General features: G+C 41.8%; 2 protein-coding genes and 1 non-coding gene across 5 annotated transcripts; 2 read left to right on the forward strand and 1 right to left on the reverse strand.

The window, feature by feature from the left end:
- Positions 1-6910: 6910 nt before the first annotated feature.
- On the forward strand, positions 6911-82167 carry LOC119254822 (aldehyde oxidase 2-like). Its single transcript, XM_037521878.1, is given in 37 exon segments — positions 6911-6964; positions 9129-9201; positions 10624-10720; positions 11647-11755; positions 13142-13268; positions 15839-15900; positions 18520-18612; positions 20870-20950; positions 23048-23192; positions 24634-24726; positions 28831-28982; positions 30394-30487; positions 32379-32488; positions 33822-34006; positions 34688-34865; positions 36098-36190; positions 37257-37426; positions 37965-38079; positions 39789-39911; positions 42462-42558; positions 43006-43130; positions 43850-43983; positions 46145-46232; positions 49539-49625; positions 49801-49992; positions 52677-52904; positions 56724-56819; positions 58901-59029; positions 61188-61262; positions 62564-62616; positions 65485-65599; positions 67250-67315; positions 67425-67613; position 68028; positions 70339-70505; positions 79998-80072; positions 81991-82167. Coding segments are annotated over 36 exon segments (4050 nt in total). The 3' UTR covers positions 80052-80072; positions 81991-82167.
- Positions 82168-93957: 11790 nt separating this feature from the next.
- Positions 93958-105807, forward strand: BZW1 (basic leucine zipper and W2 domains 1). Of its 3 annotated transcripts, none has more exons than XM_037523805.2 (12): positions 93958-94067; positions 95284-95357; positions 97292-97468; positions 98518-98612; positions 99395-99460; positions 100197-100332; positions 101302-101411; positions 101809-101979; positions 102344-102490; positions 102991-103129; positions 105201-105323; positions 105729-105807. In XM_037523805.2, exons 2-12 carry the CDS (start codon positions 95294-95296, stop codon positions 105758-105760), a joined length of 1260 nt encoding a protein of 419 aa, XP_037379702.1. In that variant the 5' UTR covers positions 93958-94067; positions 95284-95293; the 3' UTR covers positions 105761-105807. The 3 variants fall into 3 exon arrangements, with proteins under 3 accessions (XP_037379702.1, XP_037379701.1, XP_037379703.1); XM_037523804.2 differs by lacking the exon at positions 93958-94067 and adding an exon at positions 94417-94545; XM_037523806.2 differs by lacking the exons at positions 93958-94067; positions 95284-95357 and having other exon boundaries at positions 97391-97468; positions 98518-98523.
- Positions 105808-114358: 8551 nt separating this feature from the next.
- On the reverse strand, positions 114359-114465 carry LOC119256387 (U6 spliceosomal RNA). Its single transcript, XR_005127727.1, has one exon. It is a non-coding gene; the product is annotated as a U6 spliceosomal RNA (small nuclear RNA).
- Positions 114466-115649: the final 1184 nt, after the last annotated feature.

The raw sequence follows: 115649 nt of genomic DNA on the forward strand, positions 1-115649 counted from the left end.
ACACAAATTTATTTTTAACGTATTTTATTTCACAGGCCATGTGTCAAGGCTTCTGATAACCCAGAAACTGAATTTTTACAAAATAAGTCTGATGATTTCAGTAGTATTCAATTAACTTGAAGAATTGGGGTTGGGGAGGGAGTGTTTATAAAAATAATACATTGGAAAGAATAATTGATTTCAAATATATAATTATTACTATAATGCCTTTAAATCTGACAATTTATAGTGTCTGCTATATTGCAAACTTAATCCATATTACTAATTTAGAAAAACATCTGTTGTCTGATATTAAAATGTTACTACAGTGGTAGTTGCACTGAAAGTATAAGACACAATCTTTTTAACCAGTGAACTCAGTGTACCAGTCACACTCCCTTTCAATGATAAAAGCTTTATTATTGATTAATTGTGGGTTCAACAAAGTTTGTTAGAAAAGAAATAGCTGTGTCCTTCAACTTCAAGTGCCATGGGACTCAGGATGCCTTACTTCTGGACCAAAAGTTTATTTTATACCATACTTTATACCACTTTATGAAACACCAGGGAAGTGGAGTTGAGTGGAGAGAGTTAGGGGCAGGGAGATGATTTTGGTTCAGTCATTTGAGCCTATAGACAAAAGCACAAAATGGGAGAGGTCAGAAAGAGGTTTGGACAGGAGGTCTTAGGTATCTGTGTTGTTTCTTTTAAGGAAAGTTCTTTAAATCCTCTACTCTTCGGACTTTCTCTTTTTTCTTTGTTGAGATGTAAGTGGCGTGTTGTCTTAGTTTTGGGTGCACAACATAGTAATTCCATATTTGTATATATTGCAAATGATAACCATCTCAAGTCTAGTTCACGGCTATCAAATCATACATACTTACAACTTTTTTCTCGTGATGGGAGCTTTTAAGATTTACTGTCTTGGCAACTTTCACATATGTGATATAGTATTAACAATGTCACCATGATGTACATTACATCCCCATGATATGTTTATTTTATAACCAGAAATTTCCATGGTTTGCCCACTCCCATCCCCATGACCCTATACTTCACCCCCTCCACCATAACCTTGCCCACCATCTCTGCAATCACCAACCTGTTCTCTGTATCTATGTATTTGACACTTTTGAAAATGTAAACTGGTCATGTTCTTCACCCTACAAGAACATGGTCACATCCCAGGTTGAGTTCCCCAAAAGCAGATGCTGAGACAGAATTTGGGGAGCAGGATGCTTCTTAGGGATCAACACCTGAGAAAGGAAGGTTAAGGAACAGAATTGGGCAGAGGGACACTGTGATGCAGAACCCAGAAGAAGCTTCCTCCTTAGGTGGAAATGGAGAGACCCATGAGCCTCCACCTACCCCAGTCACCAGTGAGGCGGCCCCAGGAATGGCATGGAGTTGAGGAAGGAGACACCTGCCCCTTTAGCAGACCCCAGGGAGTACCACTGGCCGTCCTGTGCTGACCACCCTTCCTGACTAGGCACATGTTCTTTTTCCAAGGGGGTCTGAAGGTTGATGTCCAGTCTACCCTACTCTCTATCAAAGTTACTCCTCCTGATGGAATGTGCAGTCTTCCCTGGGTATAAGCAGTATGTCCATTTGGTTATACATTGGATGAATTACCTTTATAAACAAGAATAATTTTACATTCAAGAAAGCAAATGATTTTGTATATACATAAAACTTTGCTATTTTAAATCAGTAATTATCCCAGAATCCCATGTTGTATGTTTTCTGTATGCTCTTCTTACTTATATAAATGCACTTTTTAAAATTCGTATTATCAGCCTACTGTTTAGCAGACATTATTATTAATAGCAAATAAAGCCTCAGAGAAAAGTCTCTTGCCTGAGTTTCATTATCTGTAATTGATACTAGGTCTGCATAATAAATTGATTTGTCCTGCATAAGTAAGCAACCACACAGAAGTGTTCAAGGAAATATAACATTCTGCAGAACACTAACATACTGAGTCCCGGGTTGACAGAAAGCAGGTCTGTGAGAAGTATGATCTCATCGCAATTTGATGATATCTATAAAGACCTACTTTCCAAATAAGATCACTTTGGGGAACACAGTTCAATCCATAATAGGCCCCCTTACATTTTTTTATTTGTCAAATAAGACAATATTTTATTATTACCCATTAATAATAAAATAATTGTATGTGAATTAGAAATAAATAATATTTCTTTACTGTTAAATAACTAGATCCAGTCCAGTTCTTGCTAAGAGGCACCAGCCACAGTCCATACAAGGCAAGTGAACCTAATCCACTGCTTATGGGCGGCAAGGCAGAAGCTGGAAGGCTGTCAGGGCCCTGTGGAGGAAAGTGGAGGAAGCCTGGAGGCCTGATGCTGCTCCTGACTCCTCACACTTACCCAGAGCCAGGGGCAGGAAAGAGCAGCCAACCCATATGGCCCTCCTGACCTGCTGTTAAACCTTTTATCCATGCCCCACACCCATCCCAAATGACAAACTCTCCTCCAGCTTCACAGTTTTGGAGGTGCAGATTTCCAGGCACTACCCCAGCCTGTGAGGGAAAGAACCCCTCTCCCTGTTAGGCTGAGGCCCCACTGGCCCCCAACTTCCCATAAACCCTGCAGCTGCTTCACAAACTGATGCCAAAAGATTGGAGAGGGAGGGAACGGAATGGCCCTCACAGAGGAACAGGGGGAGGATGGTGAGTCTTCACGTTCTTGAGCTGTTAGTGGCCAACCTAAGAGCACTAGAAAGTGCCCGCTGCCCAGCATCTGGCCCACATTTCATCTTTGGGTTTGAAAAGTGTAAAATAGACAGCAGACCCCCAGGGCACTGAACTAGTAGCTGGTACTTTTTCATTTCCATCAGAGTAGGATTTGTTAGTTTTTTTTCCAGAAATAGGTTGGTTGAATTATGGGGAAGGGCAATGTCAGAGAATATTAATTCTTCATTGGGTCACAGGCATTCTTTGATGTAACTCATAAAACATGTTTTTATAACAAACATACAAGCACCTGGGTCAATATAGGTGGAGTTTCTTCCACCTACCAGAACAATCCACTTAAAGTTGAAGAAACTCGTCTTCCTTTTTCATTAAGGAAAAACAAAACCAACAAACAGAAAAAAAAAAAGCCGAAGTTGCTTTGTTCCATTGTCTTGAGAATCTGAAAACCTTGGCAGATGCTACACCCACCTTCTTATTGTGAGAAACCTTGCGTTCACTCTGAAGTGAGTGAATTTTCAACTGAACTTCCCAGATAGAGCCTTGCCAGTTTCTGAAAGAGAGAAAATCAGAGGACTTCAGGTCTCTCCCCAGCCCTCTGGGTTGAGCAGCAGCCTTTTTGTATAATTTGTTTACACTTCACAAGGTTTCATTCAAACAAGTTTCCCCAGCTGAAATAAGTTTGAAAAACACTCCTCTAAAGCCAGTCAAGGTCAGTTCTCAGCTTCCCTGTATTGGGTTACCTAATCCAAAGTACTTTTATATTTTCCAACTCAAAAACCATAACCCAGCCTTACTCCTCTACCACTGTTCTCCTCTGTTAGAGGCTTGTATTGTATGCTGATGCTGAAGAATTTATTACTATCAATATGTTGCAGGATTCCAGCCCATGAGCCATGCTTTCTGTTGACAGCATCCATTTTCCTGCAAATGGGAAATGTGTGGTCTTTGGGTTCAGTGGTTTCCTTCCTTCTTTTATTTTTTTAATTAATTTATTTTTTATTTATTTTTTACATCATTGTTCATTTTTAAACAATATTTGCTTCCCCGCTCCCCTCAGGTGTAGTCCCCATAGAATTTGGTTTCCTTCTTTTATTTTTTTTAATTTATTTTTGTAGGTGCAGTAATGGTGTTATGTACATGTTCTTTTTTTTAAGATTTATTTATTTATGCATACAAGAACTGGGGTACAGGCCAGAGGTGCAGGGCAGGGGGCAGGTGAGAGGATTCACCAGAGACAGAGTGGGGGAACAGAACAGGCAGATCAACTGAAATACACTGCTGAGGGGAGAAGCAGGCGAGGCAGGAGAGGTTTGCTGCGCCATGTGGGTATCTCCCTGGCCAGGGATAGAACTCATGTGGCAGAGGCTGTGAATAGCTTCATAGGTTGTGTCTTAACTCCTTGCGCCACCAGGGAGGCCCCTGGTTTCCTTCTTTTAAAAGGCAGAGTGATGTGATGAACAGACTGTAGACCATGAAAAACAATACCTGCGTCAGCGCTCCCTAAGCAGCCATAAGGAGAGCCCTGTTCAACTTTCTCCTCAGCCTGCCCCCTCATTCCCTATTCTCATGAAATAAACTCCTGCTTATCTTTCAGGCCTAGATGTCCTTTTCTCAGGCCTTCCCTGATCCCTCTCCCCAAAACAAAGTTAAATCCCTGTTTATATGCTTCACACAATGGTAGATAGCTAATCTCGTATTAATTCTCACTCTTATTATCCATGAATTCCTTGGAGAAAAAAACCTGTCGATCTTGTTTTGCACTGTGCATGGTGCCTGGTGCAGGCAGATGCTCAATAACTTCTGTTGAATGAATGAATGAATGATGCTTCCTTTGTGTAAGAATTTTAGGTAATCAGTAGAGCATTTGTTAACCTCTATAGTTGAGCATTGTGGGGCATGCAGTCAGTTCTTCTACCCTCCAAGAGCTTATTCCCTAATTGGGAAAATGAGATACAAACACCAAAAAGATAACCATTAATGGCTGATAAGAGACTAGTTTCCTATTTCCTGGCTTATTAAATGAAAATTTAAAAAGCCATTGGTTTGACTTGCAGATGCTTTTAGAAATGAAGAGAAAGGAGAAAAGGGAGGTTTCATCCTACTTTTGATGGCAGATAAAGTGGGGGGGAGATCATAGAGGGTCAGAAATTGGGTTATTATCATTGCAGCCATCGGAGAGCCTTCTGCAGTCAGTCAACACTGTGCATGTACTGTGTAGACACAATTCTAGGCCATGGGGTACGGTGGTGAGTTGAAAGTAACATGGCTGCCCTCATGGAGCTTACATTCTCATGAAGATATCAAAGTATCCTTGTCAGGTAGTAATGAGCTACAGAGAAAAAGAAAATTGCTGAATCAATCCACAAGATGGTAGGAGGGTGATGGGCTACTTTAAACTGGGTGATCAAGGAAGAACACAAACAAGAGGGTACCAGTCAATGTCTGAAGAAGAGAAGTCAAGGCAGAATGCATAACGTGCTCCAAAGCTCTAGGAAAGAGTACAGTGCATTCAAGAGGCAGGGAAAGCCAGTGTTCATAATCTCTGTTATGAACAAAGGAGAAAGTGGTTGAAGATGCTTGCAGAGAGGAGGGCAGGGCCAGCCCATGGAGCCAACAAGGGAAGCACAAGAGATTTTGCTAAGTGCAATGGGAGGCCACTGGGAGGTTTCAGGTAGAAAAAAAGCCAGGTTTATACCGAAGAACGAAAATGAGAATTATTTGTCTGAAGCAAGAAAATTTTTTTTGAAAGACAAGAGAGCCTCGGACCAGAAACACAGATTGTGGAGGACTGCACAAGAGGTGAAGGGGTTTTAACCTCAGATTTGAAGCCTCAAAGAGGGGGTATTTTTAGCAGGAATGACTTGATCAAAAAGACCTACTTCAAGGTCCCTGTTAAATCACAGCAGGATCTCTAACATCTGTTCTTATGAATCTGTGGTGGATTTATTTAGAAGCTTTTCAATACCTGCAAAACACCCACAAACATGTGTGCAGGAGTGTACACATTCGGTTGCACAGGTCTATGAACATGGATAAGCTTGGGACCCAGGCGTTAGAATTGTAAAGAAAGCTGGAATCTGCCAACCACATTTGATTAGGGCTATTTTCTGGAGTGACTCTTGGTGGGAAGGATTCTGAAGTCACACCTGGACCAAGTGAGAAGGCAGATCTGCCTGAGTGAGCCAAGTGAGGAGGACATGGGGTCTTTGCTGTTTGGTCGAGGTCCTGTTGCCTAAGTTCACCTTTAGACAAAGGCTGACTCCAGCAACAACAAGTCCAGCTCCATGTCCTCAAGAAGGAAGGGTTCAGAAACACACAGGTCTTCCCTCCTCTCCTGACATCAGACCACGCGGGCAGTTACCTGCTTACCCATTGTGAGGCCGAATCCTGGACATTCATTAAGCTGAAAGAATAAGAACTTCTCATTTTATTTACAGATGTCAAACTGGAGATCTTCAAAAGATCAAAAATGGTGTTTCATTGAAGCATTTGTCCATAAACTTACAGATCTGTTAAACTAGGACATCTTGATTTTAGCTCCCATTTTGCCACTTCCTGAAGTTCTGATCTCACCCCTCTCAGTCCTTATTAATCTATAAAGCAGTTGCCTTGAATAGATCACTGTTTTCAGTGGAATGATCCTGTGGGTGGGGAGGAAGTAGGAAAAGTATAAAGGGGCTGGTACACGTGACTCCCCACACCTCCACTTTAAGTAGTCCATATGGCTTCCTATCAGGAGATGTTTCTTCAACTGGAATAAGAAAAAAGTTGGGGAAAGTGGGAAGTCTCAGAAAAATCACTTCCAGTTGCTTTTGAGAAGACTGAAATCCATCCAGAAAATAATTCTGGGACTGAGGCAACGTGCAGTGGGTTTAAGCTTAGATTGTTGTTTATGCTTTTCACATGGAAGCCCTCCAACTTCAGAAAAAGCATGAAGTGTAGGCTAAGTTCCAAGTAAGCTTCGAAGTGGGGATTGGTGGGAGGCAGAAGGAGGCGTGAGGCAAGAGGTGGGGCATACGGCTTCCCTAGACTTAAAAGGCCAGGAAGCAAGGGCAACTCCACCCACTACCCTGCTCTGGGGCCTCCACTCTGCCTGCATCTGCACAGGGAGGAATAGCACTGGCTTAAACCTAAGTCCTTTCCACTCATTTCTGTGGCTGGTGCCAAAGAGCATTCCCACCTAGAGTCATAAGGTGACACTGACTCACAGGTGCAATGCCTTGCCCTCCAAGATCGGATGAGTTGGTTTTCTTTGTGAACGGGAGGAAGGTAAGTGTTGGGTGACACTACCCGGGCTTGCAGAGACAGCAGGAAACCCCTAGCTTGAGGGGAGCACCTATGACCCATTTGGGTTAAGCCCCTCCCTAGTCAGGAACTAGGAACCCAGATTAATGCAGCTGTCCCCCCTCAGCCACAGCTCACCCTCTAGGAATGTGGAGACATGGTAGAATATTGGTGTGAATCACAGCTACCTTGGCATCAGCTGGTCTTGATTCCAATCCCGCTCTGTGATTTGCTGTATATACTTAAGCAAGTTATTTCACCTCCCTAAACTTCAGAGTACCCATCTCTAGTATCCAAGTGCTATGGCAATTGTGAAGATTAAAAGAGGGGTGCTTCTCTGGCTGATTGGAAGCCCCTTGATGCTTATAACAATACGTAGCCTGGTGCCCGATACATGGGAAGCCATTAATCTAATAACATATCTTGATCCTCAAACTCAGAGGGACAAGCAATAGAGCCTTCTTTACTTTTCTATTTTTCAACTTAATTTTTCTGTTGTGGCTCCATTAGACAGAGTTAGTTGAAATTGAATTGCAGTCAATGTTGAATCCTCCTCTTTTCCTGGGTGGCAGGTGAGTTCCAGGGGACACCAACATGACAGGAGAGGGAGTTCATTCATTGCCTCCCTTCCCTGGCATCCTCTCCCTCAGATCGCCCCATCTCTCCACACAGACCACTAGTTAACCCTCAGAGGCTCTGCCAGATCCACTCTTCTGTGAGTCTCTGTGGATTTCAAGGGGACCATTCTGTAGCTCCCAAGGTTGACCACTTCCCTGGGGTCTGGCCACCTTTCCTCCCAGGACCACTCAGCCCACAGATCTGACAAACCTAATTGGGATTGGTCATGTCCATCCTAACCCCCAGTGCCAGAGTGGGTGCAGGAAAGGAGGAAGAATAGAGCCTCTAAGGTCTCACCACTTCCCTCCTGCTCTCTCCCCTGTATCCAGCCACAGCAGCAGCCACCATGCATTCTTCCAAAACTGTCATTCATGAGCTGAGTCTTTACTTGTTTGTTCCACTGGCCTAGGCTATTAATGCCCCTTCCTCTCTTTTCTGTCCCACATCACTCTGTGTCATGAGCCCAGAATGAAGTAGTTGCATCCAGAATAGGGAATAAGTCAAGGGCTTGGTAAATACAGGTTTGTGTAGGGGAGAGTGGGGGTCAGCTAGATAATAGAAATATTATCCAACCATATTCTCGATAAATGTTTTTAAAGGACTTGGGGGTGGAAATAAGGGCAGGCAGAGGAGGGCTTCTTCTTTTGTTGATTGGAGCCTGCTAGGTACAAAGAGCAGTTGGATTTTTATATCTCAACTTAGAATCATCTTATGAATTGTTTATTATGTGAGGTCTACACAGTTCATGTTTTTCATCGGGAGCAAAGGAAGAACTTAACACACATAGTCTACTGTATCTTCCTTTTTACTAATGTGATAGTATGACTGGAGACCCCAAGAGAAAGACAAAGGAAATATCCCAAATAAGCAAATGGGAAGGAAGCGCCAAAGAAGGCCCCTCCATGACTTTGGATGCTAACTCCCTCACTTTCCAAGGGGAGAGAGGGAGGAATTCTAGTGTCCTGCCAGAGCCACACTAAGTTCTGAACTGGGCAACAAGGCTCTGCTGTGAGGGGTCTGGTTCCATCCAGGGTCTCTCCAGATGACAACTCCCTCCCACATCTCCTCTCTGCCACCCACTCCTACGACCCTTGATGTTATCAAATATACTCCCCACTAGAGATGTCTCAGAGGTGCCAGAATGAAAAGCTTCTACCTAACTTTCATCCCTCACAAGAGCCTTCATTACACACACACAATCAAGTCTTTCCCCAATTTGAAATATTTTAAGAATACAAAACAGTAGGTTGGAAGATTCCACAAAAATAGCTAAATCATGGAGAAAACATGAAGACTCAAGCTGTCCTTACACAGCAAATCACATAAACAACCTTTGTTGCCACACTTGCTTGGTGAGTCTTTGCTCTATTAAAAAATAGTTGGGAAAGTTGTTTGCCCTCAGACCACAGAAACAGGGGCAGATTCCATTGGGCCTAAATCCTTTCCCAACCCTTAAATCAAGCAGACCACAACATTCCCCTGAGTCACTCTTTCCAACCCCATAACCTTCTCTTTCCTGTTTCCAATGCAGGTGATAGAGAGGAATGCAGACCCAGAAGTCACACTGCTGACCTTCCTGCGAACAAACTGGACCCTTTGATCAAGTCTTGGCCAAGCCTATGTTTGTCTTAAAACTTAGGGCCTCTGTGATTATGAAAGTTAGTCCCTTGACCCTGGCTCTCTCTTTGCTTTTGGCAATGATCTCAGGATATTAAGTGAATTGGGTTATTTGGAGAAGATGAAGTTTCCCCAGAGTTCTTTATATCGTAGTTTAATAGCAGTGAAATAGAAGCTAAGCTCTTTATTTCAGCACTAATTATTCCTTTAAGGGCTTTCCAGATCCCCAAGAGGGTGGTTATGTAACAGAGGCTTGTGTTGCGAGTATCCTGCTACAGAGAGAAACCAAATTTTCCAGATTCAGGGAAAGCATGTGTCATAGGAAGAGACTGCCTTTTCCTACATCGGTTTTCTTACAGCATTTTTCCCCCACCATTTTATATTCTAAAACACAAATCTTCACCATGGCAAACATATTTTAATTAGTAAATCAAAATGATCTCTCAAAGAAGCCAAAGAAAAATGAAAGAAATTACAAATGGATGGAATGGACCCCTGGTCTAGTTTTGGTTAAAAGTCCTCATGGTTTTTAATTAGTTGTCAATGTCTGAAAATTAAGAAATTTCAATGTTTTTTACATTGAGATTTTTCTCAGCTTGTAATGACAAATGGGAGAAGAGTCATTTTCGTGAGGCTCAGTAAGGGTAGCGAGTCCTCTATCCAAATGGAGCATGACTTCCCCACTAACACGAAGCCCACTCCCCCATTCATATAACCTCCTTGAGAAGCAGCTGAAGTTATGAGTTAATTTAGATGAATAAGTCCTATGACTTAAAAGAAAAATCAGTGATACTGCAGTCTTCTTACTTTGTCTGGTTAATTATATCCAATCCCATAATCTGTGGAAACAGATCATCATTAGGGGAAGAGATACCAGTGGTAAGGGGTGGAGGTTGAATGTAGATTCGGATTAGACAAAAAAAAAAAGAGGGACACTCAAGGGAGGATCTTAAAATAAGGATATGCGCTTTCTCCCAAGGCTCACTCACTTGCTTTCAAATGAATTACAAATTACTGGACAAAACTAGTTAATATAGTGACCTTCCCAAAATTATTTCTTCTGTTATAATCACATGATAGCAACCCAAAAGAAGACCTAAAATAATATTCTGTAACAAAATAAGAAATTTCAAAGAGCTTTTTACATCCATTGGCCTACAAGATGCTTATGATAAACCTGTAAAGATACAATAGAAAGTACTTTTCCCTCTTTGTAAATGAGAAAACCAGGAGCCATAAGTGTGTCCAATGTCACACAGCTAATGAGCTACAGAGTGTCCTTTACCAAGACCTGGAGGCAGACCTGTCCTTCGTTCCTCAAAGAAGATCTTCCCCTCTAGTCACCTTAGGGGGCAGCTATAAAGCAGTTTGTCCACCTTGGCATCATTTCCTTGACCAACCCCTTCCAGTGCGCCTCACAGGAACCAAGTATGCCTGCGGAATAGGAGGCTGCGGTGCCTGCACAGTCATGGTGTCTGAGTGTGACCCTGTGTCCAAGAAGATAAGGTAACTGCCCAGAAGCCAGAGGAGGTCTGCTTTCTTTGCCAGACTGCTATGTTCATCTTACAGCAGTAAAAATTTTCTGAGACCCTCCTAGTCTTGGGATTCTCACCATCTCTGGAAGTTAGACTCCTCTGAAAATGGGCTAAAGCTATGCATCATCTATCCTTGAAAACATATAAACTAATTACAGTTTCGGGGACATCGCAAGCCTTTCAAAGTCTGTGTGTGCATAGCGGCTTAAGAATCCTTGCTAAGGCCAATCATTCATTTCACAGTTGAGAAAACAGATTCAAAGAGATGAAGTGACTTGTTCAAGATCATACACTTAGTAAGCCATAGGACAAGGACTTGAATCCATGTTTCTGGCTCTGAAGCTGATGCTCCTTCTATTTTCAGAGCAAGGATATAGGCCTGTAAGGGCCAGATTCCAGGATTTTAGTTTCTCCCAAAATCACTGGGAGAATGGCCTGCGAATACAGCGCCCCCCTGCCCCAACATTATTGTGTGACCATATACAGAGTTTAAAATTAACTTTTAAAAAAATTATGCAGGTGTGGGTGAAAGATATAGGTCTTCCTTCAACCTATGTGGGGATACCTCCCTCGTGAATACTGGTTGAGCTCCAACCACACTCCTGGTGACAAGAGTCCATTCCCGCTGGTCCCAGGTGCAACTGTTCTGGATTTGAAAAGTTTTCTATAGTTCAGAATACTCAGGTTTACCCTGAAGTTCCCGGTTACTTACAGGTGATAGTCTGCAGTGGGGACTCTAAATTCATCTACCATGACACTCCTCTGGTTCACCAGCCCCCAGGATGAATGATAGGCTTGGGGTGGTGAGGGCTTCTGCTGCCCTCCTTAGTTCCCAGGTACCCCCACAGGGCAGGACTGTGTACTCCCATTGATTATCCTTGTGTTTCTCATACGCAGACACCTCTCTGTCACCGCGTGCCTGGTGCCCATCTGCTCTCTGTATGGAGCTGCTGTCACCACTGTGGAAGGTGTTGGAAGCATCAATACCAGACTTCATCCTGTGCAGGTGAGTTTTCATAATCATCCCAGTGAAAAAAATACTAAATTTTTCATTCCTTAACTTTATCTTTACAACCAGTGCTGTGTTGACCGTGCTGCCTGGGGTATCTAGGTTGTAGCCAGGCAAGTAGGAGCTGTGGTCACATTATTCAAGATGATAACCTGCCAAGTAATTTAAAAGAAAGCTGGAGAACCAGCCCTGTTTTTAAAGTGATATCTTTTTCTTACTCTTTCCACTTGAATGATAAGCAGAGTTATCAAAACATTGATTAATGCCTATTGGACTGTGGCCTGGAATAAATATTGTACAAAGGATATTGTGCATAGAATAAAAGTCTCTGAGGCTAGCAGAATAAAATTCAGGATTATTTCCTGGAGCATGGAGATCTTGGGAGTAAAATCAAAATGAAGGTAACTTTCCTTTAGCTTGAGGATAATCGCTTCTCCAAACCTTAGCTTGAAGCTAGAACATAGAGGCTGTGTTTGAGTGCTGTGACATGTATTGGCAGAAAACACATCACTTTCTTTGTTACTGTCATGGAGATCTGGAGAGTTGTAGGCCCAGATCCACCAATGCTGTGAGTCCTTCCAGGCAGGAGAGCCCAAGGGTCTCTGGGTTTAACCACGAAAGGAGCAGTTCAGGAAGGTCTGCAAGACAGAGGACTGAGCAGATTTGGCTAGACGTCAGAGAGTGTGTTCACAGCAAGGTCCATAAACCTGAATCCTAGGATTACATTGTGTTCTGAAATCTAGAGCAGAGCTGCAAAACTTTAATCTGCCTAAGAATCAGTTTTGGGAGTTTGTTGAAAGGAGCTTTGGCACAGCAGTCAAAGGTTCTGCACATCCTACAAGCGCCCAGCTGGTGCCAACACTGCCAGCCTGAGCGAAGCTCTCTACAGAGCAAGGTTCCAGGGCACAGAACAAAATCTTGGACCTTTGGACACAGACCTCCTTTTGAGCCAACACAAAGAATCTAAAGAAATAAACTGAGGTCAGCAGTTGATCATCTCCAAGTCTATCAATAAGAGGTGACCTCATAGTCAGAAATAAGCCAGTCAAGATGTGAAGATGTTCAAATTTATATACACTTGCCTTGTAATTATTGATTTCTGGAGACTTCTCACTGTGGGAATGGAGGCGGCATGCTGCTAATTCCCAACTAGAAAGATCTGGGCACTTGACCTTTAGAAATGATTGCAATGCTAGAATACAGTTCTGTGCCACCTCCCTGAGGGGCGGCATCAGGAAGGTGATGCCAGCCAGCCCTGACCAAGGGGAGCTATGCGCTGCCCAGGGAGTAGATTTCTCATGGCAAAGGAGATAGGGGATGTAACCCCTGGTGAGAGGCGGCACAAAGAAGGTAGGGCCAGTGACCCCATATGTGTGTTTCCAGGAAAGGATCGCCAAGAGCCACGGCACCCAGTGTGGATTCTGCACCCCTGGGATGGTCATGTCCATGTACACATTAATCAGGAATCATCCGCAGCCCTCAGAGGAACAGCTCATGGAAGCCTTGGGCGGTAGGTGTGACGCAGAGATAATCACCTGGTACATGTGCCTTGGCTGCTCCACCCACCTGAGGGCCACTGGGGCCCCCTCCATTGCTTCTAACATAGTTCACCCAGGAGCAGAGAAGAGCACCAAACTGTACCTCACTTAGCAGAGGCCTGGCTGGGGTGGCCTGAGCACGTAGCAGGTGGACACACCTCCATCTCAACACCCACTTGTCTATTTGTCATTTCTTTAGCTGCCTTTGTTAGGAATTTTGTGGCAAAGTACTACAAAACAGGTAGCTTCAAACAACAGAAATGTGTTCTCTTATTGTTCTGGAGGCTAGAAGTCTAAAATCAAGGATCAGCAGAGTTATGTTCCCTCTGAAAGCTCTAGAGGAAGTTTCTTTCTTGCCTCCTCCTGGCTTCTGGTGATTGACACAGTCTTGGCATTCCTTGACCTGTGGATTCATACCAGTCCCCACCACCATCATCTCAGGGCTTTCTCCCCATGTGTGACTGTGTCAAATTTCCCTCTTCTTATAAGGACACCAGCCCCTGGGTTAGGACACACACAAACCCAGCATCGCCTCGTTTTAACTTGATTACATCTGCAGAGGCCCTATCCCCAAATATCAGTTCCAGAGGTTGGGAACCTCAATATTTCTTTTGGGGAAGACACAGAGTTCTTCACATAGCAAAAAGTTTTTTTTTTTTTTTCCATTTTATTTATTTATTTATTTTATTATTTTATATGTATTTTACATCATTCTTCCTTTTGTACAATGTATGCTTTCTCCTCTCAGGTGTAATCCCTGTAAAATTTCCATCACCAATCTATCTGTGCACCATCACCATAGTCCCTTGTGCTCTTCCCGCCCCTGTTTTGATCCCTCGCCCTCCCTCACCCCTGCAGAATGTCTCTGATTTGTAGTTGCCTGCTAATTTTGTTTTTAAATTTGTTATAGTTATTTTTTTTCCTGATTTCTTATTTGGTTCCCCTATATTCCTTCTATAAGTGAAACCATCCAATATTTTCTTTTTCTTTCTGGCTTATTTCACTGAGCATAATCCCTTCCAGCTCCATCCATGTTGCTGCAAATGGCATGAGTTTATATCAAAAAGATATTTTAAAATTTACAATGGGTTTAAGTTACAAAGAGGAGTTCCTAAATATATTCCTTTGACAGAATCAATAAACATCATTTCAGAGGTCAATCATCCTAAAACATGTCATCTGTCAGATAAACATATTCTTAGAGGCCTACAGAGTGAGCAGTCTCCTAAGCTGTCTGTTGTCAGTGGGCTTCCTTTACTCTGCTCCATGGCAGAAAACCATGTAAAATTATACTACTGAAATTCATCCAAAATCCTACCTTCCTTAGGTCCTTCAACAGGATGTAATGTCCTTCAATAGCTCCTCGCCCCCCAAGCCTGGCCAAACCCTCCCTCCTTCGCCAGGTGCAGGGAGGAGCTCAATACCAGCTGCACTAACTCACTCTGCCTCCTCCCCTCTGTGACTCCCCGTCTGGCCAGTTCTTCACATAGCAAAATGGCCCCAACTCCCCTACACATTCCCACTCCTGCACCTTTGTCTGTGCTGCCCTGTGAATTCCTAAGTTCTCTCCTACTTCCCACCAACCCAGCATTTACTCATTCTTCAAGAGCCTCCTTCTTTGTGAAGCTTGTCCAGACAAACTCTATCCCACAGTGACCCTCATGCCTTCATCTTGAAAATGTGAGACTCTAAGACTTTGGCATGCGCTAAAATTATCCTGCTCTTATTTTTTTTTAAGATTTATTTTTATTTATTTATGCATACAAGAGCTGGAGTGTAGGCCAGAGGCATGGGGAGGGGTGAGAGGATTTACCAGAGACAGAGTGGGGAGCAGAACAGGCAGATCTACTAAAATACACTGCTGAGGGGAGCAGCCGGGTGAGACAGAAAAGGTCTGCAGCGCCATGTGGGTTAACTCCCTGGCCAGGGATTGCAGTGACTGGCAATAGCTTGATAGCACTGAGACATTAACCCTTGCACCACCAAGAAGGCCCCAAATTATCCTGCTCTTAAGTACAGATTCCTGAGCCTACCCCTGCACCCCACTGTTTTGACTCAAGACAATTGAAAGGCCAAGGATCTGCATTTTTAATGGATACCCCCAGGAAATTCTGATGCAATGATCTAAAAGCCACTGAAGCGCATTTATAATCTGTCCAAGACATGATACTTTGCTCATATAGTGCTTTAGAAATGGTCTTTCTATGTTTTAGGATTCCACATATCTTATATAGTGTCTGAAATATACTTGTTGCCAATAGATAAGTGTTGGATGGGTGGACGGATGGGTAGATAGATAGATAGATAGATAGATAGATAGATAGATAGATAAAATAACAGAGCTCATCTGATAAGCTATCATCTTAAGGAAGAGAAAAAAGTTGGAATTGAGGAGATGGACAATATTCTAAAAAGAGGAAAAAGAAATGGACAATCTGGTAGATATTTTAAAATCCTCAGAAAGAGCCTGGGTCTGTTTTAAGACTCAAAAGAAACCTATAAAGATAGAGCCTAGTAACAGCCACACTTCTTCTCTGATTAGGCAACCTCTGCCGCTGCACTGGGTATCGGCCAATTCTGGAGAGTGGGAGGACCTTCTGTGCGGTGAGTAGCTGGCTGTGGGGACACCAACCAAGCAAGAATGACTGATACACTGGTCAATGCTGGGAATACAGAAATTGAACTTTTTAGGCCATCTAAACAAATGAGAAAGAAGACCAAATGAGCTAGCGCCAGCTGATTCATGGGGGTTTTAGCCATTTGTTGAAGAGTGGGTGAAAGTTGCACTTCCTTTGATATTCCACCTAGAAAACAGGTAGAAATAGGTGACCAACCACCCGGATATCTACCATGACCTGTTAAATAAAGCACCAGGACCGTACAAATAGGAAGGCTCCAGAAGATGCAAGGACAGAAGCAAAAGTGTGGAAGTTGCCTTGGGGGCAAAATTAGTTCCAAGAATCTAGACTAGCAGGGAAAATATGAGCAGATGAAGAAGCCAAAAAAGCAGAGTAAAATCCAAAATTCAACCCAAGTAAAAGATGGCAAGGAGTTTCTTCTACAGAATGAGGATACCTCTCTGGGTTTTTGTGAAGGCCAAATGAGAAATGGTGGAGAAACTGCCACAAAGTCTCATGTAACTCTTGGTAAAAACTCTACAAAGAGTAACTACTGTTACTGAGTGCGTTTGTTGATATATGAATAGCATTTGCAGCAAGCCAGCAGACAGGTCTGATTGGCCTCTGCTGAGAGCAGGATAAATGGGGGCAGTGCTGCCCTTAGACAGCCCCTCATGGGTTCTCCCCAACATTCTCAGAAAGCCCTGGGGCCAAGGTGACTTGCTTTCACCTCCTCTCTACACCATGTTCCTCCCAAGCCTAAAAAACCTCTCCCCAAGTCCATCTTTCTAGGGCAGATTATAAAAGCTGGCATGTGCACCCCTCAGTCAAAGGGTAGCCAATGACTGGCTATTTTGAGAAGTAAAGGACAGAGCCTGGACATTCAGATGGGAGTGCTCACCTGGGCACAGAATACAGTCCAGGGTGTGAAGAGAAAAGCACCAAGTCACAGACCGGGAGCCTCCCGTGGCTCTCTTGCCCTGGCTCGAGAAATAGCAGGGATCAGCCACTTTCCAGAACTAGGCAGGCCCTCTATGTATGCACATCCCAGACTTTTACTGCTACACAGGGGAACCAAAGTTGATGAGCTGAGAAATAAAATTCATACTTTGTAAGCCTTCAGATTGCTGGTGTAAATGGAAAAGCGCTTATGAAGGAAGTTAAAGGAAACATCTCTCCTTTGCAATGTAGATGTCATCCACATTTCTTGTCTTTCTTCTGTATTGTGGTGGGATAACCACCTGACAGCCAATAGGCCTCAAGGACCTTGTCCCAGAGGGAATACCTGAGGCGTCTATCTACTAGGTGAGAGGAAGACTGGCCTTTCTCTGTTCTGGTTAAGTCATGGCGCATTGTGGAAGTTTTCAGAGTTTTGAGTAAGAGAAGAAGCATGTTTGCATGGCCCAACCAATTTGCTTCTTGGACAATTAGGAAGGTGGAAGGATGGGACACTTGGCCAGAGACAGAGAACTGGGGTATCTGAAAGAGTGTATTTTGCTAGACACTGAGATAAATTATTTGAGGAAGAAAATGGAAGACGTAAGTTTATAAGAAATGGGAAATAAAAGTGCCAACCTGATTTAAATGGAAATCTGATTTAAAATCTTTTGTCCATTCATTCCCAGGTAGTGCCAGGTAGATTCCAAATTTCTGAGAAAGCTGGTACCAAAATGGAGGCTTCCTCTTTTTTCCATTTTTCTTTTCTTTTTCTTTTTTAAAACCCTTTATATAAATGATAACATTCAGCATTGATGCATCTTATAAATGCTAAGAATGGTTAAATTGTTATGCCCTGAAAAAATCTTATCTATTAATTCTGCCTCTAAGATTCACCTAAGAAAAAATTCAGAGATGTACACAAAACTGTATGTGTAATAAAAAGAAATGTTCACTGTAATATGATAGCTATAAAATGTAGGAAACAATTTCAGTCTACATCAATAGCAAATTTTACAAAAATATTAGGGAATAGCTAGAAGACAGAAGATTTTACAATTAGAAAAATTATATTTCAATGACATTTTAATGATATGGAAAAGATTCACAGTGTAAATGAACCAATAGGCAAATAAATGATCAAGGAACCAAAATAAAAAGTATATCTACTATAAATATAGCACAATCCCAAATATATATTATGTAAAAATATTATCAGTGCAATTGGGTAATAATGGTTCCTTTATGCTTCTTTATACTCTATTATTTTATATTACATTTTTATTACATTATATATGTTGTATATGTTATATATATAATTATTTATATATAACATATAATTTCGTGTTGTATGTGTATAGTTTTATTTTTAAAAATAAAACAAAAGAAGACCTTGTGACTATCCCTACTCAAATAGAACCCACCATTAGTGACCAAAAGAGAGTGGAGTCTCATTTAAATAGTCAGATCTTCAAGGCATACACCCATTTAACTAGTAAGATTTTTTTTCTTTAATTTATTTTATTTTATTTTTATTTTTATTTTTATATTCCCCATACAATTGCAACCCCAATTTTGACCCCAATCCCTCCTTCCCCCTACTCCAAAGAGTGTCTCTGGTTCATAGTTAACTAGTAAGTTTTAATCTCATGATATTTCATCTTCTTAGGAGTTAAATGGCTGTTCACAGAAAGGAACAGGAAGATGCTGCTTGGATCAGGGAGAAAATGACTCTTCCTCACCTGGCAGGAAAAGTGACAATGTGAGTCCCTTGGTTCTGTCCTCCCACTGAGAGCATGGCGTTATGGCACAGGCTGCTGACAATGGGTCAGTTATGTTTGATGGTCATGCTCTGCTTTATTTATGAATGTCCAAAGTGCAGGCAGGAAGACAGCACTTTCGTTTGATTGTGGGGTAGAGTGCTGGTGAAGCCCACACTTACTGCCCCCTTCACTGCCCAGAAGGCTGAAACACAAAACAAAAATCCACCCCAATAAAAGAAAAAAGACCTCCCCTTACCACAGTGAGGGCCCTCCTTGTGCAGGAAATGGCTTTTGTGCCCAGCCCTGTGCCCATAAAGTTGATTCCCTCCTTGGCAGAGAGAGGCTGCTCAACCTTGGAGAGGCTGAGGAACCTGTCCAAAGTCCTGGGTCCAGTTCTTGGCTCCCACAGCTGAGAAGTCCAGCCTAAAACATCCCATACCCTGGCTTTGCTCTCTCAGAGATTCTGGTTTCCAAAAAGACCCACTGCCAAGTTCTTAAAGGAATTACTTAGAAAAACTGGAATACAGGAAAAAATAGAATTGCTTCCTTAAAACAAGAAAATCTGAGAGAACAGAGCTGGCTTTAGATTAACCTGAGCCCACCATCCCCCTCCTATATCGGTTTATTTCTATCCCTCAGACCAACTGTGTTCCCACTGCTGGCCTCCTACTCGCCCCTTATTTTGGTCTTATTTTGTGCAATGGGATAGAGGGTTGTTTCTAGGGAAGGTAGCCTGCAGCCCCCTGACCTCTTCACTGAGGACCAGTGCCTTGGAAGGGGCAAGCCATTCTAAAATCTGATCCTCAATATGGCGGTCTTCTCTAGAACTCACTGTGGATAATGATGAGGCCCTGGGGACCACCTGACTCATCTCACCCAAACTCTAAAGAGCATGAAGTTTAACCTGGAACATGTTCCAGTACCCAGTGATAAAGAGAACACAATTTTAATGTGGAGTTTATGGTTCTCTTGTGAGCCACACGTCCTTTCCTATAGGACAATTCACCAAGGCGTTCACCTTGTGAGCATGACACAGGAAGCTGAGTAATCGGGAGGGTAACATCACAGAAAGCCTTGTCTTCCACTGCAATAGACCTGTGGGAGGCAGGTGTCTGCCCCCCAACTCTCCCTTCTCTCTAGACTGTGTTAATATCTTCCATTGGGTGATGTTAAGTCTTGGTTTAGCCCTCGAGGGGCCAACTTTTCATTTCTCAGCTCAGATTCATTATGTTTGTTTTGCACTTTAAATCTCAGACATCATCTTATTTCTAGGTTTTAGAGATACAGCACCTTATTTTTCCCAGGTACTGCTGACCCTTCTCATTCCAAATAGGGCAATGGCTGCTTATTCAGATGTTGGCCTGAATACTACTAAAAACCTTAACAATATTAAAAACCTTAATAGGAACAGGTACAAATGTCCCTTCTGGAAACTGGGAAGATCCCAGAGAGATAGAAAAAGAAGGGGAGCATTGGGCAAATGTCTGGCCAGTTCACCTAGGTAGGCATTATTTCCATTTAACCTTCAGATAGGTCAAGTGTCTTTTAGAAACTTGAGTCACTGCGCAGCTGAGGGTGAGCCCGGTCTGTTGCCCCAGGACCTGTGTGTGCTCCTCTTCATGACACCAAGTCAGTCCTGCCTCCCAGGCTTCTCTCCCCATTCTCTTTACCTCTGCTGGAATGTTTCCTGGGAATAAGTATTCCCAAAGCTAAGCAAACCTGATTCAGACTTGATTACAGTTTGGATAACTTTCTTCTATGCTTTAGTTTCCTAAGTACAATTTAGTTTCCTAATACAATTATTAGGAGGATTCAGTAAATTACTACTATATGTAAAAACACTCAATAAATATTAACAATTGTTATTAGAGATGTGTGGGGGGCATGTATACGTAGAGTCATTTTTACTTAAGCTAAAAGATTTCTCAGAGCTTTTAGCATTTTGAATCCTTTGAGAGACTGATGGTTATGGGAGAAGATTTCCCATATTTATTTGATCTCTATTATTTTGGTGTTTCTCAGGGTACTCTCTGAAGAATTTATAGCACACTTTTCTCTTTAGTATCATATTAGTGGCACATCAGTATTTCTCACAATGAGATTCTTATTTAAAAACCATGGTATGTACTATCTCCCTGTACAAGGATAAGAAGAGAATTATTGTTATGTCATTTTGCCTAATTAATGTAAAGAATTATGATGCTGTTTCCAATAGCTCTGGACTGACAGTACCATCTTCTTCTGCCCTTTTTAAAGATTAGCACGGAGTTATTTGCGAAAGAGGAGTTTCAGCCCTTGGACCCTACCCAGGAGCTCATATTTCCCCCAGAACTCTTGGTAAGATAAGTTGCATGTTTCATAAGCTTGATTAAATGTCACTGGTTATAAACTCAGTTTTGTAAAACAACCCTTTCCTTCCTGGGAAGTTGTCAAATCAGGAAAATGTTACATTAGATCAAGATGTCTATCTCTGCCCAGTTCACTAACTTTGGCTGATCCCCTGGGCACGTTCCCCAGAGTCCCCAGTGAGGCTGATTTTAATGATTTCACATTACTCTCATCATTGCCATGTGCAGTGTGTCCCTGCGGACTGTCCCCAGTGATCCAGCTTTGCTCAGCTTCTAACTTGGCCTTTTTTTAAAAAAAAAGATTTATTTATTTATGCATACAAGAACTAGGGTACAGGCCAAAGGTATGGGGGGCAGAGAGAGGATTCACCAGAGACAGAGTGGGGAATAGAACAGGCACATCTACTGAAATACACTGCAGAGAGGAGCAGCGGGTGAGTCAGGAGAGGTCTGCTGTGCCATGTGGGTAGCTCCCTGCCTGGGGATCAAACTAGTGCTGCAGAGACTATGGATAGCTTCACAGGTTGTGCCTTAACCCCTGGCCACCAGGGAGGACCTAACTTGGCCTTTCTAGCCACTCCCAACAGAGCCCCCAGGAGCACTTCCAGGACCCTCCCTTCTCTTCACTCTCCCTTCTATCTTCTGGGGCATCCAGTTTTCTCATCCTATAAAATACTGATTTCTGAAGAAGTTCTGGTGTATTTATTTATTCATTCACTCAACAAGAAGTTACTGATTTAGCAATGTGCCAGGCACTGTTCTAAGTACTAAATATATAGGAGGAAACAAAATTAACAAAAAGACGTACCCTCAAGACAGTTGAATCTGGTGAGAGAGAGACAATCAGCAAGATAATAGATAAGAGATGCTGATAAGAAGGACAAAAATATAAAACGAGAAGGGGGTAAGGTACAGGGGGTTGCAATTTTAAATATTCTGGACAGAAAAAACTTCTCTGAGAAAGTAACACTTGAAGAAGTCCCAAAGGAGGTGAAGGTGCCAGCTATGAAGATGGTGGGAAGAGAACAATCAGGCAATGGAGCAGCAAGTGCAAAGGAGTGAAGGTTGGGAGAAGGTCTGACCTCATCAAAGGACAAAGCAGAGGTCAGCTATCTGGAGTGCAAGGAACTAGGGGAGATAAGAGAGCTGCGAGCTTCTCCAGCTTCAGCTTGAGCTGTGGGGTGGAGGTTGGGGAGGGAGAGGTGGGAAACAGACTTTGCCAGACTTAAGCTCTTGTTTTCTTTCACTCTGCATGAGATAAGAAGCCACCTAGGAGGTCAGACAGAGGAGGCTCCTTGAGTGCTGTCCTGGGATCTGGGGTTGTCTAAGTTATTGGCATGGGAACAGCCTGCAGGTGGGACAAGGGAAGGAACAGTGAGCCCGGTCAGGGCACTAATGCCATCCTGAGAGATGGTGGGGCTGGACCAGGCTGCCAGCTGCAGATGGTCTCTGAGAGTGGGTTCTGGATGTGTTTTGGAAGAAGAGTCAGTGAGATTTGCTGATGGAAATGATGTGGCGTGTATAAGAGAAAGAGGAGTCAAACCTCCTTCCAGAGCTCTAGAGAGCCCCGGAAGGAGGGTGGCCGTTTACAGAGATGGGAGACTTAAAGAAGCAGCATATTTTTCCTTTTGGGGAATGCTTTTGGGAGATGGGATATGAAGTTTTAGGCATATTAAATTTGAAATGTCTATTACAGACCTAAGAGAAGACATCAGTAACCCTTCAGGTTATCAGTCTAGATTTCAGAGGAAATGTCCAGTCTCATGACATTCCTTTCGGAATGATTTTTAACCCATGATGCTAAATTATGTTAAATTAATTGCACAGTACAATGATATGTACATACTGTAACAGTATGTACAATACTGAAGGGCCAGTGACAGGTGCCTTGTCTCCAAAGAGCTACATTTAAGAAGCCTCACACTAAAGGCATTCTCCAATGGATAGGTGTAGTGAATATTTTTTTGATCAAGTGAACCCCGGGACACATGAAATCTTTCTAAAGGAACATAACTCCACAAGGGAACTTGCATAACCCAGGAAGACAGGTGTGCACACAAAACACACTCTTGTTATTTGCTCTTAGAGAATGGCAGAAAACCCAGTAAAACAAACTCTGACATTTTATGGAGAGAGGGTTACCTGGATCTCCCCTGGCACCCTCAAGGAGCTCCTGGAGCTGAAAGTGAAGCACCCTGAAGCTCCTCTCATCCTGGGCAACACCTCCTTGGGTAAGTGATGGTCACAGTCCACGAATAATTCCAAACCAGACTTCCTATCCCCTTCTCTGCTCTCAGCCTACAAAATTACTGGTTAAAGATAAAAGTCTCATCTTTTATAATAAGAATATTAAAATGTAATGATGTATGGTTAAAATATGCTAATTTTAACAGACCTATAGTAATTACATGTAACTATAGAATAGAAATTATATATCAATTCTATATATTAGAATATGTAAACATATTACACATATAATATTACTATATGGTATTATATCATATCATATTATAATAAAATGGTCTCCAAAATTGGATGTACATATACCCCCTTGAAGTGTGAGAAAAAATAGTACTAGCAGTTTTGTTTTATCACTTTATTTATTTTATCCTTTTTTATTTTGGCTTTGTTAAATAATTGATCTAATTGAGTTTTATAAAATCCATGTGGGTATATTAACAATGCACATCCAGTTATCACCTACACCCAATTTAAGAACGAGAATTTGTACCAAGAATTTTGAGGGTCCAGAGGCCTCTTCCAAAGTATATCACCTAAGGGCCTCCCCGGTGGTGCAGCGGTTGAGCGCTGGGTTGCGAAGCTGCAGCGTCGGTTCAATCCCCAGCTGCTCCCCGGCCACCAGAGGAGGGGCCTGCATGGTGCACAGACCTCTCCTGCCACCTGCTGCTGTACTTCAGTCCTTCTGCCTGCTCTTGCTCCCTGCTCTGGCTCTGGTGAATTCTCTCACCCTCCCGCGCTTCTGACTGTACCCAGTGCTTGTATAAATAAATAAATAAATCTTAAAAAAAAAAAACACAAAGTATATCACCTTCCCTTCCTTCCTCTCAGAGACACTCATTAGTCTGAATATGGTACGGCTTAGTCTCTTTTTTATTTTTACAAATAAACCATATATATTTTAATCCCTAAGCAAGATGTCCTTTTGCTTTGCATGTTTTTAAGTTTTTTACATAATTAAGATAACACAGTATTATTCTTCCAAAATTTTCTATGTTCATTTGCCATTCTTAACCTAATATTCGCCTCTGTTGTTGCAGTAACTACACTAGACCCAGTGAACGGGACAGTTTGCTCATCCAGTCCCCTGATGAAGGACATGGACCTCTTTCCATGTTTCAGCGATCAAAAATATTCTTTACGTTTCCTGGCGCCCACATGCAAGAGTTTTTTTAGAATCTCTTGTCCATTTTATTGCCTATTTTTATATATGTCGTGAGTGTATAAATCAGTCCACACAGGGAGAGCATGTCATAAAGTGTATAATGTTATTATACATGTACATGTACATCAGGGTCTATGGCCACCACTTTCACATGTCTACACATTTATAACCCATTTTTTAATTGTCCCCTGAATATTTTTATAGAAGCTTTCAATGCCCCCAAAAAGCATTTTTCTCTTTTCTAACACTCTAAAATATTTACTTTTCAGGGCCTGCAATGAAATCTCAAGGGGATTTCCATTCAGTTGTCCTCTCTCCTGCTAGGATTTCTGAGCTGAGTGTGGTGTCTAAAAAAAGTGATGGTGAGTTCCTGGTCTTCTTAGTAAAAATATCAAAGAAACAAATGGTACCTGCCCTAAACTTACACTTGCCAAATAATTTGGAACCTCCTCATACATGTGTTTTATTTGGACTATTCCCAAATCTTCATCTTTTTTTTTTTTTTGATGTGATATCACGTCTACACCTTGAAACTTTACTATCATCAAAAACTTTGATGATCTCATTCAAGACCTTGCAATCACATGCCCATAAAATGCCATGGTGTTTCAAAGACAATATATTCGCAGTGTGACTTTGATGGGAAGACCAATAGAGGGAATAGGTGCTATCTCTCAGTTTGAACAGTCAGGTCTCAGGAAGGAGGATGTTTGCAGGGGCAAAGTAGAAAATGTTGTCTTTATTTGAATGATATTTGTCTCCTGGGAACAATGACAAGGGAGCAAGTGGGACAAAGACCTGCCCAGGCAAGTACCCCCAGTCACTTACAACATCCTTAAGAGCCCACTCTATGCAGATACTACACCAGGGAAGGTGACAGATGTAGGAACTTGGCCATGCAGGACTTGGCCTTTGAGATATACTGCAAACCCTTTAACAAAAAGATCCTTATTTTATTTCATCCCTCATCCCCCATGCACTGGGCATGCATATAAGTGCTCAGTCAATGATAGACAAATGATTTAACAAAAAAAAATAATAATAATAAGTGAGTGAATCAGAAGTGGTAATAATGACTTCCTTAACTTAGGCAACAAGAAGGTTAACTAAACTGAAAGCTTTACTCAAGATTGACTTTGCCACTGTCTGTGGGAGATCAGTGGCGGACAAGGGAGGGGAACTGCCTTGGCCATATCATGCCAGAGGAGGCCTACATTCCTGGTCTCTAGTCATCAGCAGCACATAGCAAGCCAGAGCTTCCCTGAGCTTGCCCTGCCTATTTTTTGAAGGAAGGGACTCTTCTCGATCTTGTCCATTGCAGTGACTTCACAGCTTCAGCCTTCAGGCAACTCAGGTAGCACACCTGAATGACATACAGAAAAAGAGGGGCATGCTCATAGATTGACCTGAAATATTACTGTTGTCAGAAGAGAGAAGAGAGGAAGGGGAATAGCAAAATGGGTGGGTTAGGAATATAGACAACTAGTTTAAGCAGAAGGCTGAGCTAGGAAAACCCTTCCCCAGTCTTCAGTCCAGGAGTAATTATAAAGCCCATGGATTCCAAACTTCTCTTTAGCACCACCTCCCTGTCCTCAAACAAATCTTTAATAAGATAAATAAATGAAAATTGTTGCTCTGTTTAAAGGGAAGGGAAGATTTTTCACTATCCCTTGGGGGTCCCTATATCTGCCCTGGCCCTTCAGGTACAATCAAAAATCTTCAAGGTAACCTCATTCTTTATCTCACTAGATGAAAAAGGAAAGTGGGCTTGTCTGTGGTCCCCAACTGGCTGGCAGTCCATCCCCAAACCACACAACTCCCAATTCCAATTCAGAACAATTTTCACTACTGCACTCCCTGGTCTCCAGATCCACCCCATCAGCTGTCCAATAGGCTATTTGAATGAATGGTTTAGTTTGGATTCTTCAGGCAAAGTAGAGCCAGATCCTGAGATCTGAGCAAGCAACGTACCTTCTCAGGGCCTCTTAAAATTAAAGCGTGAGTACCCTCTAGTGGCCATGGAGGCATTCCCATGAGTGTCAACTTATCCTAAGGCCTTGAAGAATGAAGGACACTGGTAGGGGTGAGGCACAACAGAGCCAGATGTGCCCCCTCCCCAACCAGCTCTCCCCAGGTAATAAACTTATGTTTATTTAAATTTTGCATGCTGATTCATATCATGCACCTGCTTGGTGCGGTAAGCTATTTTTTCTCATAATCTTTAGTATAGTAAGTATTCCAGAAAGTTATTGTATCTTTATCCCATGGAGCCATGAACTCCGAGAAGCATGGACTTCAAACAAAACCCAGTTCTGAAAAACCAAATAAAGTTAAATCTCCTTTCAACTCCATTGCAATGCAAGCTAGATTTTGTGGCCAAAAATGGAATAAAATAAGAATAGAAGTACAATAAATAGAATTTTCTCAATACAACTGTGTCAGGCCTAGAATGGAATAGTTGATCTTGACTTTGAAAGCCACACTTATGAGAACTCAGGCAATACAGCAAATGGGTAACCGTTCACTCCCTCAGGGCTGATACTGGCCTTTTCTACCTGTATCAAATAAGAGATGGTCATCCTGCACTGTGTGATGTCTGTGACCTTGAAGAGATGATGATGGTGATGATGATGATGATGATGATGATGATGATGATGATGATGATGATGATGATGATGGAGAGGAGGAACAGGTCTTTTGTTTCTGGTTTCTTCCCTATTAATAATAAGACTCTGGGTTTGCGGAGTAAGAGAAAGGGTATGACAAGAACCAGTTGGTCTTCCCAGCTCTCTGTAAGCAAAGGTAAGATCAGGACTTTTACAGAAATTAAAAACCACGTTCCAATGGACCCTGTGCTGAGAGGAAGCCATTGCTGGTGGGTGTGGAATGAGAACCCATTTACCGAGGGCCTTTGGTGAGATGTTGAAACAGAAACAGGATGAGAACTCAGGGTTGACACCTCCAGGGAAGAGGAACAGGCTAGTTACTTCTAGGTAAGATTTGCTTAAGATAAGGATAATAAGGAGCAGCTAATGGTTTCCCTGATCATTTAGGTTAGTTTATATTATAAGTGGTTATTATTTGGGTATGTTAGCAGGAGTGGGAAACTTGCAGCAAGTATATTTTTAATGTCAATAAAATAAAGCTTTGTGGGAAGGTAAAACATTCCTGAAGATTAATCCAAAAGAAAAAATTAAAACCTAGCCACAACCAGATAAAAATAAACTAATTGCAGTTAGAACTCAGCCCTGGAAGTGATCAAATAAGACTCTGCATGTCAGTGATTCATCTGCAAACTCTGCGGAAGTGAAGGATTAATTCTAAAAGACCAACTAAACCAGCTCCCTAAACCCAATGGCTTGAGTGATTTCTTCACTTTGAAGGATTGAGATGAACTTTACATTCCCACTCTAAAGAAACCCTGAAGTCAGTACTAATATCCAGTACTCACCAGGATGGCCGGGATGGCTGTTAAAATTTTGAAATAACTTCCTGGCCAGTGAGCAGACAGCATTGGCTCAATTCTCTGGATTGTCTCCCATAGTTCCTGATTCCCTGGTACCTCCCTGGGGGGCCTCCAACACCCCAACTCAACAACACCCAACATAGTACCGGGGGTAGCTACAGGCATGTGCAGTGTTCATTGACTGACCAGTGAATGTCATGGAACTGGTGTTTAAGATTTTGAGTATCAAGACTCCCAGGAAAGGCTTAATATAGTCTGTCAAAGCATTGTTGAATCAACATAGTGTGGGTGTGCATTTTCTTCTCATTTATTTAATCAATTTAATAAATATTCAGTGCAGTTATGTTATATGATAGACATTGCAATAGTTTCTAGGAAAACTGTCATGAACAAAACAAACATATTTTTCTTTAATGATTTATTTTTAAGTTTTTAAATAATTGTATTGAAGCAAGAATAGTTTATGATATTAGTTTATGATATTATATAGGTTTTAGGTATATTTCATTATAATTCAATACCTGTATGTACTACCCAATGAAAAATCATTATTGATTTTAGACAGTGATTAAGCTATTGAAAGACGTTTGCCATTATCTTAATGTCAGATTTTTTCCTCCCTTTTCCTCTTTATCATAAAACATCTTTGCATATTTCACTGGGCCAGTCAAGTCATGCAGGGAGTCATGGAAAGTTCTAATAGAGTCTGCCACCTGCTAGTTGTTACTATCGTTCCTTCTCTCTAACCTTTTTGTCCTTGGATTTGTCCACAGAAAAGTGTAAATCAGTTTAGGGCTTCCACACCCTGGCTGCAAGAGAAAACCACCTGGGGAGCCTTTGAAAAATGCCCAAGCCCAGTGATTCTGACTTAATGATCTGGGCCTGGGGTGTCTGAACTATTTTTGAGCTCCCAGAGATTCTCTGCGCACCAGCACCAAGAGCCACCACACTGCATCTCACCTGCTCCTTCCACACCATTTGACAACAATTTGCATTCCAGGGCTGACCATAGGTGCCGGCTGTAGCCTGGCCCAGATGAAGGACATCTTGGCTGAGACGATTTCCGAGCTCCCAGATGAGAAAACTCAGACATACCGAGCTCTCCTGAAACACCTCAAGTGTCTGGCGGGCCAACAGATCCGGAACATGGCAGTAGGTCCTTGGGCTAATCATCAGGCACCCCTCACCTATCCCTTAATCTCCCTGAAATGTTGAATAGGCACTGGCAGAATCGGAATGCATAGTGGTCTGAGCAGACTGAAACAATGGGTGTGATAAATATTTAACAAATATTTGATAACATTTAAAATAGTCTCTAAGTCAAGTTCAACAGAACAGCCAAGTAGCAACATGGGTAGGAAAAGTATATTATGGTTTTGCTAATTTTAGATAAGACGTTAAAGAACCTAATTTAGTCTCAGGCTGCATTACCAGAAGTATAGTATCTAAAATAAGAAAGGTCATCTACTCTAGACTATTCAGACTACAGATGGAGTCTAATGTCCAGGTCTGGAAGGCACACTTTAAGGTCTGGTTATTCTTCACCTCAGAAGAAAGCAGAAAAGACAAAGGTTTTCAAAGTGAACTTGCTCCCAGTCTACACGCCCCAAAGGGTATATTAAAAATCCCTGGTGTAAGGGGAATTAGGAGAGGACATGTTTCCTCTGAAAAAGTTCATCAGGTGATTCCAGAATATTCTCTCACCCTGCTAAGAACTGTGACACCCTGGTAAAGAGATCATAGAAGGAAAGTGAGGGGTTGCAACCATAGCAGGAAGAGCAATGATGGGGGAGGGGACAGTCAGGGGGATCATGAGATCCTCCTTCGAATATTTGTAGACGCCTGATGTCAGAAGTGATTCATTACATATGATCCAAAGGGTAGAAGTGTGACTGATAGCTTAGCACCCAGGGAGTCGTCTTTCAGCTCAAGGGAAATAAGCCCAGACCACAGCAACCCAGGTGGTCACTGTAGTTTCCACCCTATGGAGGTAGCAGGGTATTACCTTAAAAGGCCAATTGTTTCCCTCCTGAATTCTGAGCTGCTCAACCAGGTCAGAGTGGGGTCTCCCAAGGAGAGGAAGAGAGCAACTGTCTGTCAGTGGTGTGGTTGCCCAGCACCCCCACTTGGCCAAGTAGAGACTGGCATTCCAGTGGCTGTGTGAGATGAGGCTCCTGCATGCCCCAGCAGGACAGCATCTCTGGGACTGAGCACCTTCACTGGAGTTGAGGCCAAAGGGGCAGGTCAGAATTAGCCACTGAATCTCACTGTGCCCAGTGTCTCTATTTGTAAATGGGGGTTGTCATCAGTCTCACTGGATGGAGCAAGAAATGTATGTGCAGAGCTAGGCAGTGTGTGGAACATAACATGTGAATGTTGCTACAATCAATTCCTCTCCCAGCAAAGGAGTGCGTCACAGGGAGCCCTCAGTCTGAATGAGTGCCCTCTGCAAAGGCGATGAGATTCCTTTTGACATTTTCACTACCACAGAAACCATGAGCAGGTGTCCAGGGCATAGGATTTGAGCAATAGAATGTCCAAGACTGTAACTCCCTCTCCTTAGTCCTTAGGGGGACATATTATAAGCCGCCATTACTACTCAGATCTGAATCCAATTCTGGCTGTGGGCAACACTACCCTCAAACTGGTATCAGAAGGTAAGCACTTTTGAATGGCACCTAAAAATCTTTTGTCTTGTTTGTTGTTTAAGGAGTTGCTTGAAGCCAGAACCAGGTCTCTGGCTTTCAATTCACCATGGGGAGCTCAGGTTCCTGGAGGAAGAAGGCAAATTGATGCAAGTGGTGAGGGTGAGGGGGAGTTAGGACTTCCGTTCAGTGCCACGGCCCAACACACCTCCAGTCCAAACCCAGGCTGGGGTGCAGAGGCTGAGGTAAAGAAGTTGAGTGAGCACCCAACTGAGGATGGCTCCCTCCTCCTCTTCCTGCCCCTCCCCTTTCTGGCCCCAAGGCAGACAAGAGGGCAGGAAGAAAGCATTGTTACTTGCTAGCAAGTGCTCAGCCCTCACTCTGCCTCTGGCTGTTCCTAAGATGCTAACTCCCCTTCAGCTAACATTGGCTGTGCGGACACTACACACAGCACATCCAATCTGTCCAACCACCCCACTGAGGTCACTTTCAAGGACTTGTGTGGGACTGGAACCCAAGCCTATCTGACTCCCAAATAGATGTGCTTGCCCCTTCTGCACCAGGCCACCTCCCAGAGCCTCCGACACCCCCTTTCCTCACCCACACCATCAAATACCCACTCCCGCTGTGAATCTATCCCACCCAGTCATTCACGCCTCCTGTGGGTCTCGCAGTCCCAGGCACTGGGGTGCAGGGAGAACAATCACATTGCCCCGCAAGAACTCTGGGGTGTGTCTAAGCAAGAATGACATTACAGGCATGTGACCCTCCTGGTGGTGTTTGCTGGAGGGTGGAAGTCAAAAGGTTGGGAAGACTTGCTGAAGAAGAAAAAGTTCTCATGACCCTGTTCAGCTTTGCATGGGGCTCCTCCAGAAGCGAGGAGACAAAAGGCCTCACCCCTGCCTGACCCTATAAGCCTCTGTGCAGAGTCCTCCAGGCTCGTGACCAGACACAACCTCAGCTTGATCCCCAAAGACCAGGAGAAAAGAGGCCTAGACTCAGAGCACTGGGCTGGCAAGGAGGGCAGGCCGTAGCTACACTGCAGCTCTAGTGGGTGCGGGAGCAGGAACAAGTTCTTCTGGGTGGTGGCCATTACCTTTGGCTTGAGATGTTTGCCCAGCTCTGCCAAGGCACCACCAACGTGGAGCTCCAGTGCAGGCAGTATATCAGATTGCTAGCCCTGCAGCAGGATGGGTCAGGAAAGGTCAGCAGGGGTCCAGCCACCCTCTCCACTATACCTATGTTCCAATCAGCACTTTGCCTGGAATTGAGCCAGGTCAGTCTCTGGGCTGTAGTTTGATCTCCTGATGCACGTCTGTGGAGCTACAATCGACGTTTTAAAGCCAGATGGCACTGCTCCAACATTGAGTGGTAACAATTGGGCTGAAAGGCTGCTTTGTGAATTGTTCACTTAAAGGTGTAAGTGCCCAGTTGAGGAGACAACAGCAGGAGCAAGAACAAAAAGCCAATGCAATGATTTGAATTCTGTTAACAGTGGAAATAAACCCTGTCTTGCTTAAGTTACACCCCTACTTTGATCATTGGATGGAATGGGTTAGATTTAGTGAACCAGCCTCAGGGGGGAAGGTGAGAACCACAAAGGCCTGGCAGGCCTTAGAGGCGGGAGGAACCTGGTTCACACAGCGTGTGGTTGAGGAGAGAGGAGGAAATGTCATGGAGCTTTGACCACACACCCCCACCCCACCGCACCCGCACCCCATGCAGGGAACCCCACCCTGTGTGGGGGACCAAACCCGGAGCCCTGGACTGTCACATACTCAGACCTCTTTTTGAGTGGTGCAGAGGAAGGCGACCTTTTCTTCTTTGCTGCTGACATTTAAAAGTACAGAATAATCTCCCACTCCTTATTGCAACTGTGTGGAAATGTCATTTTCTTCAACAGAAGGTACAAGGCAGATTCCTCTCAACGAACATTTTCTTGCTGGGTTGGCAACTGCAGACCTTAAGCCAGAGGAAATTCTAGAATCTGTGTTTATCCCTCACTCTCAAAAGGTAAGAATTTCACTGGCTTCCTTTAAAAATGGCTTTTCCCTTTTCATAACTGAGCCTATTCATCTTTAGTAATCTGAAAACAGATGGAAGGAAAAGAATTCTGCCCTGAAAACCTGTTTCCTGTCCACTGTGGGCTGGCCTAGCACCAAGGCCCTCAGACATCCCAAGCCAGCAGCTCCAGGGTGTGGATTTGGGGTTGTTGTTTCAGCTGTGGGGTGGGGTCTGCTGAGGGCTTGGAGTGGGTCCACGCCCCCTCCTGTCAGCCCAATTAAAGTTCTCGAGCTATGAAATGTGCCGCCCTGCCTAACCCACAGTTCATGGAAACTAAGGGCCTCCAGATGTCCTAACAGGACCCCTGGGGTAGATGGGACCACCCAGTCAGTTACAAAGAGCCCCCTCTGTCCTCACTCCCTGACCGCTCTCTCTCCAAAGCTGTACCTGACTCTGAGAGGACAATCCTTCCAGAGAGAGGCAATGACATACACACACACACACACACACACACACACACACACACACACACAATCATTAAAAGCCAGATGTCAGCTTGGCTACATAGGAAGTCTTGTTTTAAATCATACTCTCAACCATGTATAAGCTTCATTTATTTTTCCTTGGGAACGGAAACTTTGAAATGTGTTCCTCAGGCAAGTCAAATGTGTGTCTGTGTAAAGCCCCCAGACAGAAAAACAGGCAGACTCAAACACGCATGTGCCCAGGGCCACGCAGACGGGCACTCGCATGGGCATAGCCCATCTTCATTGACCTGTGTCTTGAGTGGCAGTCAGGTGTCCAGGGCAGTAGGGCAGCCATCACCTTTCTGACTTGCTTCTGAGACAACATCTGCTAGTCCACTGGTGGAAGGTTGTATTCAGTTCCTTATGAGCAAAGTAGAAAAGTGAAGGAGTCAACAAACCAAGAAATGGGGTGGACACCCTTTAAGCAAATCACCTTTGAAAGCACCTGTGTTAGGAGGGATCCTCCATCCTCGCAAGGGATAGAGGTGCCTGAAGACCAGAGGAGATGGCACTTGGAAGTAAGAGCGTTTGAAAATGTTCCCGTGTGCATGTCCACCACCACCTGTGGGGAGTATCTGGCCACAGAGGAAACGTGCATGATGACCCCAGTTCCCTGAGGGTGTCTGGCATCGGGGACAGGCCTTTGGGAGGTCAATATTCAGAACAGGAAGGCACCAAGTTGTCATCTACTTGTGCCAAGTGTCCTCCGTGTCCCTTTTGATTGAGTCTAAGTGATTTATTAGTGGCACCAGGAGCAGAAATCATGCTCCTAGTTTTGACATATGGAATAACCCCAAATGTTTCCATCTCCACAGGGGGAGTTTGTGGCAGCCTTCCGACAGGCTTACTGCCAGCAAAATGCCTTGGCTGACGTGAATGCTGGCATGCGAGTCCTTTTCAAAGAAGGCACAGACACCATTGAGGACCTGAGCATCGCTTACGGAGGGGTGGGGGCTGCCACCCTCAGTGCACAGAAATCCTGCCAGCAGCTCATTGGAAGGCAAGCAGTGAGCCCTGGGGGTGAAACCTGATGCAAAAAAAAAAAAAAAGAAAGAAAGAAAAGGAAAAAAAAAGAAAGTGAAAATCTGGCTCCAGAAAGTGTTTGTAAAACCCGGGAAAGATGGAAACTCCTATATGTAGGATCACTGCTTGTTCTTTCTGTAGTCTGGCTAAATAAATCAAACCTTACTTTGATTAATTGGATGTTACTCTTCAGGTAAGGAATACAACAAAAAATGGCCCAGGACTGAGTCCAGTTTTCATGCACGTCAACATTCCAGCAAGCTCACAAAGTGCAGCCTCCAAGGAGCACCTCCCTCTCCCCCTGCTCAGGCACCTCCATTTCTTCCTTAGTACAGGCGGAGCGCCAGTCAGCGTCCTATCTGGTTCATAATGGAATTGGTCCTAGTGGACTATTTATTTAATACCAGGTTCCAGCATGTTCTGGCTCTTCAGCCTGCTTGGTTCTTTCTAGAATGGAACCAGTTCCCATCCTCACCCTGCCATGGCCTTTGGGCAGCTCCCAGGCCTCTATGTTCCTGAAGGACTCAGGTGATGTCTAACTTCCCTTCCAGCTCTTTAAAGGAGACTCTGGGGTCTTTGGCCACCATCTAATATCTACAGCACGCCACAGACAGGCACTGCTCTTTAAATGGTTCTTTCCTGCCTCTAACCCTGCCAGGCGCTGGAATGAAATCATGCTGGATGAGGCTTGCAGGCTGCTTTTGGACGAAATCTCCCTCCCAGGCTGGGCTCCTGGGGGAAAGGTGGAATTCAAGCGGACTTTGGTGATCAGTTTCCTCTTTAAATTCTACCTAGAAGTTCTGCAAGAGCTGAAGAGGCTAGCCAAGCTGTTCTGTGTGCCTGTAAGTGCCCTGGCTTTCCCGTGCCCCGTGCACCCATAGCTCACAGCTTTCCCACAACTATAGCAAACACTCTTGTGAGCAGCCTCTGCCATTACCTGTCACCTGTTCTGGGCCAGGCCTTGTCAGTTCCAGCCATTTTTCCCGTAGGGTTCCATGAGGCTCACATGTCTTCAATCCACAGTTGCTAACTGCCTGCCCTGAGCAGTGCCTCAACCTCGGGTTTGCAATTTTTTTCCTTTTGAAATAGACTGTACTGAAGTAAAAGTCCATATAACATAACCCACCTATTTAAATTCAGTGAGTTTTGACAAATGCATATACCCATGTAGCCACCACCTCAAACGTCATATAAAGCATTTCCATCACCCCAAAAAGTATCTTTTGCAGTCTTTTTGCAGTCAACCTTTCCACCTCTCCTCCCAGGCAGCCACTGATCTGCTTCGTGGAGCAACAGATTAGTTGCCTAGTCCACAATTTTATATTCAACTAAAATAAAATTGCATTTTTCAAAAATACCAAAACTAAAGTGCATGCTAATATTTAAGTAACTTCTTTGACATTTTTTGATTGTAGATTTCTGGAATAAGTTAAGCAAATTAAAACATTCTCTCTATTTCTTCCCCTACTGTAATTACACCTCTCGACCTATGTTGTATCCCCTGTTCTCGGATCACACCCCACCCCAGCAGCCCCATGTTCTGAAAGTATCTGGTTTTCATTTACTCAGATGAAGACCCTCCCGGGTCACACTCACCAGGATAATCCTCACTGCCATTTAATTTCTGAACCAAGATACTTGATGTGTTTCAGTGATACCCAGTGAGTCTCCCTAATTTTGCTGTCTCCTGGAAAAAGCTGAATTGCTGAGAAAAACCATCAATCTCTGGGCTCTTCTGTGTACAACAAACTTCAGTTCATTCTGGTTTATTCAGCCCCAAATTTCTCCTTTCCCCTGTGCCTCTGCCAGCAGCCAGCTCACTGGCAGCCTCTCCTCCTCCCGTGACTTGAGGATCAGACACAAACTGGTCGGTCCAGTTTCTCGTTATGTAGAAAGGGCAGGAGGACAAGAAGCCTTCATTAAAAAGTGAAATCCTGGGCGGACATGTGGATTTTGGTCATCCAGGCTACCCTGGCCTAGGACTCATTAACCAAGTCATTTTCTCATAAAAAAAGCCTACTTCATTGTGCACAACCAACCTATCTTTACTTGGAATTGTCTCTCTCAGGAAAGTGGCCGTTACCCTGAAATCTCAGACCGGTTCCTAAGTGCTGTAGAAGATTTCCCAGTCACATTACCCCAAGGAGTCTGCAGGTACCAGGTCAGTGAGCTTCATTTAACTGAAACCTAGAAACTGCGAGAAGTTGCAACTGTGAAGAAGCCAGCTCTTGAGAGCTGTAGCTTTTAGTTCTGGCTTTCCAGCCATTGCTTGCACATTCACCTTTGTTGGGCCAAGTCAGGGAGATCCTGAGCTCTGAGCTCAACCAGAGTGACTGCTGGATGTACTCTGAGCTAAACCACCTGCAACCAACCATCTGACTCATGTACAAGCTAATTATTGATAGTCTCCTCAAACTGAGGCTCTCTGGCATTTGTTGACTAGCAGTTGAACTAGGTATGGGGGAGGACAGAGCAGAGGAGTAGCAAGGTTCAGCCTCCAGTCCTGATTGCAAATGTTCAATCTGCAGTCAGCAAAACAAGAGGCTGGCCAGTAATCCAACTCACTCTTCCTGTAGGACAATTTACAAAGTATCTATTACCATCTATTAGAGTATAGCCCCTCCCCACATCACACACAGACCCTCCCTGAGAAGGCTTCCAGAATCTACTTTCTCCACTTCCTTATACTACCAGTGATGGTTTTGTGCTGTTTATAGGGGCACCTCAGGTACCTCAGTCCAGATCTGGGAGGACTCCATTGCCAGAGCATCCCACCCCACCAGAAGCCCTGTCAAGTCAATGCTCAAGCTTTTGGCTTAGATTTTAGTTCTTCAACCTCAGAAATAATATGACTTTGGCCTTATCATCACCAGCACTTTATATGTGAACAGGTTAATTGCTGGGGAGGTGAGAAAGCAGGGCAGGGAGACCCAGAGAAAGGGGTACAGGCACGCTTGGGAAAAGAAGATGCCAAAGCAGAAGCCCGAGGGTGCTTAACCTCCTTCACAATTTGCCAGCAGGTTGGCCCTCTCTTAGGCATTGCCACATGACTGAAACGACAATTCCCCAGTCTAGTTACATCATTCAGTTGCCACGCTCATCATCTGACCCTCTCCAGTGTTTGTTGCCCAAGGGTGACCATCTGATTTCTCAATCCTGAGTCAGGCGTGTTGATAACTGGCCAGGTCACTTCTGACGATCAAGATAACTCTTGTTTTCCTCTACAGAGTGTGGATTCTCAACAACCCCTCCAAGATCCAGTCGGACGCCCCCTCATGCACCTGTCAGGTCTCAAACATGCCACGGGGGAAGCCACATTTTGTGACGACATCCCCATGGTGGATAAAGAACTTTTCATGGCTTTGGTGACCAGTACCCGAGCCCATGCAAAAATCACGTGAGTAAATACAAAGCTTTCAAAAAGCCTCGAAAAGTACACCTGGGCATTCTGTCAGAGGAATGTGCCCTTTTGCCTGCAGTGCCCTAAACCCAAAGCATAGAAAATGGAAAGTGTAAAGAAAAAGGTCACCAGTCCCAGGAGAGGAAGGGCAGGGATCCGGAAATGACCATCATGAGATAAAATGAAAACCATAGTTATGGGCCCCTTGCTTCCATTCTAACTTCACAACACTCACTGCCCCCCAAAACTGCAGCTTCAGCGGGACCCACAGAGTAACTCTGAGTAGGGCTGATGGTCAGCTGGTGATAAAACACTGAATAGTAAGTGGCCACTGTCCTAGGCTTCCCATGGACATCCTTGCCACAGCCACACTGGTCCCTCCCCAGTCACCTTTCCAACTGCTAACTTGTTACCCCTGGTCCAGCAGGGGCTTCCAGAACCCTGCTACATGGCAGGTGGACTGTGACTGGTCAGTGCCTAGGTGGGGGACCCTTCAAGCTTGCTGGACCCTTCTTAAATATATCCCCTTTTGTAGATCAATAGATTTTTCTGAAGCCCTTGAGCTACCCGGGGTGGTTGATGTGATAACGGCGGATGATATTCCAGGCACCAACGGTGTGGAAGATGATAGATTATTGGCTGTAAATCAGGTACTGAGCACACTTTCCGAATCATTATCTTTGTGCAGACAATCACCAAAGTTTCACCTCCATTTGGCCTTCTGTTACCTCCCACCTCTCTGTCAATTTTTCCAGCTTCTCCCTACCCCTAACATCTTCATTCAGACAGACCTACTCATCTAGATTCAGGAAATAATATAGTCAAAAGAAACATTTCAGAAAAACAAAGTTCTAGTTTTCCCACAATGTGCTCTGGAGTCCATTTACCCTCATCTGAAGAATAAATGCAGGAACTAAGCAGTAGCAAGTTAGAATACTCTAGAAATACAAAAAATACAAACACTTCCTACTATTTGCACTAAACTCCCTGCCTTCCTGACCCAGCGCCCCCACACACAACTCCCACCTGCCTGTGCATACTCCACTTTAAATAAAACTGCTCTTGCATCATTGCCCTTTCTGTTCAATTCTACAGTCACTCACTGAGCACATGCTTTCTGAGCCAGAGGACCCTGGTTCATGCTGCATTCTGCACTCACTTGCTGTGTGACCTTGGGTATCACATAGGTAATTTGGGAGTAATCACCTATTTGTGTCCTGTGAGTTTTAAATGACGTAACACATGTAAAGCGTTGACAGCAGCATGTGCCTATGACAACTCTCCATAAGTTCACTATTACTGTCACGTATCAGTGAGCCCCACACAGACTGTTCTTTCTCCAGCCACGGAATGAATCAACAATCTTTCGGTTAACTTCAGATGAAAAAATGGACCATCATTTATCTGTTCGTACTGTCATAACAAGCTCACATACTAGCTGCTGTTAAAAAAAAAAAAAAAAAAAAAACAAACAGATTTTATTTTCTCATAGCTCTAGAGGCTGAAAAGTACAAGATCAAGGTATTGGCAGATCTGGTTTCTTCCCGAAGTCTTTCTTGCTGGCTTACAGATAGCCTCCTTCGCCATGTGTCCTCATGTACCTTTTCTCTGTGAACAAACCTCCCTAGTGTCTCTTCCTCGTCTTATAATGCCACCAGTCACATTGGATTAGAGTTCTCCCTCGTGGCCTCATTTAACCTTAATGTCTTCCTTAAAGTCTCTATCTCCAGATGTAGTCACATTGGGGCTTCGGGCTTCAACCTATGAATGGGGGAGAGTGGGAGAGGACACAGGTCAGTCCAGAAACATATTATTTAAGAAACACTATCTTTATCTTTAAACTCAAAAATGACACCATGACTTCATATCAAAGTCAATATCACATCTACTCTGGGGCTCATTCATTTTACATTGAGTAAGATGATCAATGGAACTGTGTATTATTCAAATTATTTTTTTCATTATTTTGTTTTAAATTTTTAACCAAACAGTGTAATTGAATTTGGCTCCAATTTGGTTATCATTGCTCAACAATGGTAGACTTTCCCCCATCACTACCCAAAAGTAGAACACTCCTGTTTGGTATGATTTGATAAGTCTGGGAATGTTCATAAATTTTTCCATATAAATTAATAGGTATAGCATTCCCATACCACAAAATAACCTATAGAAGTATATCCAACAGAAATAATCTACTTTCAGATAGCAGGGGAAATAGATAACCAAAACTCTATTCACTGGTAGAGTTTTAAAAAAAAAACAAAAAAAAAAAAACAATAGAGTTTTTTTAAAACTCTATTGACCTGCATGTACTTCTACCAAAAATTGTCCACCAGCTTTGTGCTTGTACTTTCTGCAGGTATTTTGCGTGGGTCAGATCATCTGTGCTGTGGTTGCAGAGACAGCTGTACAAGCAAAGCGAGCAATTAAAAAGATAAAGATTGTCTATGAAGATCTTGAGCCCGTCATCTTGACCATCGAGGTAAGCAGGGATGGCTGGTGTCTCCTGTCAGGTTGTACAGTTAAAAGTTCCTTGTAAATTTCTTAATGCAAGACTAATTTAGTGTTTTAATTATTTCTTGTCACTGGCTTGCTCTGGGAAAATCAACTTTCTCTGGAAAATATTACTGGTATGAATTGAAATTATCTTTGGATCCCAAAAATGGGGGAAAGAGAACATAACCAAAGTTTCTTTCTCACATCCAAAACATCTAGAAGGGGTCAGTCCAGGACTCATGTGTCAGAGAGTCGGGCTCTTTCTGTCTACTTGCTCCATCTTGTGTGGTTTCCATTCTCTGGGTCACACTTTGGCCCACTGTGGCTACTGAAGCTCTGGACATCAAGTCCACATTCCAGACAGCAGAGAGAATGAGGTGATGAAGAAAGGCATGCCTCCTCCTCGTGAGCACACTTGCCACAAGTTGTGTATGCCCTCCCACATCTCATTGCTTAGAACCTAGTCACAAGCCACACCTAACTGCAAGGAGAGCTAAGAAATGTAGATTTTATTCTATGTGACCAGGTATTGGGGGTTCTTTTACTTGAGAAAGATGATGAGAATGCTATTGAGAACAATAAAGTTTTCAAGGTACAGCCCCATAGCAGTGGACTTTTCGTGATCTAACTCCACAGAAATTTCACTCTCATTTCTGGGTCTAGCTGGTGGAATGCAAATGCTATTTTCAGCACAAAGAATGAGGTTGGAATAGAAAATGCAGGTGTGGGTAGGGTTTGCAGTTTCCAGTTTGGAATAGTTGAGTTGAAAAAAAGTTTGCTGGGCCTCCCCGGTGGCGCAGCGGTTGAGCGCTGGGTTGCAAAGCTGCCGGCGACCTCTGCGGCGCCGGTTCGATCCCCGGCTGCTCCCCGGCCACAGGAGGAGGGTCCCACATGGCGCGCAGACCTCTCCTGCCGCCCGCTGCTCCCCTCAGCAGTGTACTTCGGTCCTTCTGCCTGCTCTGCTCCCCGCTCTGGCTCTGGTGAATTCTCTCACCCTCCCGCGCTTCTGACTGTACCCAGTGCATGTATAAACAAAACGAACGAACAAACAAACAAATAAATAAATAAAAACATGCCTCTATAAAAAAAAAAAAAAAAGATTTAAAAAAAATTTAGAAAAAAAGTTTGCTTATTTGTGTGCTTGTAATCAAAAATATTTTTTTCAAAAGCACTAGTAAACCATTTGAACATTTTAAACATGCTGTGAAGGTACAACTTGCTCAATACTCAAAGTGTTGAAAAGGTCATGTTTCTTGATCTTTCTCAGTGAAATGAACTCTGTTCCAAATCCCCACTTTGCCAAGTTTGCAAGAAGTCCTGACCATTTTTGTTGGCTCACTTCCCTTCCTTGAGTTCTCCTAGGATCCTGAACTGGGTTTTGAAATTTCAAATCTAATCCCCCTTCCTGAAGGAGCAAGGACACACCCATGAAATATCCTGGGACTCAAATAGTTAGAGACCTAGAGTCCCCTCAGATTAGAATTGTCAAGTCAGCAAAAAAAAATCCTTTTGTGAAGCTGGGGTACAGGCCTAACAAAATAGTAATACATATCAATACATGCTCATCCATACACCCATTTCTATGACTATATAAATAATAGGCAGGGTAAGGTAGGGGTGTCTAAAAGCATGAGTTCTAAAGACAAACTGCCAGGTTTGAATTCAGTTGCTCCTCTTAATAGCTGTGCAACCTTAGGTAATTTACTTAACCTTTCTGTATTATATATATGCATAAATAAATCTTTTTTTAAAAAAGTCACAAGGAAAAGAAAACACATTTGCAGTACTGTACTGTATTTATCAACACAAGTTGATATCATCTGTTTGCAAGAAAATCCACATATAAGTAGATGAGCAGTTCAAACCTGTGTTGTTCAAGGACCAACTGTATTTTTCTTCTGAGAGAGCATCAAAAGGGAGGACCCAGACCCTCACCCATACTATTGGGTGGACCTATTGCCTGTTCGCTGCACAGCCACAGTGAGAAATGGCTGTTCATCATCCAGGACCAGATCTCAGTTCTTTTTTTTTAATATTTATTTATTTATGCATACAAGAGATGGGGTACAGGCCTAAGGTGCAGGGGGTGAGATGATTCACCAGAGACAGAGTGGGGAACAAAACAGGTGGATTGACTGAAATACACTGCTGCGGGGAACAGCAGGTGAGGCAGGAGAGGTCTGCTGTGCCATGTGGGTAGCTCCCTGGCCAGAGATCAAACTTGTGCTACAGTGCCTGCAGACAGCTTGATAATACTGACACTTAACCCCTTGTGCCACCAAGGAGGGCCCCAGATCTCAGTTCTTAATGCTTCTCTAACCCATCAGTTTTCTCTGCCATCTGGATGACATTCCCACCGAGACCTAGTCCCCATGGTGAACCTGCCCTTCTAGAACTCCCCCATTGTGTAGCTACTTTCTTGTATCCACATAGACTTTCAGGAGTTTAACTTTTGATGACAGGAAAACTTGTCAATGGAAGAAAAAATAAAAAGCATTGGCTTTTGTGTTTGTTTGTTTGTTTTTCTGTCACTCAGGATGCCATTAAACACAACTCATTCTTCTGCCCTGTAAAGAAACTTGAACAAGGAAACATTGAGGAAGCATTTGAAAATGTCGATCAAATTGTTGAAGGTAAGCAACTCAGGCTACTTAATAGAAATTTCTTGCCATTCTGTTCTGAGGCAGGCATTGAGAACATGTGATTTCCTCTCAGAAAGACCATCTTCTAAAGTCTTGGCACTTTACCAAAATTCCCTTATATCTCATCCTCTCAAATCGTGGGCATGTATGTATGAGAATTTGTGTGTTGCTTTGGGTAGAGAGCGATAGAAATTTAGAAGAAAAAATCCTTCGTCAAAGACAGAATAAACAACAAAACTTTGTACTTTTAGATTGTTACCCAAAACTATAGTTTCTGAAACAGATTGGCCTCCATGGCCGCAGGAGCAATGCCTGATCCTTCAATTCCTTGGTCAAGACAAAGCCAGGCTGATCAATCCATAGACCCCACTTGCTTTTGACTTCCCCAAAATGGCAGCCTCCAACTCTCAGGAATTTCCCTGTGCTTATACTTAACAGGAGAGGTCCATGTTGGAGGACAGGAACATTTTTACATGGAAACACAGAGGGTGCTTGTTATTCCAAAGACAGAGGACAAAGAGCTGGACATTTATGTGTCAACACAGGATGCAGCCCTCGTGCAGGTGAGGTCCAGGTTACCCCGGACCCAACTTCCTGATTCCATCATGGCCTTTAATCCCCACAGTCTCACAGTGGACAGTTATTTTATACCTGCAAAAACTTTGAATGCAGGTATTGGAGATCAGTAGAGCAGCTAAGAACCCAGAACATTTTATTTTTCCCAGGTCAAGTCAATTACACACCACAGGCTCTTTAGGTTTAAAGAACGTATTTATTTGCATCATGCTTAAATAAACTCTGTGATTAGGTGACAACACTAAATTGTTTCTATACTTGATTTTTCTCTAAAAAAAAAAATCACTACAGATAACCATTGGAGTAAATGTCGCTTTATAGCACATTTTCATTTCCCCAGTCACAAAGTGCACCAGGTTTGGGCTGCAAACATTTCTTCTTTAATAGATGATGGGAAGTTTGCTCGTTTTCACCTCTTTAGGAATTTAGGCCTGAGCACAGTCTGGAATCCAGCTTCTGACAGGAATCCAGGACTCTGACAGTTTCCCTTCAGAAAAATACCGTTTTCCTCCTGGAAAGACTGTTCTATATAAATTAATGATGTTTATGAACTCAATAGCTCTCCACAAGACAGATTCAGACTAGCTCAAAAAAAAATTTTTTTTGCTAACTGTAGTTGTGGGTGAATTTTGTTGTGATATTATGTTTCTGAAAACATTTTGTCATTTCACTCTTGTAAAATCTTGCCATTATCTCACTTTTACAGAAAGCAGTGTCCTCTACTTTGGATATCCCCAGCAACAGGATTATTTGTCATGTAAAGCGAGTGGGTGGTGCTTTTGGCGGGAAGATAATAAAACCTGCTGCATTCGGAGCTATTGCAGCCCTGGGTGCTATCAAGTAAGTTCCCTGGAGAATGGAGGAAGGTATAAAATGCAGGAGGCTGAGAGCAGATCAGAGGCTTGACAGTCACTTGGGCTGCTGGCTTAAAACCACGTATCCTTGGCCAACTCAACTTCTTGACTCCTTTTCTTCATAAAATGTAGGTAACGAAACCTCTAGAGCTATTGGAAAAGTCAAATATACGTAGGACTTTGGAAAAGAAAAGTCCCTAAGTTCAGGGGAAAGTTTTCCATTAGGGGTGGACCACGTCACCTGCCCAGGTGGAATGCTAAAGGAAGGCGGTGGGGGGGTGTGGGGAGGCACTGAGTCCTCACTTTTGCTTCCTACCCTCGATGGCAGACAAAGTGGGATGAGGAGAGAGAGGCTCCCACCCTTTGCTTCCCTGTGCCTGGGAAGGGCTAATCTTCAGTGTGTGCTTCCTGGCAAGATGACATTCTCAGAGAGAACTCCCTGGCTAACCCCAACCAGAAGGCTCCATCCTTCCCTACTCAGCTGTACATGATGCTGACTTTAATATTTGTTGTTCATTTTCTATAGCTGTTTCCTTTGTACTTTGTCATAGCCCCTATCAGCCTGCAAAGTTCAAAGGTCCTGCTTCCTTTGACAATATCTGTGTTGTTCAGAGCTAGGTCCCAAAGCACCTCTCATTCTGCAATGAGAGATAGGAAGAAACAGGATCTGAATCCTGCTTCTAGTCCTTCCAAAATGAACCCCTCTCTATTCATATCCACCAAGGCACCAGCGAGGGATAGTCAATTCATTGCATTCCCACCAGCCTTTGTGCCATTAAGACCTCGCAAATATAACTGTACATTACAATCAACTTGGGAACCCTTAAACTTCAGTGCCTAGGCTATCCCCTATTGACCAAGGCATCAGCATATTAAAATTTCCCTATTGGGGCCTCCCTGGTGGTGCAAGGGGTTAAGATGCAGCCTGTGAAGCGTCTGCAGCCACTGCAGCATGAGTTCGATCCCCCGGCCGGCTAGGGAGCAACCCACATGGCGCAGCAGACCCCTCTTGACTCTCCCGCTGCTCCTCTCAGCAGCGTATTTCAGCCAATCTGCCTGTTCTGTTCCCCACTCTGTCTCTGGTGAATCCTCTCACCATCCACACCTCTGTCCTGTACCCCAGTTCTTATATGCATAAATAAATCAATCTTAAAAAAAATTTTAAATAAATAAATAAAATTTCCCTATTGGTTCTACCATTGAGCCAGGTGTGGGAATCGTGGCTTAAGCTACCTTAGCTCACGCCTGCCATGTTTTAAGTCATCCCAAAAGTGATAATAAGCATTTCCTGACATAGAAATTGCTATTTCCTCATCTCAGACCCACTAAATCAGAACCAGTCAGGAGACAGAACTGGCAACCAAGGAAGACGAGGAAACCTATAGAATCATAGTTTCTAATATGTACCTAAAGAATCAAGCATCAGCACCACTGAAAAAAGTGCAGTTTCTAGGGCACCTCTCCAACCTATTGAAGCAGAATTCTAGTGCTAAGTTCCAGGAATTGACATTTTTGCCAGCACACCAGATGATGGCACTGCCCTCCAAAGTCTGGGAAACTACCCCAGGATACAGAAAGATCGAAGTCCCTAGTTACCCAAGGGCCCAACTTGGCCAATATAGCATCATTCATGGGCAAAAGTGAAGATTCTAACCCAGACATCCTAGAACAAACACTTGACCATATTCTTCCAATTGTGTTATGTTTGCATTACCCTGTTGACACTCTTTCTCCTTTGTAACTAATGGTTGGAACCTGCAAAATGGCTGGATCTGAGTGAGGTCAAATTTGAATCCATAGAACACAAGTGAATTGACATGTGACATTAATGCCTTTAGCTAAATCTCTGACCAGTGAATTACAGAGTGCAGAGACAGGAGAAATGCAGCCATATATGCCTACCCCACTTTATTTGCTCAACAAACATATGTGGGGTGGATCAGTGACTGAGTAGTTAGATAAGTGGGCAGAAGGCTGAATGGTAGATGGATGGATATAAAGGTGGATAAATAGGTGGGTCATTAAATAGTTAAATAAGGGGATGGATAAACAGGTGGGTCGGAGGTAGATGGGGAGACAGACAGATGGGTGGTTGCATGGATGAGTGAGTGGGTGGAGAAACTGACTAATTACAATTTGTTCTTGAGAACTGGACGCCCCATTCGTCTTGTTCTTGATCGTGAAGATGACATGTTAATAACTGGGGGAAGACACCCATTATTTGGAAAATATAAAGTGAGTATTAAAGATGAAATTATTAATATACCTCATTTTATTTGAGTGGCTTTATCCTTTTATATTATTTTTATTTTTGCTAATTTCTAAAAATAATCTTAGAATCTAAAATATTAAATGAGGAAATCATGTATTTGAATATATTTATAAGGAAGTTTGAATCTAGCATTGAATTATGAAGCAATTGAATGATAAGAATATAATTTCAAATAATGATAAAGACTGCTGGGAGAATAAGGATTTATGATATTAATTCCTCAAAAGCTAAAAAGAAAATAATGAAAGAAGCTACAAACATTGCTACACCAAAACTTTTTTACTATAAAAATACTATTTTGCAGTAAAAATGATTGGCAACAAATTGACCATTTTAACTATCATGTCATTTTTTCAAACGTTTCCTCTACCTGGTATGAAAGTATCACAAAAGCTCTTTGCAAATAGAAAAAAGAATCCACTAACCAGGATATCATCTAAAGTTATTTCAAACCACATTCATGCATTTTTAATGCAGCTATAGCATAGACCCTATTAATAAATACCTGGCTACTGGTTTACAACCTACTTTTCAAATTTATGATTGAGCTCTTAGAAGAGTTCTAATATACTACTTCTATATCAAACATGCTTTATTTGGGAATTGCTAATAATACACATGTAGCTAGATTTTCCATCTAACTTTGTCATTGCTTTGTTATTAAATGATTATCTCCCTTGTATTACTGAAATCATAACTTTCCACACCACAGCACAATTTTATTTCTTCCATTGGCATAGTCATTTCTGTAATTAGAGGGGAAAGGATTGTAGTTGCCCATTAAATTTTCATTTGCCTTCAAACGTGCAGAAATTAATGCAACTGCTATTATCTTATGGCACAAAGAATTATGTTGAGGCATGTTCTGGGGTGGTGGCAATTGGTGTTATGATGGCTATTGAGTGTTTGGTTTGGGCCTAAATTATAAATCAGGCTTCACTTATATCAGTTTTGAAATTGTCTTACTACCAATACTTAGATATTAAGTTCTAGACTATAGGTCGAGACTATAGCTATTTCGGTAATTATGTTAACATAAAATGTAAATAAATGTAAGAGAAAATAATCACTTTTTGAAAAATCCTAATTTTATTTTATTTTTAATGAAATATAGTTCTACTCCCAATATAACAATATGTACACAGATAGCCTCATTTGAAATTAGCTAACAAAATTTTGCTCAATTATTCAGAACTATTTGTTGATTAACATAATGCTCTTTGTTTTTTTTTTGTTGTTTTTGTTTTTTTTAATCTTAAATTTTATTTTTATATTCCCCCATACAATTGCAAACGCCCCATTCTGACCCCAATCCTTCCCCTCCCGCCCCCCACCCCCCAAAAAGTGTCTCTGGTTCATAGTTTTTTGTTGATTTTGATTTTCACTTTCTTATATTCATTTTCCTGGTCCCTTATTTAAGTTTTCTAGATTCCTGCTATGAGTGAGACCATCCGGTATTTTTCTTTTTCTTTTTGGCTTATTTCGCTGAGCATGATCCCTTCCAGCGCCATCCATGTTGCTGCAAATTGCATGTGTTTATCTTTTTTGAATGCTGAGTAATATTCCATGGTATATATGTACCACATCTTCTTGATCCAGTCATCTACTTTTGGGCATTTGGGTTGTTTCCAAAGCTTAGCTATTGTAAACAGTGCTGCTATAAACATAGGGGTGCAGGTGCTCTTTGGAATTGATGTTTCTGTGTCCTTTGGGTAAATACCTAGGAGTGGAATTGCTGGATCATATGGAAGCTCTATGTTTAGTAGGTCCAGAAATCTCCACACAGCTCTCCATAGTGGTTGGACCAGTTTGCACTCCCACCAACAGTGCAGAAGAGTTCCTTTTTCTCCACACCCTCGCCAACATTTGTTGTTGCTAGTTTTTTTAATAACATAATGCTCTTTGTATGTGAATAGAGGGTTCCAGATTCTGGAAAAGTTTATATTAAACAGTTTAAGAATTCTCTCTGCTACATTATAGTATTTTATTTTTTAGCAAGCTTTTGAAAAGTCAAAGGTAAACTTCAACCTTGCATTTGGCAAAATTACCATAAATTCTGAACTTGTGGGGTTCTGTACATTTCCTAGCTGCTCTGGTTTATTGGCCAACATTTCCCTTGGAGTAGATAATAATAACCCTATAATTGTAGAGTTCCTTCAGATGTATTTATCCCAGTTTTCAGAAAGACAAAGCTATCAGGGCCAATTCTTTTTTGGTAGAACCACAATAGAGAGTGGGAATTTATCTTTTCACTCTGGGCAGACAAACTCATCTAGGTGGGTGGGAGGGGAGTGGCAACGTCAGAACCACAACAGCTGCCTTGCTTGAGTCCCAGTAGTAAAGGCAGCACAGCTCACATCTGGTACACCCTCAATTGATGGCACAGCGCTTCACCAGCTCAGTGAAATGAGGGCAGGCATGCCCTGTCTGTTCCCTGACCCAGCAACTGACAATGAGGTTCATCCCAACACACTCCGGAATTCCAGAGACTTCCACCAGGGGAAAACTACAGGCTCGATTATAAGGGAAGTCGGTAAAAAGTGCAGGAGAATTTTCCAAGAATAAGGGAAATGAGGTTAGCCATGATATGCCAGTAGTAAATCAAGGACTTTAGAATTCCATGCTGACTATGAAACCAAAAAAATACCCATTGAAAGGAAAGGAATTTTAGCTCAGAGGAGGTATAAGGTAAATGAAGATTGCTCAGGCTTTTGCACTGTTGGTCTCTTTGGCTATCACCTGCAGCCTTGAATGCAGGAGTCGCTTTAGAGCGTGGGTTCAGGGACACATGCCTGATGGTGGACACCTGGAGTATGGTGTGGGCATGCCTAAGTGAGCACACCTGAGCTCAGAGACTGAGCATATAAGGGCGGTGTCACAGAGTACCGTTTGGCAGAGGAAGGTGCAGTGGAGAGCGGTAGAGAACAGCTACGAGAGGAAAGGGCATATAGAGATTCACAGAGGGACCCAAGTTGCTGTCTCCTGCTGGCTTGTTTCCCCTTGTACTATTAGAAAACCCATGGGGGTGATGCCAAGGGCTCCAAGTTTCCCTGAACTGACAGTGAACCTACCTGGCTTGGGATGGTTGCAGAACAGGAGGTTTTGGGCAGAGCAGCACTGAAAAACAAGGGGATAGCTGGGCGTGGTACACAACCAAGCAGCAGGAGCGGAGTTTTGCTCAGTCCCAACCAACAGTGAAGCTGGGCTGTGATTAGGCTCTGATGTGTGAATTGTAAACCTGTCATGAAGTGTCGGTCCTTTGCTGACAGGTAGGATTCATGAACAGTGGGAGGATCAAAGCACTGGACATCGAGTGTTTCGTTAACGGAGGGTGCACGCTGGATGAATCAGAGCTGGTATGTACTCAGAGCCAGTCTGGCCTTGGTAGTACATAGAATGCCAGGTTTCTAGATGAGTCTTTAGGGAGCATGCTTCCTCAAGTATTTACCAAGTTCCACAAGCTGTTGGACTCTGTATTGACTTTTAGAGAAAAAATATTGGTCCGCTATATGAGAATCTCTTTTACTTTAGTTAATAGAATTTCTTACACTAAAGCTGGAAAATGCATATAAAATCCGCAACCTCAGGTTCCGGGGCCACGCGTGCAAGACAAATTTGCCATCCAATACAGCTTTTCGTGGATTCGGCTTTCCGCAAGGAACCCTGGTGACAGAATCTTGCATCACAGCCGTGGCGGCCAAATGTGGCCTTCTGCCAGAAAAGGTGAGATCCTAACCAAGGTTATAACCCAGGCCCACCTTGGGTCGCTGAAGTCTCAGGAGTCTCAGGGGAACCAGCTGCCAAAAAAAAAAAAAAAACACCCTAGAAAAACCAGGTAAATTAGCCCTGTCTCAGAACGCAAGACCAATTAAGCAGCCCCTGGAAGAACTTACCTCCCTGTATGTCCTCCCTCCTTATGCAGAGACTCCTTTATTTTTTAAATTTTTACAAAAATAATTACTTTTTAAACCTAAGCCTCACTGAAGTAATTAAAATAAAAGGTGAACCTGACCCTTCTCAACCCCCCATCCCTGTTGGTTGACGGTAACCACTGCCAGAGCCATGTTTATTGTTCCAATCCTTTCTCTATATTTACCCATCCATCTATATTCATACATACATGTGTAAACAGTGACATATAATGTGTGTTTGTGGATATACTTCTCTACCAAGAGGAGACCATCCTAAACACATTATTCCAATAGGCTTATCTCTTCACTACCCTAGAGAAGGAACCTAAAGTATCTGTGGGTACTTTTTCTACTTGACACTATGCCATGGCCAGCTTCCTGTGTCAGAATTATCTACCTCATTCTTTTTCATGACGATGTAGTATGGAAGTGCTGTGCCTTATGGAGCCACTGAACTATTGTATTGCTATACATTCAGGTGATTACCCATTGGGGGCTATTAAAGTGACACTGCAGTAAACATCTCAGTACAGAGATACCAAGGGTTATAGCTGTGCCCTATTGTGTTTAGCTGCAGGATAAACTGACAGAAATAGAATTACTGGGTCACTTGAAAATTTTTGAGAGGTACTGCCATGAGAATACCTTTCAAAAATATTTATTTTGTGCAATATCCTAGAAAGTGCAGAGTATGTGCAGTCTGCAGACCAGAGACCGGCAGCTCATACATTCCAGTCAGGCCCCAGTTTGCTTTCTACGTCTATCCTGCTTCTCCAATATGGACCTCTGATCCACTGAGGACTCCCTAGATGTTGTCCCTTAAACCCCTGCATCCATAGAGTCAACAGGGAGGACCACCAGCCTTGTGATTGTGATTGTCCGGGTATTCCCTCCAGACAAGGGGCCGTCAAAACATTGCACCAGAAAGACAGTAGCTCTCCTAAGAGAAGGCACATAAAGTGTTCTGTGGCTACAGAGGAGAAAAACATCACATTGGCTTGTGGGGAGAAGAGTCAGAAAGATGGCACTTGAGGTAAACCTTGAAGAATGATAGACATTAGGTCCTGGAAGGTACAACAGCTCAAACAAAGAAAGGCCATCTCTCTGTGGTTCTGCTTCCCTATCCAAGAGCATCTCACAGTTTCTGCAAGAATCAAATGAGTTAAAATGTTTTCACAAACTGGATAGTATTATCTCAAGGTCACGACTGATAATCATGCTTCCTTTTTGTTTTGGAGTGAGATGGGATAATGAAAAACTCCTGAGCATATCTCAGAGGACTCTCCTTTGTTAAGTGTTGCAAACTTCCAGCACATGACACACCCATATTCAAATAAATTTTTAAAAAGATTTCACCGCACATTCCAAAGGCAATTTGAAGGTTTAGAGATCTGCTCTTTGTCATTAGTTGCACTGTTATTCCTCTAGCAGAACAAATTCTTAGTAAGGACAATAAATCCTTGCTTTAATAAACCATCCACCAATTCTGCTCCATCCTCTGAAGCTCATAGGGAAACAGGAAAATCTGCTTCCTTCGGCCCCTCCATCCCGCTACCCTAACAGATTAGCCACGACCACTGCCCTCTGCTTCCACCAGGAAGCCTGATGGGTGCATGGAAGAAGGGATAAGAAGTATTTTTGTGAAAGTGATGGGTTTGTTGTTTTTTTCTTCGGAGTCACTGGGTTTGGAGTGTGGGGTCCTTGGGTCACTCTGGGAAAGGTTTCACCAGAGTGCCCCATTCAGCAGCACGCAGAAAGTTTCCCAGGCAAGATTCCCAGGCGAGTTTCTCCACGAGACAGAGACATTAGTTATATGGACAAGAGCAGGTTTATTAGGGAAAGGGACAGAAGAGTAAAAGACACTTGCATAGACACAAGCAGGCTGGAAGAGCTGCCCTGAAAGAGACAGGATTGCTGACAGGCCTGCATCGTCGCAGGCGGGCGGCCTTGAGGAGAGCTGCCTCCGCTGAGGGAGGTCAGTGGGAAGCCCCAGTGTGGTGCAGGTCATGGGCAGGCAGGGAGGCTGCTGCTCTGCAGAGGGTCAGAGTTGGTGAAAAGGAGCACCTGCATAGGCACAGGTTGGCAGACGGGCTGCTGCCCCATTGTGGGGGCAGCATTAGTTTTTATCATCTTCAGGAAGGGGCTCATCTTCGTGGGCGGAAGGTTTGTGCCCCTGACACTCCCTATAGCAGTTTGATAGTTTCTGGGCATTGCGCCTCCTGATCTAGGTGTTAATGCCTAAGGGTCTTGGTTTCTATAAGTGGGTTAATGGATTATGCTAATCCCTTCTACCCCTACCTTCTTATGTCAGTTAGGTTCTTGACCTTGTATGTCCTTTCCAGTTTTTCTATTCTTATCCTCCATCAAAAGCACATGCTTTTCAAAGAAGAAAGAAGCTCTCTTCTTCCCACCAAAGTTTGTGCTTCTCCAGCCTCTGTGTTCCAGTCAGTTTTCTGTCTCACCCTAATTATTGACTCGATTTCCCACCCACTTCAGGTTCGGGAGAAAAACATGTACAAAACTGTGGATAAAACCATCTACAAACAAGCATTCAACCCTGAGAACCTGATAAGGTGTTGGAACGAATGCCTGGAAAAGTCTTCCTTCCACAGCAGAAGAGTAGAGGTGGAGGAATTCAACAAGAAGAACTACTGGAAGAAGAAAGGCATTGCTATAGTCCCCATGAAGTTTTCCGTCGGCTTTGGCACAACAAGTTATCATCAGGTGAGACTCCACCAGGTGACATGGGATGTAACCCTCATGTGGGGCACACGCCTGGCCTAATCAGCTTGTGTTGACTAGAAGAGTGTCACATTTCCCAGGGCACTGAGACCCGTGCTGCTCCCCACCTCCAGCACCTGAGAGACGGACAGATGCTCCTGAGCAGCCCCCATCCGCAAGCACTTTCACCACTGCAGTAGGAAAGTGTGCCCTTGGCAGACAAGGGCCTCAGCAGGCATAGGACCCAAAATGGCATGACTGCCAAGATGGAGAACTGACCGGAGGTGACACCCTGCTGTCCAGAAAGGGAACAGGAGCCCACAAGGCCTGGGGTGCTGTGCTGTCTGAGCTGAGGGGGTCCTGTGACTAATGCAGAAATGGAGAGCTCTCCTGCTCTGTGCCACCAACATGTGGCAGGATTTCAAGGTGCTCCTACATCTTATGCAGAGAATTCATTCCATTTGTCCAGACTAGCTGGCTGTTTCAAGCCCTTTCCCCCAGGAAGGTATGTTAAATCTAGTAGAAAAATGGGGAGGGGGAAGAGGAGAGGGCCAAAAACTCTCACCAGCTGATTTACAAAAAGAGGCAAGTCACTTAGAGTCCTGTAAGATCAGGACTGACCACTGAGCAGGTTTTCTGATCCAGCAGACCGGGTAAAGGAGGAGTCAGAGTTCTCAGTGGTTTTTTGCAGGTCTTTTATTGGGGTTTACCAGGTACACAGCAGGCAGGGTTGCTGGGGGGCCGGGAGGCTGGCAGGCCTCCCAGCCCCCAGCAAGTCTTCACTCTATCTGGGCTCTCCAGCATTCTCTCTCTCTCTCTCTCTCTCTCTCTGGGCTTCTTGGCTTCTCTCTCAGCTTCTGCTGGCATCCCCGTGACGCTGCCCTTAAAAGCCCAGTCAAATCCCATCTACCTATGCCCACACCCTACTCCAGGTGCCCGCCATCAGGCATGCATTCAGGATCGCAGGGTTCCGTCATCTATCCTGAAGGCGGGAGGGCAAAAAGCCTGACATTTTTCCTTACCCTACAAGTCCTATCCAGAAAGGGGGAGGAAGGGCAGCACATAAATGAATCCGGTAAACAGCACAAGGACTGGTACAGATGAGTCTTCCTGGCAATGGGTCATATACAGGAAAGCTATTTAGAAAACTGGAAAAGGTTATTGCCTCCTCCATTATCTTGCTCCAAAAGTAGAAAAAATTGCAACTGGAAAAATTTTTACACATTAGATCTAAATCTAAAATCAAATCCAAGTGCATTAGATCTCCCTTGTGTATATACTACTGAAAGCATTCTTCCAATCATACCCGACTACCCAATGAATACACAGGTGTGCATCCCACAAAAGCTTCCCTGCCGAAGAAAATACTTCCTAGGAACTAAAGCAGTTGCCCCAAATCCCTAATCAACTAAAGTCAGGTGAACCTGAGAAACCTTGATATGCCACTTATTAGCTGTGTGACATTAAGCAAGTTGTATAACCTCTCTGAGCCTCAGTTCCCTCAAGTGAAAAATGAGAATAACCCTCTTTGAAGACAGATGAGGATTTAATGAGATAATAAATTTGAAGCCTGGCAGGGCTTCTAGAACTCTGTGTAGTTATGCAGATCAGCTCTGAGCCCCTCCTGGGATATCCCAGCCCAGCCTTGAAGGCTGTGCTTCCTCTGCTAGCAGAACTCCCCAGACTCTGAATCACACACCTGTCATGTCCAGTGTGCCCATTCTATCAAGAGGCATGAGGTTAGCTGTCACATCTATCTATAAGACAAGACTGGGTCCATAGCAGGGATGTAAGAGATCCTGGTTAGCTGCATCAAGTCTCCAGTTCCCTGACACCACCTGGTCATCCAACAATTCAATTCAATTCTGACACTTACCTACCCAGAATTAGGGCAGACTCCATAGGTCAAGAACTGTCATTAAGAGCACCCCCATTTCAGACACCAGTGCACTCGGGTGTCCAGTCTACTCACACTTTGATAACTACTAAGTTCAGGGTTTTTTCCAGTACCCACACCCTTAGGTTTGATGGTTCAACAAAACAACTCTGAACTCAGGAAAGTAATTTACTTAAGGTAAAATCCCATTTTTCTGGAGATTTCGTTACATAACCACAACTGATGAAATCATTGGCCATTGGGGGTTGGACTCAACCTCTAATCCTTCTCCCTCCCCAGAGGCTGGAGGGTAAGCCTGAAAGATGTAACCCTCTAGCCACAGTCTTGGTTTTTCTGGCAACCTGTCCTTCATAAAGCTATTTGTCCCCCTCAAGAATGGGCTCATTAGTATTCAGAAGGCAGCAAATTTCACAAGTTTTATACCATTCCTCCCCCCTCCCCCTATGGCTGCCCCTTGCCTAGTTCCACAGGCCATACTCCACAGGAGTCAACTTCTAGTCTTGCCACAAAAAAAGAAAAGAAAGTCTTTAAATCAAGCCATGACTTTAAGTCTCCATTTGAAAGGTTTCTAGCTGCCTCACAGAGTTCCAAACTGATGTACCTAAGAATCATCTGGCTTGAAGTTGAAAAGTTATTCCAGGTCAGCTGATGACTCACCAAGCTGGAACAGCTACTTTCTAAACTAGCTATGAGCAGCACTCAGCCAGTCAAAGGCCCACAGTGAATCAATACTATTCTTAGCACCTACAAGCTTTGATGCCCTTCAGCTCCTCCACACCACCCTGGGCCTCCAGGCAGCTCAGCCGGGAATAGACTGAAATCCTATTTCCTTCTCCCCTTGGAAGGAAAAATACCACATTTCCATTCATCTAGTTTGACAAATATTTATTTAGTGTCTCTGTGATTCAGACCTCCTCCAAGTGTCTACAGGACACAAAGATGACCAGGTGTCCTTCCTCCAAGAGACTCCCATAAAAGAGCTTGTGGAATCTATTTCCTTTCTGTGGCAGCTGTAACAAAGTACCATAAACTTGGCTTAAAACAACAAATGTATTCTCTCACAGTCTGGAGGCTGAAAGTTCAAAATTAAGGTGTCAACAGGGTCTCGCTCCTTCTGAAGTCTCCAGGGAAGAATCCTTTGCCTCTCCCAGTTTCTTGGGGCTTCTGGTGTTCCCCAGTGAATGAAAGCATAGCACCCATCTTTGCCTACCTTGCCTGGTGACAAAGCCCTTCCCTCCAGGTTCTTTCCAGCTACCACTTAGGAGAAAACTTCCCCAGGCCCCACAGAAGCAGTTGACTCTTTTTCCAGGTCTCCCAGCACCCTTTATGCCATACCCCTTATCTCCCAAGTCATTCTACACTCCAGTGACTCTGCTGTCCAGCCTGTGTGCCCAGTAGACTGAGAGTTACTTGAGGAAGAATCACATCCTATTCACCTCTACCTATCTAGAGCTGAACACAGTTTGGCACATAATATGTACTTACAAATGTTTAATTAGCCAGTTTACTGTTTGGTCAGAGATTTTAAGCAGTGCAATGACTTTCAAATAGTTGGAAGAGATTAGTCACAACTCCTGAGTATCCAAAGGAGCTCCTGCAGAAACGAGGTTCCTAAATAGGAGTGATATTTACAGGTGACTTTTGCGTAAAACGGAAGTAAGCTTCAGAATCTTACCAGAAAAGCTGCTTCTCTGACACTCCTACTCTGTGAGAATGGTGTTTACTACCTCGTATTTTTTTATAATTATTTATTTTCTTATACCCTTGTTCATTTTTGTACATTATTTGATTTCTCCACCCAGGTGTTTTCCCCAGAGTTCTCCCACTACCATAGCACCCGTGATCCATCACTACCTCATTTTTTATGTTGAACCCCCCAAATCACCATCTTGAACTCAGCTGTGCCTCTTGCCTTGTTTTTCTAGGCAGCTGCACTGGTTCACATCTACACAGACGGGTCTGTATTGGTCACACATGGAGGCAAGGAACTGGGACAAGGTATTCACACCAAAATGCTACAGGTAAAATAAGTAAAAACTAGTCTTTACTCTCTATATTCATTATTGACATGACTGACATTTGACACTAATTTGAGAGAGGATGACAACTTCCTGTATTCAAACGCTAAGATCTTGACTACTGAAAAGTTTTTTACACATCAAATGGAGTGAGGTGGCAGAAATCCCATGCGTTTGCAAATACCCCTGGTGCTGGGATGGGTTTGTAGACACCACTACTGAGCCCCTCCAGCGCTGTGATAGGCGGCCATGTGGGCTTACCTAGAGTGGGACCTTCAGCTTTTCTATTTTGAGACCAATGTATATAATGTTTAAAGTCAAGACAATGTTAGGTTGCTAATGCTTTATTTTGACAAGTTTTGAAAACTATTTCATCAATGTTTAAAGGATAATTTGACACCCACATACACACAAATTAAGAAAATATTATCTCAGGAGAAAAAAATAATAATCCTTTAAATTGAATATCCTTAATTTTATGACAACTTTATTAGAATGTTAAAGTATACATCTGCAGCTTTTAGCTATTCAATCCCTCAGCTCCTTTGGAATCTGCCTCACACATTCCCTATTGTTCTGAAGAAGACCTCAATTCTGGTCCCTTTTAGCCTCATTCTCCCTTGCACCAAATTGAGCCAAAGATAAAAACATAGGACCCTGGGCTGCTCAACCTTGGTTCCTGAACCCTGACGGTTTCATGGATTGGTCCAGGAAGAAGGCACATACTAAGCTAGGCCAATCAGAGACATTTCCTGGTACTGATGAGTAATTGGTTGGAGAAAGGAACTAGTTTTCCTTTGTCAATGTTAGCTAGCCTGCTATAAGTCAGAGGTTGTCAGAGGCAAATCTCCTGTGCCGTAACAAAGCCTATCAATTGTGAAAATAATATGGCCATTGCAAAAAAGAAAAACAAATGTGAGACACATTACAAGGGGATCCTATAGAGCCCATGTGAAGGCCCTCAATACAGACATTTACAACACTAGCTCCACCTGGCCTTTCTGTTAACATGGAACAAGAGATTTCGTCTGTATTTTCATGACCAAGAATGAATAAAATAGTCCTTTCTTTCCCCTATTTTGCATCTTGCTGGGGAGACTTCTTCATTCAATGGCATTAGTCTGAAGAAAAACAGGTACTTCCCTACAGAAATCTGAGGAAAGTGTTTTTGCAACAGCAGCCAAAATGCTTTTCCTTCCCTCCCATTCTTTTCATTTCTTCTTGATTCAATATCTTATTTCCATATATCTGCTAGACACTGGAAGGAAATGAACAGAAAATTAAAAAGTAAGCAGCAAATATTGGAGAAATACAAACAAGCAAAAATAAATAGAAAGGGAGAGGAAAGTTAAGGTGGGGTGAGGACAAGGATGAAGAAAAGCCCTTAAGGCTCTCATGCTAACAGATTTGTCAGTCCATCTAATCAGTCTGTCTGTCTGTCTGTCTCGCTCTCTTTCTCTCTTTCTGCCACTGTGACCAAATAGATTTGAAATTTTCAATGACCTACTCCCTACATTTGTAAAACTTAGAATAAAAAGAATCCTTAACATTATAAATACACTAATTTTAAATGGAAAACACAGTGAAATACTATCCAAAAGACACTTTAAAATCAGCATTAGGCTCTGTTAAAAGGGAGTTTAATGTTTATAAGACACTTGACTTTAGGATTTAAAGGACAGATCATGGAGATAGTAAAAAAATTATTTTTTTAGGGCCTCCCCGGTGGCGCAGCGGTTGAGCGCTGGGTTGCGAAGCTGCCCGCGGCCTCTGCGGCGCCGGTTCGATCCCTGGCTGCTCCCCGGCCATCAGAGGAGGGTCCCACATGGCGCGCAGACCTCTCCTGCCGCCCGCTGCTCCCCTCAGCAGTGTACTTCGGTCCTTCTGCCTGCTCTGCTCCCTGCTCTGGCTCTGGTGAATTCTCTCACCCTCCCGCGCTTCTGACTGTACCCAGTGCATGTATAAACAAAAACCAAACAAATAAATAAATAAATAAATAAAAATTATTTTTTTAATTAAGAAAAATAGTGATTCAAATCTTCATAAAAGTTCTTGTTGGACTTGAAAATATTTCTTTCTCATAGGTGGCCAGCCGTGAATTAAAGATACCCATCTCTCAAATGCACATCTGTGAAACAAGCACAGCCACGGTACCAAACACAATTACTACTGCAGCATCTGTCGGTGCAGATGTCAATGGCAAAGCAGTGCAGGTGCCTCCTCCTGTCTTCCCCCCTGTGCTTTTTCCACACCTTCAACTTTCATAGCTGGATACAGAGACAAGTGGTTGGCTTCAGAGAAGTCACTTATCTCACTAAACATAGGTTTGGTATAGCCCAAATTTTGGAAGTATGTTATCTAGAATAGGCTAGATTGCAGTGACAAATAGACCCACTATATCAAAAGTCCTTTTCTTGCACATGTAACAGTCCAGAGGGAGTGTTCTGTCCTTCTAGCCCCCAGCTTGATATCAATACCTCCATCTTCCTCATGTGTCTTCCGAGGTTGCCCTGACCAATATCATTCCAGTGAGCCTGAGAAGGGGGAAAATAGGGGCTTCAGACCTGGAAATGATGCCAGTCATTTCCACTCATCAACCACTAGCAGAATTAGTCTCAGCCCACATGGAACTGCAGGGAATGTTGGGAAAATATAGAGTAGTTGGAAACCACAGGCACAGACTCTTTGGAAGAATGGGAGAATGGGGCCTCCCCGGTGGCACAGCGGGTTGAGTGCAGTGCTCTAAAGCTGTCCGCAGCCTCTGCAGCACAGGTTCAATTCCCGGCCCACCAGGGAGGTACCCACATGGCTCGGCAGACCTCTCCTGTCTCACCCACTGCTCCCCTCAGCAGTGTCTTCAGTCTGTCTGCCTGTTCTGCTCCTACTCTGTCTCTGGTGAATTCTCTCACCCTCCCATGCCTCTGGCCTGTACCCCTGTGCTTGTATAAATAAATAAATCTTTTTAAAAAAAGAATAGAAGAATGGATTTTGGGAAACAGGTAGTCTCTGTCACTGGGAGACACAGATAGAAGAAATCTGGGTACCAAGTAATGCAGAGCTATACAAGTTTCCCCTGACAAGTTCCTGCAGGCAGCTAGCAGGCAGAACCCCAGCTATGTAGATACAGTACAATTCAAGTGTCTGCCTCAGTGGAGGTCTATCAGAGTATTCATCCTTTTTCTTTGGAATTATTTTTTGGCCCATGTAAATTTTTTAAAATTGTTACATCTTTACTTATGCAGAGTAGAACCATGACTTCATATTCTTTAATTCAAAATCCTGTTTGCACATACTTTATTTTTTTTTAAAGATTTATTTATTTATACAAGCACTGGGATACAGGCCAGAGGTGCAAGGCGGTGAGAGAATTCACCAGAGACAGAGCAGGGAGAAGAACAGGCAGAAGGACCTAAAACACTGCTGAGGGGAGCAGCAGGCAAAGCAGGAGAGGTCTGCCGCACCATGCGGGTATCTCCCTGGCAGGCCAGGAATCAAACCCGTACTGCAGAGGCTGTGGACAGCTTAGGCTGCGGACAGCTTCACAGCGCTGCACTCAAACCGCTGCACCAAACCGCTGCACCACCGGGGAGGCCCTGTTTGCATATACTTTAAAGCAGTATCTATTTATCTGTTTCTATTATAAGCTGCTTTATAACAGAAGTGTTGTGGGGAAGCACAGTCCCTCACTCCCAGGACACAGCACTTATGCCACGGAGGGAAGTCACTTTCAAATCTGTCTTATTTTGTAGGGTCTCCTCTTAGGGTCTCATACACCAGAGTCCTTTTTCTCAGAACAAAGTGGAGAATCTTAAACTCATCAGATCAACTTGGGGTGGGATCAAACACAAGACTTGCATATTTCGGTATTTATGGGAGTTGTCAACACAAATTAAGTGCCAATACACCTTCAAGGGTACTGAGTTTTAGATTTATCTTAAGTCAGAAATTTTGTGGGTCTAGGTTGTTATTATAAGATTTCACTATTTTCTTACCTCACAACTAAAGCAAAGTCCTTCATTGCAATAGTTTGATGGTGGGAGGATGAATAGATGGGAAGATGGACAAAAAGTTGACTCATGTTTTAGACCCAGAGGGATATTGACATGTCATCGGTACAGATTGGAAAGCACAAATATGAATGAAAATAAGACATTTTGTTCCAATTTTATTTATGACTGGAAAATATGAAAGAAGATATAAGTAAATAATGTAGAAAAAGAGAAGACATTAAGGACATGAATATAATTAAAATTCCCAGGACCAAAAGGGAACCATAAGGGGACCTAGTCAATTATCTATTGACATTCTTCCACACAAATCTAACTACCTGGCTCCTCCCTAATGGGGATTTCACTTCTTTATTCCATCAAGAATGCCTGTCAGATCCTTCTGAAACGCCTTGAACCTGTCATTAAGAAAAATCCAGAAGGTACCTGGGAAGACTGGGTAAGTGTTTTCCTCTCATTGTTACTACAAATGAAAAAACCATCCAAAGCGGGACTAAGAGCACCAGGCATGCCACCCTGTGTGGAGACAGCTCTTCTGACAGTGGGTTTCTGCAGAAGGATAGCATCACCAAATGTTGAGAAGGCCGCTCCATGATTACATGAGCAGGTGCCTGTGGAGCGAGCTCTCAGGGACCAGCATCCCTGACAGGGGAAATGAGGTGTATGGACAATGCCAGAAGGTCACACCCACCCTCCTTCTATAGGAAAAGGAAAAGACTGAGTCTTCTGAAGCCGTGAAAAAAATATTTATGTTTTGAGAAGGGGGAGGAAAACTAAAAAGTATAACTGCTATTGAATATGGCTCAAGGGAAATGATATTTAATCCAACTTTACAATACTCTTATTTTGTTAGAAGAGTTTTCTCACAGTTACACACACACATACACACACACACACACACACACACACACACTTACTAGTCTTAACATTAGAAATGAAACCCCTAATACCTTGTAACCTAAGCTCTGAACCATAAATGTGTACCAGGATTCTATTTTATTTGTTTAATTCAGGCTTCTGAACTCAATCAGAAGGAAACTGTTAGTGTACCAACTGAAGTAAAAATGATGAGTTTTATTATTGGTAACATAGCACCAAAAATGATCGGATATCAATTTTGATATATAGGGTATTTTTGTGTTTATTTATTCTATGGTATATTTATTTCTTTTTTTTTAAAGATTTATTTATTTATTTATACAAGCACTGGGTACAATCAGAAGTGTGGGAGGGTGAGAGAATTCACCAGAGCCAGAGCAGAGAACAGAATAGGCAGAGTGACGAAATACACTGCTGAGGGGAGCAGTGGGCACAACAGGAGAGATCTGTCACACCAGATCCCTGGTGGCTGGGATCGAACCGGCGCTGCAGAGGCTGCGGGCAGCTTCTCAGCCCAGCGCTCAACCGCTGTGCCACCAAGGGAGGGCCTTATTTCATTTTTTTAAACATTTATTTATGCATACAAGAACTGTGGTACAGTCCAGAGGTGTGGGGGGCGAGAGGATTCACCAGAGACAGAGTGGGGAACAGAACAGGCAGACTGACTGAAATATACTGCTGAAGGGAGCAGTGGGAGAGTCAGGAGAGGTCTGCTCACCATGTGGGTAGCTCGCTGGCCAGGGGATCAAACTCATGCTGCAGTGGCTGTGGATAGCTTCATAGGGTGCATCTTAACCCCTTGTGCCACCAAGGAGGCCTGGTATGTTTATTTCATTTTGACCAAATATGCCCATTCTACAGATACAAGCTGCTTTTGAACAAAGAATCAGTCTTTCAGCCACTGGATACTTCAGGTAAAAATTACAATAACGCTTTGATTTTTTTTAATTTTTATATGTATTATTTACATCATTGTTCATTGTTGTACAGTGTTTGCTTTCTCCTCTCAGGTGTAACCCCCATAAAAATCCCACCATGTAACCTGTAAACTGTCATAGTCTTTGTGCTCTTTCCCTCCCCTGTTCTGATCCCTCTCCTTTTCCCTCCCCTATTGAATGTCCTGTTTTAGCTTTTGCCTGCTAATTTTATTTTTGGTTTTGGTTTCTCCTGGTCCCTTGTTAGGTTCCCTTATATTCCTCCTATAAGTGAAACCATCCAATATTTTTCTTTTTCCTTCTGTCTTATTTCACTGAGCATGATCCCTTCCCGCTCCATCCATGTTGCTGTGAATGGCATGAGTTTGTCTTTTTTGATTGCTGAATAGTATTCCATTGTGTATATATGCCACATCTTTTTTTATCTAGTCATCTGTTTGGGGGCACAATGATGCTTTTATTTAACTGAGAAAATATAAAACCATCCCTTTGTTCTGGGCCTAAATTCCCTCGTTTGTGTAACAAGTTTTTATGATGTGATCTCCGAAGTCCCTTATAGGCCCAAAATTTTATGACTTCACATAGACCTTTGAGTTATATTCAAAGAAATATTAAATCATAAAAATACCCCTAGTAAGTTTAAAAAAAATTAAAGCATGACTTACAACATCTATTACAACACTGTTATTTACTATCGTTTTTATCATGAGTAGTACAGAGACGTCATTAGAAATAACGTGCAACTCAATTTTGCAAATCTCCCTCCTTTTACTAATTAAAAGCTTTTTATTTATTTATTTATTTATTTATTTTAAAGATTTATTTTATTTATACAAGAACCAGGGTACAGGCCAGATGTGTAAGAGGGTAAGAGGATTCACCAGAGACAGAGCAGGGAACAGAACAGGCAGATCGACCGAAGTACACTTCTGAGGGGAGCAGTGGGGGACAGGAGAGGTCTGCATGCCATGTGGGTTGTTCTGAGGCTGGCGGGGATCGAACCAGCACTGCAGAGGCTGCGGACAGCTTCACAGCACTGCGCTCAACCGCCTGCACCACCAGGGAGGCCCTAATTAAAACCTCTTTATCTTGAGGCTCCTTGAAGGGTTTGAGGAGTGTCTGGCAGTGGGGGACACTCAGGAAATGCATGTTAATTGGATGAAGCGCAGAAAGGAGAGCTAGTTATCAGTTCAGGAAGTGTATGACATCAGTTTACAATCTAATGAAACAAAAGCAAGAAACTACACGCACACACACATAAAGCAAATCTCATAAACAAAGAAAGAGGGCCTCACTTGTAGTGTAGGCGGTTGAGCACAGTGCTGTGAAGCTGTCCGCAGAATCCCACATGGCGCGGCAGACCTCTCCTGTCTTGCCCGCTGCTCCCCTCAGCAGTGTATTTCAGTCAGTCTGCCTGTTCTGCTCCCAACTCTGTCTCTGGTAAATCCTCTCACCATCCCGTGCATCTGGCCTGTACCCCGGTTCTTGTATGCATAAGTAAATCAGAAGGGAAGGAAGGGAGGGAGGGAGGGAGGGAAAAGAAAGAAAGAAGAAGAAAGAAGGAAAGAAAGAAAAGAAAAGAAAGAAAGAAAAAAGAAGAAAAGAAAGAAGGTAACAGCATATCCCAGTGCTGTGTACATAATATCTTCTAAATTTCTGAATTCTGTAACCCAAAATGAGAGCAATTCAGCCCTCTGTACATCTTCCATTTTAAATGAACACATTGAATTAGCATCAGTCTTCTATAAGTTTGCTTATTACAGTCTAAGGGGTTCCTCTGAGGATATCAATAAAAGTCAGTTGAGATTCTCAGCATGATAGCTATCGCTCAAACCTGAAATCACTTACTGAAAAGTTCGGACCAAACAATTCTTTTTAGCATGCCAACTGCAGCACACCAAGCATCCTCTTTAAAACAACGGCAAATGCCACATTAAAAAAAAATAGAAACAACAAATGCTGCTGAGGATGTGGAGAGAAAGGAACCCTCTTACACTGCTGATGGTGGGAACTCAAACTGGTCCAGCCACTGTGGAAAGAGTTGTAGAGGTTTCTCAGAACACTAAAAATGGCTCTACCATATGACCCAGTGCTTGCATTGCCTAGTACTCTACCTAAAGGACACAAAAACATTAATCTGAAAGGAAACCTGCACTCCTATGTTTATTGCAGCACTATTTACAATAGCCAAACATGGAACAACCTAAATGCCCCAAAGCAGATGCAAGGATCAAGATGTAGTATATATTCATAATGGAATACTACTCAGTGAACAAAAGAAGATAAACTCATGCCCTTTGCAGCAACATAGATCGAGTTTGAAGGGATTATGCTAAGCAAAATAAGTCACAAGGAGAAAGATAAATGTCAAATGGTTTTGTTGTGGTTTTGGAGTCTGTGTTTGGAGTGCGGGTCCTTGGGTTCACTCTGGGAAAGCTTTCTCCAGAGCTCCCAGTTCAGTGGCACACAGCAAGTTTCCCAGGCGAGTTTCACAAGACAGAGACATTAGTTATATTTAAAGGGCAGGTTTATTAGCAAAGGGATAAAACAGTGAAAGACACTTGCATAGACACAAGCAGGGAGGAAAAGCTGCCCCAGGGAAAAAAAAAAAAATAAGGGCAAATGATAGTTATGTTGTAATGAGTTAGATTGTAAATATACGTAGCTGTTTAGATAAGTTTAAAAGGCAGCTGAAATGAACAACAATCTTATAACTTTGGTATTTTTTAAATGAATAGACATTGTATACACACTACTACTACTACTACTACTACTACTACTACTACTACTACTACTACTACTACCACAACCACCACCAAGCTAAAGGGCTTTATTTTTTTCCGTCAGGGGCTACAAGGCTTTCATGGACTGGAAGAAGGGAGAGGGAGACCCATTTCCATACTATGTTTATGGAGCTGCCTGTTCTGAGGTTGAAATTGACTGTCTGACAGGAGCTCACAGGGTAAGTCAAATATAACTTTCCTCTTGGCAAGATGAAACAACAGTATTGCATTGTATATTAAATCCCCTCAAATTCATATATGTCACCTTGGATATATGATTTTCTCAGTAAAACAGCAATAATATCACCTACATAATTTTATTATGTGACACTTGTACAATAAGAACAGGATTCTTTCATTTCCATGGGAAAGTCTAGAGAATCTGACTTATCCTGAATTTCCATTTGAAAAGTAGTCAAAAAGAAATTATTCATGACAGCCTAAAATGTATCAAGTTTTTTTTATTCCAATTCCAAAGTTTTGCCAAAAAAAAGGAGGGGAGTTATACTCCAAAAAAAAGGCTAAGTTATCAAAACTGAAGGCATAGGCAATTTAGTACATTGTCTAAAATAGACATTTTGAAAGTGCATAACAATGTAAAAATGTTTCTCTCAATTATCCCAAGAGTATCATCGGTCCTAAAGAAATAGGTTGGGGCAAGAGGTGAGTGAAGGCGGGTCCCAGTGCCCATATAGGTTGTCCCAGAGGCCAGCATTTGAGTCAATAGAGAATCACAGACCTAAATTAGAAGCCATGGCATTGAGCCTAGACAGAGAAGGATGATATTGGCAGAACAAGTTCCATAAGTAAGGGCAGAAGGAAAGCTCAAAGATTCCTGAAATAGACCACAGTTACTGAGGGGCTCTCTGTGTCTTCTTGACAATGTGCATGCTCCTGGCTTGGGACAGAACAGATGGTGATGTTTCTCAGGGAAGGAAGTAGATTAGCAAAGTCAAAAGTGGTCTCAAAATTTGCCTTTCATATGTTCTAAGGTCATGTAGAACCCCCACTTTCACACATGCCAATGCAGCTATATGAGTTCCTCAATAAAACTATCATTAGAACTAGGTGAGCTCATGAGTTATGTTAGAACAGTAAATCCAAGTTGAGAATCAGATGAACAGAGAATCAGATGAACAATCAGCTCAATTATTTACTAACTGGTCTTCAGGCACACCAACAAACCATGGACTTTGGAGTCACTTAGGTGTCAAAAAACCATGAATGGAAAGACCTTCTGTAGTTACGTGCAGTCCTAGATTTGAAGAGCTTGGCAGATGTCTTGCCACCTCTAATGTTCATGGGTTTCAAAGCAGTGTTAATCAGTTAGTAGGGATTCTGGAATAACTGGAGACCATTTGAATTATTTAAAAAAAAAAAAGTTTTCACCCAACTAAAACTGAATACCTAATTGGCTTTATTAAACAATCTATGAGTTAGGCAGCAGCAACCTACCTAGCAATTAGAAAGATGCTCCAAGGATTTATACAAACTAGAAGGCTTTTATAAGCAGAAAGAAGTTGGGACAAAGAGGCTTTTAACAAAAGAAAAGAATCATTTCAGGCCAAGATTACCTTCCCTTAAAGGAAGGAGTGGGAGGGTCTTTTCAGGTAGTTTACCTCACTAGTACTGATCTGGAAATTTCAAACTTACTGGTTTAAAATGCCTGGACTGTGAGGGGTTGAAATCACAATTAAGTTAGATGCTAAGTCTTGGTTTCAGCATAAGTGACTCCGGTTGGGGCCTACTGTCTTCTTTTTAACAGAATAAACCTTAAAACAGTATTTTCCTTCAAATTTTTATGATGAGGTCATTTTAATTTTTGACAGAAAATCAGAACGGACATTGTCATGGACGCTGGTTATAGCCTAAATCCAGCCATTGATATTGGGCAGGTAGGTGCTTGGCCACTTAGAAGATGCCCTTCCTGAGACTCATGGGGGGTAGGTCAAAGCCTTCTAAAAGGCATACACTGTCACAAAGCCTGACATTGCCCTCCTTCAGATTGAAGGTGCATTTATTCAGGGGATGGGCCTTTATACCACTGAAGAGCTGAACTATTCCCCGGAAGGTGTCCTGTATACTCGAGGCCCGGATGAGTACAAAATCCCCACCATCACTGACGTCCCAGAGGAGTTCAACATCTCCTTGTTGCCGTCATCAACAACCCCACTCACCATCTATTCATCCAAGGTAAGCTCCCCAGCCCTAGTGTTGTAAGTGAGAGCAGGTGGACAAAATAAAAAATAAAGATCAACCTTTATCGGGACAAAATTTGGATAGACTGTAAAAGAAAAGTGAGATTCAGAGAAAAGAAATGATTCACCCAATGGCAATTCTAGGCCAAATATTTTATTTATTAATATCCTCTTTCACTGAAAGCTTTACATTCATCAAAAAGCTTTGCTCAGGGAGAATAACATTTTTACTTAAGCGCCTTAGACTAAAATATTAAATGGGATTGAAGCACGATGGCACTAAAATCTTAGAAAGCAGAGGCAGCATGGAAAGAATCTTGGACTGAGGCCACAGAAGACCTAGGTTCCTGCCCCAGCCCCAGAAGCTCACTATGAACTTAGGCAAATCATTCACGTGTGAGGGAGCCAGGGTCTTGAGCCCTGCCCAGATGTGAATTTATTATAGGGCAAGGAGAGAGGCACCCCAGACCCTGCAAACCTGCCTGCTCTAAATAGCTTCTGCCATGCACCACATCAACACAAAACAAATGAGACTTTAATGGGAAGGAACTTTAATACAATTAGGAAACAATACAGGAAAGGCAAAGAATATAGTTTCTAAATCAAGCACCCAAAGTTACCCGTCCCCTCATGGGTAAAAGTCCATCCAAATGGGATTGGCCCAGAGCAAGGCCCCAAAGCCTGCCACAAGTCTAAAGCATCTTCCAGTGGGGACCCACAGAAAAGGATCAAAAACAACCAGACAAGTCTAGAGGGAAAAGAGCAAAATCAAAATCAAGACAAAAACTGCCATTGTCACCTCCCCACGGGTCTCTCACTCACATCTGTGTCACCCAGTCCACAACCAAAAAGCAAACACAGTTTCTTCACGTGTCCCTCTGTTCTATGTGCCTCCTCCAGGTCTCTTTCTGGCTCCATCCTGCTTCCTTCCTTCCTCCATCTCCTCTGCAGCTTATTCTCTCCCTGCTTAGCTCCACCCTCCCTTGGGTGGAGCAGGAAACCTGGAACATTCCCCTTTCCTGGGAACCACCCTGTTACAGATCTAAGCATTGGTTCTCAATGGGAGGTGAGGGCAATTTTCCTTCCCTCCCCAAGGAACACTGGACAGTGTCAGGAGATATTGTTGTTGCAATTGGAAGGGAGATGTTCCTTCTAGTGGGTCGGGGCCAGGGATGGAAGCTGCTAAACAAATATCAGTATACAAAGCAGACACCCCCACACCTCCCTCACCACCAACAAAGAATTACCTGGCTCAAAATGTCCACAGTGTTGGGAAACAAAGACATCAATGCTTAGTCATTGCTAAAGTAGTAAAATTGCAAATTAAAATAAAGATCAGCACTTGCTCACATTACTGTATACAAATTATGGGAAAACTACCCTGGAAGTAGAAACTTCATTTAGATTTGAGGTGTTTTGTTAAATTTTTCGTTACTCTTTTGGGGAACTTCTTACTAGGGTTGGTAATTAATCCACATATATGCCAGAATTTTGTCATTTTCAAACTGCACCCCATTTCCAACCCAGGACCTCCTTTCAGGTGTATAGCGATGGGTGTATGGGGAGAGGGGATAAGAGGAGGATAAATTTGAAAGGAAAGACAGTCAGCGGGCCATTAGATTCTCACTAGACTGGAAATCACTCAAGAGAAAAAATGTAAAAGGAAGCTCAGCACCCATAGAGAGCAGTTGTCAGGCCAGGAAGAATAACAGGGCAGGCAGGAGGACCCTTAGGGTCCTTGTGACAGCCGCTCACAGCAGGCCCTCAGAAAAGTCCCAGGTTTGCTATATGATAATGACAGAGGCCAGCCAGGCCCCAGGCAAGGTGCTGAATACATTTGCATTTGCTGAACTTTACTACACCCTGTCAGTTGATACCGCCCACATTTCACTGAGAAAGAAACGGGGCTGGGAGTGATATCTCACCCAGAGATGCAAGGAGCGAGGACCAGGATTAAAGCTAGGGCTTGCCTCTCTTAAGTCAGGGGTTACAAATTGGGAGCCAACTGGCCAAATCTAACCTGCCCAGGTATTTTCTTTGACCTGCACAGAGTTTTTAAAAGTTAGGGACGTTTACATTAAAATACAAATGTCTAAATTCTCTTGAAAAGTTGGATCATCTGATCACTTGGGCTGCATTTCTAGAAGGCAGCTCCTTTAAGGCAAGATGTGAGGGTATCTCTACTTCACCATAGTGTCCATTTTTCCTTATTGTCCTTCACCTGCCCAAATCACTCATTTATATTACCTCCCTGTTTCTTGCAGATGATGGATTTGCAACCTATCATCTGGCACCAAAATCTGTAGGTGCTCTTTCTCCCAGATCACCCAGTCTCCCCTAATCTTGGAGTCATAAGGCATATTTAACTCCACTCATGAAGTTGGCCAGTTCAAATCATTAAATGTGTTTTTCTAAATAGGGTAACCTGTCCTCACCACACATACATGCACACACACACACCCTTTTCCATTGAGCAAAGATTTAACCTAACTAAAGACAAGAGAGGATTAAACACGAGAGGTTTGAGTGGTAATGGGATTTTGAAGAGCACACAGACTTCAGTCTGTAAATCCATCAACAAACAGTCATTGAGAACCTTTTATTTTATGCAAGATACTGTGTCAGTCTTTGGAGAGACAATAGAACAGGACCTGACTGATGACCTCTGGTGTCTTTTAGTCTAGCATAGAAGCTGCTGAAGCAAATGTGATTTCTTGCAGGGCCTGGGGAGTCCGGGATGTTCCTGGGGTCATCTGTGTTCTTTGCCATCGTTGATGCTGTGGCCATGGCACGCAGAGAAAGAGATGTGGCTGGGGACTTCATAGTGAAGAGCCCTGCCACGCCAGAGTGGGTTAGAATGGCCTGTGCAGATCGGTTCACAGAGATGGTATGTATGGGACCACTGCTTATTGTCCTAAATGGTGATCTTTCTGTATCCTGTGTCTTAGAGCTTTTAGGTAAATTTATAATTGCATCTGTGTCTAATCAAATTATAAGATACAAAATCATTCAATTATAAGATGACAAAAATAAGTCATACAGCTATCTTTTGTATATGTACTAATTTCAACTTTTAAAAAGCATTTCCCCATCAGTTATTCAATATGACCACCTAAGCAGTCCTGAAGTGCGATAATTTATTGTGCTTCAAAACTAAGTTAACTGTGAAACAACTAACTGATTTCACCAAGCTCTTATAAATATTCCCTCCTTCTAGCCTATGAATCTCTCTCATCCTTCAATAAAAAACAAACATAAATAATAACCCAAGTGTGACATAGCTGCAATCGATCATGTCACTCTTATATTCCCCACACAAACATGAAGAACACACAGTCTACCCATCCTTTAGACATCACATGATCTTATTGCCAACTGCCGTTTATCTACTTCATTCCATTTCATGACAATGCCTGCCAGCCCAGAAGAGAGGACACAGGAGACTCACCTGCCCTATACATGTGTATATACATATACACATACACGTGCATGCAGCAACCCCAAGCACAGTCAGCATTCACTCAGCACTGTACTTTCGCATGTATTATCTCATTAATCATGACCATAACTCTATCAAGGAATAACACTTATTTCCCTCATTTTACTACTGAAGAAACAGATATAGTAATTTGCCCAAGGTCAAGATTCAAACCAAAACTGTCTAGCTCCAGTATAGTATATTTACCTCCTTGAGAAAAAAAAAAAATGATTCTTGATTTTTTACTTCCTAAATACTGCTTAAAAGGGAGTGTCATAATGATACCGCTCTTTTCCTAAATAATCCATTTCATGACCCATTCCCAAGTTATACTCAACTGTTCGCTCAACTTTTCCAATAACACCAACCACCCTGTAATTTCATTCCAAGTTTTCTCAGACAATGACTCTGCTCCTCAAATTGCCATTTGCTGATGGCAGTGTCTACACAGAAATGATTCCAGTAATTTCAGGTCCTCGCGCGACCAAGGCCAGGGAGTTGGCTACCTCCATGCAGGAGTTTCTCATCAGGGCTGATTTGGGCCTTGTGGGCTGTATCTGCTCATTCCCAATAGCACTAGAGGTACAGTAACTAGAGTCATGTGGCCTCTACCCCAAACAAAAACTTATGCATGTCTAACCTTTAAAAGATCGTTCTCGGGCCTCCCCGGTGGCGCAGCGGTTGAGCGCTGGGTTGCGAAGCTGCCCGCGGCCTCTGCGGCACCAGTTCGATCCCCGGCTGCTCCCCGGCCACCAGAGGAGGGTCCCACATGGCGCGCAGACCTCTCCTGCCGCCCGCTGCTCCCCTCAGCAGTGTACTTCGTCATTCTGCCTGCTCTGCTCCCCGCTCTGGCTCTGGTGAATTCTCTCACCCTCCCGTGCTTCTGACTGTACCCAGTGCATGTATAAAGAAAACAAGCAAACAAACAAACAAATAAATAAATAAAACATGCCTCTATTTAAAAAAAAAAAAAGTATATTAAAAAAAAAAAAAGATCGTTCTCAATTACATTTTCAGTTAAAAAAAAAAAATAGCCTTTTCTGAAGTGGGCAGATTAAGGAAACCAACATCAGAACACAACAAAAAGATTCTTCTAATCTCTTCTTGCCTAAGCTTAACATATTCAGTCTTCAAATGGTCTGGCTCCTAGAAAACAAATTCCTTCATTTCCAGGATTCTAGGTCATTTTTAATAGTCCAGTTGTCAGGCAAAGCAACTCTGTCACAAATCAAAGTGAATCACTTTGATTTCCTTCATCTTTTGAGACTCAGCCTGTTGACTACTTGGTCTGTTTGTGAAATCCATGTTTACTCCTAAATCTGATGGTTCAAGTGAGCTAAGGACTAAACATAAATAGATACATGGTTTCTGAGTAGCACCTCATGTTACAAATAAGGTGTGATATTAAAAACAGTGTTTGTATCTTTATAAAAGTAACACATGTCCATTATGGAAAATAAAGAGGAAAATTAAAAACAGTCATAATCTCACTAATTAGAAATAACCATACCATTTTAGTGTGTGTATATATTTGTAAATGCACACATGCATACACATACTTTCACCATCATGTATCTTTATACCTACATATACCTTATTTACATACTTACTTAACAAAATCAGGATATCCCTAACATATCTGAAAAGATTTGAACAGTATAATTAGGAGTGACACTGTTGAGCTTTTATTCACAGGAAATCTGGATTGAGAAGATACTTTCCCCATACAATATCACTCAGAAAATAGTTGCTTAAAACTAAAAAGAAAACACCTGGCCAAACTTATCATTTTTATCCACAGACACTGGAATAAAGTTTTGGAGGCAGAGGTGGGTGTCATTTTAACTTCTCAATAGGAAGCCTCTGGTTATTGAGGCTTATTGAGAGTGATCATTTATCCTTCATACTTTTCCTGACCTACAATATTCCTGGCCATTCCACTGACTTCGCATATATTTGACATGATAAAACTATAGGCCTGTTGAAATCCTTGATAAGGTTTCAGGGATGCAAGAGCTCCTCAGCTGTACACCAACATAAAGAGTGCAGCCACCTTCAGCAGGGCCTGCCCAGGGGGGACAGCGAGGAGGTCCTGACTCTCAGTGTAACAAAGAGGATAAGAAACACACAAAATATAGATTCCTCTGCTACTTCCTGTCACAGAAAATGGCAACACACCTCTATCCATTGTTACACAAAACAGAATGGTAGGAGTTGACTTTTCTTTCTCATACTCAGCACCCAGTCCTCATCATGTCCCGTTAGTTTTAACTCCTAGTAATTACAACACTATTTTCTTGATTTCTAACCACTATGTCATTCATTCACTAAACAAACACTGGTTGGGTATCTGTGAGGTGACAGGCACTGTTCTCAGTGCTGGGAATATTCCTATGAATGGCACAGAGCAAGCTGCATTCTTGGAGCTTACCATCCAGATAGACTAAGTCCAATGGCCAGCTCTCTAGCCTGGTCAGCTCAGCCTCCTGCCTGGTCTTCCCACGCGGACTGGAGCAGAGATTTATTGTGTGACAAATACGATCATGTCACTAGCACGTGCACAAGGCAAAAAAGGTCCTTTTTCACTCCTAAGATAAAGCTAAAACTTTTAACCAGCCATGTCTGTAAGCCTGTGAAGTTCCAGTGTAGCCAACCCTACTCCATCTCCAGCCACCCTTAGTTCCCTGCCCCCTCTTGCTCTACCCCAGCCACAAGTACCTTCATCTGACTGTTCCTGTTATCAAGGACAGAGGTCTTCGCTAAGCTCTTCCTGCTGCTAGGAACCCCTTCTCTCTTCTCCTTCTCACCTTTCATATTTTAATCAAATTCTAGAAATGAATTTTATACTTTCCTTCTTACATAGTATCAGGTACCAAGAGTATAGGGGTGATCCAGACTCCCAGGTCCCTGCTCCCAAGTTGTTTACAGTGTAGCAGGAAAGAAAGACAAATAATTCCTATGAACTATAAGTGCATTATCAATGCTGGGTCACCCCATTCGTCAATAGAACAAAACTATTACAAAACTGTTAGCTTAGCCTCTACCTTTTTTTAAAATTAAAGAGACCCCAACTGAGATCATTCATCATACAATCATTCATTCATCTAATGTGGGTATTGAGCAGCTGCCATGTATCAGGCACTGCTGGGGGCCTAAAGAAATTGTGAACCAAACAAGTCCTGCCTGCCTGGAGCTTATACTCTTTGGGGGATGTCAGAAAGTAAACAAGCAAACAAAAGCACAATATAATTTCAGGTGGTGAAAATTACTGTTAAGCAAACTGGAAGAGTAGGGAGCTAGAATGTGAGTAGGACATTATTTTGGATTACTTGAAATAGCTCATTTGAGAACTTTTCTCTGGGGTATTCACATGTGAGCCGAGGCCGGAATGCAGTGAGGGAGCAAGCATAAAGTTGGTCATGTTGTGTTCCAGGCAGAGAATAGCTAATGCAAAGGCCCTGTGGTAGTTTGAATGGATTTAAAGTAGCCTGGGACTAAGCAGTTCTCACAAATTTCCATCTTCATAGCTTTCTGATCTTGCCTCTCTGGTAGAAAAAAAAAAACTTGTAACTGAAAGGCTGCAATTGTTCTCATTAGCAAAGAAAGAAAAGAAATAGAAATGTGTGACCACACCACTTATCTTCACATCAGTAGGATGAAACTGGATAGTTCTTTCGATCAGCTGCTTTCCTGGCACCCAGCCTCTCTCTCATGATCCAGGTCTGCTTTAGAGCTTTAGAAATTATGGTTCATACACAAGCAGTCCTCCTGGAGTTCTGACACCCTGTCTCCTCACACAGGCTGGTCTCCTTAAAGCATCTTGGAACATATCTAAACCTGTATCAGAATCTACATTTGATTGAACTACAATACAACATGGTTTTTTAAATTGAAATACACAGTGATTTACAGTGGCATAGAATACTGTGTTATGCAAAAAAAAATTTTTTTGTTTTTTGAGAAATACAAATACCAGCACTGTATTTGGCTTTTGAATAATGTCAGCAATACAAAATTTGTTCTGACAGGAAAAAAAGTCAGGTGCTAGAAAATAAACAGTGGAAAGTCCAAAACCTCCTCTTTAATTAACTTCTTTCTAACTATAAAGCAAATAAAGCCTACTTGTAGCTTTTTTTTTAAATAGTAATGATGGTCAACCACTCAGAACTTCTTTTTGGAGTTTAATAAAATAATGCATTTATAATTACTATGTAAATACAAGTCATTCTGTAAATATTAGAGTTAAGGTCTCCACCAAAACACCTAACTATTAACAACGTTCCTCAAAATATGCCTCTCCCAAAGGCCTTAAAAAGAGTTCCCATATTAAATCAAGTTGACCTGCTCTGGGCAGAAAAAACAACTCTTAAGACTAGCAGTCTCATTTTCATGGAAAATTAGCTTCAAGCTTCCATAAAGAAGCAGTAAGAAGGCTAGAGCTTGTTGCAAGAAGTTCTATTTAAACAAGCCTTTACTGTATCAAAAGATTTTGATACCTATGGCTTTGGTTACCTCCATCAGCAGTTTGTGATTCTTGCTTTCATATGCATCCCTTCTCAGGTTGCTGGAGGTGGTTTCTCCTCAGAGCCGGAAGAGCAGCCTGACAGTCAGACAGGGCCAGAAAAACTGCTCATATAGAGACAGAACTTCCCTTTTGGTGGTGGGAGAAAGAAAAATGTGTTTCTTGGATTATGTGTTTTGTATGGTCATTTAAAATTCCATTAGGGAAAAAAAGTCAATTTCCCCTAAAACTGCATAGGAAATACCTAATTAACACTTTCAAACAAGGATTTTTCTTCAGAAATAGTGATTGTGTTTTTTAAAAAAATATTTAGGAACTAGAGACATTTGGGACACCACATCCTTAAAGAATAGAAAAATATTACCTTGGAAAATTTGACAAGACAGACATAAAAACCTTTTGCCTTATTCTCACTAACAGAAAAAGTTATTAAAGTAACTATGAAAGCATGGCTTGTGTGGGTCGCCATAGTTAAAGCCATGTAAAGCCAAGTAGAAGATTCGGTTTCCATCTCCCAGTAGCTAAAATCAGACAACTCAGCTTAGAAATACATTTGTAAACACCATTCAGCTCAGCCCGCATTTTGAAGGGGGAGATTTATGATGCTGACTCGTAAGAAATTTTTGCAAACACAGTCAATTGCTATGCCATGTGTTACATTGGGGTCTGACTTACGTAACTTAATGGGGAAAAGTTCTTTCACTCTAGCCCAATTCCAAATGGCAAGGCCTGTCTTGCCCTCTTATTCTGTAAGGTTGGGTAGTGTCTGGAGACCCTTATCCTGATACAACGTCCTTCCTCCTACTCTCATCCTTCTGTAACTCTGCTACTGTCTCTATCCATGTGGAGAAGATTGTCCCCTCCTTCTTCCTTTGCATTTTAGATGCCCAGAGCCTTAAAAGTGCCACCTAGTTGGTTTGGTAAAGGGAGACCTTCCTGCCAGATGAAGGAGCAGAACATATTTCCTGTGTGCTGCCAACCTGGTTTACCTACAGCACTCTCAGCTCAGTCACCCCCCAAATACTAGTCCTCAACCCATAACCTATGCACAGCCTTGCATTTCTCTGAGTGGGAGGAGGTGTGCTCCATATCCCACAAGTCTGCATTCTATTTCCAGTGTTGTTTCCAACAAGTGGAAACATGTTGTCTCCAGTCTGTTCTGTTGGAAGCTAAGCCACAGACAATTGGCAGGGCCTGAAAGCAGCACAAACACTCAGACACATGGGTCTGTGAGATGGAGCACAGACATCACAGCATGGCTCAGGAGATGACTCAGCACCGAGACTCCGTCCCCCCACCCGACCCAGCATCTTCCTCAGAATGCTGAGCCGTCATCCTGTCCTCATGTGTGCACACATTCGCACATGCACACACGCTGGCTCACATGCACCTATGCACAGGTGCATGCACACACTCAGACAGGCATGCACTCATTCTTCATTTCATTCTTCTCCTCACTACCCCTCACACTTTCTTGGGAGAAATTTTATTGGCATTCTAACAGGCTGTGAAACTGGTTCCCCATTGACTATGTTCTTCCCAGGATACAGGGGCTGCATCTTGTTCCCTGAAATACTTGGTGACTGATAATTCACACAGTGACCTTTCAGAACACTGAATGGGGAATTGTCTAATACTGTTACCACATATTTTTCTATCTAAAAGCTCTCCTTCCTGGTCTCTGGAAGAGTACTTCTTTGGTTGTGAGAAAAAGAGGAAGGGAGGGCACCTAAAAAAAAAAAAAGAGGGCAAAACTGGAGGCATCACTCAGATTAAGTAAGAAGGTGGTGGTGGGGAGAATGATGCTGAATGTAAAACAGGAAATGGGCAGCCATCTTCTCTGGTCAGGGAAAAGATTGGTGATGCACTGTTTTAGCTTAGTGGTTAAGACATAGGTCCTGGAGTCAGACGGACCTGGGTTGGAATCTCAGCTCCGCCTTTGATGATTTCTTTTACTTCTCTAATCACTCATTTTCCATATATATAAAGTAGGATGAAAGGTACATGGAGATAATAATTGTACTTAATTTAAAGTGTTATTATAAGGACTGGATAATATGTGAAAAATATTTAGCAGTTGTCACACATAATAGATAGTCAACATACATTGTGGATGATGGTGATGATGGCAGTGATAATGGTAATGGTGGTGATGATGAAGATGAATGACTCACCAGAACACCTTCAGTTTCGATGATATACTCAATGAACTCTCAGAATTTAAAAAAAAATCTGTTAAACTCATAGTTATGGTTTATTTTAGTGAAAGGATACAAATTAACATCAACAAAGGAAAAAGCAGAACAGAGTGCACAGATGAAAGCTTCCAGATGCCTTTCTCCCATAGGATAATACAGACAGCACTTAATTCTCCCAACAACAATGTATGAGAAGATGCACAAAGTTTTGCCAACTAGGGCAGCTCACCTGAGCTTTGGTGCCAGAATTCTTACTAGAGATTTATCACACAGGCATAGAAAACCTGCACAGCTGACTTGAGTCACTTAGTTACTCAGTGTCCAGTCCTTCTAGAGGTCAAATGATACCACATGGCCCTCAGTCTCAAGTAACAAAGATACACTTACTAGGCAAAATATTTCAAAGGTTGAGGTATTATCTCCCAGGATCTGGTCAAGGGCTAAGCCTTTCTCTGAAATGTGCAGGGTTTGGACAGAGCAGGCCTACTGAGTTTATCTTTTGCTGCACAATGAAGAATCCTGGACTGAGAGCAACCACCATTGACCTTGAGACCAGTGAGATGGGGCCCAGATAGAGCTCAGAAGCTGAAATCTAATTAAAAGCAGAATCAGTCTTGACTCATGGTGAATATATTTCCTTAATTAAAAATATCAGAAACCAAGCAGAGAGAATGCAGGAGGAGGAAGGGGGTGATGGCACCATGCAAGTGAGAAGATAAAGAGAAGGAAATCACAAAAGGCCAATGAAGGCAGCTTAAGTGCTAAGGCTGGGCCTTTGAGGTCAAAAAAGAAAGTTATATCCTCACTCAAGGAGTTAAGGAATAATAGAGAACCAAGAAGGCCAAGGTAGCAAGAGAATGAGTGTGGCGTTAAGCCCCAAAGCAGAAGGGCTTTTCTGGAGCCCTGGTCTGACGAAACTAATAGGAAAACAGGTTTTGGAAGAAACTAAAAAATGCCATCACCTTTAGTAGAAAAACTAACTGGAATCTACCTAAAACTGGACTGAGGAGCTTTGGCCCGTATCCAACCCAGCCTGGGTAGAACAGGCTGATTCTAAATAAGATAACCAAGCAATCCCCACAGAAGTTGTTAAGAGAATAAAGGAAATCCCTGTGAGAAGAGTAAACTAGGCCTCCACTTACATTTCAATACAGATTAAAAGTAAACAGTAAGAATAGAATTTGTAAAGATAACCTGCCTATTTAAGATATGGGTTGTTTTTTGTTTTTGTCTTTTTGTCTTCTTTTTTATTTTTCAGAAATAAGTATTAGGGGCAAAGCTTTTTGATACTTTCACAACTTTTCATTATTTGCAGAAAGTTGTTTTTATTTTTAACACCTTGTTACTGAAAGTCTACCTTTAAAACAAAAACATGACAAGAACAGAGAAGTGCATGTTCTGCTTTTCAGTCAAATCAAAGAGGGGGGAATTCCCAGCAGAGAAATGAGACACTGAGGACCACAAGAAGGACAAACAAGTACTTTCTGTAGCCCAAGAGAGTGACTTAAGCCTGGGGTTTTAACTAGCAAGGGTGTTATAGGGCAGAGCCGTGAAGCCAGGAGGCCAGCGAGAGAGTGAGCCCCCCAAGACCCACGTGTCTGGTTTTTATACCAAACCTATCTGCTTAACTCCACCCTCAGGTCCCAGCCACCTTCCCTTTGGTGGTGATGGGATTTGTCTTTCCCAGTGTCTTGATGGCTTTGGTCTGGAGTGGGGGTGGAGTCCCCCACAAAGCCTGCATGGAATTAGCTCAGGACATCCTCTCCCCCTAACAATGGCACTGTACCATAGGCACTATTTGGCTAATGATTAGCTCTTCTCAGGTCACCTACAGAGTAGGTATGTAGACTCTAGCCCAAACACAACTCTCAGCTGATCACTTTCCCTTCTCTATCCTCCTCCCCCAAGCGTTGGCATAGGATACATGGTTTTTGGGGATTCACATCTGGGATGCAAAAAGGTAACTAATCAAAGTGCCCTCTTAGCAATAGTAAATGTAGCACAATCACAACACCTACCAACTTTTCAGTTGTCGTTTGAAAGGTACAATCCAATTCCCCAGGAAAATTCTGCTTCCTCCCATCAGAAAAGTTTTCAAAACTACATATTTAACATAATTTTCCTGGTGACATATTGCAATGGTATTATGATATTAAGTGTTTTATTTGCATTCTTTCTTAGATCCCAAGAGATGACCCTAAGACATTTAAACCTTGGTCTATCCCTATAGCTTAACATGCTCTCATTCCCTAACAGGTAAGTTCAAGGAGCTAAAAGGTAAATACTAAAAAAAAAAAAAAAAAAAAAGGATTAGCTATCCAGTGTTCTTTCAGATTGTATTCAGTGGAAATTTAGATGTATATTAAGTTTCATTTTTAAATTTTATGCATCATTTTAACCTTTTTTCACTAAACATAAACGACTTTGGTGCTGCCACATAGCAGCTTCTCTGTTTATTTTCAAATAAAATATGAGAATGCTACAGATTAAGATGTTCTGAAGATCCTACTCCCTGATCCTTTTGACAATCACAAATTCAATGCAAAACACCAAATTGAAATCTATTGATTACTGCATTAGTAGTTAACAAGCGCTGTTTGCAAGCGTTTTTCCACTGAGTTCAACTACTGCAACTTGGTAATGCTACTTAACACAACATGTAGAGCACTGAAGGCTTTGGAGAGTGGCCACCTAAACTATATAAATGCTGACAAAAAGAAACATTTTCAGTGTTAGAAAATTAAGCTTTTGCTTTTCTGCACATTAATGGCCAACAACAGAAAAACTGAATGTAGAAGAGATATGAGAAGGCAAAGTTTGGTCACCAATCTAACTTTCCAATTAAATGTCCGAAACAACCAGCCAGCATTAACATATGTATATTTAATTCCATTGTGTTTTGTTAGATAAGAAAAATTTGCATTGAGACTTTGGCTAAATCACACTAAATAATTGATTAAAGTTTTTGTTTCTCCTTTCACAAGAACAACAAAAACCAATATGTCAACATTTTAAATCATATCTGAAATTATCAGAAAATACTAACCTGAAAACATACACCCAGGTATGAAAAGCAGAATACCTATTTGATTATTCTCTCCTCACTCCCCGTCCCCCTTCTACCCCTTTTTCTTTCTCCTCCTTCTCCCTTCCCACCCCCCAACATTACATGTGGCTACAGTTGCAAATTCACTCTGATGCTTATATCCAGCAAGACACAAAGTGCACAGCATTGTGCCTGACACTAGTACTCAATAAAGTGTAACTACACATACAGAGGGACACACACACTCAGATTTGTTAATACTAAAATTTTAAAAACACTTTGGAGACCACCAAAGAATGAATTGGGTTGTCAAGATTTTGTACAGGGGCCTCCCTAGTGGTGCAACGGGTTAAGCACCCCACTCTGGGGCAGTCCACAGCCTCTGCAGCACGAGTTCGATCCCTGGCCAGCCAGGGAGCAACCCACATGGCGAAGCAGACCTCTCCTGTCTTGCCCGCTGCTCCCCTCAGCAGTGTATTTCCATGGATCCGCTTGTTCTGTTCCCCACTCTGTCTCTGGTGAATCCTCTCAACCCCTGCATCTCTGGCCTGTACCCCATCTCTTGTATGCATAAATAAATAAATGTTTAAAAAAAAGAGAATTTGTACAGACTTTGCAAATGAAGCCATCTTCAGATTGCAAGACAAATTTAAAAGCCAAAAAAAAAAAAAAGCAAAATAACCTCTTGCCACTTTACCACTTAGAACTAATTCGTGTGTCAGAATTTTCTCCATACTATGCAATTAAAACAAAATGCCAGATATAAATTACATTCTGTGTCTTTAACTGTCATCCTTTACCTACAATTTCAAACATTTGTATTTTTCAAAGTAGTTCGGTTCTCATAGATTTGCTTTATATACAAGTGTTAAACATTAACCTTATTACATCCATAGCACAAAATCGTATACTTGTGTTCCTGCCAAACATTTTGAACCTGAGCTAAAAAAGCACAATCTTATCTAGCTTCTTATTTTATAAATGAGGACATGGATGCTAAAGGAAAATAAGTACCTAAATGTTTTTATTCATAGCTGTAAAAAATTTACAAGTCTTCAACTATTGTCCTCACAAAAATTGAGAAATTTGCACACTTTCTTTATAATTATTCTATTTTCTTATTTTCAGGTTTTAACAAGTGAAAAGATGGCTTTTTAATCCTAACTGCACCCCAAACTGATACTCCTATACTGTTGTGAACAAAATGACAAAATTTAGAAACATTATTCAAATCTGATTACATCAAGAAGAGGAATGAATGAATCATTATTTACTTAGACTATCCAGCCTAGAGGCCACCAAACACTGCAGTAGCCACATTAAGCAATGTCAGTGCTGATTTGTTTCTGAAAATATGATGTAAATATTGCTGTTAAAACAAATTTTTCCTTTCTGTGACCATCCAACTTAACAGAATTTGTAATATGGGTTATAGTCGGAATGAAGGACACATCTCAGTAGACAAATATGATTACTTTCCCCAGTGATTTGTTTGATTCAGTGGCCATAGTGTTATAATACCACAAGAGTTCTAGAAAGTTTGGAATCGTTTGGTTTGTTTTTACCAAAGTTTGGTATGGGTCCATGTATGTGCATTTGACAGAAAAGGAGTGGGATTCTCCTCATGTAGAATTCAAAGAGGAAATGCAAAAACATTTTCAATGTGTTATCACCAAACCCTTTATTTTATTCTACTTGCTTAAGAAAGTATCAGTTTCAAAAACAATTTGTTGTTCACTTTCCCATATATTGAAGTGGGTAACGCAAAGCAAAAGAATTCTACATTGTAATCACCCTCTGTTGTGTTTCAAAACAAGCAAGATCCATCAAATTCCATTTATTTGAGTTTTAGAGGCCTTCAGAGGAGAAATCAGTATAGGAATTAGGCCTTATTTGTCAGGGAAGAAGCTGACACTCTACCTTCCAGAATTCACATGACTAGGTTCACCAAGCCACCAGCTGCTGTGACTCCTGAAGTGGTGAAGGAGGTGAGGTTGAGCTGACCAGTGAGAAGGTTGGTGACCAGTGAGGGAAGTGGGACAGAAGCACAAAGAGAAAGGAAGCGGGAGTGGAAGGATCATGGGTGGAACAAAAATAATGCAAAACACATGAGCTGAAGACCGGGGGAACTTGGTGGGAGTGGCCGGGATGAAGTAAGTTGAAAGTAATAAAAAAATGTTCTGGCTTTTTGAAAATAAAATTCTTAACTGTGTGATCTAAAATGAATGGGAAAATTTCATTTCATCATTTGTATCATTTTAATACTGGTAAATACAATCTGTATTTTTTTTAATTGGATCTATTGGGATTAAGGATGACTAATGCACATTTATTTTACAACAAAAAGAGAAGGGTCTGAATAAAAATAGTGGGTGTGAGTTGAGGCACTAAAATCTCAATAGCATGGATAGCAATAAAATACTTTAAAAAGACACATTTGAACATAAGTAAGACACACTGGAAGTCACATATGAGAAATTAGTTCTCTGGGCTCAATAAGCATTTTAAATAATGAAGTTTATTTAAAAAAATTTTAATAATATAGTCATGTAGTTCAAAAGTATAAAAAATTACATGGTACGAAGATACTCCCTCCCATCCCCCTCCAAGTAATTTTTACACAAGCAGAGTGTAACTGCTGTTATTAGCAACTTTTTTCCTTCAGCCAGGTCCCTGAATCACTAGCCACACATGTCAAGCACTGCTCTTAACTGCTCCCACACACAGATGGGACACAAAAGCCAGATGTTGGGATGTTAGGGGCCACCTAAGGTGACAGGACAAGTAGCTGGTTCCTGCCCCTGAGATACACCTGCTGGACCCACTGAGCAAGGAGCTGTCCCCTCTCTGTCCAGACAGTTCCATCGCCTCCCCACCACCAGCAGGATACTCAGGCCCCTAACAGTGAAAATCAGAAATGCTCCTCTTGGCCTGTGAATCTTCCTATTTCTTTTCCTGGTCTTGGGCACACATGACGCATTTGTACTCAGGCATTGTGGGCCTGGGTTCTCTGAGGGGTCTCATGTAAAGGAAAAATGACCTGCTCCCAGCTCCTGGAACAGTGAAAATTAAGTCTTGATGTCTCATAAAACTGGGTAGACAAATAGCCAAAAAAAAAAAAAAAAATGCTTTCTGAATCATATGATGCCCAAAAGAAGTAAAAAAATTAGGCGGATAGCTGGAGTCAGAAAATAAAGGCATTGTCTTGGTCTTGCTACCACAACCTTCAATGAGTCTATATTAAAATATCACTGAGTGAGTACAAAACTAGAGTGTTCTTTCCTTCACACAGCCACCCATGCTCCCTTAACTTCACATTCAGATGATGTCATCAGCTGTCTGGCTGGTCTTACTCCAAACCATTCTGCATATAGGTGCCAGGATAATCTTTCTCAACAACTGTCACCACCCACTCCCTCACGGAGTACAGGAGTAGAATTCAACAGGACTTCTCCCAAAAAGGACTTTGCTATGGATTGTGTGTAGTGGTCACCCTTTGTTTTTGCCTGCCTGGGGTGTTTTCCTTTGGGAAGTTGCCTGCTCTCTGGTCCCCGGGTTGCGGGCAGCTGGGAAAGACACATGATAAGCTGGGTCAGAGGCTTTCTCCAGAGAGTTAGACTCTTGAGCAAGGTACACAAGGTTAAACGGCCACTGGAAGCAGATTGCCTGAGGGAGAGCTCATGCACAAGCTCAGCTGCTGGGATCCTCAGAGATGGTAGTTTCCTTCATGTCAAGGCATGATTCTTTAGTTCTGTCCTCAACTCTTTGAGCTACCCAGTATCTTTCCAATTACGTTTGTTTCCTAGGACAGGGTAACAAAATGCCACAGATTGAGTGGATTAAATATCCTCCCATAATTCTGAAGACTGAAGTCCAAAATCAAGGTGTTGGAGGGGACATGATTTCCAGGAAAGAATCCTTCCTTGCCTCTTCTGGTGGCTCCCGGCATTCCTTGACTTTGCTTGGCACGCAGCTGCATCTCTCCAATCTCTGCCTCTGTCATCACATGGGCTCCCTCCAGATGCAGAGAAACTGGGAAGAACAGGGCAGGGAGAGGGCCACCCCAGACCCCACAAACCTGCCTGCTCTAAATAGGTTCTGCCATCTGCCTCATCAACACAAATCATATGAGACTTTAATTAAAAGGAACTTCAATACAATTAGTAAACAATACAGGAAAGGCAAAGAATATAGCTTCTAAATCAAGCACCCAAAATCACCCATCCCCTCATGGGTAAAAGTCCACCCAAGCAGGATTGGCCCAGAGCAAGGCCCCAAAGCCTGCCACAAGTCCAAAGCATCTTCCAGTGGGGACCCACAGAAAAGGATCAGAAACAACCAAACAAGTCTGGAGGGAAAAGAGCAAAACAAAATTAAGATAAAAGTTGTCGTTGTCCTCCCCATGGGTCTTTCACCCACATCTGTGTCACTCAGTCCACAACCAAAAGGCAAGCGCAGTATCTTCACGTTTCCCTCTGCTCCAGGTGCCTCCTCCAGGTCTCCTTCTGGCTCTCCATCCTGCTTCCTTCCTTTCCAGTCTCTCCAGTCTCTTCTCCAGATATGAATTAATAAGGAATAAATAGCCCTACCTAGATTATCCTATAGCTAACAATTATTATATATGCCATCATAGTAGACCTTGTTGGATTTTGTTTTTTAATGAATATCTTAAATGGTATATAACTTATAATGTAAATATTATGATCATCCAAAATGCTTCTTCTCCCTACTCAGCTCCACCCTCCCTTGGAAACTGCCCTTTCCTTGGGACCACCCTGTTAAAATTTTACTTCAGTGTTTCCTATAACAAGTCACCTCATGCTGGGAATCCCTAGGTGGATGAGTCTTATTGTATACATACTCTGAGGCTACCACTTCTGTACTGGTCAGTTTTTAAAAAATGATTTAAAAGAAAATTATTTGTATCCAAGAAAGACCTAAGAAATCCTCCAACGTTGTTTTAATTAAATTGAATTCTAATTTAATTCATCATAAGAGTAGATCCTGAAACGCATCATGAGACAAAGTCTATTTTTTGCATTAAATAAGTTGACATTAAATTTATTTAATGGTAATCGGTGATCTTTGGAAGAAGAAGAAGAAGAACTATAATATAGCCATTATATTATAGTTTACTTTGGAAGTAAAACAACCCTACTTGCTCACAAAATTGCTGTGAAGAATTGTAAAATGCATGTGAACAGTAAAACCCTCTACTATGATCCCTCTATTACTAGTACTAATAAAAGTACACACCAAGTAGTAGCAATAGTATTTTACTATTACTGCTAGTAGTGTTACTGCTGCTGCTAATCTTACCATTACTAACTGCTTTATTATTATTATTATTTATTATTATTTATAATTATTATAAAGCAGTGACTAAATTCTATTATTTTAGTTGGTTTTCCATTTTTTGGTAAATAACTTTACATCACACAAGGACCCCGAAATGTGAGATTTAGGTTATAAAAAGACATCAAAGAAAGATGGCCATCTAGATATGACAAGCAACAGTTCAACATTTGAGATAATTTTCTGACACAGAGATGTTTATATGTGGGTCATCAGTAATATTTATTGTTCTTTAGTTATACTTTAGTGTACTAACAGATATGAATTAATAAGGAATAAATAGCCCTACCTAGATTATCCTATAGCTAACAATTATTATATATGCCATCATAGTAGACCTTGTTGGATTTTGTTTTTTAATAAATATCTTGAATGGTATATAACTTATAATGTAAATATTATGGTCATCCAAAATATTTACTTAGTAAGTTACCGCAAACTATTTTCTAAATAAACTTTATAGGAGCAAAGAGTTTTCACCTTATCTCTCATCCATTATTGTAGAGAGGGAGTGGAGTAAGGGGTGAAAGAGCAAGAGAGAGGGAATAGAAAAATACCAGTTTTCTTAAATCCCTAAGCCTCAAAACCTAAATAAAGTACATATGTTTAACAGAAGAGAAATCACTTTTAAGAAATAGCCTATTTACCAAATTTTACTAAAATATTCAGATAATCAGCAATGTTTATTTTTGCTTTTCATTATCTTGATTATAACAAATAGAGTTCTCTGAATAATATGACTACTATTAATAGTAAAGTATCTGTTAAAATCATAGCTATTAAAATCATTCTGTGCAGCAAATAAAAGTATATATGAGATTGCTAGCCACTAAATTATATTCAGCACATTTTCATAAAAAATGAAATTATTTGAAATCTTGCCACTCCTCAAAGCTTTCTCATTGTAAAAATGTTGTGGAGTCTATGAAAATACTTCTAGACACACACACACAAACACACACACATACATATATGTGTATGCAAATATTGTGTAAGATAAGTATATGTATTTGATATAGTAGTATTTAAGTCAGGTTCTAAGGTGTTCTACTATCTTTTACCTAAAGCATAAAAGTACAAAATATTTTTTGCAGATCATTTTCCAAGGGAAGTGATGTGCTTTTTGAAACAAACCCAATGAATGTTCTTAGTTGTCGGAATAAAGATCTATTCTTATTTGCCCTTAAAAAAGAAATGTTTATCGGGGCTCCCCTGGCGGCGCAGCGGTTGAGCGCTGGGCTGTGAAGCTGCCCGCAGCCTCTGCAGCGCCGGTTCGATCCCTGGCTGCCGGGCGAGGGTCCCACATGACGCGCAGACCTCTCCTGCTGCCCAGCTGCTCCCATTAGCAGTGTATTTCGTCACTCTGCCTGTTCTGCTCACCGCTCTGGCTCTAGTGAATTCTCTCACCCTCCTGCGCCTCTGACTGTACCCAATGCTTGTATAAATAAATAAATAAATAAATCTTAAGGAAAAAAAAAAAAAACTGGAGAAAAGTGTCCAAAGCCATTTTAGAAGTCTGGAAATCAACCAAAGGCCAACAACAAATTGAGGGATCTTTATTGATGAAAAACATTCTTGTCAAGAAGGGAATACTAAAGATCAGAGTAGGAATCAATGAAATGGAAAAAAAAAACCAGAAAAATCAATGAAACTAGAAGATTTTGCTTCTTTGAAAGCATCAAAAATCCAATAGTCCCCTAGTGATATTAAACAAGAAAAAAAAGGAAAAGATTCAAATTACCACAATCAGGAATTAACAAGAGATATCACTACCAACTTTACAAATATTAAGTTAAAGGATTATAAAAGGATATCATGAACAATTTTATGCCAACAAATTAGACAATGTAGATAAAAGGATAAATTCCTAGAAAGATATAAATTACCAAAGCTGATTCATGAAGAAATAGAAAATATGAACAAAACTATAACAAGGGATTAAATTATTAATTAAAAATCTTTCCCCAAAGGAAAGCCCAGACTTGTATGGCTTCACTGATGAAGTCTACACAAATGTAATAGTGATTAATGCTGGGAGCGATTAATGAAATATTTTCATTCATGAAATGAGTCTTAATTCAAAGGAGGGAAGTTCATCTGGTCTATCAGTGATGAAGGGAAGTTCCAAAATACTTTTATCATAATACATTGTCTTGAATGTTGCTAAAATTTCGTTATATTTATACACGACATCTGGCAAGTAAGTTTAGCCACTAAAGAATTATCGGAGCATTACATATCTAAATAACCAAGGTATGATATATGATAACGGATATATGATATCCGAATATATGGTATATATCATATATATACCATATATCCAAATATATGATAACGGAGCATTATAAATCTAAATAACCAATGACAAGGCACTGAACAATGACAACATTTTTTTTTCTGAGGCAGCCTTAGGCCTTAACAAGTTTTCAAAGATGGAGGTTGGCCTTTCTCCTCAGATAGATAGCAACTATATTGCTGGGGAATTCATGAGGCACACACAGCCAAAAGTAGTGACCCACAGTAGTCAGAGGACTAGAATTAGAACACTAAAATCCTCTCCTCTGGCTGGGATTTGACTTCCATTCACTGAACATGTGACATATGATGATGAGGCATTTACAGCTACTGTGCAGGTGCCAGAGAAACACTGTACCAAACTTACAAGAAGAAAACCATCCAGCTGTGACCTATCCTTGTTTGCTTCTTACCCAAAGGCCCTGAATTCTATAAAAACCCAACTAAGTCTTTAATCAGAGAGACAACTACTAAAGGGGGTCTCTGGAGTTATCTCTTGTTTTATCAATTGTAATAAATCCCAATCCTCTTGTCTCCCCTTGATCTCCTCTTGTCTCCTCCACTTGGTGTCTCCAATTGTCCCTTCATTACACTCTTGAATGAAGTACTCAAGGACCCGCTGGGTGCAGCTTTTAGCAGCTTTCCAGTAACATGTTCACATCAGCTTTAGTGACTAAGAAAGGCTTAAGGTTAAAGGTAATTATTTGAGATAAGGTTTGAAATAGGAAGCAGAATTTTGACCGTAGAAAATGAAGAAGGATATCTCAAGAAGAGAGAACACTTGGTGTGTCCAGGTTGACTAAGGCATAAAATTCAGCTGTTTGAAAACTTTTTCTGCTCTATAATTAGAACATTTTCCATGCCAGTTCACTGTACCTACTTCCATGGTGCAGCTACTCCCATGGGCACAACCCGAGAGCATAGGTAAGACAGACTGCTTGCCATAAATAATTCCCCATAATTCCCCACCCTCCTTTATTTTCAAGATATATGTAAGAATGCAATGAGTGAAGATGATGTTATAATAAACCTCAAGCTGCTTTAATTTTTAAAGAACTCATCTTGCTACTTTTATAAAGTTTTTAGTCAAAAGCCACAACAGATGGTAATAACAGGTGAGAACCACTGATATGATAGTAAGTAAAAGTAAAAAAAACATTGGTCAGAGCTAGGTGTTCTTGAGTACAAACCAAGGCATTTAAACAGTGGAGAGAAATGATTTAGGGTACATTCAGGGAAGATTATTCTAGAAGATTGAAGAAAGCCATAGCAGTTAGGAAGTTATTGCAAAAGTCCCAGTTAGGGGTAATAACTTAAATCAAAATGGTAGTAGTAAAAAATGAGAAAAGTGACAAATATAAAAGTTAAGTTTTATGAGGGAACAGGTATGACTAGTCACCTCTGTAATTTCTAGTGATCTCTAGCGCAATAAATATTTGAGTGGATAAGCAAAAAGGACTTGGTGGCAAAGTAGTGTAGTATAGTGGTGGAGTCAGATGCTTAGGTTTGAATTGAGCTCTTCAGTTTACTAGCTTTATGACCTTGGGCAAGTTTTTGATTTCTCTATGCCTCAGTTTTCCCATCTATAAAATGGGGCTAATAACAGTTTCTAGATCATAGGGTAGTTTTGAGGATTAAATGAGATTAATTACAAAGTCCTTACAAGAATATATGATACATACCTGCTGTATGAAAATATCTCTTATTTTTTTTAAAGATTCATCCATTCATGCATATAAGAGCTGGGGAGTAGGCCTGAGATGTGGGGGGTGAAGGACCCACCAGAGACAGAGTGGGGAGCAGAACAGGCAGATGTATTGAAACATACTGCTGAGGGGAGCAGCGGGCAAGCCAGGAGAGGTCTGCTGCACCATGTTGGTTACTCCCTGGCTGGGCATAGAACTCACGCTGCAGTGATAGCTTCATATGGCTGCAGATAGCTTCATAGGTTGCGTCTTTTTTTTAAAAAAAAATTTATTTTTATTTATTTATACAAGCACTGGGTACAGTCAGAAGCATGTGAGGGCGAGAGAATTCATCAGAGCCAGAGCGGGGAGCAGAGCAGGCAGAAGGACCGAAGTACACTGCTGAGGGGAACAGCTGGCGGCAGGAGAGGTCTGCGCGCCATGTGGCACACCATGTGGGACCCTCCTCCGGTGGCCGGGGAGCAGTCGGGGATCAAACCGATGCTGCGGGCAGCTTTGCAACCCAGCGCTCAACCGCTGCGCCACCAGGGAGGCCCTTCATAGGTTGCGTCTTAACCCTTTGCACCACCAAGGAGGTCCAAGTATCTCTTATTTGTATTAGTGAAACATCTTTAACAGAACTTCAGAAATGAGAAAAAAAGTTTTGGGAGAAGAATAATCTACAGTACTGAGTATTTAGTTTGGCATTCCAATCAAGTTACAAGATAATGTGGATTGGGCACTTAAGAAAAAGGTTGGGGGTAAATTTTGAGATCTACATGTCTCTTGCCACTTTCCTGTGCTCCCACAAACTCCACTCACAGGAGTTTCTTTCAATTTCTCCAACAGGATAGAGATTTTCCTTCCTATCTCAGGACCTTCCCACTACTACTCCCTCAGCACAGAGGGAGGACACAGAACCTGAACTCAAGAAATACTTGTTTAATGAAAGCATGAGAAAAGAAAAACAGTTTAATATATAAAAAGTGTTAGCAATTAATATTCAGAGAGGTAACCAGGACAGTTGGAATAAAGTTTTGAGGAGATAGGTAACACCCTATATACACTCAGTGTTAGATACACTTGCCTGGAAGGAAGGTACCATTTTACTCACCCCATTTACAAGCAGTTGTCATGGATTACAGGTTCCAGTGTGCCATGAACAGGACTTCCTGAACAGGCAAGCTACTGGGAACTAGTGAAGTTGAGCAGGTGAAACTATATAGCATGGAATGCAAGTGGGCTCTAGGGGGCTCTTGCTTCTGTAACCCAACTTGCACCCTGGTATTGTTGGGGAGACTTGAGGAAGACACATAGTAGACTTGGAAGAGATGTGTGGGTGAGAAACACACAGGAGACTGACCTCGCCAGAGACAATGGCAGCCGCTACCTTGATTTGTACTTTTGTGTCCCTCCTTATGGTGTCCCACCAGACAGTAACTTACACCTGTGGCAAGCTTTCAAGACTCAAGAATCCTGCTTTAGGCCAACCCTATTTGCCTGGACATTTCTCATGAGAGGCCGGATAATTTGGGGAGGAGGTGTTACTGGGAAACTATTATTAGGAATGTCTTTTATTCTTTCTCTTTATGCACTCTATTAAGGGACTTTCGCAGAATCTGCCTCCTTTCCTTTGTGCACAGCTGGCCAGACCCCTTTAGAGTGTTGTATCCTTTAACAGCTTGGGGCCCCTGGGTGCCCCTCAATCATGCTAAGAGGAGGAGGCAAGGTGTGTGAATACTGAAAAAGATCACCAGATTTGGCGATAACTCCAGGAATGAACTCTGATAATTTTTTCCATTAAGTTGGGACGGGTAGAACGTTAAACAAAAGAGATCAAGTAGACTAACTTACCAAAACATAAGAAAGAAAAGTAGGTTCCAGGGAGGGCGAATTTAGGGACAAACTGTTCTTGCTTCTTCGGGAGATGGAAGTAGATGGAAATATAAATGACTATAGTACAAACATGGGGGGAAGTATATCCTGTGCAACTCTATTAGTATAGTTTTAATGTGTCGAAGGTGCTTTTCACACCCATTATCTCATTCCCAGCTCTCTAATGCTACACCAGCTCATTCAGTGGTTGTTTTTTATTTATTTATTTATTTATTTATTTATTTAATGCACGCATGCAAGAACTAGGGTACAGGACAGAGGAGAGGTGTGAGGGGGTGAGAGAATTCACCAGAGACACAGGAGGGAACAGAACAGGCAGATCTACTGAAATACACTGCTGAGGGAAGCAGCGGTCGAGACTGGAGAGGTCTACTGCGCCATGTGGGTAGCCCTCTGGCCGGGGATCCAACTCTTGCTGCAGTGGCTGCAGATAGCTTCATAGGTTGCGTCTTAATCCCTTGCACCACCGGGGAGGCCCTCGTTCAGTGGTGTTGTTATAGGGCAGCGTATGGTAACCAACACAAGAAAAATTACTTTGGGCTGGTCAACCACAGGTGAAGCTTGGAAACCACGTTGGGTGCCAGCTGTTCTAGGGCAGCCCCGATATTGAACGGGTTGCCTGGCTGTGGGTCCTCACCGGCGCGCTTAAAAGGGACTTATTAATACTCCACTACAGGCACACACAAAAGGTTAATAAAAGGTTTATTTACAAGGGAAAGGGAATTAAGGAAATGTACAACTCAGGGAGAAAATAGGGAAATAGTCTTTAATGCGTCCTACCCGATCCCACGACCTGGAAACCCAAAAAGCACTCTTAGAGCTGGCTGGACGCTGCGAACTGGCGGAGAGCCAAAATGGGGGACCCCTCCAAAGCCCACGTGTCTGGCTTTATACCAAATCTGGCTGCTTAACCCCACCCTCAGGTCCCAGCCACCTTCCCTTTGGTGGTGATGGGATTTGGAGTTCCCAGTGTCTTTGGCTTTGGCCTGGGGTGGGGGTGGAGTCCACAAAGCCTGTATGGGATTAGCTTTAGGACTTCCTTTTCCCCCTAACAGTGTTAAAGTGCAACCCCTAGTACAGCAGCACGTGCATCTCAGAGAACTTGTTAGAAATGTCCCTTCAGTCCCACGCCAGACCAACACAATCTCTGCGGATGAGGCCCAGCAACCTGTGTTTTAATAAATCCTCCAGGGGGTTCTAATGCTCTCCTGTCCCACAAATACCACACTCAGGAGGGAAGAGAGACCACTCTTCCAGCTCCAGCGGCCGCAAAGGGTAGAATTTTCTTTTGAACCCCCTATCTGGCTCGCCCAGGCTTCCAAGGGCCGTGCACCATTCGCGGCGCCAGCGCCGCTGAGCAATGCCGCCCGGCGAATCCTGCCACCCCAGCCAGAGTGGGAGTGAGGCATGGTTCGCGGCCCCTTCACCAAGATGGGCCTCCGCCCCAAGACTCCACCGACCCCGCCCTTGGGCTTGGACTTCCGGCTGCTAGAGGAGGGGTCCGCTGGCAGCGGCTCCGGGCGGGCGTGCCCAGCGTCCTCGAGACTGGCGGGGCGGCGAGGGGCGTGGGTTCATCCCACCCGTCCGTGTACTGACTGAGGTCGGATAACGCGGCGGAGGGACGAAGAGGCTAGTCCAGGATATGTGTCCGGGAGCCCTGGAACCCAACTTGAGAAGAAAGGAGCCCTTAAAACCACCCTCCCTGTCTTTTCCGCCTTTCCCACCCCACACTCCCGGAGGAATGGACACGGCAGCGGCGCCAGGCCTCGGCCGGGAGGGGCGAGGGAGCGCGCCAGGGGGCGAAATCTCGCGATAGGAGGCGGCCGCGGCGTGGGAGGCGCCTCCTCCCTCCTCTTCCCTCCTCCTCCTCCTCCTCCTCCTCCTCCTCGCGTTAGTTCCGGTCGCAGAGGAGACACCGCCGCAGTTGCCGCCACATCGGGGATTTCTGGCTCTTTTCTCTTCGCCTTAAATTCGGTGAGGCTCGGCGGCCGCCCGTTCGGGGCCGACGCGGCGGCGCCTCACCGCCGGGCAAAGGGCGAGGGAGGCGGCCGGCCGTGTGCGGCCGGCGTGGATCGGCCTGAACGGAGGCCGCCGCATGAGGCCGGGCCGGCCCCGGGGCCTGGATTCGTGGCCGGGGCGGCCGCCTCAGCGGGGAGGCCGAGGGGCGGCGGCCCGGGCCGCAGCGTGGCCCGGGTGTGCGCCGCGGCGGGGACCGACCCCCGTCCGGCCCTGCCCGGCCTGGGTAACAAAGCCGCCGCGGCCTCTGTTGGGTGATGTACGCGTGGGGGGTTCCGGCGGGCGGGGCGGAGGCGCCGCCACCACCACTGCGGCCGCCTCCACCGCGGCTGCTTTCGCGGGAGGCCGGGCGGATGTACGGGGCGGCGGGCCCCCCGGCGCGAAGCGCCTCGGCGCCTGTGGTCCGCTCGTTGCGGCGGCCACCGCCGACGACCGGGTCAGTGGGCAGGGCGAGGGGTCGTCGCTACGGCGCCCCGCCGTGGCCGAGGGGTCCTGGTCGGGGGTGGGGGGGGGGGCTAGCGGTCCCCGGCAGGAAGCCGGGAGGGTGTGGGCTGGGAGGCTGTCCAGGGAGGAGGCTGGATTGTGGGCTGCGGGACGATTGCGGCTGGGCCTGGTCTCTGCACTTTGCAGGCTGGAGCCGTGCAGGCGGCCGCTGCGGTCCCGGCACGACTTAAAGGGTCGGGGTGGGGGTGGGGTGTGTTGCTGCACGCAAGCAGGTCTCTCAGAAAAAAGGAATTCGCCTTTTGACAGTGTCTTAAAATTGACTCGCATGCTCTGGCTACCTCCTGACCGTGGCAGGAACCTGTTGTTAATCTTCTGGGGTGTTAAGAGCCAATGGAGGACGACGTAGGTGAATTCAAGAGGAACGAGGAAGAACCTAAATAATTATGTGTGTGCCTGGTGGTTGCCCCCATTCACTGTGGTGCTGAGAAGTCGTTTAAAATGTATTTCATATCACCTTTTTAAAGGGTTTCTTGTAGGGAGAAATACAATTTGGAAGTTGTATTTAATCCAAACACAGGTTATCTTTGTGCCTGCCACCAGGTGTATCTGCCATGCTGAAAGCAAGCGCTTCCTTTGAATTTTTTTGTGACTAGTCCAAGGTTTGCTACTTTGTCTTAAAAATGAATACTATGGCACGGGTATTTTTAAGGCCCTATTTTTCTTTTCCTAGGGTGTCTTTTATGAATAATCAAAAGCAGCAAAAGCCAACGCTATCAGGCCAGCGTTTTAAAACCAGAAAAAGAGGTAAATATGTTTTAATACTCTCTCTAGTCAAACTTCCAGATTAACTTTCATATCGTGGTTTTTCTGGCATGCAGTTGACAGAAAAGACCAGAAAGGAACTTGAATTCCAAGTTCACTGGCACTTAAGATACACCCTAAATATTGCTACTGCTTTCCCAAGCTTTTGGTTTTGTAATATCAACATATATATGAGAGTGGGTTGATGGGTGGCCTTATTATGAAGATAAAGTACCTTTTTGAAAAGAAAAATTATTGGCTGCATTTTCATTAACTAATTCACTTTAGCAAGCTTTTGCTTAAGGAAAAGGGCTTATAAAAGGAAAGCTAATATGATCACTAATTTCGCACAAGTTTTGTGAAGATTTGTGAGATGAATATCATACTTTACCCATGGAAGTTAATTATGGAACAGTATTCATATTGTAATATCTTTTGAAATTAAATATTTTTGAGACAATAAGAGTGGTTGCTAAAATTGTGTTGACTACTCTTATGTTAGAGGGTACTTAAATGTATATCTAATTCTGTGGCAAAGCACTGGCTAATGATACAAAATTGAGGTGTGATTTGTAGTACATTTTATTTTCCTAATATTTTGGAACCTGATATTTTCCCAAAACTTTTCAGTATTATTGACTTAGGGAGATTTTGAGGTAAGCAGGGTCAACTACTGATTATAAATTGTGTTTTTCTACCTTGAGTTGCAGGCCCAGGGATATATGTTATAGATTCTTGTAATGAATATGTAGATTATGGTATCTCATTTCTGTAATTATAATACCATATGGTTTTATTGATGTTTGTTAACATTAGGGAGCACTATCACTTACCCAGTTGCAGATCAAGCTCACTCATGGCCTGGGTAGGTTGAGGCAGCCATCCTGATTTGCCTGGGTCTGATGGTAGATCCCAGGAGATAGGTCTTTACATGCTAAAAACAAAGTCCTGGGCAAGTGGAGGAATTGATCACCTTGGTGCTGTGTGAAAATAAGGATATCCTCTAATCCAAATGGGGAAATCACACCCTTTCGTAGAGTATGTGATAACTAGACTCAGTGTGTACTCAAGGCACTGTGCTAAGTATTTTCTATTTTATTTATATCATGTAATAAAACAGCTTTATGAAATAGGTGTTATTCTTAATCACCATATACAGTAGGGAAATTCAGGCATGAAGAATAAATCTTGTTAGTCAAATCCAGTTAGATTATAATGAGGATTTGAATATGGCAGTTTGACTTCAGAGCTCATGTTTTAACTATTGCACAGTTATTAGTCTCTTGATTACTTAATATCTCTGACCTTCGCTTTCCCTTTCGTATAGTGGGAACAAAATGGACTGCCTCACAAGGTTGATACAAGATTAAAGCAAGGTGTCTTCTGCAGTTTGTCATATTGGGTGCTCAATAATTAAGCTTTCTAAAGAGTGCTTAATAAGTATCAAATGAGTGATTATAAAAACATAAACGATAGTGTTGTGGGCATTTAAAGAAAAGAATCAAGAGCTCCAATGTTTAAACAAAGTTATAACTGAGGAATAGAATTTACCTAAAGTTTAGAGAATGTTGTAAATTTAAGAGAAGCCCAGAGGCAATGATACAGCATTCCAAGTAGACCTTATCTCCTGGCAGTAGGTCACTAGCAGCTCATTTAGCTTACTTAAGAGGTGGGTGTGTGAAAAGAAGAGAAAAGCCACATAGTTGTTGTGACTAGGCAATTCTGCCTTGTGCTTGCAAAGAATGTTGTTTTCCTGTTATATTTTGCTTGTGTTGCAGGTCTTGAGTGATCTAGCTTGTATTTGTTTTTTCCAGCCGTTGAAATAAATTGTGATGAATGTGGTTGAGCTATTCAATAGTGAGAGCTTTATAAGGTGGTGATTTCATGGCCTTCTGGTGAGCTTTTTAAAACTGAACGTTTTGGATTTTTTCCCTCAGATGAAAAAGAGAGGTTTGACCCTACTCAGTTTCAAGACTGTATTATTCAAGGCTTAACTGAAACTGGTACTGATTTGGAAGCAGTAGCAAAGTTTCTTGATGCTTCTGGAGCAAAACTTGATTACCGCCGATATGCAGAAACACTCTTTGACATCCTGGTGGCTGGTGGAATGCTGGGTGAGTTTTATGGGAAGTGTGATGTATGCAGTTTATGTAGAATACAGACTATGAACTGTTTGACAAACCTGTCAAAGTTGGGTGGCTTTGTTGTTTTCTTTCTCTCTTTGTATTCTTCCCCTTTTTTCCTTTCCAAATCATAGTAAAATCACAGATTGCCTTGTTCTTCCTAGCTCTATATTTTAAGCCTGTTCAGAACTATAACATTTGGGGATGTTATAGCCTAAGTCTACAATACCCTGCCCACCCCACCCCGCCCCCGCCCACCCCCCCATTGGTGTTTTTTTCCCAGCCTGTGTTTGAACACACTCAGTTATTGGAGAAACCACTACTTCTTGTTCTGGCTTACGAAATGCTACATCTGTAACCCGAAGAGTCTAATTCTGCCCTATTCAATACATTATCCACTAGTCATGTGTAGCTATCAGTCACTTGGAATGTGGCTAGTCCCATTGAGATCTTCGAATGGTGGTGGTAATTTCATTTCCATTGCTCTTTAAAATATTTTTAAATGCTTTCACATTAATAGTCATATTGACCTTCATAGCTAAGCTGATGGAATTAGAACTCCATTTGTATATATGCATAGTAGAGGTTTCAGTAACTTACATACAGTTAAACAATTGTTTGGTGAAGGAACCAGGAGCTTAGGTTTGTGAACTTGTGTTCTAATGACTAATCAAATTAATATTTCACTGTGTTACCAATTTGTAGTAAGAAATATGAAATATCTGTCTTATAAGATTACTATCAATAAACCTTTAAAAAATTAAACACTTAGAAAATATTCATACCCTAAAGAGAATAATATAATGACTTTTTGATCTGTTGCCCAACTTCAACAATTAAAATACATTATTTCAACGTAAGTTATTTCACCCTTCATATACCCAAGCAACTAGTTACGTTCCTACTGAGAAATTAACTTTGTTTACAATTCATCTCTTAGAATTTTTGTGATATTATTTTATGAGAATCCTTATAGATAATAAAATTGAAATTACTGCCAACTTTAAAAGTCACTGTAAATTTTGTAAAATATGCCTTAGCCCCAGGTGGTACACTGGCAGATGACATGATGCGTACAGATGTCTGTGTGTTCGCAGCACAAGAAGACCTAGAGACCATGCAAGCATTTGCGCAGGTAAATGACACAAAATTATTTTAGGTAGCTACTCTGTATGACTAATGTTTAGAGAAAAGGTTGCTTTTAAAAGGTTACAGATAGATGGTTGAAGGAATTTTGAATTGACTACTTGAGACAACTGTTCTTGGTACAATGTTTTATGAATTAGAAACTTAAATGTGTTAAGGAAAATAGTAAAAAAAAAAAAAAGTCTCCTTTCGTTGTTTACCCCCTGCTATAATAGATTCCCCCTCCCCCCTTTTTTTTAAAGGAAAATCTTAGACTAGATAGGGAAAATCATTTTCCTATTGTGATTTCCATCTTTAAATTATTCTGCGTATGGGAAGGTCTGCTCATCAGTCAAGATCATATTAGTTATATCTGTATTACTGTAGGCAAAGAATTCAGAGAATCTTCTCACCTAGAGATTGTTCTCTATGTGACTTAAGAAACACAGAATTGTATTTTAAGATCTTACTCTGTTCCTGACCTACAAATGGGTAAATGACTTGTATTTGAGCAATAACCAATCCTTGTCTTAATATTTGGTAGTAAAAATCTTAAGAGTTGATTATTAGAGAGTTAATGGCTTTGGTATAGCATAGGGTTTGGAAATAGACAGATTTCTCAAGCTGATTTAAATGGCTTGGCTAACCTGTTCTATCCAGTGGAAGAGTTAACTTCTCTGCGGTTCTGAAGATACCATGGAAAAGATCTCAGTGCCCCTGACCCAGATACTTTAGGAATTTGGTGTCTGTACTTATGAATTGGTCATTAAACTCCTTTGCTATTCTTTGTAGGTTTTTAACAAGTTAATCAGGCGCTACAAATACCTGGAGAAAGGTTTTGAAGATGAAGTTAAAAAGGTATGAGGAACAATACGCTTTGTAGAAAACAAAGGGTTAGGGTTAAAAAAGGAGGGAATGTTAGATTCTAATTCTGCCACATATTTGAAATCTAGATATTTTGGTGGACTATCTTGATATGTTCATCGTGTATTTAATTTGTTCTACATTATTTCTTAGCTCTGTGTCCAAACAAGTGGCAAAAGGTGATTAAGTTATGGGAAGGTCAGTTCATCAGTCAAAATCTTGTATTTGCATTACTATAGGAAAAGAATCCAAATCTGTCCTACAGACTGTTAACTGTGTGAGTAAAACACAGAACTGTATTTTATGCTCATTTTCTGTTAGTAACCTACAAATGGGTAAATATATTTGAGGCTAAACATTGGTGAGGTTTGTTCAGAAGATGGTATAGAGGATCAGAGCTTAAAACGTTGAGACTGAAAGAATTCGGTATGCTGGCTATTGACTCTCAGCTATTGTACATGTAGTGCACAGAAAATCTTAGAATTTATCAAGTACTATTTTGGTCACTAATTCATTTACTATTCACAAAAATCCGGTGGCAAGTTGTATTGATCCATGTGAGGAAACTGAGGCATAGAGATTAAGTTACCTAAGACGTTAATTTACCTAAGATCATTCAGCAAGTTTTATGGCTCAGAGATAAACTCAGATGGTTGGACCCTAGATCACACATTCTTAACCAATATATAATGCAGTTGTTCTTTTAACCCTTACCTGTTTACTTTTCTAGCTGCTGCTGTTCTTAAAGGGTTTTTCAGAGTCGGAAAGGAACAAGTTGGCTATGTTGACTGGTGTTCTTCTGGCTAACGGAACACTCAACGCATCTATTCTTAATAGCCTTTATAATGAGAATTTGGTTAAAGAAGGTAAGCCATCTTCAGCTGACTGCAGGTGGAATAAGATCAAAACGTAAAAGATGAACTGATGTAAAAGTTGTGGTTTATAGAAATCATGTGATTGCTTTAGTGCTAGCTATTCACACTAAAACAGATTCATAGAATTTGTTAGACATTGAATGTATGCCATTGGCATCCAGGATTAATGATTTTATTTACGCATACAACAATGTCGAGGGTCCTGACAAAATGTGATTCTGTAAAGTAAAAAGAGATGCTGTGGAGATCCAGAAGGAGATTACTTCCAGTTGGAAGATGTGACATCTTTAATAGAGAAAGTGATTTTGGGGGGAGTGTTAAGCTGAGAAGGAAAATAAGTTCCCTGTTGTGGTACCCATAGTTAAATTACTCTGTATAATTTTTAAAAGCTAACAGTACTGAATACTTAATGTGCTTTTTTAAATTCTCAACGTTTTCAAGCATCAGAACCATTACCCTCATCTTACATATGAGAAAACAGTTTATGGGGCCTCCCTGGTGATACAGGAGTTAAGTCTCAGCACTCTCACCACTGCGGCGCCAGGAAGCTAACCCACTTGGCACAGCAGACCTCTCCTGACTCTACTGCTGCTCCCCTCAGCAGTGTGTTTCAGTACATCATCCTCTTCTGCTCCCCACTCTGTTTCTGGTGTATCCTCTCACCAACTCCTGCAACCCTGCACCTCTGGCCTATTCCCCAGTTCTTGTATGCATAAATAAAAATAAATCTTAAAAAAGAAAAGTTTAAATAACCTAAGAATCTACAACTAGTAGATGGGAGCATGGAGATAGTGGCGTGAAGTGACTAGCAGAGGCAGAGGGGGGACATTCTGGGGGAAATTTGAAGATAAAGTGAGTAATCCTTTGTGTGACTAAACTATGGAGGAAGGAAATGGAGAGACAGGGTGGGTGGAATTCAGGAAAATACTTGTCTACTATGTAAGGTCTTTTCTTTTACAGGGGTTTCAGCAGCTTTTGCTGTAAAACTCTTTAAATCATGGATAAACGAAAAAGATATCAATGCAGTAGCTGCAAGTCTTCGGAAAGTCAGCATGGATAACAGACTGATGGTTTGTTTGTAGTTCTTTGCATTCTTTCCTCCCATTATTGCCAACTCTCAAGGCTAGTGTGATCAAGAACTTGGGCCTCCGTGGTGGCATAGGCTTCAGTCTCAGGGCTTTCAGGCTATCACCGCTGCAACTTGAGTTTGATCCCTGGCCAGGGAGCTAACCCACATGGTGCTGCAGACCTCTCCTGTCTGGCCCAATGCTCCCCTCAGCAGTGTATTTCAGTAGATCCTCCTGTTCTGCTCCCCAGTCTGTCTGGTGAATCCTGTCACCCCCTGCACCTCTGGCCTATACCCCAATTCTTGCATGCATAAATAAATGAATCTTTTTTTAAAAAAAGAGGGATAGTGTTTTTCTTAATCTTTAAAGACCATTTAACCAAATTAAATTCTCCTTTCAGGAACTTTTTCCTGCCAATAAGCAAAGTGTTGAACACTTCACGAAGTATTTCACTGAGGCAGGGCTGAAAGAGCTTTCAGAATATGTTCGGAATCAGCAAACCATAGGAGCTCGTAAGGAACTCCAGAAAGAACTTCAAGAACAGATGTCCCGTGGTGATCCATTTAAGGATGTAAGTTATTTTTTTTGTATAAACCATCTTTATATTGGCCAACTTTTTGGCAAAGAAAATTTTTACTCACTCCACGGTGAGTTTTAGAATGTGATACTGGGTCATTGCCTCCCACTTTTTTATATTCAGTGCCTTTGCTGATGTCCAGAATTACAACACTTGGGGCTCTTACAGAGTATGTCAATGGACAGACCTCTATGAAGTTGAAGCTAGAAGTCTGTCTCTCCAGTTCTAAAAGTTCTCTAATTGAAGGTGGTTGTTACCTGTTGTATAACACGGTGTTTCTGTGCTTTTGTAAATAGTCTGATATGAGGAGTATGTACTCATCAAAACTGACTGTAATTAAATTTGGGTTCTTTTGCAGATAATTTTGTATGTCAAGGAGGAGATGAAAAAGAACAACATCCCAGAACCTGTTGTCATTGGAATAGTCTGGTCCAGTGTAATGAGCACCGTGGAATGGAACAAAAAAGAGGAGCTTGTAGCAGAGCAAGCCATCAAGCACTTGAAGGTATTAGAATTGAACCTTGACAGAAACGTTAATTTTGCTTTTAGGTGATGATAAGTAAACTGTCACTAATTTTCTAAGAGGACTTACACATTTGAGGTTCCTAGGAGATCCAGAAAACCTGGTATTAAGTAAACAAAAGAGCATTAACTAATGATAACCTTTTTAAATGTCTGACAGTTCTTTGAGTTATGTGATTAGAAATCAACACATACATGTTTGAAAGTAGCTTAAACCTGCAGTTTGGTGTTGGCTTTGAGAGAAAATTGGAAAATAAGGTTTTTTCCTTCTCTAAAATGTTATCTTGATCATTTTCTATAATCCTTGATGCAGCATTGCTTGTTTGACGTAGCTACCTAGTAGATTTGTTTGCTTTTATTTTTAATTTTCATTCAAAACATAATTCACAGTGATTATGAAAGTTGTTGTTATACACTGGGATTTTATAATGGGTGGTCATTATAATGAATGACTAAATCTTTTCTCCCTTCCCTTTAAAAAAGCAATACAGCCCTCTACTTGCTGCCTTTACTACTCAAGGACAGTCTGAGCTGACTCTGTTATTGAAGATTCAGGAGTATTGCTATGACAACATTCATTTCATGAAAGCCTTCCAGAAAATAGTGGTGCTTTTTTACAAAGGTAATTTTTAAGTTTTTTTAAACTTTGTGACTACATTTAATAAAAATCTTAGATTTAATTCCAATGAATAGTCTGAAAATCAGCTCCCTAAAATACTATAATCACAGGACTAAATTGCCTGATTAACTTGAGTTTTTAAGAGCACTGATATCAGAACATCTTGAAACATTATTGATGAGTTAAAATATAAAGCATTCCTTTTTTTTTTTAATTCATTCATGTATATTTTCCATCATTGTTTATTTTTGTAATGTTTGCTTTCTCCTCTCAGGTGTAGTCCCCATAAAATTCCCACAAGCAGTTCACCTGTGTACCATCACCGTGGTCCTTTGTGCTCTTCCCTCCCTTGTTTTGACCTCTTCCCCTCCCCTTCCCCTGCAGAATGTCTCCGATTCATAGTTGCCTGTTAATTTGGGGAGGGTTTAGGTTTGTTTTCCTGATCCCTTATTTGGTTCCTCTATATTCCTCCTATAAGTGAAACCATCCAATATTTTTCTTTTTTCTTCTGCCTTATTTCACTGAGCATTAATCCCATTCAGCTTCATCCATGTTGCTGTGAATGGCATGCATTTATCCTTTTTGATTGCTGAGTAGTATACCATTGTGTATATATACCACATTTCTTGATTCAGTCTCAGACTTTGCTTCTTATGCTCTTAACTAGTTTTCTAGTCCATGGCCTGTAAGAAGTCAACTTCCTTTTGCCCTCCCTCTACCCAAAGTGGTCTTTATTTGCAGCAGTTCAGAATGTTTCTGTAAAACATCCTCTTTCAAGTATTGGTCCCAATTTCAAAAATAGAAAGCTGGTTTGAAGCCTTTAACAAAGAAAGGGGGCGGGGGATGGGGGGGGAGATTTGTTGTGGTAATTGTCAGTGGTAATGACTCTAAATTTCTGCATAAATCAGACCAGCTTTGATCCAGTAAATGTTTTCATTGATGATTCTAAATTTAGAACAGAAATCTACTCTCATCCCAGAATTTAAATTTTTAAGAAAGAATGCTGTAATGAATCGCAAATATCCCATTCTTAAAATAGTAGTTAACAGTTTGTGGTTAGGTTTCCCAAGTATATATCCCCACTTCCTCCCAGTCAGGTTCTTTGGAAACAAATCAATCATAGAAACCTTCATTTAATTCTTAAATTTTACAGTATAAAGCTACAAAGTACACAGTCTTTGTAAAAAAAAAACTACAGTATTACTTTTGTATCTGAAACATTTACCAAATTCTCTTACATGCCCTTGATCATTTAACATAAGTGGTTTTATCAATCTAATTCTGATACTTTGGTTCATGTAATTCAGGTAAGTAACAATCCTGTGCGTTGTAGAATGTTTAACAGCATCCCTGAGTCCTGTTAAATGCCAGTAGCACCTCTTTCCCAGGGTGACAACCAGAAATGCCTAGACATAGATGTCCCAGTGGAGGCAAAATTGTCTTCAGTTAAGAAAAATCATTGTTTTAATCAGTTTTTGGGTTTTTTTTACTAGTTTTAGTTAGGGTCATACTTTGGCAACAAGTTGATTTACAAGTTTTTTTAATATAGGTCTCATTTCATCTTTTCTATTTTTTTTTAATTGTTATTGAAGAAACCATTTAAGAATGTTTGGATAGATTAACTTTCTTTTTCTTTTTTTTTTTTAAGATTTAAATTTATTTATGCATACAAGAGCTGGGGCACAGGCCAGAGATGTGGGGGGTGAGAGGATCCACCAGAGACAGAGTGGGGAACAGAACAGGCACATTGACTGAAATATACTGCTGACAGGAGCAGCGGATGAGACAGGAGAGGTCTGCTGCACCATGTGGGTTTCTCCCTGGCGGGCCGGAGATCGAACTCCTGCTGCAGAGGCTGCAGATTGCTTCATAGTACAGTGCTTAACCCCTTGCACCACCAGGGAGGCCCTGGATAGATTTACTTTTTGTAGGCAACAAAAATGAATGTTTTTCCTTAACATGACCATAAGATTTTTTTTGCCTTGAGGGCATTTTTGCACCTGGGATGGGTTCTGACTCTGCCTAAGACTGAGAAGTAAAACTCCCAGAATGTAATAACAACTCTTCTGTACAGCTGAAGTCCTGAGTGAAGAGCCCATTCTGAAGTGGTATAAAGATGCTCATGTTGCAAAGGGCAAAAGTGTCTTCCTTGAGCAAATGAAGAAGTTTGTAGAGTGGCTCAAAAATGCCGAAGAAGGTGAGTGTTTTCCTTTGTGCTCTTTGTTTAATGAAGTATTTTAATTCGCTTCACACACATGCTGCCTTCCTTCATTCCAATACCATTTTATACCTATAGAGTACAGATACTTGTTTAATTTTGACAGATCTGCAAATACTCACTTTAAGGCAGGTGAGAAAACTAGACTTTAAATTATTGGGGTATTTTTGATGACTCCACTGTAATATATACTGAGCATCCTTAGAAGAAAAATTGAAATATTCGACATTTAATAAATAAGAATTTTGAGATCTACAAATGCTTAATTGTTCTCATATAAATACATTGTTAACAAAATTTCCTGACTAAAATAAAGTTTTGAATGAGGACTTTTGCTTTCTGTTAATTATATAATGATTGACTACATTTTTTCCCCCTTTCTAGAATCTGAGTCTGAAGCTGAAGAAGGTGACTGAATTTGAAACTACACCCTCTAGTAAAGCAAACAGGAGTTGTAGATAAATGTCATGTCTCATGTGTCCTGGTTCTTACATCTTCCTACCTCCCTATATCAAGCATGATATAAGGGCTTTCATGGCAAATTTTATTTTAACTATTTCTATGGTTACTGGAAATGTTGGGTTTAGTTTCTAAAACCATGTTTTAAGTAGCTACAGGAGCTATAGATTTGAATCTAATGTTGCATTAGTCTTTTCAGTTATCTTCTACCTCCTGTATTTTCTACTGTAATAATGTAATTTAAGGCCTTCCACAATGAAAAATTCACTTTATTCCCTGGGTTTTCTATATAAACAGTTTTCAAAATATGATTTGGTTAAAAATAATTTGTTATATAAATTCTGTTTGCAAATTAAACTGTAAAAGTATCCAAAGTCTCAAAAGGCAATGATTTGTGTGATAATTTGGTATGCCCAAAGCCCTACTCATCATTGAAATCTCATGTACAATAATTGAATTCATTTAACATGAATCTTGAGTATTTGGACCATTACTTGCATGTTAATGTTTTCTTGCATTTTTAACCTCAGATGTTGTTGAGCTCAACTGTTCTCTGGTTTTCATTCCTTAGTGAAGCCCTGGAGAATAAGCTTGGAAGTGAGGTCTTTGGGAAATCATATGTGGCAGAGATGATGGGAAGAAACTTAGGCATTCAGTTTGTCACTTTCCAGGCAAAACAAAGGGTATTCTGTTCATACATTTTCAAATATACCTTAGAAGAGTCTTGTCATTTAAAGTATCTACACTTGTCATACACTTAAATTGATAGGAAAAGATTCAGAGTAGTGTTAATAAAGGAAATGAATGTACTAAACCCAGTAAAAATTGTTGGAAATATGGTTATCAGAATGTTCTAATTGGGATTCTCAATATAATTCTTATTTCCTTTCAACTTAGAGTCTTTGTTGTAAAGATGAAGTGCAGTGATGATACATAACTGCTTGGTCATACTGGACTAACTTCATTCTCTTAACATACTCAGTAACGTTAACATACTCTAGTTGCCATTTTTTTAGTTGCCATGAGCCAAATATTTCTTCTATACAATTGATCCACTTATTTTAAGGCTCCTTTTAATTTCCATCTTTTCTTGCTGCTACCCGTCTGTGTATGTAGTCATTAGAAATGTAGCCACTTTCTGGGAGAAAGACTTCATGTTAATGTTAAAAGTGAACATTTTGGAAGTTATTTGATTAGTGAAAGAAACTAGCTTGAAATAAAGCCTCCACGTGCTTAGTGGCAATTACCCCTTTCAAAGGTGCCATTCCTACAAACTAGGATTTTTGGTATTTTAAAGTTCATGTAGAGGGAATACCATGTAATTTAATTTGAAATAAAGATTTAGTAACCTTATGAAGAAGAGCATAATAACTGATACTATTGTGAATGGGGTGAGATTGTTAATGAATAACTTTGATAAAGTTTTCATGCACAAGCAAAATGTATTGACTAGGTTTCTACATAGTGATCCGCTTTTACTTTGTAACTTGTAGTCTTCAAAAGACTTTTTTTTTTTTTAAATAAAGTCCATCCTTACAAATAGGTTACCTAGGTCAGTCTTCTTTTTTAAATTTTTTATTTTTTGTAAATTCCATGTCAATACCTAGTGGTACTGTATGTTCTGTGGTCAGGTATCTACTGTGTAAGCATTAAACAATTGCTCTTTTCACCCTTCTGACTCCCAAACTATAAGCAACATACACAGAATTCTGATGTAGCAGGAAATACATTTTTTAACATTTCTACAACCAAATCATTGCATGTTTACTGCCGTACACGTGTACCCTGGTTTATTATATACTGTGTATAGTGGAGTGTGTAGTCTTCCAGAACTACGTTATGATCTTTGTCTGATCATAATTTTTTTTCTTCATAATGACAGAGTAGTGTTTACTAACTGCAATATTACAGTAAATGGGTAAATCACCTGTGGCAGTATAAAGAAGGGAATGCTTTCTAAAAAGATTTTGCAGATTTTCATTATGAATTTTAAATGGAAATTTTGGAATTCAGCTGCCAGTGCCAACTCATGGCCTCAAATATGTAACTCTTAATATAGATGTTAAAAATTGTACTTGAAATTATGGTTGGATAAATGTTAGTTGATTTTCCTCCCTTGGCATCCATTTTTACGCATAAGTTTCTCAGATGCCATAATTGTGTATTTAGAGGTGATCATAAGTTGCTTAGTTATTCTTGGAATATTGTCCTAGAGATATTTATCATTCTGTTCTTAAAAACATTCCAGATACCAAAAATGCCACAGGATATTTCAAACATAAAATGACGATAGTGGTGAGAAGAAATGCATGAAACCAAGAGATTTACTTCTAATTCAATGCTTCTCAAAGCCTTTTCTCATTATCAACCCCCTAAAGCCTTTAGACTTTTTCTAATAGTACCCAAAAAAATTCTAATGTAGATAAACTGTGTACGTAGTATAACTTCTCTGTACATAGAAAAGGTTCTGGGTTTGTTTTTTTTTTGTCCCACTTGGAGGTGATAATTGCTACCCGCCCCCCAAGGATACATGCTCTATTATCTTTCCTAAAAGGTGAGATGATGCACTGGTAGACTCATCTTGGTTTATCTGTGCCTGGAAGTAATGTTTTTTTGCCAGTGTCACTGAACATTAAGGGATACATTTTCTGCCAATCACCATCTTTTAACAGTTGTGCTTTATTCCTGGCCCACCATAGGCATCAGACAAGTTGACTTTTGCAATCTTAACAGAATCTTACTTGATTCTAAGTATATTATAAGTAGAGTAAATTTGGTTCCTTATCTATAAAAATTAAAATCCTAGTTTATTTTAAATTGTTTGACCCTTTGATTAATGATATGGAAGTTTTAGTGATGACATATCTAAACTGTCAAATCAAGTGGGCTGCTTCCAGGAATTGAGAACCGTTGATTGGCTCTAAATGTAACAGAGATGCCAAAGTTTTAGTGCACATTATTGCTTAGACTACTGAATTGCCTTTGTAAAATTTTCCTCAGATGCTGCCTACATGTGCCATGTTAGTTACCAAGCATTTGTTAGAATTCTGATAAATTGCCTTGCTGTGATTTATCGTATGAAGTATTAGTTCTCTAGTATTAATATAAAGTATTTTTATTCACCAGCTTATAAGAGACGTAAAGGTTTAAAACAATTATTAAAGAATAAAAAGTTTTTCCTTAGGCTTTAAGTGGAATCAAGAAAATGTGATGCCTTTACTACAAAGTAATGAATTTTAAATTGGCTTCCCCCTAAAAACTTGAATTACGGTGAATTTGTACCTAAACACTTCTTATACTTATATATTATGTATGAAAATTGGTGTGGATCAGAAAGGCTTCCAACTCTCCTATTCACTGATTTCCCCATCTAACCAGGCGTAATGAGAGTCATTGCTAATCCAGTCATTTAAATAAAGCTTAGTTGCTTGCAGTACCTTCTAGAGTGCCCTAGAGGAAACAGTGGTAAAAACTCTGTTTAATCCTTTGCATTTGTAGACTTTATCTAGAAAGGGACCAGTCTCTTAATACACTGATACAGTTTATGATTATAAACTGAATGTTTATGATTGTATTAGGCTTGGTTCAGGAACTGCATTAAATATGTATAATGAATTGGGGGTGCTACAAAGTTTTTGAATGTAATTGGGCTGTTCCACTTCAGGGAATTCCTAGTCAGTGTAACCATTTAAAAATCCTTAAAGACTAAAATAATTAAAACCATTTTTTTAATGCTGAAATCCTGATGGCTGTGCTTACAAGTTGACTTAGAAGTAAACCTATTGAGGAATTAAATGACCCATTTGTAGACTGAAACCTATTGCTTAAAAAAGTGTTCTACATTCTCTGGCATCTTAAGAATGAAGTATTTTCTCTGTAAATACACCTCATTTCCATTCTAGTTAGGAGTAATGGATCCCGGCATGGCAAACAACTGAAGATCGGCAAAAACTGGATAGCTGGTAATCCAGGTAGTTCTTGGCACTCTGAACAACCTCAAGTACAGCCATCCAAGTCAGTAATTACATTGCTGCATTATTTCTGTGTTTTACTGTGAAATTTGCTTGTCTGTACCCTTGAAATTGAATAAAATTTCATGAGACTCCTTGTTGAGAAAAAAGCAATGACTTGCATTGGTGGTTGTGTGCTGATACGCTTTAAGTGCTGGCCTGTTAAGGTTCAGTCTTTGTTCTTAATCCTTTCTGGTTCGCTTCAGTGTTATAAATACTGTTGAATTTTTTTGTCCAGCCCTCTTTTACTGTTTAGCTCACTTATACTTCAAAGTCATATCAGTGTTCCTAAAATGCCATTGTGTGCACTTCACAAAATAGTAATGTCACATTCTCCTGAACCTTACGGCTGCTTTCCCTCTCAGCTCACATCTTCCAGATCAAGTTCTGTTCATTCCAAATACAAAATAATTCTCCAACTCCTTCACCCTAATTCAGGCCATCACCAGCATCTATTAACACAACAGCTAGAGTAGTCTCTCTTTAAGGTATATATATTTCAACTGTTCAAAATCTTGATCTTTTCCTGGAAGGCCTCTTGATTTCTTTACCTTAACCTGCCTTTCCCCTCACAAGTGTGGCCATTATCTCTATAGTATTAGTCACATAGTAAGCGTTAAATATTTGACTAAGAAATGAAAATTGGCATGATAATATTTCCTGGATTAGAATACTTAAAAAGGAACAGAGCGGTGTTTTGTGTAATAGAAGATGTTCTGTGGATTACATTTAAATACTTAAAAGCCAACTTTTCTTGGACAAGGTCAAATACGAGATACTTAATATTCTGCTAGTGTTGCTCTGAAACCTGTCTGAATAAATAGTAAAGGCATTTGTGAGGTACCCTGCCCAGCTTTAGGGCTATGGTAGTGAACAGGGCTGGGTATTGTGTTCAGGCTACATTGTTTGCTAAGAGTATGTGGCTAACAATTCCAGTCCTGAGGTACAAGCTTGTTAGATCTGAAGACATCAGTTTAAGCAAGGTAATAATGGTAGTTCCAACCACCATGGGGGGCAGTATGTTTTGTCTAAATGTGGTCAGGCATTTAATGTCCTCCCGATATTCCATTTTAACTACACTGTAGTCTCTCATCTGCAGGAGATACCATCTACCACCCCTGGTGGATTCCTGAAACCACAAATATAGAACTTCCTATACATACACATCTTAGATAAAATTTATCACTTTGACACAATAAAACAGAGCATGTTGCAACTAACACTGAATGGTTAGAAACAGCAAAAGGAGGCCTCCTCTGGTGGCACAGGCAGTTGAGCTCAGGGCTGTGAAGCTGTCCGCAGCTTCTGCAGCGTGGGTTCGATCCCGGCTAGCGGGCAAGAAGCCCACATGGTGCAGCAGACCTCCTTTCTCCCCCGCTGCTCCCCAGTCTGTCTCTGGTGAATCCGCTCACCCTCCTGCACATCTGGCCTGTACCCCAGTTCTTGTACATATGAATAAATAAATCTTTAAATAAATAAATAAATATATCCTCTGTCCCTTGAAAATGGATTTAAAAAAAAAAAAAAAACAGCAAAATTGAACAGCCAAAATCAAGAAGAGATATTTGAGTAGACTAATTACAAGAAAAAATGAAGTGGTAGTGTGCTTGTTTCCATCTCTCACCATCAACCTTCCCCTCCTCACCTTTTCGGCCAGCTTGTGCCCTTGTTGGTTGTAGACTAGACCAATGTCATCAGGCTCCCAGGGAAGCCTACAGGAATTTCTAGCAGAGGAGGACTGAAATGGATGCAGGATTTGTTCCTTCCTGTTTGCTGACTGTTCCTGTCAATGTCACCTCAGAATGATCCTTCACTTGGGCAGTGCTGCTTTGTACCAATTTGCAGTTTGCCCACATGAACATAATGAGGCCTGTAGTTACGTCACAGTGACGTCCTATCTTGTGCAGAACAAAATCTAGTATTACAGGGTCTCCCTGGTGACACCAGGGTCAAAGACAGCACTATCAAGCTATTGCCAGCCACTGCAGCACGAGTTCGATACCCAGCCGGCCAGGGAGCCACCCACATGGCACAGCAGACCTCTCCTGACTCCTGCTGGCTCCCCTCAGCAGTGTACTTCATTAGATGTGCCTGTTCTGTTCCTCACTCTGTCTCTGGTGAATCCTCTCAGCCCCTCCCCCCCCACACACACACCCCTCTGGCCTGTACCCCAGTTCTTGTATGCATAAATAAATAAATCCCTTTTTTAAAAAAACTTAACAAAAAATATTGGCCTCTTAAGGTTTATGTAATGCATTTACTTTCAGTCATGTAACCGGTGTACTTTGACCAGTCTTAGATTAGGAATTAGTGTTACTGATTACTCACGTTGCCATCTTTGATGGCAAAATTTACACAACTCAAAACTTATTTAACTTCTCCCAGGCAGGCCTCTCTGGTGGCGCAAGGGGCTAAGTCTCAGCATTATGAAGCTATCAGCAGCCACTGCAACACGAGTTTGATCCCTGGCCAGAGAGGTGACCCACATGGCACAACAGACCTCTCCTGACTCGTCCGCTGCTCCCCTCAGCTGTGTATTTCAGTCAATCTGCCTGTTCTGCTCCCCACTCTGTCTCTGGTGAATCCTTTCACCTCTCCCCCTGCACCTCTGGCCTGCACCCCAGCTCTTGTATGCATAAATAAATAAATCTTTTAAATAAGTAAATAAATTCTCCCAGGCCATTTTTGGGAATAAGAAAGTGACTATTAATTTTTTTTTTTTTAAGATTTATTTATTTATTTATACAAGCACTGGGTACAGTCAGAAGCGCGGGAGGGTCAGAGAATTCACCAGAGCCAGAGCAGGGAACAGAACAGGCAGACTGACAAAATACACTGCTGAGGGGCACAGCTGGCATGTCAGGAGAGGTCTGCACGCCATGTGGGACCCTCACCAGTAGCCCGGGATCAAACCGGCACTGCAGAGGCTGCAGGCAGCTTCGCAGCCCAGCGCTCAATCACTGCGCCACCAGGGGAGGCCTGACTAGTAATTATTTTTATACAATTTATACTGAGGTTAAAATATATGGTTACTTAAAAGAAAATTTTATTTCCGGTGTAATTTCCCTTCCACTCCCCTATCTTTCCTCTAGGATCTCAATTTCTGTTCTAATCCACAGAAAATATTTGTGCTTTTTTTATTTTCAAGTTCTAATGTCCAAGTGGGCTTTGGCTACACATCAGTGCCCTCTACTGGACAGAAGCCCATCAATTTCTGCAGAAATGTTGCCTTCTCCCTCCCCTCTCAATACAGCAAATCAAGACTGGACATTTGTTTTGATTCTTTGTGGAATGGAATTCACTGTAACTACTCACTGCAGTACCTCACTGTACTATGTAAGTACCTGCAAGTTTTCTTTTTTTTTTTTCTTTTGTATTTTACAAAACCAGGCTTTAAAAACTTATTACTAGAAGGCCTCCCTAGTGGCCTGGGGTTAAGTCTCAACACTATCACTGCTAGGCCTGAGTTCGATCCCTGGCCAGGGAGCAACCCACATGGCGCAGCAGACCTCTCCTGTCTTGCCCACTGCTCCCCTCAGCAGTGTACTTCATTCAATCCACCTGTACTGTTCCCCACTCTGTCTCTGGTGAATCCTCTCACGCCCCGCACCTCTGGCTTACATCCCAGTTCTTGTATGCATAAATAAATAAATATTAAAAAAATAAAAATAAAAAATACCTCTAAAAAAAACCTTACTAGAACACAAACACTTCTGATACGCCCTGTATGCTCGTTTTTTTCCCCATCACCTGCCCTTATATCACCTTTTTTTTTAAAAAAAAAAAGATTTATTTATTTATTTATACAAGCGCTGGGTACCGTCAGAGGAGGAGGGTGAGAGAATTCACCAGAGTCAGAGTGGGGAGCAGAGCAGGCAGAGGGACCGAAGTACACTGCTGAGGGGAGCAGCGGGCAGCAGGAGAGGTCTGCGCGCCATGTGGGACCCTCTCCCGGCGGCCGGGGCTCGAACCGGGGGTGCAAAGGCTAAGGGCAGCTTCGCAGCCCAGCGCTCAACCGCTGTGCCACCGGGGAGGCCCCTTATATCACCTTTGACGCTTCCTCCCATCTCTCTCCTTTGATATCAGAAACTACTTGATTACTGAGAGTCCACTAGCTTACAATTACTTTGCTTTGTCTACTCATCTGCTATGATTCCTTGTTACTCGGATGAAAACATCCCATATTTGTCTTTATCTTTCCAATTTGTCTTACTACACGTCATTCCTTTGAGCTCCTTCCATTTTGCTGTAAATAGTAACATTTCTTCCTTATAGCTGAATAGTATTCCATTGTGTGGCTATACACGTCTTCTTCACCCAGTCCTCCACCAGTGGGCACCTGGATTGCTGCCAAGTCCTAGCTGTTGTGAGTGATGCTCCAACAAATATTGTGAAGCATATAATTTTTTGAGTTGGTGGTTTCATACTTTTCAGTTGGATGCCCAAAAATCAAATTGCTGGGTCATATGGTATTTCCATTTTTATTTTATATTTTCACAGAGAGTATATTTTATTTTATCTATATATAATTGATATAGAACACTGAAAAACATGGAACGCTTCACAAATCTGCATGTCATCCTTGCACAGTGGCCATGCTAATCTTCTCTGTATCGCTGCAATTTTAGTATAAGTGCTACCAAAGTGAGTACCCATTTTTAGTTTTTTAAGGTAGATTCAGATCGTTCTTCAACATGGCTGACCCAGTTTCCATCCCCACCAACAATGCATTACTGTTCCTCTTTCTCCACATTCTCCCCAGCACTTATTGCTGAAGGTCCTTTATATACGACATTCTCATAAGTGTGAGATATAGCGCTATGGTTTTGACTTCTGTCCTTCCTATTAAAAGTGATGTTGAGCATTTTCCCAACTATCATATTAGACAACTGTCTGTTCATATCACTGCCCCTTCAATTGGGTTGTTTTTTTTCTATTGTTAAATTGAATCATATGTGTGTGTATATATATATATATATATATATATATATATATATATATATATATATATCTTGGATATTAACTCCCTGACAATTTTATTATCTGAATATTTTCTCCCATTCAGTAGGATGTGTTTTTTGTTTTTTGTTGTTTTTTTTTTTAAGATTTATTTATTTATGCATGCAAGAACTGGGGTTTAGGCCATAGGTGCAGGGGGTGAGAGGAGGATTCACCAGAGACAGAGTGGGGAACAGAACAGGAGGAATGACTGAAATACACTGCCGAGGGGAGCAGTGGGCAAGTCAGGAGAGGTCTGCTGCGCCATGTGGGTAGCTCCCTGGCCGGCAGGGGATGGAACTCGTGCTGCAAAGGCTGCGGATTGCTTCACAGTGCAGTGCTTTAACCCCTTGCACCACCAGGGAGGCCCCCAGTAGGATGTGTTTTTAGTCTTCTATTTTCTTTGGCTCTGTAAAGCGTTTTAAGGTAGTCACAATTTTTTTTTTTCCAGGCTTGATGTTTTCCTGGAGCAAAACTTCAATGAAAGGCGGCTTTTGTTTATAGAATGTAATGTGTGTGGTGGCTCTCCAACCCACTTTGACCCAAATGAAAATAACCACTAAGCCTGCCTATGTATTTTCATATTTTCCGTTTATATAAAAAATCTGTTTGTTTGCTTCACGTTCATAAAAATCCCAACACTATAAATGAAAATCTCTCTTACCTATCCCATAACAAATATGGGATTTTATATAAAAATAAAAACATGTTTTTATATATATTTATATATTTAAATTTATAAATATATATTTATATTTATAAATATTTGTTGGCCAGCCCTGCTAAGGGAGGTCACAGAGCCCCATCTTTTGTAATTTCACTGTCATCAGTAATTCTC

This window comes from Talpa occidentalis, unplaced genomic scaffold (genome assembly GCF_014898055.3).
Source record: "Talpa occidentalis isolate TD23 unplaced genomic scaffold, MPIMG_talOcc4v2.1 talOcc4.3, whole genome shotgun sequence".
Lineage (NCBI taxonomy): Eukaryota > Metazoa > Chordata > Mammalia > Eulipotyphla > Talpidae > Talpa > Talpa occidentalis.

Excerpts from the sequence above, each read along its gene's own strand:
- BZW1 (XM_037523804.2), top strand. The coding sequence starts at position 94,463 with ATGTACGGGGCGGCGGGCCCCCCGGCGCGAAGCGCCTCGGCGCCTGTG. Across the intron at positions 98,613-99,394 it reads CCATGCAAGCATTTGCGCAG|GTTTTTAACAAGTTAATCAG; the intron begins GTAAATGACACA and ends TATTCTTTGTAG. Across the intron at positions 100,333-101,301 it reads TGAGAATTTGGTTAAAGAAG|GGGTTTCAGCAGCTTTTGCT; the intron begins GTAAGCCATCTT and ends TTTCTTTTACAG.